Here is a 121896-nt window from a genome sequence, read left to right on the forward strand (position 1 = left end):
CTTAAGGGCACTGGATACAACTAGTAGCTGAACCCAAATATTCTGACCCCCTGTAATGACAGTAGTAACAATTTTCTGGTGCACGGCTCTGAACACCTTTCCTTATGCTATCTCTCTTCAACTCTCACTGTCTTTATTTTTCCTTCTCTCCATCATAAGCCAACCTGTCATTCCCAAGGTCCTGGTATCCTCTAGGAGAAGCCTGGGAAACAGCTTGTCTCCTTCACAGTCCTTTACTCATACCATGCACAGTCCCACCCACTACTTGATACTGTCATTAAGTACAGAGGGGTTTGTGTTTATTATCCAAGTCCACACAGATAAGATATAGTGTAAAGAAGCAGAATTTACTATTACATGAAAATACTCACTAATGAAATCACTGATCAAATTCCAACATCTTTAACACTGGTCTTTTCTTGTCCATGGCATCTACAACTTGGTCAGTCATCTCTATCTGATTTTTAGATATGGTCAACATCTGCTTAAAGAATGGGAATACAGTGCAAACTGACTGAAAACTGAAGTTGTAAATCTTGTTAAAGTTGCCAGAATTCCATGAGGTCTGTAGCTGTAAAATCAGTCCTAAGAAACAGAGTTTCTTACTTCCCTCCTTCTAATTTTTCAAAGACAGCTAATGTCATTGATAATGATGATCTGACACAGTTTAAGAAGATTAAACTTGTTAATTAAACAAAAGAAGTAGACAAGAATCATACCACAATAGGCATTTTTTAAAAGAATGATTTAATTTAAAAATCAATGAACCGTCTTTTAAATTATGCTATAAGTATCAAATATATTTTGTTCAATCAATTGCTCCAAAACAAAGTTAAGACTTGATTCATTCTAAGACTTTGTGCATAGTCTCAACTCCAACCTAAATTTTGTTCAATATAAGATAAATTGAATTTATTTTCATAATTTGCTCCTTTTAAAGATCAAGTTTCAATCAAATATTTATTTATCATCTGCTGTAAAAGTATGGTCCCCTTCTTTTTTTTTTTTCTTTTGCGGTACGCGGGCCTCTCACTGTTGTGGCCTCTCCCGTTGCGGAGCACAGGCTCAGGACGCGCAGGCTCAGCGGCCACGGCTCACAGGCCCAGCCGCGCCGCGGCATGTGGGATCTTCCCAGACCGGGTCACGAACCCGTGTCCCCTGCATCGGCAGGCGGACTCTCAACCACTGCGCCACCAGGGAAGCCCTGGCCCCCTTCTTTAAGTGATCTTTTTGTAACGCCATAGCTCCCCAGAGAGGGAATGTATGCATACATAAACAAAGATTAGAAGACTAGAAAGACAGAGTAAAATCTTAGTACAAAATAGGTCATCGCTGGGGCTTCCCTGGTGGCGAAGTGGTTGAGAGTCCGCCTCCCGATGCACGGGACACGGATTTGTGCCCCGGTCTGGGAAGATCCCACATGCCACGGAGTCGCTGGGCCGGTGAGCCATGGCCGCTGAGCCTGCGCGTCCGCGTACCGCAAAAAAAAAAAAAGAAAAAAAAGGTCATCTCTGGAGTGGTAGTGTGGCAAGTGATTTTTGTGTTCTTCTGTGACTTTTTCTAAATTTTTCAAAATTTTCTAAAAAATGAATACATCCTGCTCTTGAAATATGAAAATACTTACTTTTAAAAAGACTGAATTCTCCTTCCACTCCATCTCCTCATAAGCTTCCACTCCCACCAAGAACCTGGAGCATTGAGGCTGCAGTTCCTCTTTCTACTAAGACACTAATTATTCCTGCTGTTTTCAAGGGTAGAACCACTTCTACTGCCTGTCATCGATGCAGTTAATCTTCAATTTTGCAATTTAAAATTAAAATAATCTATATTTCTGAGTAAGTTTGCAATTATTCTAAAGCTTTTCATGACCCTCCTTTTTCAAGCAAGGGAGGTGGTGTAGGTAACATCTGACAGGTGGAAATCTCTTAATTTTTTGTCTGACTTTTCTGGCCTTGGGGTGTAAAGTTAGTCCTGAGAAATAAAGTATCTTATCTTCCTCCCCCTAAAAGATAGTGAGCCTTTTATGATTTTTACCCTTTATCATGTCAAGTGTAGGAAGTCCTTACCCTGAAGCCCTTCTTGTAGCAACAATCAGCTAATGGGCCAGTGGTCTGTTAAGGCCAACCCTGGTTCATGATCATAAAACCATGATGCCCACATATAAAAGAGGCCATAGACATAGTTCTGCCAGCTGGAAAACAAGGGCTCCCCCTCTTTCTATCCCAAAGACAATTTAATGTTTTCTTTTATTTATTTATTGCCTTTAGTTGTCTGTTTTCCTGTGTATGCTCTGTCTCTTTCCACAACAGAGAATACTTTTTCCCTTCTAATGCCAGAATTGTATGGCTGACAACAAAAGACCCATAAAATGAAAGAGTAAAATAGAAATAGGAGTTAAAAAGTCAAGGATTGAGAAAATTATAAATAAATAGTAATACATTTGTAATTAATTAACATATACTATATTATAAACATATTTTTAGTCAATTTATAAGTAAGTAGTATAAGTTACAAATAGGATTAGGAAGAAGAAAAGGCTCATAAAGGCACAGGTCTTGAAAAACTATATAGTTGTTATTGTTGAGCTTCAAATCTCACTCTAAGCTGCCTGGCAATTAAAGCTAAAAGAAAGAAATAATCAGCATAATTTCATTTTTCTTCATTAATTCAGTGGGGGACTCTATAGTAGATTTATATGATACAGCAATTATTGAAATCACAAATGGCAGAAAACCTGTGACTAACAGACAATGGTTTCTCATGATACTAAATATAACCTCTATTATTAAGACTAAAAAAATTGTTACCTTTTACCAGATAATGGTTTAAATAATCTTTTGATATTCTCTGTACATTATTTAGATAGCTTATTTCCATTTTCACTTTAAGAGAATTCTTTTCTTTTCTGACAGTGTCCTAATAAAGATTAGGGTTAGAAAATGTTAACTAAAGTAAACATATTTAATGAGTTTTATTACAATCATTATAGTTTAAATAATTTTGAATTATCCCTCACCGGTTCCTTCTTAAGCCTCTTCAGTCTCTCAAAATTGCGGAATTCAGACCCCAAAGAAAGGACTTTAGAACTTTTCTTGTTCTGTCTCCTCATTCAGCAGTTATGGGCATATTTCCTCAGTGTCTTAGTCTCTGAAAATGTATAAAGTACAATTTCCAAATTGTAAAAAAAACTGACTCTCAGGTAAATAAAAAATGAACACGTGTCAAAGATTTTATTCAACTTGTTAATTAATAAAGGAACCAGGGAATTCCCTGGCATTCCAGTGGTTAGGACTCATTAGGACTTGCACTTTCGCTGTTGTTGCTTGGGTTCAATCCATGGGCCGGCAACTAAGATGCCTCAAGCAGCACAGCGCGGCCAAAAGAAAAAGGAACCAGAAGATATTAAAATCAGTTCAAAGAGCAGATGAGAAACTGGGCTGACAAAAGCAGACTAATTGATCTCTGTCTTAGGTATAAAATTGGGTAACCCTCCAGCAGAGCCATACACCACGAACTATAGGGTTCTTTTCACTGGTTAGAAATTATTCGCATCTCTGCAGGATGAAGAAAGTCAATCTTCATTATTTGCGGAGTCCTTATCTGCGAAATTCTGCTCATTAAAACTTATTTGTAACCCCCAGATTAATACTCACTACGCTTTTGTGGTCATTCGAGAACATGCACAGAGCAGCGAAAAATTTGAGTTGCTTGATGTGCGTGTTCCCAGCTGAGGTCAAACAAAATGATACTCTGCCTTCTTCTTGAAGTTCTCACACTGTAAACAAGTGTCTTTTTTCGTGGTCTATTGAGTGCCATGTTTTTTACATTTTTGTGGTTTTCTGTTGGTGATTTCACTGTTTAAAATGGCGTAGTGCTGTCTAGTGTTCCTACTGCAAGCAGGCGGTGGTGTGCCTTGCGTGTGGTGTGTATTAGATAAGCTTTGTTCAGGCATGGGTTATAGTGCTATCGGCCATGAGTTCAATGCTAATGAATAAACACTACATATGTATATATTAAATAAGGTATTTCAAACAGAAACACACGTAAAATAAGGTTCTATATTGCTCAGTTAATGAAAATGTGACCAGAAGCTCTCAGGAACTTAACATTGTATTTCCCATAGAAGCAGTAGTATTTGCTAATTCAGTGTTCATGGCGACTTTATAGAACACTACCGGGAGAACTGAGACTCAACTGTATCTATAAGTTAATCTCTGCAGAATTATAAAATAGGCCTGGAAATAGAAAGTCAAACCAGCACTGGACAGCAAGAACATGTGGTAACTCTTTCCCTTATTTCCAAATTTCAGATAATATTTCTAGTAATATTTAATTAGCTTTGTAAAATGCCTTGACACCACTAGAGTTCTCTGCTCTTTTCTGAAACTGTGAAACACAAAACAGGACATACTTCTCCACTAACATTTTGATCAGTACCATGTGGAGTGCCTTTTCCCCCTTCTAACTCCAGAAATGCATTGTCTTCCAACATATAAAATGCAGTCTCCTGTGCTTTAAACATCATCACTTTAAATTCATATTTAAGCTGTTATTCACTGACTCTTAAATCCCTTTCTGCTATTCCTACTCTTTTTGTTTTCTTTTGTTTTTTAAATTTTATATATATATATATATATATATATATATATATAGGAGTATAATTGCTTTACAATGTTGTCTTAGTTTCTGCTGTACAATGAAGTGAATCAGCTATATGTATACCTATATCCCCTCTCTCTTGGACCTCCCTCCCACTGCCCCCCATCCCACCCATCTAGGTCATCGCAGAGTACCGAGCTGAGCTTCCTGTGCTTTATAGCATGCTCCCACTAGCTATCTATTTTATGCATGGTAGTGTATATATGTCAATCCTAATCTCCCAATTCGTCCCACTCTCCCCTTCCCCCCCTGGGTCTACGTGTCTGTTCTCAACATCTACGTCTCTATTCCTGCCCTGAAAATAGGTTCATCTGTACCATTTTTCTAGATTCCACATATATGCGTTAGCATACGGTATTTGTTTTTCTCTTTCTGGCTTACTTCACTCTGTATGACAGACTCTACGTCCACCCACAACTCTACAAATGGCCCAATTTCATTCCTTTTTATGGTTGAGTAATATTCTATTGTATATATGTACCACATCTTCCTTATCATTCATCTGTCGTTGGACATTTAGGTTGTTTCCATGTCCTGGCTATTGTAAATAGTGCTGCAATGAACATTGGGGTGCGTGTGCCCTTTTGAATTATGGTTTTCTCAGGGTATATGCCCAGTAGTGGGATTGCTGGGTCATATGGTAGTTCTGTTTTTAGTTTTTTAAGGAACCTCCATACTGTTCTCCACAGTGGCTGTATCAATTTACATTCCCACCAAAAGGGCAAAAGTGCTCCCTTTTCTCCACACCCTCTCCAGCATTTATTGTTTGTAGATTTTTTGATGATGGCCATTCTGACTGGTGTGAGGTGATACCTCATTGTATTTTTGATTTGCATTTCTCTAATAATTAGTGTCGTTGAGCATCTTTTCATGTGCCTCTTGGCCATCTGTATGTCTTCTTTGGTGAAATGTCTATTTAGGTCTTCTGCCCATTATTTAATTGGGTTGGTTTTTTTTTTGATATTGAGCTCCGTGAGCTGTTTGTATATTTTGGAGATTAATCCTTTGTCCGTTGCTTCATTTGAAAATATTATCTCCCATTCTGAGGGTTGTCTTTTCATCTTGTTTATGGTTTCCTTTGCTGTGCAAAAGCTTTTAAGTTTAATTAGGTCTCATTTGTTTATTTTTATTTTCATTACTCTAGGAGGTGGGTCAAAAAAGATCTTGCTGTGCTTTATGTCAAAGAGTGTTTTCCCTATGTTTTCCTCTAAGAGTTTTATAGTGTCCAGTCTTACATTTAGGCCTTTAATCCATTTTGAGTTTATTTTTATGTATGGTGTTAGGTAGTGTTCTAATTTCATTCTTTTTGTATGGAAACACAAAAGACCCCAAATAGCCAAAGCAATCTTGATAAAGAAAAACAGAGCTGGAGGAATCAGGCTCCCGGACTTCAGACTATACTACAAAGCTACAGTAATCAAGACAGTATGGTACTGGCACAAAAAAAGAAATATAGATCAATGGTACTGGATAGCAAGCCCAGAGATAAACCCATGCACATATGGTCACCTAATTTATGACAAAGTAGGCAAGAACATACAATGAAAAAAGACAGCCTCTTCAATAAGTTGTGCTGGGAAAACTATTCCTACTCTTTGGAAAACTTATATTTCAGTTATACAGTTATTATATCATATTTTGGTCTCAACCCAAATATAAGATGGCAAATCAAACTCTTACAATTCCTTAGATTTGTTTGCTTTTGGAAGTTTAGAGAACCTTATTTAGGAAATATTGTTTAGGATAAGAACCATTTAGCTAACTTAAAAGACTTGCTATATACCATCAGAAGATATTTCATCAAGTTCTGTCACTCACTAGTTGTGTGATCACAGGTAAATCATGTCACCACTCTGTGCCTCAGTTTCCTTATCTCTGTCTCTCAACTATAAAATGAGGTTGAGAACAACCTAACTTGCTTACCTCTCAGTATTGTTTTTAGTGGTCAGGTACAAGTGCATAAGGCAAACAATGTCTAACCTAGTCTCAGGGATCAGGAAGTAACATTTAAGCTGAAACTTGAAGAAAATAAGGAGAAAGAAGGGATAGCTTGTGAGAACTCTCATCTGGAAGACAGAGTGTGACACAAATCTTCACACTGCAAATCCAGTGTGACTGGAGGGTCAAGGGGGCCTATGGTGAGGCTGGATTGAGATGTGGGTTTTGTAACTGCCTTCTTTCCACTAATTGTGTATATTCTTCAAGCCATTCTTCTGTTAAACAATGGAAACTAATCACATGTTTATTTACTTAATAAATCCCCTTTTAGGTGAACATTTCCCTGCTTATTTTGCTCCACCTTAAAATTGTGATGTTAATCTGAGGGTTCTTAATCTAGCTTTTCCAGTTCCCAGCTACAGTCATCAATTCTTGCCTAAAGCTGAAGAATATTTGTATATCTTTCTCTAAACAAGAGTAAGAAAATGTAAAAAGCAAACAAGAATACCACTGACATCTCCTGCAATATTATAGGATGCCAACTGAATTTTCGGAGGACTTTCTAGTGACATAGTACAGGTTTTGATCCTATTTTAGCTGATGTGGCAAATTACAAGCACACTTAATCCCAAAAGACATCTTAGCAGGCAGAAACTGGCCAACCCATTTTAGAAAGCAAGGTTTTACCTCAAATTCAGTAATCTGGGTGCACAAACATACTGCTGCACTGCCATGAACTGGATTACGAGGAAAAATCTAAGGCTTCAGAAACAGTTTTCAATCAAAAATTAGGAAGTTGTGTTGCCCTGTGAAAGGTGAGCTTGTGCCTGCAACTTAAAAACAAAACTGTTTAAACATCTGGCCTCACAACATAATCATACAACTCTTTTAAAAACATATTGGCATAAATCAAGCTGGAGAAATTGGACCTGAAGTTAGAAAACACTTCTATTTAAAAATGGCTCTTTCTAAGGGAAATCTGAAAGAAAAAAAGAAAGCTTTCATCAGATGCATGAGACACTTCATTATTTCAAAATCTAACCAAACCTATTTTAAATAGGAGTCATTTAAAGCAACTTGTGCTTACTCTGAATGTCTTTAGACTATAAACTAATTCCTAGTGTTTAACAAAGAAAGACATACTGTTAACTGTGATGAATATGCTAATAACATTTAAAGGAAGGAAGATTATACAGCCACATCTTATCACATCACCTAATTTTGTTAGAAAAATATTCTTCATGTGTTAGCAGCATCTTATATTAAGTGTTTTTAAAATGGGTCATATATAGGAGCAATGCCAGTTTAAGATCTAAAATGCCAACTCTAATTGTAAAATATGAATTTTAGGTGTAAGCTGTGACTATTCTATGACCAAGTGTTCATGACTCTGAAATAACTATATCTATTTTAATTTGAAGTGATTTATTTTATAAGGAAATAACTGCAAACTTTCAATTCAGGAACATAAAATGTTTAGTAGTACCATATAAATTAAAAGGCATAGTATATAGTAGCTTTTTTATGGCTATGTTCTATCTACATCCAAAAAGCTTAAAATATTTTACCATAAAGGTCACATTATACTCTTTGGCTATTGCAATTAAAAGAAATGGAAAATAGGGCTTCCCTGGTGGCGCAGTGGTTGAGAGTCCGCCTGCCGACGCGGGGGACACGGGTTCGTGCCCCGGTCTGGGAAGATCCCACATGCCGCGGAGCAGCTGGGCCCATGAACCATGGCCGCTGAGCCTGCGCGTCCGGAGCCTGTGCTCCGCAACGGGAGAGGCCACAACAGTGAGAGGCCCGCGTACCGCAAAAAAACAAACAAACAAACAAACAAAAGGAAAATAAAATGGCATGTTATTCTACAGAGGCAAATATACCAGTTCCACAAATGAACATATTGATTGCTCGTCCCACTTAGCTCTCAGCCTCCTGTCAGCCAAAGCATGAAGAAAAATACAAGTTACATAATTCTTACCATATGATCAAAAGAAGCATACTATTTCTTCAGGCAATCTTTTCCTGATACTAAATTCTAAAAGGAAGTGGAATTAACATTTATTTTCTATCTTATATATGCTGGGGAATTTACAAACATGATGTGATTTTTATCCTCTCAGTGAACATCATAATAATCTATTTTCCATTCTATGAAATGTAGGTTCTAATATAGGACTGCTTAATTTCAAGGTTTATGCTTTTTTGCACATCTCCCAAATTCTTTACACAGAGCACTTTAAACCCTGCAATGGATCAGGATACATCTTAAGGACTTTCCTAGCAACTCAGAACCATTCTTCATATGGTCATTTCTTCTATTTAACCTCTATAGCAATGAAGGACATACATTTTTTAAATGACTTAGTAAGGTTCTGTTCTGGGCAAGAGAGCACAATTCACTCTATTTCATCCACTGAATACCACTATGAAATCTAGACGGAATGCATGGAACAGCTATTTTAGGACTCTTGAAAAGTAAATCATAGCAGATAGATTGGAGAAGAAGATCAGAATTGAAGTATCACTGAACTGGTGGTGACTTTCCAATTTTTATCCCTCTAATGTTCCCTAACCTGAACTGAAGGCAGCCCCAAACCCAGAAGTGTGATCAAAATTTGTAGGCTGAACCCAACCAGGTCAATTACCCACTAAAACAAAAATATCAGCATTCTCCATAGGATTTCAATAAGACCCAGAACCCTATAATATTCAAAATACCCAGAGCGCAATCCAAAATTATTCAGCATCGAAAGAACCAGTAAAGTCTTGACTCACATTGGAAAAGACAATCAACAGATGCCAACATCAAACTGACACATACATTAGAATTATATGACACATACATTGACACATACATTAGAATTATATGACAGAGTATTTGAAGCAGCTATTATAAAAACTCTCTAAGAAGTAAGGGTGAACCATCTTGAAACATATAGAAAGATAAAAATTCTCAGCAAAACTCTGAATACTTCCTTCTTTCTAATTCTTTTTGAACCATCCTCACCATCATGCAAGTTCTATCATTCATGAGTGAATTAAATATTTCACATGGGCTCATTTTATGTTCATATGAAAGTTATATATTTAACTTTTTGAAAATTATACTCTGACATATGAAAAAAAATTCTCAGCAAAGAAACAGAAAATATAAAGAACCAAATGGAAATTTTACAGAGAGAATAAGAAAAGGTCCCTGTGCTCAAAGCACTTGTGATCTAATTGGAAGGATAAGAAATGTTTAAGTTACAAAGATCCAAATTAATGGATTGATGTCCATTCACAGATTTCAACAAACTCAGAGCACCTACTAAGACACCTAAATCATGACAATCCATTACGGAAAGTGCTGTGACAGAGGTATGCACAAAGAGCAGAAGGGCCAGATGGAGGGAGTGGTCAACTCTGGGGTAGAAAAAGATTAGGGTACATATACTATTTAGGATTAGATTAGCCTAAGAGCAACAGAAACTCCAAAAAAAATCACTATTTTTTGCTCTTATAAAAGTCTGGATGAAAACACTCCAGAGCTCGTATAGAGAGTCTACCATTCCAGACTGACTGGATCCCAGACTGACTGCCTCTTTCTGCTCCACAATCCCTAAGGTAAGGTGTCAACCCTGGCCAGGATGGAGTTTTAGCCATCCCAGACATGTTCTAAGCTCCGGATGCGCAGGCTCAGCAGCCCTGGCTCACGGGCCCAGACACTCCGTGGCATGTGTGATCTTCCCGGACCGGGGCACGAACCCATGTCCCCTGCATCGGCAAGCGGACTCTCAACCACTGCGCCACCAGGGAAGCCCCATGTTTTGTTTTGTTTTGAAGGAAGATTCTCTGAAGCAGCCACTGACGTATTATTGGCCAGAACTTATCACATCACCACAAAATCTTTAAGGGAAACTGTGAAATTTTGTCTTTATTTTGGTTGGCCAGGTGTCCACCTGAAATATGGGAGTTCTAAAACTCAGGAAGAAGACAAGAAGAGATATCGGGGGGCACCCCAGGATGTTTGATACAGCAGGTTTCGTGCAGTAACCATTCCAACTTCTCTGGGCTTCTAAGCCTCCCCTTTTTCTTAGCTACTCTCCTGCTTCAAAGGCCTCTCTTTCTCTCCTAACTGGTTTCTCCTTGTTTTTAGGTTATAGGTTTAGTTCTCTGGGAGCAGATGCTGAGACAGTTTGGTGTATGAGATGTGTCTTAGGAATCAACACCTATGAAAGGAAGGAGGAGAGAGCCAGAATGGATGGAGAGAGAAGTCACTTGCAATAGAGGCCCAACAGAACAGTGGTCATCCCAGTGGGGCGCCTGAGCATGTGTTACTGGTCAGCGCTGTCCTGTCATTGGACAAAAATGGCCAAGCTTCTATACTCCAGCCCTGGGAGAGGGTGGGGCTTTGGGCAAGGTGCCCATGTTGGCTGAGGAAGCTTCTGTTGGCAGGTGAGGTGAAAGTTTTTCCTTGAAGCGGAATCTGGGCAACACCTCTCTTTGTCTACCTAGCTCTCAGTTTCCAGACCTCGATTCCTCTTTCTTTATAGTTACTCCCTAGATTTTTTCTGGTGTTTACAACTCTAGCCTGGACATGGACTTTTCACTCCCCTGAACTTCAGACCCAAAAATACAATCGCCTACTTCATATTTCCTCTTGCATGTGTAATGACCATCTAAAACTTAACACTGGAAACTTATAACTGAACTCCTGAGCCCCTTCTTCTCCCTCCTAATATTTTATCCCCATCTTCCAATTCTCATTGAGTAACTCAGGTAAAAACCTGGCATCGCCCTTGAGTTCTTTCTTTTTCTCATGCCGCATGTCTGAATCACCATCACAGTCTATTTTCTCTACTGTTGAAATGCCCAGAATCTGACCACCTCTCACCACTTCCAGTATTACCTCTTTATTCCAAATGCCACCATCTCTTGCTTGTGATTATGATACATGCATTTATTTAATAGGGTAATATGCCCTCTTATTCTTCTGTTTTAGACTTTTCTGTCATAAATTTTATAATTATTTTGCTATAGTATAGATGGAAAATCCCACTGATGTTTCAATTTCAAAGGTCTTAAGCCTATAAATTAAGTTGGGGAGAATCAACATCTTTATACTGTTTAATTTCTCCACTTAGGAATATGGCTTTTTTTTCATATTATTAAAGCCTTCTTTTATCTTTCAGTTGATTCATGGTTTCCTTTATTTATGTCACACATTTCTCTTGTAAACTTGTTCTGAGATATTTCATATTTTAGATGTATTTGTGAACAGCACCATTCTTATAATATTTTCTAGTCTGCTATTGCTGGTATATTTGTTTAATGAGTGGAGGGATTAATTGAGTAGGTGGTAGTAGCCTGTAGTTTATCCTTTTGGTGGTCTTTGAAATTCAAGCTTTTGAAAAAAAAAAAACTGAACTTCAGCAAAACTCGATGAGATGGAATACACAACCCTAAAAGTTAAATATAGTCATTTAGATCGGAGGTTAAAAATCTATGTTCCAGGTGTATGCATTTGTTAAAACTTGTCAAGCGGTACATTTAAGATTTGTGCATTTCACTGTGTGTAAATTTTACCACACACACAAAAAATCCCTAAACAAATGTTGAACTCTAGCTAATAGGCAGGCTTAAGTGTTTAGAGGTGAAGTGTACTGATGTCTGCAGTTTACTTTGAAGTGTATAAAAAAATAAGATGGATTGGTGTATAGATAGAAAGATGAATAGATAGGTAGATGTCTATATAAGAAGGCAAATATAGCAAAATGTCAATTATAAAATCTAGGTGGTGAATACGTGAGAGGTTACTACAATTTTATCAACTCTGGTATGTTTGAAATTTTTCATAATAAAATTTCAGAAAAAAATTCCTCTTAACAACTACACAGTTTGTTAAAGTATCCTGGGCTTCAGTAGCTGGTCAATATCTCAGTGGTTTTACCTCCAACAGAGAGAATTTCTGCCATTTTTTTGCTAGTGGTGAACTAAGAACATCTTTGATTTTCTGTTCCAGGTTTCTATTCTAAGACCCTTATAATTAACACCGTTGGGAGCATAATGTCATTGCACTCAGTGCTATGTAGTGCCAGCAAGCAGCCCAGACACAGCCATCAGCCTTCATGGTGTGTGGGCTCATTATCCAGATACAAGGATGCAAACCTACTATAGTTGCATTCAAAAGGCTAAATTAAAGGGCAATGGCTTTCAATTGTAGAATGAATCATAAGCCAAACTTGTTCAACTGTTTTTCATTTGCTAGCAGCCGAGATTTGAAATATTACTCCTGGGTCTCTGCATTGCTTTCTTTTGCTTATAAGATTAAGAACAGATAAAGCTATGTTGAACTAAACTGGGGTATGACTGAGCTCTGAATTCCCAGATCTTTCTAACCCTTTTCCCAGTTGATCAGAGTTTCCAGGGATGGATGGGACATGTAAGTTTTCATAACTGCTTTCCTTTGGTATTATAATCCTTTTCATTTATATCCATCAGAATTCTGAACTTTCTAATCTTGTTTGCTATTTCACAAGTCCGTGCTTTAAAAAAAAATAGTGGTGAAAGTCTTCTATGCAGCTATCTTAAGTATAAGAAAGAGGTAACTTTTTATAAAAATAACTGGATGTCACCCTGTCCCATCTCTCTCATGCCTGACGTTAACCAGTTTAGATGTAAAACATGTCACAGAAAATATAAATTCTGAATATATATGACATGATATTCTTTTGTCTTTCTAATGGTTATTGCCCCAAAGTAGTAAACAAAAGGAGCTTTAAGGAACTGGTAAGAGGTTATAAAACTTACTTTGTGACTCTAAGACCAACTCCCGCCTCCAGCCTGTAGATGAGATGAGGACTGTTGGAGGTGAGAGTCACTTTTGGAAACAGTTATTGGGGAGCTATGATTTGAAATCTTCCCATCCCACCCCCACCTTAAGTGAGATAAGAGCTGTAAGAGGGAATTCCCTGATGGTCCAGTGGTGAGGACTTGGCACTTTCACTGCCAAGGGCCTGGGTTCCATCCCTGGTTGGGAAACTAAGATCCAGCAAGCCGCAAAAAGAAAAAAAAAAAAACTCTAAGAGAACATCTCAAAGAACTTGCCATGGGTCTTCAGGTGTCTGGAGGACACCTGAAGATTTGTGCAGTGTCTGGAGGACCCCAAAACTGACTTGCACCTGGAAGTCTAAAGGCAAGGGCTCACTAGAGCTGCCGCTGATGACAGAGTGAGGAGTGAGGGCTGTAGTGGGAACAGCCAGCACTTTCAGAATTTGGTGGAGCAAAAATTTGAGCATTTCCAGTGAACCAGACTGGACATCAGAGTAGGTGATCAGCATGAGTGTCTTATAGCATTTTCATTCTAGAGGTCTGTCTACCTGACAAGATGGCCCTGAGAGGAAGAGTGGTCCTGGGGTGTAAAGCGAGAAGCAAGAGCTATGGGAATAGTGGTGGGGTCACCTGGAAGATGCTTGCCCCCATCAGGGAACAGTGCAGTGGGGACCTCTAGCAAAGAGTCTTTAAACAACCCACAAAACATCCCATAAGAGAAAGAGCCAGAAACTCTGCATCTGTTAGACAGAGGGCCTAAACCAATGTGGCACCAGTGAAGCAAAATGATTAGGGGAAGAGGTAGAACAAGGAGAGAAAAACAGACTCACTGCAAATGTCCAAACCTAGGTCTGATTAAGAGCAGCTGTGGAAGAGAGAAGTGTTAACTGAATGAGGGATTAAAGTTTTAATTTTGATCAAATTGAACTTTTTAAGTCATAAAGACTGTGTGATCAAAACCTCAAAGTTGTAAGAAAATCTTTCAGTTCTGCCCAAGATAACGTCCAGAGTTGGGAAAGGGGATGCCACTCAGTCATATTTGAAAGACAGTAAGAAAAATAAAGCTATTTAATAATTTTTCCCACAAAATCCACCTAGTTCATAAAGATGATACATAAAGAATAAGCACAACACATGTATCCATAGGAATTTAGAACTGAGGTGGATTTTATTATTGCTTCAATGACACACTGTCTCTCCACGTGAGAGGATTCTACTTCCCCACCCACTGACATCAGGCTTCACCATGTTACTCGCTTTGACCAATAAAGTATGAGTGGGAGTGATGTACAAAACTTTCAAGCAAAAGCTTTAAGGGTCATTTCATGACTACCCCAACATTTTTTCCCCCTGTCACAGAATGGCATGTCCCAGATACGGGTTGCTTCAGCCCACATCCCAAAGTGAAGAGCATGAAATATGAGTGAGAATAAATATTTTTGTTGTTGAGACTTCCCTGGTGGCGCAGCGGTTAAGAATCTGCCTGCTAATGCAGGGGACACGGGTTCGAGCCCCGGTCCAGGAAGATCCCACATGCCGCGGAGCAACTAAGCCTGTGCGTCTCAACTACGGAGCCTTCGCTCTAGAGCCTGCGAGCCACAACTACTGAAGCCCATGCACCACAACTACTGAAGCCTGCGTGCCTAGAGCCTGTGCTCCACAACAAGAGAAGCCACCGCAATGAGAAGCCTGTGCACCACAACAAAGAATAGCCCCTGCTCGGCACAACTAGAGAAAGCCAGCCTGCAGCAACGAAGACCCAATGCAGCCAAAAATAAAATAAGTAAATTTATTTTAAAAAATATATATTTTTGTTGTTGTAAGCCACTGAGTTTTGGGGGTTGTTGGCTACTGCAGCATAACAACCTAAGCTGATACACACAATATTTGGTAAAACCAAAACACAAGCTTATAAAAAGTTAAAAAACAATATAAAAATACCATAAAGTAGATTGTGATAAGAGGTAAAATAAGTGGCACTGACAATAAACATTTTGAATTTGGAGAAGGGAAAGATGGCATAATGTTGGAATGGTCAGAGTTGTTCTTAATCCTGAAAATTGGAAACAACAATACAATACAACATAGTGTTATTAGGTCATTAAACATTATGCTATAGAGGAACCTTTAAGGGCAGAGGAAGAGATCCTTGTTATACTGTTTGGGTTTTTAAAAAGCATGTTAAAACCCAAAATATATAATATGATCCTCTTTCTGTAAATAAAAAAATATGTTTTCTCTCCTCTCTGCCCTTCATTAGGAAAAAAATGGAAAATTATCCTAAAACATTAACAGTATTTATCTTTGAGCGACAGGATTATAAACTGTATTTAAATTTTCTTCTTTTTGCTTATAGGAAAATATTTTTAAGGAAAATATTTTAAAATAAAAAATACAAACAAAAAGAAGGAGAAATACACAGATTAAAGGAACAAGAAGAAAGTGTCTGAGCTCTGGTGATAGCAATGACAATGAAAAAGAAGCTACAAGAAGATAAAAGAAGGTCTCCAGCCTCTGAAATTTTCCGTGGCTTCAGCATCCATTCATACTGAAGCAATTTTAGGTCAACATACTGTTCGGATCCTGAGATCAGTTACTTTCTTCATGATTCTCAAATGCAAGCTCCATATTCTCATCCCCATTAATACTCATCCCTCTGCTCTTTTCCCTCTCATTTTCCTAAGTCACCCTCTCTAATCCTCTCTCTATTGTAAATAAACTCCTGCATATCATAATCTGTTGCAAACTCCCAAGAAAACATTGTGCCTTTCACAGAGTAGTTCAGCAGATATTTGTTGAAGGAATACTTTGCTCACACTGTTATTCCAATTGGTACCGTCATCATTTTTCCCAACCCTCCAGCCTGTTGCTTATCCTTTTGTGCTCCTATTCTAAGTGAATGGTGCCACCACCCACTTAGTTGTCAAAACCAGAAGTCTGGGAGTGTCCTAGAGTCACCATCCATTTGCCAGTCCTATTGGTTCTGTCTCCTTCAATTCTCTCAAGTCAGTTTCCTTCCCACCATCTTTTCTGCCACTGCCCTTGGTTCAGGCACTCAGCGTTTCTCCCCTGAATTATGGCATTAGTCTTGCCTTCAGATTTTTCCTCTTTCATTTCATTCTTATTCTCTGAACAACCTTAGGGCGATTTTTTTTAAAGTGCAGTTCTGATTATATCCCTACACAATTTTAAATCCTTCAAGGGCTTCCCCAAGAGTTCAGGTAAGAAACCAAAATTTGTAACATGGTAAGGGAACAAAATTCTTCACCATCAGGTCTCTGATTCTCTTTCTTCTTCGGCCAAACTGTGACACTCCATGAATACTGAAAAATCTGTAGTTCTTGAAACACATCCTGCTCTCTCTCTCTTTTTTTTTTTTTTTTTTTTTTTTTTTGGTGGTACGCGGGCCTCTCACTGTTGTGACCTCTCCTGTTGCGGAGCACAGGCTCTGGACGCGCAGGCTCAGCGGCCATGGCTCACGGGCCCAGCCGCTCCGCGGCATGTGGGATCTTCCCGGACCGGGGCACAAACCCGTGTCCCCTGCATCGGCAGGTGGACTCTCAACCACTGAGCCACCAGAGAAGCCCCCTGCTCTCTTTTACCTCTGAGCTCCCCCTGGAATGCTCTTTCTCTCATCTTCATCCTCTTCTTCTCATGAATAAATCCTACTCCCAGTTCCCCCACAAAACTCAACTCAGGCATCACTCCCTTAATGAAGTTCTCCTTCATTAGAGTTTTTTGTACTCCGTTTGTTCTCCCAAACCATCCCCTGCCTACTTCGATTATAGCACCTTACACCATACTGGGATCATTTATTTTTTTCTTTGACTTCCCCACTGAAATGTAAGCTCCCCCTTGGAGTCACCAATCATGTCTTATTTATCATGTGCTTGGCATATAGTTGATGCTCAAAAAATATTGATGTCAGATGTCTTAGTGATGGATAGAGTATGAGACTAAACAGAACAGAGAAGTCCACGTTGACCAAAGTTTTGATACTGGGTGATTAGGAGAATTGAGGTGCTGAGAACACATAGAAGGAAGTTTGGAGGCAGAGTTAGTTCAAGAAGAAGAGGGATGCTTTGGCTTTATACATGATGAATTTTAACTGACAGCATCCAAATGGGAAAGACAAATATGGACATTTTCTTACGTAACCACAATGCTCTTACCCACACAGATGCACGGCAAACATACCACCATGGGGGACATGTGGACATGGCTGACCCCTCACTGGAGTGGCAGCCAGGGCAGTGTGAGTCTCCCCTGGTCACTCCTCTCAGTATTGATTATGAAGAGGATATGGTTAAAATAGATACCTATATGCTTATATTTGCAAAACAAAATGTTGCAAACATAAACCAAAACTAATAAAAATGTAGATGGAAGTAATCCTTCCCAGAGTACACTTTATTTTACAGTTTTAGCATCTTGTTAATATTTTAAATTTCCAAGATAAGTCAAAAAAGAAAAAGCAATCTCTAAAAATTGAAAAAGAATTAAAATGAATGTTTCCTTGTTTTAAACTGTGTATCAAGTTGGTGTTATAACTACACAAAGAAAATAATTACTTCAAGTTATTAATCCAGCATTTTGACTGGATTAATATATCAGTGGGATATATTCTAGGGACAAATAGAGCTGCAAAGAAATCATAAACTTCATGCATTAAATAGTTTTATTGTTAACAGTAATATTATTTTGTAACTTTTATATTGCAGGATAAAGCAAATAACTATGTTAATGTTAGGAATCAAGATTTTCCACAGTAATATTATATATATATATACATATCCCTGTAATGTTAAATTTGAATTGGAAATATCAGTATGTGCCTGTGATTTTTTTTTTTAAAGTTTACAGAAATATGTATTTCCTAGCTCTGACCACAGAAAAGGCCTAGATGTAATGACAGCACAGATTGTGGCCTTTAAATACCATTTCCCACTCATGAAGACAAGGCTCCTTGGAGGAATGACTGATTCCAAATCTAAGACCTGGTATATATATGTCATTTTATATATATATATATATATATATATATATACACATATATATATATCATCACAAAAAAATTTAATTATCAAGCATGTCTTAGATTATGAGGTCCTGGGTTTAACCAAAAGAGATGAATTTATAAAATCAGAATGCCTATTTATTATTTTAGGAGGTGAAGTGAAACTACCAAATAAACTGGATATTCATATTTGCATTCTCTATCTGTGGACAGATCTTGGGAAACCAAATTATAAGCAGAAGTAGCATGGGGAGTACCAAGCCCAAGTGACTAGAGTTAGCTGCATAATTCTAGAAGCTGTTGTTACCAAGCCATAACCATCTGAGGCAGTCATCTCCACACAGGTGATTTAATACACACCTGTTATGTGGAGCGGATTCTTGTGCTCTGCTTACCTGGTATTGCAGTATTACAGAGCCTTGGTCTCTGTTCACTCTCTACTCACCCTCCCTTCATTATTCTTTTTTTCTGGCCACTCCTCTCCCCATAAGCAGCCTTTTTCATTAGATATGGTGAGATTATCAAGTCTTAGGAGCAAAAAATCACATCTGTCCTGCAGATGTGGATTGTGTCACTTAAAGTACAGCATTAATTGCCCACATAGCACACGAAAATACAGATTTCTGACTTCTCTTTTTTTAAAAAAAAAAAGCAAAATGGAAAAAAGGAACTGGGCAACAATTAGCTGGAGTCATAGAAGCAGCACACAATCCCTAGTTCACCATGAACTCCACCCAGCCCACATCACTCGTTTCTGTCACCTGTCTTGCCACTGTAAGCACTGAGTTTGCAGCTGTCATTTTAAGGTGCCTCTGTAGAATCAGTCACTCTTCTGAACCACTGCCCTTGTTCAGTAGTTAAGTCTCAGAAGGCAGGCTTTCTTCCTAGTGTCCAGGTTCAAGGCTAGAGCAGGATCCCTGGTGGCCTCCTGTCTATATTTGCACCATCTACTGATGCTGGTTAAAGTCATGAAACAGAGTGACTTTGCTGAAGAGGAAGAAACTGAGGCCTGAGTCTTGGGGAAAACCCACAGCAGAAAAGTGAGAGGAGAAGAAGCCTCTTCAGAACAAGGTTCCTGTTTGCGCTTTTCTTTCTTTTTAATTTTTTTTTTTTCTTTAACAAAATTTCCCACTTACAGAGTTAAGAATCAGTGCTCTTTCTGGAGCAAAGTCTCTGGAGTCAGAAGCCCTGAAGCAATTCTTTAACTCAAAGTTTCCTAGCTCAGTTTTGCACACACTTGCTGTGTCACCCATGGACATGACTGACACAGGCTTGTGCTCAGGTAGCCCCTGTGTTTAAGTTGTGCACAGGCTGAAACCCAAATTATTTTTGGTCCCCATTACAGATGTTAGCCTGCGTTCCATTTTTAACTCTGACGTAGGCACGTGCACTGGTTGCCCAGGAGACACGAATCTGGGCAAACCAGGGAGAAGAGTGCCCTAAGGGAGGGCAAATTTGGTTTCTGTGTGGTCCTGCTCACCCAAGCCTTCAGCCTCACCCTTTTCCCCCCCACCGCCCCCCGCCCCCACAGAGACCCGTGGTAAACACATCACTGCAGTGGGCACAGCTGACCCTCACTGGGTGGCAGCAGCCAGGACAGTGCAGGCCCCCTGATCATCCCTCCTCTGGGTGTTGATTGCACTGTTCAAGTTTCACCTGTTCACGGGAGTCACGCCTGGCCTCTCTGACTGGGTCAAATCTCATTAAACATTCTCAGTCCTGAAGGCCAATCCTTTGGCACACTGCTCCCCACGGCAATTGTCCATGTATTTATGTTTGAATAATGTCTGCTTCTCTCACTATGAGAGACCGTGTAGGCTTTGTTTGTTGATGTATACCCAGCATCTCATATACACCCATCCAGAGCAGACACTCAACAACCACTGCATAAGTGAATGAATCCTAGGCCATTGGCAGCGGAAAGGACCTCAGGGGGCATTCGGTCTGCTTTCCTCGTTTGATGAGTGAGGTGAAGCAATTTCCCCAGGTCACATGGATTTTCAGAAAGGCAGCATTAAGTAGTGGTTAAGACCACAGACTCTGAAGGCAGAATTCCTGGTTCCTAGCCAAGCTCTACCACTTACTGGCTCACTAAGTTAATGTCTTTGTGCCTCAGTCTCCTCATCTGGAAAATGGGGATAGTTGTGAGGATTAAATGATTTCATAGAGTGCTCAGAATTACGCTTGGTGCATAGTACGTACTACATAAGGGCTTGTCAAAAAAAAAAAAAAGCTGGAATAGGACCAAATTCTGGGTCTCTCAACTCCCTATCTAGTGCTTCTTACAAAATGGCCTAATGTTATTTTGTCATTGGTGTAGACCAGTGCTGTCCAATCGAATTTTCTGTCATGGTGGAAATGCTCTACATTGCCCAGTATGGTAGCCCACTAGCCACATGTGTCTACCAAGTACTTGAAATGTGGCTAGTGTGACAAAGAAAATTAATATTTAATTTTATTTTAATTAATTAGAATTTGAATTTAGACTCAATGAGGGACAGTCAGGAGCAGGTTCCTTGCAGCAGCCGAGTCATCATGGCTGATGGAATAAGTGTCTGGCTACCCTGGGAGATCCTTTTGAGCATGAGAAGCTCAGTCTCCTGGAAGCCAAGAAATTCCCCACATCTTTACTTTGGTCGGGCCTCCCAGGCCAGGCACCTGGCATCAAGGCAGAGTTGCTATTCTACCAGGTAGCTGTGCAGGCTGGCTTCCCTGCAGAACTGTGGTTGAATAAACTAATTAAAAGCATCTTTCCTTTTTTTAGGGCCATACCTTGTGAATTTTAAAACAACAGTCTACAGATAAACAAAAAGTTTCAAAGCTCTACCACGAACCTTGTTTTCAACGGGTTTTAGAATATATATTCTTTAAGAACATTTAAAATGCTTAAAACTCCTTTTCCATGTGTATAGATATCTACTGCCATTTAAAAAAAATCAATCCAAGGAAAAGGCAAGACCTCAACTGGTTGGATTCCAAATTAAGCTACGGCTTGAGCTAAAAATAGCTTGCCAGTGTTGAGAATGTGTTCTCTGAATTTAAATGGCTTGCCTCTCTCCCAGAGGACAACATTCAGTGTGTTCTATGGCAGGATTGGACTTTGGAAAAAGCACACTTCACGTTTTCTCTGGACTCATTTCTACTTCGTGTTCAGAGCAGAGTGAAAGTAACCCACCATAGTTTTAGGTTCTACACTATGTGTTGTTAAGTGTAATGAGCATAAATATCTCTAACTTCTCTTAGTAGTTGTGTGTGTGTGTATGAATTCAGCTTTGTGTCGATAACCCTAAAGGTATACATAAAAATCTGAAGGAACATTCTGAAATAGATTTTACCTTTTTTTCCCCCAACCATGTTATCATTTACTGTACTAAAATCTATCTTCTCCTAATTATCACTGAAAGACTGCTTTTTTTTTTTGGCTGTGCCTCACGTGGTATCTTAGTTCCCTGACCAGGGATCAAACCTGCGCCCCCGGCAGTGGAAGCATGGAGTCTTAACCACTGGACGTCCAGGGAAGTTCCTGTGCTTTTTAATTTCAAAAACAATCTCTGTTTTGTCTCTGAAACACTGGGATAGCTTTCCCTGTAGTGGTGAAGACCAGAAGAGAAAAATTAAATGATAAGTTGAAATTCGATATGTGATAAAAATTATATTTCAAAATGGATTTCATTACATATACTTAAAATTTTTTCAATACCATAGAAATTAAGGATAAGGCAATTATCATGCACAGCATTTTTTTTCAAATTTTCATTTTTGTCAGTAATTCATGCACATATCTTAAATAATCAAGTAATTCTAAAAAACCTTGTAAATTACTTTTGAGGATGAGCACCTCTGCATGTGTACACACCTCGGTCAGGTGCCTCCAAAGCCCTCCTCCTTCACTATCTTGGCCACAAAGACAATGCGTTTTAGGTCTTATAACCATGCTTCCTGACATCAGTCTTCTTCCTCCCACCTACCTCTTTTTAAAGGTGTTTGAAACTTTCAATACTTTTTTTTATTAAAAAAAGTAAGGCATATAGATACAAAAATTCAAACAATTCAAAAATATACAAAATATAAAATGAAAGATCTCTGAAATCTCACTCCTCTAAGGATAACCACAGTTATGCTTTGGTGTTTGTCCTTCCAGATCCCTCCTACTCTGTTTGCTCCTACCTGGTTGTCACTGGCATGCAATTGACATTTCATTCAACTCATTTTTTGGAACATCTGTGTAGAATAAGACTCTACGCTGGGGAAGGATTATGATGGATGAATCAGAACTGGTTGGCACCCAAGGAACTCATAGAGGAGCTGAAGAAAAATGGAGAAAACAAAAAGTTCTGAAAGGGAGACACCATACTTTGGGAGTTCAGCCGAGAAGGGAGGATTTCCATCAGGGAGGATTGAGACACGCTTCCTGGAGGAAGCAGCAGCTAGGCTGGATTCTGAGATATAGATATGATGTGGACATGTCGAGGTTGGGAAAGGCATTCTAAGAGCAGGGAACAGAATGAGTACAAAAAAGAACGTACCTCAAGCAAAACAACGCACAATGAATGTTGCTCAAGACATAAAAAAAGCCTAGAAGTGTGGTGAGAGGTAACCCTCTTAGTCATTATGACTTAGGTTGGACCTACTCTCAAGCCAGGGAGGAGAATAAAAATTTTAAGGCAATTAAATGAGGAGGAATGAGGCAGAGTTTTATGGACTGAATTGTGTCCCCATCCCTCTCCCCCCATCAAATTCATATGTGGAAGCCCCAACCCCCAATATGACCTTTAAGAAAGTAATTAAGGTTAAATTTAGGTCACATGAATGAACCGTAATCCAATAAGACTGGTGTCCTTATAAGAAAGACACTAGGAGTGTGTGTGCACAGGGAAAAAGGCCAGGTGAAGACACAGCAAGGAGATGGCTGTCTGTGAGCCAAGAAGGCCTCACCAGAAACCAACCCTGCTGGCACCTTGATCTTGGAATTCCAGCCTCCAGAACTGCGAAAAAAACAGAATTTCTGTTGTTTAAGCCACTCTGTGGTATCCTGTTGAGGAAGCCCTAACAGACTAAAACACAGTTTAGCATTTGGTTTAGAACATTTCTTGGTCCTTACTAAAGAACTGACTTTAGGGAATTCCCTGGCAGTCCAGTGGTTAGGACTCTGCACTTCCACTGCAGGGGGCGAGGATCCGATCCCTGGTTGGTGAATTAACATCCCACATGCTGCACAGTACGGCCAAAAAAAAAAAACAAAACCAAAAAAACCCACAGATTTCTGGACTCCACCTTCAGAATCTCTGGTTCTTTAGGCCAGGCAAAGGGCCTAAAATTTGCATTTCTAACAAGTTCCTCAGTGATGCTGATGCTACGGGTCCCCACCTTTTGAGAACCAATGATTAGGCTATTTGGTTGAATTAGTGGTTATCTACCTTGGTTTTTCCTTTACACACCTGATTGATATAACATTAACAATGCCCCAATCCAGGAGTCATGCCCCAGTCCAGGAGTAGGATGGGCAAGATCCCTGATCAGGGAACTAAGATCCCACATGCCGCTCAGAGCAGCCAAAAAAAAAACCAATTGACTCTTGGGCTTCCCTGGTGGCGCAGTGGTTGAGAGTCCGCCTGCCGATGCAGGGGACACGGGTTCGTGTCCCAGTCCAGGAGGATCCCACGTGCCACGGAGCGGCTGGGCCCGTGAACCATGGCCGCTGAGGCTGCGCGTCTGGAGCCTGTGCTCTGCATCGGGAGAGGCCACAACAGTGACAGGCCCGCGTACCGCAAAAAAAAAAAAAAAAAAAAAGAATTGACTTTAGAATGGTCACATCTTAAAATGGTGGAATTGTTCTTACTGCTTTGTGCTTTGCTTCTCCATTTAAACAACTAAGACTGGCACCATTGCAGTTTGTTATTTAGTATGACAGCCAGATATTGAATACCCATTCCTATTTACAGGATGCTAAGTTCTATACAAATATTCAAAGGTCACGATCTTAGCACACTGAGTAATTTTAGGTAAAATGGCTTAATAATTAAAAAAAACAATAAAATTAACATAGCGGTTAACACAGTGCTTACAATGTAGGAGACACCCTTCTAAGTGCTCTTTGTGTATTGATTCATTTAATCCTCACAACAATCCTGTCAGGCATTTACTATTATTATCCCCATTTCCCAGATGAGGAAATCAGGCACAGGAGGTTAACTAACTCATCCCAGGTTTTACAGGTAGGAATTGCAAACTGAGATTGATACAGCTGGAACTGACCTAATTTACCTAGATATTTGTCCATGTAATTAGCATCCTAATAGGAAGTATTACCATTTGACAATGTGTTGAGGATGATTTGTTTATTTTCAGATGCAACTCAAAATTTAAATAGAATATAGGGACTTCCCTGGTGGTCCAGTGGTTAAGAATCTGCCTTCCAGCGCCAGGGACACAGGTTCGATCCCTGGTCAGGGAACTAAGATCCCACATGCAGCCGGGCAACGAAGCCCGCGTGCTCTAGAGCACGTGCACCACAACTAGAGAGAAGCCCAGGCACCTCAACAAAGAGCCCGCATGCCGCAACTAAGCCCCGATGCAGCCAAATAAATAAATAGATAGAAAATGAGTTCTGCGATGAAACTAAGTGCTGCGTGTGATGTTGTGCGTCAAAGGCAGGATATGAGTATTTAGCTTCAAAGCGAGTTCAAGCTTTCTTTGCCTCTCTCCACCCAAGTATCACTGAAGAGAAAACATATTACAATCCAATTTGCAGCTTTCTAACCAAATGTTCCTCATAAGATTCTAATGTCTAAACCAAAACTGGGCCCATAATACTGAGGGCTACCCTTTGGAGACTGGAGGGCCTTTCTCTAAAGCTCTGAGTGACCTGCAGATCTCTCTCCAGACATCTCGATTTCATTCTAACTCAGCACTGTTTCTACTATGTTTATTGCAAAAATTCGAACTGTGCCTCTGTGCCGAGACCCTGTCAAGTTATGCTCTAGACTGAGTTTTCATAGCCTGGGTATACAAATTTTGAAAAACAGAGAACAAAATCTTCCTCTCTCTTTTCTATGTTGAGTAGTTCCTTAGATGATAGAGACATTACAGTGTTGCACATATAGAAGATCTTCAATAAACACTCTGAGCTATAAAAAAATTATCTTTGGTGCCATTCCCAACAAAAATTTAATTTAATTTAATTTTTAAAAATTATTTATTTATTTTGCGGTACGCGGGCCTCCCACCACTGTGGCCCCTCCCGCCGTGGAGCACAGGCTCCGGACGCGCAGGCCCAGCGCGTCCGTGAGCTGGGCTCACGGGCCCAGCCGCTCCGCGGCATGTGGGATCCTCCCAGACCGGGGCACGAACCCGCGTCCCCTGCAGCGGCAGGCGGACTCTCAACCACTGCGCCACCAGGGAAGCCCCCAAAATTTAATTTTATATACGATTGATACAAATGGATACTGTAGAATGGGTAAGAAGGCTTTGGGGAAAGGAAAGGGGAATTCTGTGAACAATTCTCCATCCCAGAAGATAAGAATGTTGTAAGTTTGCACATCGTTCTGGGAAAAGGGTCTTTAGCACTTAAAGAGTTAAGCCTGAGTGACGGCAGGCAGCAGCAGGAGGGAGCATTTATGGTGCCAGGCAGGAAGGGTGGAATCCAGGACTTGGGCTGGCAGGAAGGGGTAGAGGAGGGGGGAGGGAGAAGAGAGCACGGCGCCCGGAGGGGAGGGTTTTTAGTGCTTCTCAGCCTGGAAGACTTTCTCTCACAATTTGAAGCCAGATGTTGGCCGGGAAATTTCTCCCACTGCTGCAGAAAGGATGAAAAGGTACTGAGTGCAGATAGAGTGATGCCAAAGTTGGGAGATACAGGCCTTGTGCCCAGAATGTATTTGGGACTTCCAGCATTTGAATGGAGCTACCTGAAAGTAGGAATTGAGATGCTTAGACATCTAGAAACACGCTGATTATTATTTAAGAACGCTTTAAGATAAAGCGTTCTTAAATAATAATCATAAAGCCTAACATTTATTTAGCCATTTTTACATGCCAAGAGCTGCATTAAATGTTTTATATTCATTATCCCATTTAATTCTTAAGAACCCTATGAGGAAAGTCTCTGTTTTAGAAAGTATTCCTCAGTGAGGCTTTGCAGGCTACACAGTTTGCCCAAGGTGTAAATTTAAATAGTACAAATTTTTAAAAGTTAGAAACATGATCTCCATACAAATATATAATGTCCAAGATTTGCTTACCTCATTTATGAGGGAAATAGATGGTTCAGAGGGGAGGAGAGGAGATTGTGCGTGGGCGCGCGCGCGCGCGTGCGTATGTGTGTGTCTCACCATTGGAAGAAAAGAATCCTAGATAAGATTGCAAAGAAAGATAGAGAAGACTGACTAATGTCCTACAGAGCAATAAAACCAAAACCTTTAGGGTTCTTTTCCACTGGACATAAATTATTTGTTTATCTCTGTAGGACAAAAATAATTTGCAACTTAACAATCTTCTAGACATTAGCATCTACTTCCAAAGACTTGGAACCCTAATCTGTAAAACACAGTAGGTCAAACAAAATTAGGTCCCCCAGACAATTGGATAACCTCAGGTGGATTTACTGGGCAATGTTGTCTACAGCACTATCCGATGAAACTGTCTATGATGATGGAACTGCTCTGCAACTGTACTGTCCAGTAACGTAGCACAGGCCACACATGGCTAGTGAGCACTTGAAATGTGATTAGTGTGATTGAGGAACTGAATTTTATTTTATTTTATTTAAATTTAAATAGTCACACCTGACTAGTGATTGCTGTGTTGGATTGTGTTAGATGACACAGCCCTTTGAGTTGAAAAAGCACAGTCTGCAGAATATGCAGATGGTTCCAGATGCACAGTAAAAATGAAGAGGCACTTTCTTGGGTGATACGGACAAAAGTTGTCTATTTTTTAATTGGAGTAGAGTTGATTTACAGTATTCTGCTAGTTTCAGGTGTACAGCATAGTGTTTGTTGTTTTATGTTTTGAAAAGCTCTGCTCCAATCCATGCTCTTCTAGAATCCACTTTCTAAAAAAAGCAAAGGTGGTATTATCGATCCCATTTCACAGACAGGTAACTGATGGTCAGCTGTTGAAGGCAATACAATTAGTGGTAAAGCTGGCATTTGGACCCAGGTGTGTCTGTTGGAAGGTTGAAATCACAAATGCCTACAGAGGCCGGGTAGGGCAGACAGATGAGTCAAGAGCTTTGGTTATAAAACAAAGCAGCTAGTCTGGATCTGGTTGACTACAGTCCAGAATTGCCAGGTCATATCTTGTAATTTTTTTCAGGAAAATCCATAATTCTGGACTCTTATGTAATATATTCTTGGTTTTAAGACCCTGTATGGACCAAACAAAACAAATTTGCAGCCCTGATACAGTCCGCGGGCCACCAGTTTTCAAACCTGGCTAGCACAACAGTGGGAAAGATTTCCTCTTTGCCCGGCTGCTTCTACAGGGAACTGAGAACGTGGATTTGGTCTTCCCAGTCCTTTCCAGGCAGAGTCAAGGGCTTCTCACAGCAATGACCCTTTCAATATTTGTCACATGTCACTAGATGGTTATTTACATGTTTGTCTTCTCAGCTAGATTGCAAGCCCCTGGAGGAGAGGAACATCTACTCAGCTGCCTATTGCCCGCATAACACCTGGCAAATAGAAAGATTTAATATATGCTAGTTGAACAAGCATGCATAAAAATTAGAAGCTTGGGCTTACCTGGTGGCGCAGTGGTTGAGAGTCCGCCTGCCAATGCAGGGGTTCGTGCCCTGGTCCGGGAAGATCCCACATGCCGCGGAGCGGCTGGGCCTGTGAGCCATGGCCGCTGAGCCTGCGCGTCTGGAGCCTGTGCTCCGCGACAGGAGAGGCCACACAGTGAGAGGCCCACACACCGCAAAAAAAAAAAAAAGTAGAAGCTTAAATAAATACAACAGTTATGGGCCATTTCTTCATTTTCACTTTAAAATTCTATGGCCAAACTTGTTGTGTTGTTGTTGTTACTGTTGTTGTTGTTTTTAAGCCTAGGCTCAGACTTCCACACAAATATTACACACAATAATTCAGAAATAATCTCAAAGTAATAATGGCTACCATCTTTTTATTTTATTTTTTTAAATTTTTTTGGCTACCATCTTTTAAAAAGACTGCTATGCATAAGGCTCTTTCTGTACATTATCTTATTTAATTCCCTCCAATAACACAGTGAAGTAAACATTGTCATCTCTATTTTACTGAAGAGAAAACAGATTCAGAATCGTTAGGTAATTTGTCCAGGGTCACACAGCTCTCAACTCTGTTGCTTCCCAGTATGAACGCTCTGTGAGCTCTGCTCAGTGACTCCCCCTGTGCATTTTAAATCTGTCTGGAAAAAGTTAACATGTCTAATCCCTTTCCTTTGGTGGGAAGTCTGTGAGTGGAGGAGGAAGGTGAGCCAGGGTGGGTCCCTGAGGCCGGAGCTAGTGGGGCGAGGCTGTCTCAGTGGGTGCAGTCTGCCAGAACTAAGCAAACCAGGCAGCACAGAGCTGGTGTTGGTGAAGACCGGTAGGAGGTCTAAGAATGTCACTGCAAGAAGGAGAGCCAGAAAAAAGAACCCAGAGCCAGAGAATCTGTGAGGAATAGGAGCTTAGGGAAGAACAGATTGTGCCTGCATCAGAGGGTCATACTGGTTTTCTTTACATAGTCTCTGAAGGTTGATACTTGGGAAAGTCACAGGAAGGCACAAATTCTGTAACATTCCAGAGCAGTGCAAGACACCAAAGCAGGGACTCAATGACTGATGATCTGTCACAAGGTTGCTTATAAGGGATTCACTAATAGATGTCTTTTACCCTTAAAATTCAAGCAAAACAGAGGCTCAGAAAATTTGAGAAAGCCAACACAACCTAGTGGGTATTTTGAATCGTAATTTTCTCCTCCCCACCCATTTCCTGCACCAGCAATTTCTTCACCCCATGAAGATGTTACCATTCAGCATCTATTAATCTGTTCATTTGTTTTAAGGATCAAACTAAAATCCATTTGCACATTCATGTGAAATGCTGATCACTCTCAAGGAAGGCATCATGGAGCTGGGGAAGTTCCAAAATAACCCAAGGAGAGAGAATGATCTCCAGGATTTTAGACTTTTGAGTCCTGAGCCTCTAGTGGAGACTCAGGAAAGTGGTATGATCCCATCCCATGAAATGAAGAATAGCAAAAGGGCACATGGGCTTCCCTTGTGGCGCAGTGGTTGAGAGTCCGCCTGCCGATGCAGGGGACACGGGTTCGTGCCCTGGTCCAGGAAAATCCCACATACAGTGGAGCGGCTGGGCCCGTGAGCCATGGCCGCTGAGGCTGCGCGTCCGGAGCCTGTGCTCCGCAACGGGAGAGGCAGCAACAGTGAGAGGCCCGCGTACCGAAAAAAAAAAAAAAAAAAAGGTGGGGGCACATGATTTGAAGCTTGAATCTTACAATTCTAAGATGCATAAAGAGAGGTGTATTATTAAATACAATCTTACACACTTGGTACTAAGTTTATGGAATCTTTTGCCAAGGAGTGGTTCAGGCTGAAAATAGAAATTGTCGCAAAAAAAGGTAAATATATTCGATCATCAAATTCACAATGGGTTATTAAGAGAATCTAAGGGTGTTTGAGGACAGATGTGCTTCTGACTCTCTACAGTTGGCATCCTAGAGGGCAAGCGTGCTCAATAACAAGAAGTCCCTGTATCTCATATAAAACATTTAAAAATGTTTATTCAAGCATAAAAAGATTTCTGTATCTTGCAAAGGATTTCCTTAGAAAACGACTTCTGTTTAATGGTTTGGACTTCATTTGAAAGGTAAATAAATGAATTTCAATAATGCCAAAAGATACACACTTAAGAGTTTACAACAGTAAGTACTTATTTTGAAATGAATGAGCCACCAACAGAAATAGAATATTGAGGTTCATGCCAGAATGCAATTTTCTAATATTAGGTTGACTTCATTTCAAAACAGAATGAAATTCAGCTTAACTGTGATGAGTTCCTCCTCAACAAGTGATGCTTTATTTATTGCTGCCAAAATAAAAATATATTTGTCAATGTGTAAAGTTGTAAAACTTACCCTTTTACTGATATAAAACTTAGAATTAGTGTGATGTGACAAACCTATCCCATTAGAAATATATCAACTAATCATGTTGACTGATAACCCCAAGTATTATTTCTTAATTAATTTTCAAAAGCCACATACTTTCCAAGGAACCTGAAATATTCCCTTTTTAAACAGATTCCAATTTTTCCCATGCCTGCCTTTGAAGTAAACTAGGTCTTTCTGTTGACTTTACCAAAAATTATTTTATAAAATACAGCCAGCACCTCCTCACAATTTTTTCCCCAGAAAAAAACCCGTGGCATATATAAAAGTATGTTTCGAACAACTCCAGTCATTAAGAGCAGAGCTGCGAAGACAAGGGCAGGTTGGTGGGCGGTAGTGGGGGGAGTGGGAGAGTTCTTTTCTGTACTTTGAAATTTGGTTCTCTGTGAAGTAGAATTTCATCAAACTGAATGTGTTATGAATTTTAAATATATTTGATGCTAAAAGAGAAAAAATAAGTATGCTGTCCTTTCTTGTAGGCCTGTCTTTAGATGTCATTACCCTGGCAACCCTTACAAATGGCAACTGACGTCAAGAAAAGAGGAAAAACACTGCTGAGAGCATACACTCCATGCATTATAGATCATCCCGAGGACTTAGAATTCTCAGGCTCATACAGGCACTAAATGGCTTTAAGATGAGCACAAGCAATCTTCCCTTTTACAAACACTCTTCATAAACTTTTTAAGGACTCGGAGATCTGAAAAGAGCATCTTTGAGTCTTTAATTTAAGCAAAATACAGTTCAACTATTAGCTTAGGTGTTCTGTCTCACAATAACTGCCAAGCCCATTAAAGTGTTTGTCACTAGTAAATCTTTTTTTTTTTTTTTTTTTTTTTTTGCGGTACGCGGGCCTCTCACTGTTGTGGCCTCTCCCGTTGCGGAGCGCAGGCTCAGCGACCATGGCTCACGGGCCCAGCCGCTCCGCGGGATGTGGGATCTTCCCGGACCGGGGCACGAGCCCGTGTCCCCTGCATCTGCAGGTGGACTCTCAACCACTGCGCCACTAGGGAAGCCCCATATTGCATTTTTTATAAGAGAACCAAACTGGGGTTTTTCAGGGTTCTGATTACTTTCAGAGTTTAGTGGGACAGGTTTTCTAGATTTATGGTCCATTTTTCCCCAGGGTCTCCACACATATTATTTTTAATAGACTTTACTTTTAGAGTAGTTTTAGTTTCATAGCAAAATTGAGAAGAAAGTACAGAGAGTTCCCATATACCCCACTTCCCCCCTACAACATGCATGGTTTCCCCCATTATCAACATCATGAACAAGAGTGGTAAATTTGTTATCATCAATGAACCTACTTGTCACTGAAGGCCATAGCTTATATTAGGGTTCACTCTTGGTATTTTATATTCCATGACAAATGTGTAGTGGCATGTATCCACTATTATAGTATAATACGGAGCCGTTTCACTGCCCTAAAAATCCTCCATGTTCTACCTATTCATCTCTCCCTCTCCACTCTTCCCTGGCAACCACCGATCCTTTCATTATCTCCATAGTTCTGCCTTTTCCAAAATGTAATATATTTGCAATCATATAGGATATTGTCACTTCAGATGGGGTTCTTTCACTTAGTGATATGCGTTTAAGGTTCTTCTACATCTCTTCATGGCTTATAGCTCTTTTTTTTTTTTTTTAGTGCTGAAGAATATTCCATTGTCCAGATGTGCCACAATGTATTTACCCATTTACCTAATGAAGGACATCTTAGTTGCGTCCAAGTTTTGGTAATTATGAATAAAGCTGCAATGAACACCTGTGTGCAAGTTTTGCGTGGACATAAATTTCAACTCATTTGGGTAAATACTAAGGAGCACAATTGCTGCATCATATGGTAAGACTATGTTTAATTTTTAAAAAAACTGCCCAACCATCTCTGAAAGTTGGCTGTACCATTTTGCATTCCCACCAGCAATGAATGAGAGTGCCTGTTACTCCACATCCCTGCTAGTACTTGGCGTTGTCAGTGTTTTGGATTTTGTCCATTCTAATGGATGTGTAGTGATATCTTTTTTTTTTTTTTTTTTTGCGGTATGCGGGCCTCTCACTGTTGTGGCCTCTCCAGTTGCAAAGCACAGACTCCGGACATACAGGCCCAGCAGCCATGGCTCACAGGCCCAGCCGCTCCGCGGCATGTGGGATCTTCCCAGACCAGGGCACGAACCCGTGTCCCCTGCATCGGCAGGCGGACTCTCAACCACTGTGCCACCAGGGAAGCCCGTGATATCTCATTTTAATTTCCAATTCCCTAACGATCTATGATGTTGAGCATCCATCTTTTCCTATGCTTATTTGCCATCTGCGTATCCCTTCTTTTTTACTGAAAACTTTTTATTGGCTTCTGTTTTACTTAAATTTTTTTCATTGATATATATTTGACATTTTATATTAAATTAGTTTCAGGTGTACTTTATTGGCCTTTGGATAGAAATGAGAATTTATTTGCCAGGAAGGATGATCCCATCATACTTCTGCTGGAACCAGCACATGGCCTCCTATTTGCTGATACTGTGTTTGGCCCCAATGCAACCTGTTCTTCACTTTTGTGATGCTGAAACCTGGCCTACCCAACACCACACAGAAGTCCAGACCATAGATACCAGTGCTTGGGTCACATTTGATCCCCAGATCGATGTGTTTCTGGATCCCAAAACCAAAGTTTCCAGTATCCGAAAAATTCTTTCTTTCTTAACTCATACTTCATGCCTTTAGACTTCTCTCCAGGATTTCTTCTGCCTTGGCCTCACAATGGATGGCAATCTTTTCATTTCTTCTGATGCCAAAGGACCTGATGGTGTATCTAGCTTTGGAGAACACAGAGGTCCGGCCGGTGAGCTGCTCCAGGCCTGAGGCTGCCCGGCTCAGTGAGTCTCCACTCTGCCCCACACAGATGTTGAGGCAGAGCTTACAGATGCAAAGTTCCCGCATAGGCTCTCCTTTTCACTCTGATCCTGAGCCTTGGTGGAGAATGGGAAGAGTATCTGTGTATCTTCTTTGGTGAGGTGTCTGTTCAGGACTTTTGCCCATTCCTTAATCAAGTTTTTTTTTTTATTGTTGAATTCTAAAGGTTCTTTGTATATTTTGGATAACAGTCTTTTATCAGAGATGTCTTTTGCAAACATTGTCTTCCCATCTGTGGTTTGTTTTCTCATTCTCTTAACAGTGTCTTTTGCAGAGGTATTATTTATTTTTTCATTCAAGAAAGTCTATTCAACTGAGGGGACTACTCAGTAGACAAGAAGATCCCTGCCTTCATAACACCTACACTTTAATGGAGAAAATGACAATAAACAAATAAATGAATAAACATATGACAGGCATTTAAGTAGACATGGTTGGGGAGAAAATTTAAACAGGTTAAGGAGTTAGAGAGTGACTAGAGAAAGATCACTCTGGCTGCTGTGTAGACCTAACGTGGCCCAAAGTAGAGTCAACCATAGTGGGAACAAGAGCAGGGGTGGGGACACCAGGTGGTAGTGTATTGCAGTCATACAAGCAAGAGATATGTGGGTATGGATTAGGGAGGGAGCTGTGGAGAAGTATCCAGATTCTGGACACTAGCTTTTTTTTTGGCTGCACCACGTGTCTTGTGGGATGTGGGATCTTAGTTCCCTGACCAGGGATTGAACCCGGGCCCTTGGCAGTGAGAGCTCCGAGTCCTAACCACTGGACTGCCAGGGAATTCCCTGGACACTAGTTAAAAGTGGAGCTGAACCCTATCCATTAAACTATTGATGTCTCTGTTGAAAAAAAAAAAAGTGGAACTGACATACTTGCTCATGGATTGGATGTAAGAGAAGTAAATGATTCAGGCATGAAAGCTAGGTTTGGGTCTAAGCAATCAAGTGAATGGTGGTAAAACTGGCGGGGGTGTGGGGAAGGAACAGGATAGGCAAGGACCAGATCTGGGCATGGGACACCCAAGTGACAGTTCGTGTGGAGATGTTCGAGCAGGCCATTGTGATTCAACTTGAAAAGTTAGCATTGGAGCTATACATGTGACGCTTCCACGTATGAGAGCATGCTGGATATCTCTGCAGGCCTTCCAGATTCTGTCTCCACTCTGCTCCCTGCCTCCATATAGACTAATCCATAGGGATTAAGTCAGTGGACTCCAATCTTCTGGTTTCCAGCAGATTCAACCTGCCGGCAGCAGATCAGAAGAGAGGAGAGCAAGGTGGGATAGCTTATTCTCCAACTCCCTCCCTGCAGTTCTCCTCAGCTGCCTGAGCCTCTCTGTGAAAATTTACAGCTCCTGTCAGGCAGGCTTCCACACAGCTGTCTCTCCAGATGCAGTAACTGTTCTGTCCCTTCACCCCTCCTCGTCCTTGGTGGAAACAGCTCCTCCCCTTATTAGCCTGAGAGTACTGCTGTCCTTACACTTTTACAAATAGTCCCTTTAGTGAGCCCTGCTTGAATTACTGTAATTTGACTGTGCCGTCTGTTTCTTGTTGGGTCCTTGACTGAATTTAAAAACCTGAGATTGGAGAAGATCACTTAGGGAGTGAGAAGAGATACAAGAGAAAAGAGATTTGAGGATGGACTCCTAGGACAGTCTTATTTAGAAGCTGGAAAGAGGAGGTGGGTTCCACAAAGCAGAGGTCAGAGGGATGAGAAGAAAAACAGGAACACGTGGTGGTGTCCGGGTGGTGGCTCAGTGAAGACAGGTGCAAGAAAAAGCTCTCCTACAGTGCCCCAAGCCACCACTGCTCTGGGACTCCCGGAACCTCTTGCTGCCCTCCTTATCACTCCTGACTCCTTGCCTCAGGTGAATTCTCTCTCATGGGTCTTGAAATTGCTTTGTAATTTGGCTTCCGACATTCCCAGGTCAGCTGATATGTTATACGTATCTCAATCCTAAGGTTTGAGTCTTCCTCGGAGGCTCTCAGCAGCTGTGCAAATGTACAGATGCATTAAGTATGGGAGGGGGGGAAACAGAGTGAAACCGCCAAGGAGCGCACACACAGGCACACCCAATTACACCTGCCTCAGGCACTATTCTGTGACTATGGCCAGGGCAGGAACTATTTTATATTCACTCTGATGTTGAGTACTGAACATAACAACCAGTACACAGTGGCAGCTCAGTACATTGTTTTGGATGAATTAATGCTTTTTTAAAACATGGCTTATCATGATAGACTATGCTTTTGGTGCATGAAGGCCCCTTTACAGACTTGACAACTAATTCCTTGAATTGCCGTATTATAATATGTCCCTGATTATGCTTTTGTATACTATGTAATGCCTGGGTGTGAATGCACTTTTTTTTTTTTTCTCCAAACAGAATTGTATTGAGAAGATGACAACATGAACTCTGAAGAAACAAAGGCTATGGATTTTGGTCACTTGGGCTCTAGGGCCCTCAGATAAATATATTACTACTGTACTTCTAAGAACAATTCTCTTTGTTTAAAGTGTGAGACTGCTATTCACTAATATCTTGATGCCATTCCCAGAAATCATGCTTCATGTAATTGGCAAGTTTTTGCAAAGGCTGTTCGCTATTTGCAGCCTCTGTATTAGTGTTCTTGACTGATTTCCTCAACTCTGACTCAGTGCAGGTGAAGAAAAAATCTCCCTCTTTTACAAAGTGGAGTTTGAATCCTGGCTGTGCCAACTTCACAAGCAGTAACCTTGTGAAAGACCTTAACTGCATTGAGTCTTAGTTTCCTTATCTGTAAAATGGGATTAATAGTACAGTTGATCCTCATTACTTACAGAGTCTGTGTTTGCGAATTCATCTACTTGTTAGAATTTATCTCTAACTCCAAAATCAATACTTGCAGCACTTGTGCAGTCATTCACAAACATGTGCAGTGCAACAAAAAATTTGAGTTGCTCAAGACGTGCGTTCCCAGCTGAGTTCATACTGTAAACCAGTAAACTTTTTATGGTCTATTTAGTGCCATGTTTTTGCATCTATGTGCTTTTTCTTGGTGGTTTTGCTATTTAAAATGACTCCCAAGCATAGTGCTGAAGTGCTGTCCCAGTGTTCCTAAGCACAAGAAGGCTGTGATGTGCCTTACAGAAAAAATACAGACGTTAGTTAGGCTTTGTTCAGGCATGAGTTATGGTGCAGTTGGCTGTTAGTTTAATGTTAATGAATCAACAATGTATATTAAATAAGGTGTCTTTAAACAGAAACACACATAAAACAAAGTTATGTGTTCACTGGTTCATTGACAAAAATGTTGTGATCAGAGGCTCGCAGGAACCTAATCCTGTACATCCCTTAGAAGAAATGGTTCAGTATATTGGCTAATTCAGTGTTTGCACAGAGTTTATAAAAGATAGTTAGAATTAGGATTAGGGTGCCCCTTAAAGACCTCATTTTAACTTAATTACCTCTTTAAAGAATGTATCTCCATATAAAGTTACATTCTGAGACCCTGGAGATTAGGACTTCAACATACAAATTTTGGGGGACACAATTCAGCCCATGACACCACCTATCCATCCTCATTTCCCACACCTGATTCTCTAGCCAGCCAAACTGTCCACTTGTCATTCCCTGAGGTTTCCTTGCCAGGTTCCTGGACTTTGTTCATAATACTGTGTCCTTACAGCATCCACTATCTCTGCATATCTAAGTCAACTCTGCTTTTCAAAAATGAGAATATTGACAAGTGCTCATTAAGGGGGTAATTAAGTTAAAATGAGGTCTTTAAGACTCATTGGTCCTAATCTAATATGATTGATGTCCTTATAAGAAGAGAAAATTTGGACACAGACATGGGTGCACACAGAGGAAGGACCATGTGAAGACAGAGATAGAAGGTAGTCATCTACAAACCAAGGAGAGAGGCTGACATCTTGATCTTGGATTCCTCTGCCTCCAAAACTATGAGAAATACATTTCTGTTGTTTACAGTTGACCCTTGAACAATACGGGTTTGAACTGCATGGGTCCACCTACATGTGTATTTTTTTCAATAGTAAATACTGCAGTGTTACACCATCCCCGGTTGGTTGAATCCCAGGTGCAGAACCACATATACGGATGAACTGTGTATAGGGAGGACCAGCTATGAATTATACTTGGATTTTCAAATGCACAGAGGGTGGGTGCCCCTAATCCCTGCATTGCTCAAGGGTCAACTGTATAAGCTACTCTGTTGACGGTATTTTGTTATAACAGCCCAAATGGACAATGACACCAGGCAAAGGAGTTGGGGTTGGATTCTGTAGTTAGTGTGAGCTACTGAATTTTTTAAAGAGTGATCCATGCTGTGCTTCAAGAAAGGAACTGGAACCATTTTCTGAAGAGAATGAGCTAAAAAGGGGAGAGGCAGGAGGCTGGGTAGGTTATCACTGTTAGAGCGATTCTTACAGGTTTATACACCTATAGTTGAGACTTTTATAAAACAGTGTATTGTAAGGCCCTGTTATAAAAGGCTGTTCAGGATAGTAGTGGAACAAAAAGGTCAAAGAGTCTGGGACAAGGCCAGGCGAACACTCTCTAACAAAACAATGATATTGCATGGGTTCTGGAAACTTTTGCAATAGCATGTTTGAAATTTTCAGTGGGGCCATGAAGACTACAAAAGAATTTTGCAGCAATGACCCCTGAGCATAAGATGTACTATTCCCAAGTGTGATGAGGATATCACTGTGGATATGAAATATTGAGATCTGGCTTGTGAAAATAACAGGTCTCTAGCAAACATTCAACAGAGAGTCCTGAGCTGATGTATGTGCCTGGACAAGAGGTAGCAACTGAAAACTTACTTCATTTTGTATCTTTTTACTTCATTTTGTTTTGGGCCAGCTGGAGTTTGATCATCCTAGGGAAACTGTGGCAATGATTGCATGAGTCTGCAAAGCAGATAATAAAAGCCAGAACTAGTAGCTGTGTTTATAGTAAGGAGGGTATAGTTTAGAGAAGTATCATAGGGTGGTATTGATAAGACACAGTAACTAATTGGATCTGAGGGTACAGAGGAGAGAAGCTGAGATTGCCCAGAATAGCTCAGAGTTTGAATTGAGTAGAATAATTTCACTTTTGGACAAGTTGTGTTTGAGGTACATTTCCAACTGGGGCATGTGAATGCAAAAGTCTAGCAGGCAAAGACTGGAATGTATAGACTTGAGAGCTATTTGCCTGTGGGTGACAGATAAAGCCAAAGGAATAGATACCAGGAATCTGCAGTGGAAGAAAAGACAGGTAGAGGCTGTGAACAGCTGTTCCCAGGCTGCAGTGGAAAGAAGTGGAGACCCAGGAGTGATCAGAGATATAAGAGGAAAACCAGGACACAAAAGCCACCAGCAGAGGAACAAGTGATACAGTTAAGTTTGGAAAGAGATGGATAGATGAAAATCTACCTAGGAATAGGGTTAAAGTGGAGGACACTCAAGAGAGATGAATTTCATTTCAGAGAAGTGAAAGGCTAGCTCATCTTAGGGAGTGGGAAAGGAATTACGGAGAATAGAGAATGTTTGGAATATGCACCATGAGGAGTACACTAGGAAGTAAATAAAGCTGAGCAAAAGGATTGCTGATCCCAGTGAGAAGTCAGTTGATATTCTCTAGGGTAAAAGTGTAAAGGAAAATTGTATGGTTTCCTGATGTTTCCCTTAATGCTTTGCAGCTGTTTTAATCAGCACTTTTTCAGTTGCAAGCGACAAAAATCTCAATTCAAAATAGATTAAAGGAAAAAAGGAAATTTATTGGCTTACATAACAGGAACATCTAAAGAGCATAATGACTTATGACATGGCTAAATCCAGAGCCTCAAAAAATGTCATCAAAACTATGTTTTTCTCCATTGTTTAGCTCTGCTTTCCTAAGTAGCCACTGCCAGCTCCAGAATACCGTCTACCTGCTTTAGCAAGCCCCCACAAAAAGAACATTTCTCTCCCAATTTTCCAGCCAAACCCTAAAATAGACTACAGTTGGCCCAACTTGGGTAATGTGACCACCACTGGACTAATCACTGGGGCCTAGGAGATGGGATAGTTTGACTGCCTGGGTCTGAGTCATACACTCACCCCTGAAGTCATGAATTACACAAACCCAAATTGAGGAAGGGGTGGTTTTCAAAGGAATGCTGTCAGGTGAAACAACCAGGTCCACTACAGACCAGGGAGATGAGAGGAGAAAACAGATGGGAAGATCAGTATCTGTCAGGATAGGTTAGGTTAGGTACAATAACAACCTCCTAATCTCAAATGCTTAAAACAACATAGATTTATTTCTTCTGTTGCTACGTGTCCATTGTCAGTCGACTGGGGCCACTCTCCTCACTCAGAGTGTGCTGTAGATCATGGAGGCGAAGGGAAGGAGAATGTGGTAAAGGAAGCATTCTCTCTTAAAGCTTCTGCCTGGAAACGAGACTTTTCACAATTATATTTCATTGGCCAGAGCAGAGGGGTTGGAGAAGTAAGGCCCTACCAGTTACCTAGAGGGAAGAGAACCGGAAGTTTTGTAGATGGTCCTAATGATGACCCCAGGGACTAACCAAGTTTGGAATATTGGCAGAGAGAAGGTGGCAGAGAAACCAAGACATGAGAGGATCTAAAATGTTTGGAATGTCCTGGAGCGGTGAGGGAAGGAAATAATGCAAGAAAAAAGCAGAGAGCCTGTGGGGTGAGCTACTGGAGAACAAAGGGAGAAGGAAAACCCAACTGGATAGCAGTGAGAGAGTGGTAGAAAGCATGGGGGCTATTATATCTCATTGCGTAGCTGGTCACAGAAAAGTTCATTGCAGCTTGGTGGGGTAGACCGAAATGAAGCTGGACCAGTCTACTTGGGTGAACAGGTGCCGAGGATAAAGACCCAGCTGTCGGTACTGGAAGAATGTCCAGCCAAGCAGGCAGAACACAGTAGTTAGGAAATATGTGAACCTATCAAAGTCAGGGTCCAAGTGACTCCTCAGCCTCAGGATGGATGTGGCTGCTGGATTCTAGACGCAGGTAATGTTCAGAGTCGAGATGACACAGAGAGGCAGGTTTCAAGTGCCAGGAATGTTTGCCACAGCCTTGAACTGGGGGGAGGAGAGAGGTCAGGGCCCCTGGAGGCCTATGGGGAGAGGAGACTGTCACAGGCCTTCAACAAAAGTGAGCAAGATGAAAACCAATTTTATTCCTTGGTAACTTCTTGACATCAAGTCAAGGCCCAGTTTCTAGAAATGAAAAATAAAGTCAGAGTTCAACTGCAAGAAGGTCTATTTGCTTTTGAGCTTTCCAAATGGCAATGCAGAGCTTCCCAAAGCCTTTGACCATGGAAGGTCAGGGCAGAATCAATGAGTGAGTGTTACTGGACCCAGCTGGCAAGGAGAGGAGGCATGTGAAGATTAAGGAATTATGTTGATCCTGGTAAGAACTGTGAGGTCAGAATGTTGGAAAGTTTGTATGCAGTTGTTGAGGTTGATGGCGATAGATAGGGTAGAGAGAAGGACTGAAATTCTGAAATGATCAACGAAAGTGGAGAGTATCCTGAATTTCCATAGATAATTAGAGAAGGTAGGGGAAGGGACGTGTAAGTGAATGGCTTGGGCTTCCTTCCAAAACACATATGGTATTGAGAGCAGTGGTGGAGAAAAAGTAGGGAAGTAGCAATTAAATAAAATATACCAATTCCTCCTTCCCCTGTGAGCACTGGGGAAACACAATGGGAAGTGGCCTACATTAGAGATGACAGTGGTATTGGTGGAAAACCAAACTTTAATCATAGTTAGTCATGAACTATATTTAAGAGAAACTGTGTTCAAGGATGTAGGGGAGCTTCTTGATCTTAGAATGGGGAGTTCCTAATGCCCAAAAGAAGATCCTAGTTAAAGACCAGGCATGGGGGATATGAGAATGGATGGAACCAAGGTATGAAAGGAGGGAACTGGCAGAGAGAACATGTGGTTGTGTAATTACAGAAATAGATCATTACAGAACTGTATTTGCCCTAATATCTTCTTCTGCTCTCTTTATGGACATAGCTATTGCCTTTATACTTTAGTTTTAAAAGCAAAAAATATTAATGGTGTTTTCCCATTAGTGAGTTATCCAGGCAAAATTATAAAGTAGATTCAAGTATGTGACTGGATTAGGACGGAATAGTGGTCTCCCCCAAAATGTCCACGTTCTAATCCCTGGACCCTGTGCATGCAAAAGAGACTTTGCAGATGTGATTAAGGCCAGGACCTCGATACTGGGAGATTATCCTGGGTTATCTGGGTGAGCACAACATAATCACAAGAGTCCTCATAAAACAGAGGTAGGAGGGTCAGACAGAGAAGGGGATGTGTTGACAGAAGCAGAAGACAGAGTGATGTGGGACCACGAGCCAAGGGTTGCAGGAAACCTCTAAAGCTGAGGACAAGGCATGTGTTCTCCCCTTGAGCCTCCAGAAGAAACACAGCCCTGTGAATACCTTGATTAATTCTCCCTAAGATTCAGTTTTGGACCTCCGACCTTTAGAAATGTAGGAGAATAAGTTTGTGTTGTTTTACACCATTAATTTTGTGATACCTTGTTACAGCAGTAATAGAAAACTAATCTAAAGACATGATTAAGGGAAATCCAGGCTCTGACATTCCCAGGTCAGGAAAAGGCAAGAAAACAAGGGCTGGAGTTAGGTGGAAAAATAATGAGGGATTATCATTTGCTACCCCTCATCTTTAAAATTTAATAGAAGTAATAGGCAAATTCTTTCAGAAAGAAATGCCATGATCCTATGCTTATACACAGATTCCAGGGTGATTTGAAGTTATTTTTGTCAGTCTACAAAGAAAATTGGAAATTCTTTGAAAGATTCAAAGAAAGAGTTATAAATGACAAAAGAGAAGATAAAAGAATTACTGCATTTTAGAAATACTATTCCATAGGTTTATTTTTTACAAGGTATTCTGTACAGTTTATGAGAAAATGAATTCTTCGAGCAAGAAAACAACTTGTGACAATAAATTTTCATAAACTTCAAGAAAGAGTATTTTTTAAAGTTTACTGAAAATTCCACACTGTTTTATAAATTATTATGCTGTAGTGTCATCTTCTAGGTCTTCCGAATCAGTTTATTTTCATTAGAATATAGCTAATTTTAAGAGTTAACTTCCTTCATATAAATATGTCCTCCTCACCTCTCTCCCTTGGCATCCCCCCTGCCGCCCCAGATCTCTTTGTGGATGGTATTAGGAGTATGCTGTGATTTAATTTAGATATCTGAAAGTGTGTGTGAGGCATTGTCTTCGGAGGGCTAATTGGATTTTTCTTACTTAATGGATTTTTTTTTCCTTGAGTAACAAATATGCATCATTGCAAACTCCATACACTGTGAACTATTTGAAGAGGAGTTTCATTTGGCATTTGTTCTGTTAGCCTTTCAGAGCTGGAGACCACACAACAAACAAGGCAGGTCAAGAGTTAAAAAGTTGCAGCCAAGGGTGTGAGATTAGTTTGGAAGGCATGAGCAAGTATAGAGTTCAGGAAGACCAATGAGGTTGGCACCCTGGGAGTTCAGCTGTGCCTGGCTAGCCAGGGGCACGGGCAGAATCAAGGGAAGCTGGAGTGGGGAGAGCCAGGCCAGGCAGGACCCCAAGCAGTGTGCGTCAGTGTGCCGGTCAGAATTTGGATTTAGCCAGGAGATAGAATTCAGCCAGAGCCTCGGAAGATCAACTCAGCTGCCAGCAGCCAGAGCACAATCAGGGCAGGGTGGCTGAGTCCTGGGCAGCAGCTCCCCCTTCCTGCTTTGATTTTGAGCAGTTTTCCTGATATAAATGAAAAAATGATGAGCAGGGCCATCCAAGTACATATTGGAGAATTCAGCAGAGGGCTCGATTTTCTGAAAAACAAATAAAACGACAACAAAATACCCCAGTTCCTGGCAGCTATACACATTTTTTTTTAAATAAATCTTTTTATTTATTTATTTGTTTGTTTATTTTTGGCCACACCATGCAGCATACGGGATCTTAGATCCCCAACCAGGGATTGAACCCATGCCCCCTGCGTTGGAAGTGCAGCTTCTTAACCACTGGACTGCCAGGGAAGTCCTTATCCACTTTTCTATGCGTGATACTAAGTACAAAAATTATAAAGAAAATGATTGATGTATTAATGTGAATGTCAACGTAAAAACATTTTAAACTTGTATACATCAATCAGTATTCACAAATATGCGATGACACAGACATCCAAGGTATCTATAACAGGAGATAAAACTATCATTTAATCTATATGAATTTTTTTTTTTTTTTCAGTACGTGGGCCTCTCACTGTTGTGGCCTCTCCCGTTGCGGAGCACAGGCTCCAGACGCGCAGGACCAGCGGCCGTGGCTCACGGGCCCAGCCGCTCCGCGGCATGTGGGATCTTCCCGGACTGGGGCACGAACCTCTGTCCCCTGCATCGGCAGGCGGACTCTCAACCACTGCGCCACCAGGGAAGCTCTATATGAATATTTATAACAGCAGAACATTAGAAATAATTGAAATGTCGATCAATAGGCAGTTGCTTAAATAAATAACGAACTATCCCTACAATGAAATTTTTTTTTAATTAAGTAATTAATTTATTTTTTGCTGCATTGGGTCTTCATTGCTGCACGCGGGCTCTCTCTAGTTGCGGCGAGTTGGGGCTACTCCGGCAGTGCGCGGGCTTCTCACTGCGGCAGCTTCTCTTGTTGCCAAGCACGGGCTCCAGGCGCATGTGGGCTCAGTAGTTGTGGTGCACGGGCTTAGTTGCTCCGGGGCATGCAGGATCTTCCCAGACCAGGGCTCGAACTCCTGTCCCCTGCATTGGCAGGCGGATTCTTAACCACTGCGCCACCAGGGAAGTCCAAAACAATCATTTTTTTTAAATTATGTAAATCTATATATAATATTGTGGAAACCTGTCCAAATATATTAAGTGAAAAAAGCATGTTTCAGAACAGAATGTGAACTTACATAATATGCTGTTACTTTATTAAATATATATATGTCAAATTATATAAATAAAATTATGTGTAACTATATATGATTATATATTAAAATATTGTAATTATTTATAAATTATATCTATATCTTTATAGAGATAAAGAGATAGTATAAGCAAAGGAAAAAACCCTGAAATAATACGTACCAAAATGTTACCCTGGAAATTAAAACCCCAATTTAGGATTGTAAAGCTACTTTCCTAGTGTAAAGTTAGTTTTAAATGTGTTGTTAAAGCCAATAATGTTTACAACAAATTTATGACACAAAACAAAACATTTAAAAACGTACACAGGGTTTCCCTGGTGGCGCAGCAGTTGAGAGTCTGCCTGCCGTTGCAGGGGACACGGGTTCATGCCCCGGTCCGGGAAGATCCCACATGCCGCAGAGTGGCTAGGCCCATGAGCCATGACCGCTGGGTCTGCGCATCCAGAGCCTGTGCTCCGCAATGGGAGAGGCCCAAGTACCACAAAAAAAAAAAAAAAAAAAAACCGTACACATAACTCTGCTAGTCACGTAGAGCTATTTTTGTTTCTCTGTGTTCCCTTTCAATACTTATCTGCACTATGTTTGTTTTCCTGGTTTTCTTTGCCTTATTCCTATTGTAACTTCAAGGTCAGCAGTTTGCAATAAACACAGCTCAATAAATATTAGTTAATAGTTGCGAATATGATCATAGTGATAGCTATGTGAAGTAGAGCAAGTTTAGGTAAAGTTTTTAAAATAAGGCTTCAAACTAGCAATTACAATTAAAATGGTTACTGTCAAGTGTTACTCAAGAACCTTCCAGAAGGGATATCATGTTGAATCCTTCAGAATCTTCTTGTTCACATGTCCCAGGGGATAGACACCAAAAACGTTCTGGGAGCACTGCTGTCTCTGTTTCTTACTATAGCCCAGCTGGCACAGTGGGAATGACATGGATCCTTCTAACAGCTGACAGAACAACATGAAATAATCAAAGGTTCAGCTTGTAAGTTATTCCGCTTGCTTTTGTTGCCCAGAGTCTAGAGTCCCCCAGAAATACTCCTGGATTTGGAGCAGCACTGTTGCTACAAACAGTAAAATCAGCAGCTTTTTAATCCCTGTGTAAGTTTATCAAAGCCTGACAGTTGGTAACCAAGGTGAGTAATCTCACTACTCTCAAGAATAGTGTAATGTGATTCTATAGAAGCTATATGAGGTAATAGGAGGGGTGGGAAAGAAAGGCTGGACTCAAAAATCATAGTTTTTTTTTTTTTTTTTGTGGTAGGCGGGCCTCTCACTGTTGTGGCCTCTCCCATTGTGGAGCACAGGCTCCGGACGCGTAGGCTCAGCAGCCATGGCTCACGGGCCCAGCCGCTCCGCGGCATGTGGGATCCTCCCGGACCGGGGCACGAACCCGTGTCCCCTGCATCGGCAGGCGGACTCTCAACCACTGCGCCACCAGGGAAGCCCAATCATAGTATTTTTTATAGTATTGATTATGCATAATAGGCTAATTATGACCTAATTTTATGTTCCAATTCTTCAACGATTCGGTGTTTCCATCTGGATTATGGGCACTTTTTGATTTTTTTTTTATCCGAAATCAACAAACATAATGGTAAGTTTAAATATGGGCTTTCCTCATTTGCAGCAACATGGATGGACCTAGAAATTATCATACTAAGTGAAGTAAGCCAGTCAGAGAAAGACAAATATCATATGATATCGTTTATATGTGGAATCTAAAAAAAAAAAAAGATACAAATGAACTTATTTACAAAACAGAAATAGACCTGTAGACATAGAAAACAAACTTATGGTTACCAAAGGGGAAAGGGTGGGCGGGGGGGGGGATGGATAATTAGGAGGTTAGGATTAATATATACACACTACTATATATAAAACAGATAACCAACAAGGAACTACTGTATAGCACAGGGAACTATACCCAGTATTTTGCAATAACCTATATAGGAAAAGAATCTGAAAAAGAATGGATAGATGTATATATGAATCACTTTGCTGTACACCTGAAACTAACACAACATTGTAAATCAACTATACTTCAATTTAAAAAAAGATTATAAATATATGGTGCATTTATAACTGTTGCATTCTCAAGTATACCCTAACAGGGAAGGATATCCATTTTGACCAGATATCTGTAAAAACTAAACATTCTGCTTATTTACATATCTAATGATTAAAATAATTTTCCACAAAATAAAGCCTTTTGTGTAGTCAGTTTAGAGCTGGAAGATGGCATTTATTAGAATCATCTGCAAATGCTGATGATTTTATAATTAATAATTCCTCTGTTTCTCATATTTTTAAAAAAAACTTTGATATCCTTCCCCTACCACCCAAAAAAAGAACAAAAGAAATACCCTCTCCCCACCTACGAACAAAATGAAACAAACCTTATAGACTGTTCCCTGGCTGGAGATACAGAGCACCCTGCAATTAAAATGTGAGTACCACCTATTAGGTGTGCCAAATGCCTTCTCTTTTGTTTGCAACTACCTTATTCATATGCCAAAGGGAAGATAAAAGACTTCAAATGAAAAAATTGCAGAACCACCACCCACCACTTCTCAAGCTTTGGAGGTCTAAGCCTAAATGAACTTTGGGGATCCATTCTCCAAGTAGCAACTGGAATGTGTTTGCAGCCATTTTCACCAAAAGTGGAAACAGTTATAGTCCCTGAGTAGAACCCAGGCTCACTTCTCCCTGTATTCCCGGTGCCTGGCTTAGAGTAGGTATCCAATAAATTAGCTGACCAAAGGTTCACCTTTCTTTTGTCATCCACAGTCTGGAGTCCCCTGAATGTACTCCTGGGTCTGGTATACCATGAATCAGTAGATTCAATAAGTAAAATCAGGAGCTCTACCTAAACAGCTAGTGAATGAATGAAACATCTTTTATAAAAACTCCATCTTGGGCTTCCCTGGTGGCGCAGTGGTTGGGGGTCCGCCTGCCGATGCAGGGGACGCGGGTTCGTGCCCCGGTCCGGGAGGATCCCGCATGCCGCGGAGCGGCTGGGCCCGTGAGCCACGGCTGCTGAGCCTGCGTGTCCGGAGTCTGTGCTCAGCGACGGGAGAAGCCACAACAGTGAGAGGCCCGTGTACTGCAAAAAAAAAACAAACAAACAAACAACAACAACAAAAAACTCCATCTTGACAGAAGTTTGATAAAGTTCTGTGTTGATGAGGTTTGGATGAAAAAGTGTACTTCCGAACGTGTTAGTGAGGGAATGTAAATTGTACAACCTCTGTAATTTGGCAATGACCATTGAAATAAATGCATATATCTTGTGACTCAACAATTCCACTTCTGAGAATTCATCCTGCATAAAAAGCTCTCTCACATATGCACACAGAAGAGGATAGTCATTGCAGTATTCTTCACACTAGCAAAAGATTAGAAATAATGTAAATGTCCATGTATAGAAAACTGGTGAAATAAATTATGGTGTATACATGTAATGGAATTCTGTCTGATGTTTAAATTTAAAAGATAGAATTATACAAACTAACACGGAATGATCTTCAAGATATTATGGTTTAGTGAAAGAAGTCAGGTGCAAGACAATGTGTTCAATATGCTACTGCTTATCTAAACAAACAAAATATAGTGGGGGAAAGGATACAAATATATGCTTTTATTTGAAAAGATTATCTCTAGAAGCTTACAGAAGGAACTGGGGGGCTTCCCTGGTGGTGCAGTGGTTAAGAATCCGCCTGCCAACGCAGGGGACACGGGTTCGAGCCCTGGTCCGGGAAGATCCCACATGCCGTGAAGCAACTAAGCCCGTGCACCACAACTACTGAGCCTGTGCTCTAGAGCCCGCAAGACACAACTACTGAGCCCTTGTGCCATAACTACTGAAGCCTGCGTGCCTAGAGCCTGTGCTCCGCAACAAGAGACGCCACTGCAACAAGAAGCCTGCGCAGCACAAGGAAGAGTAGCTCCCGCTCGCCACAACTAGAGAAGCCCGCGCACAGCATCGAAGACCCAACGCAGCCAAAATTAATAAAATAAAAAAACTGGTGAAAGTGGTTCAGTCTGGTGGGAAGAATTGAAGAATTTCAAGGACCGGAGGGAGAGACACTTGCTTTTCACTCTTTTGTACAGTAACTTGCCTACATACAAATGAATTCCATTCTGAGAGCACATTCATAAGTCCAATTTGTTCGTGAAGTCCAACAAAGTTAGCCTAGGTACCCAACTAACACAGTCAGCTATATAGCACTGTACTGTAATAGGTTTATAATACTTTTCACACAAATAATATGTAAAAAACAAACACAAAAAATAAAGAAAGCATTTTTAATCTTACAGTACAATACTTTGAAAAGTACAGTAGTACAGTACAACAGCTGGCATCCAGGGGCTGGCATCGAGTGAGCAGGCAAGAAGAGTTACTGACTGGAGGAGGGAGAGGAGGTGGGGGATGGTAGAGCTGAAGGATCGTCAGCAATAGGAGACGGAGGGCGAGCTGCACTTTCAGTCACGCCTGACGTTGATGGCACAGGTTCTGGTTCCTTGCTGGATTCAATTCTATCTACCCTCTTGAAAAAACGATCCAGTGACGTCTGGGTAGTAGCTCTTTTTCTCGTTGTAGGTGACATGGTAGCACTGGATTGCATTCTGAACGACTGTTGCAACCTTCGTGTACCATTCTACGTTCGGGTCCCGTGCCTCAAAAACTAACAGTGCCTCCTCAAATAAAGAAAATCCCCTTGCCATTTCCTGCATCATGAATCCTTCAGTTCTTCAGTTATTTCTTTTTCCTACTGTCTCTCTTTGTCCTTTCTGTGGATGTCTAATTCCTGGCACTTCTTAGCAGTACCAGCTACTTCACTGTTGCTTTCACCCTTGCTTCCAGACACCCTGGGCTTGAAATAAAGATACTGTACTACTGTACTCTATACAGTACTGTCTAGTAAAGTACACAAAAGCACAACCACTTGTAGAAGATGCATGCACATGACAGTGTATACCAGACACGTGAACTAACTATTGGACATGATTGGACATGCAAACGCATGTTTGAATCTTTTAAAGTTCGCAGGTTGAGGGTTCGTATGTAGGGGACTTACTGTATTGTTTCAGTTTCTAGCCAAGTGTATAGGCTATCCACTAAATTTTTAAAACTAAAAATGTTAAAAAGTAAACATCTTAAAATTAGTTTCCAAGGAGAATGCTTTTTAAAACCCACTAGCGTAATGTGAATTACCATTTATATCAGAAAAACGGGGGGAGGGATATATTTACATAATTACTTGTAGAAGCATAGAACATCTCTGAAGAGGAAAATTGGCAGCTAGGGACACAGGTAGGAGAGAGATATTTCTTTTGCACATTTTTTTTTTTTTTTTTTTTTTTTTTGCGGTACGTGGGCCTCTCTCTGTTGCGGCCTCTCCCGCTGCGGAGCACAGGCTCCGGACACGCAGGCTCAGCGGCCATGGCTCACGGGCCCAGCCGCTCCGCGGCATGTGGGATCTTCCCGGACCGGGGCATGAACCCGTGTCCCCTGCATCGGCAGGCGGACTCTCAACCACTGCGCTACCAGGGAAGCCCAGATATTCATTCTTTATCTCAGTAGTGCTTGCGTGAGTGTTTTATTTTTGGAATTTCTATAAAAAGAGGAGGGTACTTACGATGACTCTTTAAATATACACAAATCCACACAAAAATGTTTACATTGAAAGTTCTTTTTCATAATTGCTAATGTCATGTATTTTGCAGCATGAAATAATTCTAAACGTACATAAATTTTTGTGTTATTCTTAACAGATGATAATCCCTTGAATGTGTTTCCTAACTTGCATTAATAACAGTTGCAATTCTCTTTTTCAACTCTAAACTTGTTAAAGGCTAAGACAGAGGACAAGAGCAGTAACATTTTGTAATGACTGCTCTGATCTGAATTCTGACAGAGCTGGTAAAAAGAAGGAGCGAGGATGCAGCATCAGACGCTTTCTGGTGCAGTGTTACAATAATAGAAGACCAGCGACCCAGCGAGGCAAAACCGAGGGTTGCACGGAGAACACAGGAAATTCTTGATGCTCAGAGATTACAAAGGATTTCTGAAAGGGCACTTATTTCTATAGATCTGGATTCAGAGTCAACCACTGAGCGTCTACTGTGGGTAGATGTTTACATACATGTTACTTCAATATCTTTTATTTTTAGGTTGACATACAGAATATGCTGGCTCAGGCGGGAAAATTGCAAGCATTGATTGCTTTGGTATATTATGCCCTTGAGAACTGACATACAGACAATAAACTTGAGTTGTTGTTGTTGTTTGATCTGACTAGCTATCAGTAACAATAATGTAGGCTGAGTCAAGACTTTAGAGAAAATATAGGCTATAGAGGAGAAATATTAATGCAAAAAAAGCTCTCAGATATTTTATACTTTGTAAAATAGATTCTGCTGGGTCAGTATTTTTCTTTTAATCTATATTCCACCAGTTTTCTAATTATGGAAGAATGGAAGAAAACAAGCTGCCATGGTATAAGTCTTGCCTCAAAGGAAACAATGTCATTATTACCGAGGAAGCACAGTTCCCTTAGGATGCTGAATAGGTTTCCTTTCTCAAAAGTCCCTTCCTCCAGCAACTTAGTGGATTAGGGCCAATAATTTTATTGCCCTATTACATTTTTTGCTGATTAAAATTTATGAAAGGCTTACGTGTGCCCTTTTATCTGCACTAACACGATTAATCCTGACATCAAATGTACTCTGAAGTTCATTTCATTTGAAGTATATTTCAAGTGGTTTATAAAGAAATGTGTCCACTGATACATTAAGAGAAAAAGCTGACCTGAAATTACAAATGATCTGTTTTCTTTTTTTTTTAAAGTGAGGTATAGTTGATTTACAGTATTATCGATATATTAGTTTCAGGTGTTCAAAATAGTGATTCGAAAAATTTTTATAGACTGTAGTCCATTTAAAGTTACTGTAAAATGTTGGCTACATTCATTGTGCTGATCTGTTTTCTAATGTCTTTCCAAATTATCAAATGAAGCAAAACACTTTAAGTAAAAACACCTCACCATGACTTTTCAGTATTTTCTCAAGCTGTCTCTTTGTGCTGCCAGACTGAAGAGTCCTCAGCACTCCAGCGTGTTCTCTGTGGGAGAGGACAGTCACAGAATCTCAGGCCTCCCTGGAGGCTAGGTGTGTGGTCCTTATTAACCCTGCAGAACTGTTTTGTTTTCTGATGCACTCTGAACTAGTGGGACAAATATTTCACTCTTTTTCAACCCAGATGGTATCTTATTTCCATGGGAGATGTTAGAGATAGTACTGATAAGAGATATCAATATATATAATCTATTTAAATTGCTATGTATGAATTACTGTGTGTTTAAATGGTAAATTGATACAAATGGATTATTGTGTATTATAAACAAAAATAGTATCTCTTCAATATTTAACTATTACCAAAGTAAGTTTTTATATTTTATTCATTTTGCATCTCATCAGCTTTATTAGTCTAACACAATATAAAAACATAGAGTGGAAATAGAATTATTTGGGGGATTTGCTATATATCCACAGTGAGAGCTGTAATCATGGGACCCACCGTTACCATAGAGTACTTGGTGCACTGTGGTAGATGTGTTACATGCACTGTCTCTGGGGTCAGTAAACTCTTTCTATAAGGGATCCAATAGTAAATGCATCCTCCAGCTTAGTGTGCCACAGGGCCTCTGTAGTAAAACTCAACTCTGCCCTTACAGAGCAAAAGCAGCCATAAATGTGTTCCAGTAAAACTTAGTTTATTATCACAGAAATGTGAATTTCATATATCACAAAATGTTTTTCTTAAAAATATTTTTAAAAAATTTTTAATGCAATAATCATTCTTAGCTCACTGGCCATACAAAAACAAAGTGGTGAACTATCTATAGTCAATATCTTGTAATAACTTACAATGGAAGAGAATGTAAAAAACGAATATATATATATTTGTATATACATGTGTAACTTAATCACTTTGCTGTACACCTGAAACTAACACAACATTGTAAATCAACTATATTTCAATAAAATTTTTTGGTAAAAAATTACAATTAAAAACAACAACAACAAAAAAACCACACACACACAAAAGCAGGCTGGATTTGGCTCTGGGGCCATAGTTTGCTGACTTCTGCATTATCTCATTGGGTAAACGGAGTTTCTAAATGATCAGGGATACTGAGATTATACTGCTAAGTGAACAGGAAAGGGTTTTCTCACTAGCCTTGTTTCCCACCCTTCTATCACTTTCTGCCGCGCTGCTGGCACTGAGACTGATGGGGTTTTATTCAATTATTCTTAAGGTTAAGAACTACCTATATGTCTAGACTCTAGTCAAACCAATTTAAGAATGGCTATCCAGGCGCATCCCGCGGGCAGCAAGACCCAACGCAGCCATAAATAAATAAATTTATTAAAAAAAAAAACTAATGGCTCTCAACCCACAAGGGTATATGATTTGGGCGTTTTTATAGATCAGGCTGCCTGCAGTGTGGCCAAGAGGCAAGCGACAAGCTGTTGCAGTAATCCAGGGGAAAGATAACCGTCATCTGGACTGGGCTGGTAGACATAGGGGACTAAGCAGACCGTCCTGAGATGTATTTAGGACTAGGCGCTTGCTTGGATGAGGATTGATTACATTGCTTTACACCTGTCTCACAGGATAAAAGAAACTGATGACACTTAAAAAAAAATTTTTTTAAGTGATACATAAATTTAGCTGGGATAGTTTATCATCTCCTTCTTCTTTTAATTATTAATAACCTTTGTTAAAATTTCTGGGTCCTATTGATTTGTACGATTCATTGGTGCCTCCTACCCCAAAGTGGAGCATAACATTTAATTTTTTCAACATAAGTTAGTTGAAAATACTTTTTCAGAAAAAAAAACCAAACCTTCATTCACTACAATCCAGAACCGTCGGAACTATTGCGTGGGGACACCTCAAATTCCAGATGTTTTCCAGAGGTTTACCTCGCTCTACCGGATTGCCATCGCTCCTCCGCGCCCAGCCACACCCCTAGGCCCGCCCCGCCACACCCCTAGGCCCGCCCCCGACTCGTGCCTTTGGCCTTCCTCCTCCCTCTCCTGCTCCCTCCGCCCCACTTTCCCGCCCACTAGGAAAGCCCCGCCCCCCCAGTTCCGCAACCCAACTCCTTCCCTCCTTCCGTCGCTTTCCCCTCTCCCCGCCCCCATGGATGCCTTCGATTGGCTAAACTGGCTGTGCCGCGGCGGGGATGCATCAGAGCCTCACTCTGATTGGCTGAAGGGTAGTCGGGCCTCTCATGATTGGCTGATAAGAGGGAGACAGCAAGTGTGACTGCGCGCCGGGGTGGACGCCGCTTTGTTGCCTGAGGGGGGTGGCAGTGGAAGTTAAGGGAGTCGGGGACCAACGCTTCTCCGGACCCGCAGTCGCGGCCGTTGCAGTCACTTCACCGGGTGGCCTTTAGCGTAGGAGTCGCGTCGATAGCAGCCATGAGCGGCGGGGTGTACGGGGGAGGTGAGTGAGTGCGGCCGATGGAGAGAGCGCGCCTTTTTAGCGCGTGGGATTTGTAACCGCCGCCCCCAGCCCTCCCCTCTCCTCCCCGGCGGCCCTTCCGGTCTCCCTGTCTCGGGACCCCGGCCTCCCCGCCCCATCTCCGCCCCGCGCTCTGCCCGCCCCTGGAACCCCCCCCCCCCGCCCCGGCTCAGCGAGTGCCTCAGGCGCCCGGAGTCGCCGTCCCCTGCGGCTCCTGCCAGCTTCGGCCCGCGGAGGAGCCGGCTTTCGAGGGTGCGCGCCGCCTCGGGGCTAGGCGGGCAGCTCCTCGCGGGGGCCCGGCCCGACGAGCCGCGGCTGGGGTGACCGGCCCCGGGGTTTCCTCTCTCACAGCCGGCTCTGTCGGCGTGTGTGCGCTCGCATGTTCTTAAACTTGGGAGGTCCTGGCAGTTCTCCGGCGTGGACGGAAGGTTTCCGCGGCGTCCCGGAGATGGCAGAGCGAGTCCTGAGGAGTGGAACTGATTGAAGGAGTGGCGGTAACTCAGGACGCAGCCTCCTCTGCGTCCGCGCCCCGAGCTCACTCTACCTCACACCTTTCAGTGACTCTTGCCTATTTATTGACTGTGGATGCTCCGGAGTTACCTGTGGGCGGGTCTGCTCCGGCTTAATTTAGGAACACATGTAATTGAAGGATGGTTACGGTTGGGTGGGCTGCGGTGTAGTGAACGATTACCACGGGCCTGGGGACTACACAGACCGGGGTTAGAATAATATCAGGCTCACCATTTAGTAAGCTCATTGGCCTTGGGCAAGTTACTTAACTTTTCCCAACTTCAGGCTCCTCTTTTGTGGAATGATGGTTCCTACCCATTGGGGTGGTTGTGAAGGTAAATGGGATAATGCTACACTTGCTGCTCAAAGTATGATCCAAGGATCGGCAGCATCAGCATCACCTGCAAGCTCGTTAGAAATGCAGACTCTTAAGCCCCACTCTAAATCTACTGAGTCAGAGCCTCCGGTTTTGCAAGATACCTAGATGAAGCACTGATGTGTATGATTCATGCTTTGTGTTGTGTTTGATGAGTTAGAGAAGAAAGAGGCAAACCCAAAGTGCTGCTTTTGTTATTGTTGCTTTCTGAAGCGGATGGCATTTTATAGGTAGGAGATGAAAATAAGGTTTTCAAAGGTTTTAGTAGTTTTGGAGTGACGTTTGAGTCCCCACTCAGGTGACACGCTGACCCTCACCCTCTCCTTCTCCATATATGCTTTTGGTTTTGACTTCTCAAATGTGAGAGTCAGTAGTTTTCCAGTTTTACTTTTGAGAAAGCCTAGTGGATCTTCATGATTTACTTCTTCCCCATCAGAAGATGTAATCCTGACAGAAAGACCTGATCTATGTACCTTTGCCTTATGGAGGCTGCTGACTCTTGACTTTCAGGTTCACTGATCCAAGAACCTAAAGGCTGTCCACTGAGTATTTCCTTACAAGGCATTGTTTAATGTGACTAACGTAGAAATGGATACTAATAATGCCAACAGTTAACGTTTATTGAGTGCATACTGTGTACCAAGAACTGTTCCAGAGGCTTTTCATGCATTGCATTTAATACATGCATTAGGTCAGTTAATCCACAACAACCACTGGAGGTGGTACTACTTATCCCCATATTATTAAAGAAGAAAATGAGGTGTAGAAGAGGTTAACCAGCCCAGAGTTACATAACTTTCTAGTAAGTGGGGAGCAGGAAAAGAAAAGGCATTTCAGTAAAACCCTTCCCCATAAAAAAAAAAATTAAAAATAAAAAGATTTTGGTTGTTTCTCCATAAGCCATTTTTCAAGTATGGAACCACAACATACTCATGTATGGTTTAGGTATTCAGAATAAACATCCTGTTTCTCATTTGCTTATGTAGAGGAATATATCTTAAAGCCTATTTCACATATAAAGTATATAAAACTCACAAAAATAAGTGTATGATTTTGTGTTTGAGCTACTACTGTATGGCCAGTATTTATAGTGGGTCACATTTTCCAAAGGGTTTACTGTGAAAGGGTTTCCAAATTCTGAGAATCAAGAGTCTTCTTCCAATTAAAATTCTACTATGTCCAGTTTACCACACTGATTAAGACAGGAAAATAACTGATTTGTTAGATTTTTCTTTTCACACAAAAAAATTTTGAGTGCTTGCTATGTGCAAAGTATAGCTTCTGCCTTCAAGAAACTCGCAGTCTTGTAGGTGAGTCAGTCAAATAAATAGACACCATATTTAATTTATTTTTAGTTGTACATTCCACCCCAGACACACACACACACACACACACACACACACACACACACACACACACACACACACACACACACTCTTAAAGCTGAAGTTGGAATATTATTGATGGCGTGGCAGAGCTTAATTGGCAGCATGTTTTTCTCCTAGTGGTGCGTGAACTAATGGTGCAGCTTATAGTTTATAGTGTCTTATATGGATGATAAATTCAGTGAAGTATGTTCAATAATGACAATATATAGAAGATACAAAGATAGCACAGACAAAAAAGTTATTAACTCAATGTGGAAGAGTCAAGGGACTTTACAAAGGAGGTTATGAGGATGATGAAAGAAGAATAGAGAGGGACAGCGTATGCAGAGTAGATGGTGTGTTTAGGAGACAACATAATCTTCAGTAATGGTAGTGTATGAGGTGGAAGGAGAGACTGCTGCCAGATTATGCTAGGTCTTGAATATCACCTGGGTAGAATAATTTGAATTTTATCTTGGGATGATGGAAAACCACTGAATGATTCTCCCTTTTCTTTTCATTGAAGGATTTATGTACCAAAATGTTCAGTTACAGTTTTGAAAGATAACAGTGCAGCAGTTTGAAAGGTGGATTGAGATGGTAAAGATGGAAGCACAGTACCTGTAGGGAGTTGTAATTCCTGGTTGAGATAAGAGCTTGACTCAAGGCAGTGGCAATGGTATTAAAGAAGAAGGGATTTGAGAAATATTTAGCAGAAATATTTGTCAGAACTTGATGAGGGATATGAAGGTGTTCAGGAAGATTTTTGCCTCTGATGACTGGAGCCACTACTAACTGTGATAAGCACAGCTGAGATTAGATTAGGCAGGACGGGGACAAGGAGACAGTGCTTCAGGTATGTTGAATCTGAGGTACTCATGGGACATCAGGTGAAAGCAGTGTACAGTAAGAAGTTTGAGATCTGGATCTGGATGAAGGTGAGGGCTTGAGAGAGATTTGAGATTGGAAGTACCACTGTTTAGGTAGAAATTGAGGCTGTAAGAGTGGAGCAGGTTACCTAAGAAAGGGTAAGTTAGAGGAGGGGACTGCTAACATGGAGTCCTTGGCCTCCCTAAGGAGTCCAGGGATATAACTAACTGAATTTTTTTTTTTTTTTTGCGGTACACGGGCCTCTCACTGTTGTGGCCTCTCCCGTTGTGGAGCACAGGCTCCAGACGCGCAGGCTCAGCGGCCATGGCTCACGGGCCCAGCTGCTCCACGGCATGTGGGATCCTCCCGGACGGGGGCATGAACCCGTGTCCCCTGCATCGGCAGGCGGACTCTCAACCACTGCGCCACCAGGGAAGCCCTAACTAACTGAATTTTATTCTAATTAGTTTCTTTTATAGTCTATTTGAAAACATTCTAAGAAGACATTCATAAGTGTCCTAAGCTGTCTGTATTAGTTTTCTAGGGCTACCATAACAAAGTACCACAGACTGGGTGACTTAAACAACAAAAATTAATTTTTTCACAGTTCTGGAGGCTAGAAGTCTGAGATCAGGTATTGACAGGGTTGTTTTCTTTGGAGGCCTTTCTGCTTGGCTTTCAATGGCCGTCTTCTCCCTGTGTCTTCACATGGTCTTCCCTCTGTACATATCTGTGTCCAAATTTCTTCTTCGTGTAAGGATATCAGTCATTGGATTAGGGCCCACCCTAATGATTTCATTTTAATTTAATCATCTCTTTAAGGACCTTATCTCCAAACACAGTCACATTCTAAGTTACTCGGGGTTAAGACTTCAACATATGAATTTCAGCCTTGAACATTGTCAAAGGGGTCCATGGAACAGAAAAGGTTAAAAGCCCTGGTGCAAGGCAAAAGTTTGATCCTTGAGAACAGGAGTAGAAAATTTTGGTTAACCAAGCAATTAATTCATTTAGTTAGGATATTTCTTTACCCAACATTCTGGTAATCAAAGTGTTAGAGTTTACCAGTTCATGTCATTGGTATACAATACTTACTGTTTGTACCTTAGTTTACATGCTGTGGTGAAAACAAATGCAGTGTTCTGCTTTAAGGACCTTTTCTTTCAGACAAAATAATTTGGATCAGAGATTGTACAGAGAAAAGTTGATTACTTTGGGAAATGTAACAAATACAGAAACTTCCTTTCAAACATAGGTGGCTCTTCATTTTATTTCAATAAAAATGAGATCACTATTCTGTAAGGACACCATCTCTCAACTGTGATAATTGTAGTGTAATAATTGATCTTTATTTTTTAAATTTTTTTTTAGTTTTTGAAATACTTTAAACATTAAAAAGTAAAGTATATGTAAGTTTATATATGATACTTCTGTACTCACTACTGAGATTAAATAAATGTAATGTTTTGTCAAATTTGCCTCAGATATTTTACGAAATAAAATTGATATTGTTGAAATCAACAATATAGATAAAATCTATATTGTTGATATAGATTCCTCTTCTCTGCCTCCTTAGAGGTTACCAGAAACCTGAAGTTGGTATGTAATATTCCCCAACCCTATGCATATTTTTATACTTTTATTAAGTGAGTGAATCCATAATGAATTAAGTAGTATCAAAATATGTGTGCATAGTAACTAGCTTTTTAAACTAATTCTTTTGAGATTTATCCATGTTAGTACATGTAGATGTAGACCATTCATTTTTTTTTGTTTTTTTTTTTTTTTTACGGTACGCGGCCTTTCACTGTTGTGGCCTCTCCCGCTGCGGAGCACAGGCTCTGGACGTGCAGGCTTAGCGGCCATGGCTCACAGGCCCAGCCGCTCCGTGGCATGTGGGATCCTCCTGGACTGGGGCACGAACCCACGTCCCCTGCATCGGCAGGCGGACTCCCAACCACTGCGCCACCAGGGAAGCCCTAGACCATTCATTTTTAACTGCTATGTAGTATTTCACTCTATGAATAAACTGTAGTTTATTTTCCTACTGAGAGACCATTTAATCTTCCTACCTTTTCCTGTGGCACGCAGTGTGATGATAATAATTATAATGGCAGCTACCACTTATTGTGCTTATTATGTACCAGGTACTGTTCTAAGTGCTTCCATACTTCTAGCATCCTGCAAGATAGGGACTATTATGCACATTTTACATATGAGGAAAGTGAGGCAGAGAGGTTAGTAAATCACCTGAGGTCACATAGCCAGTGAACGTTCTCTTACATGTCTCCTTGTGATATACGTGAGAGAGTTTCTCTAGAGAAGACGTAAGTGTAATTTCTATGTATGCACATTTTCAACTTTAGTAGATATGACTAAATTGCCCATAGTGGTTGTATCAGTTTACAACTTTTTTTTTTTTTTTGCGGCACGTGAGCTTCTCTCTAGTTGTGGTGTGCGGGTTCCAGAGCGCAGGTTCCAGGGCTCTGTAGTTTGCGGCACGCAGGCTCTCTAGTTGAGGCGCATGGGCTCAGTAGTTGTGACGCGTGGGCTTAGTTGCCCCGCGGCATGTGGGATCTTAGTTCCCTGATCAAGGATTGAACCTGCATCCCCTGCATTGGAAGGCGGATTCTTTACCACTGGACCACCAGGGAAGTCCCAGTTTACAACTTTACTAGCAAATGTGTAAGAGCTCCTCTTTTTCTACATCTTTGACAATACTTGGTCTTACCAGCCTTACTAATTTTTGTCAATTTAATTGAGCTAAGTAGTATTTCTTTATTATTTTTAATGACTGAGTGAAAAAATCCTTTGAAAAATCAGTGCCTAGAAAACCCAAGTGCTTTGTTTTAGGAGGCGTGCTGTTTTGGGTGAAGTATTTTTAAAGTGTAATTAGAGGCTTTTCTCTGAATTTGAATATGAAAAAAAATACTAGCTTTCTCTCTCAGTATTAAACTTTTATCTCCTACAAATCTGGAAATGTGCAAACTTTAATGATACCTTCATTTTAATGATTTTTACCTGGCCTATATTATTATACCTTAAATTCTTATTCTTTAGGTTCCTTATTTTTCTTGGGGTTTTGCTAAGTTTCTTCCCTAATTGCATGAAATATCATGTTGATTAACGTATGAAAAAAATGGTATACCTTAGTGTACTGGATAGCTTTCCTTTGCCCCTCCAGATCCACTTTCCACCCATTTCCACCCTCTCTGTGCCCTTAAAGACTGACCCTTGTAGACTGCATCAGTGGACTCTCTTGGCCTCTGGTTTGGCCAATGGTAGAGTAACCATACTTGCTGCTTTGTGTCTCTTGTCCTGGTATAATTATTAATAGGGGCTCCTATCACATTCAGTAGTGGCTCAGTTTGGGTGAGAAATTATAAGATCACCCTAGCCAGTGGTGAGAGAGGTTGGCAAATGTATTAGTCTGGTTCCTTTTCCTCAGGGTCAGCCAAGGCTGATTCCATCCCTCAACTGAAGATCACAGCTCCTGTCCGATGCCCTCCCAATACAGGTCTCTCTCCGGGTTCTGGTTTCTTCAATTCTAAGTGTGGCAACAGATTTGTTATTACTAGTCCTAGGGTACCATACTGCCCTTTCTGGTTTTCCTATATTTTGCCTGTATTTTTGTAAGTAGACCCTTTAATAAGTAAACTCTCCTTAAATTGCCTAATTTTAGTGTACCACCTCTTTCCTGATTGAACCTCTACTGATATACTATGTATGACTTGTTATATTTTAATTAAGTGAATCTTCAAGGTGTATTTAAAACTTGGTTCAAGCTAGTAATAATATGAATATAAGCACATTAAGTACTCTTAATTTTCACATGATACTTGTAAGTCGTTAATGTTAATTATCTTTTCATCTTTTCAGATGAAGTTGGAGCCCTTGTTTTTGACATTGGATCCTATACTGTGAGAGCTGGGTATGCTGGTGAGGACTGTCCCAAGGTAAGTGGAATGGTAGAGTTAATTGGATATGCAAAAGCCATTCATGTAGAGTTAAATTCATGCGGAAATTCTGACTCAAATATGGTAAAAGACATTAGTTGGTGGAAATGACTTCTTGGTAAAAGCAGGTAAAATTTGTAAATAATGTTTTTGACTCTTACAGGTGGATTTCCCTACTGCTATTGGTATGGTGGTAGAAAGAGATGATGGAAGTACATTGATGGAAATAGATGGTGATAAAGGCAAACAAGGCGGTCCCACCTATTACATAGATACTAATGCCCTGCGTGTTCCGAGGGAGAATACAGAGGCCATTTCACCACTGAAAAATGGGATGGGTACGATGTTTTTTTCTATGGATTTGATTCTAAATGTAGAGTATGCATAGTATATTTTAGATATAAACCAATGGCTTCTTAAAAGTTGAACATCAGCTATTTTTTTGTTGTTTTTATTCCATAAACTGATGTTCCAGGCACTGAGAATACAAAGATGCATAAAACGTGTTTCTTTTCCTCAAGAAACTCATAGGTAGAGGAGATAGATGTGTGTATATGTGTGTGTGTGTGTGTGTATATATATACACATGCACATATATATATATATAGGATAAGTGCTATAATGTAACTATGTTTGATAAGCAGTGGGATTAGAGACGGGGGGTATATAACTCTATCATTGGGGGTCAGAGATGGTTTTCACAAAGGAGGTAACTTTTGTACTGAATCTTGATCACTGAATAAGAATTAGCCTGACTGACAAGGCTGGGTAAATTAGAGCAACCAGCATGTGTGAAGAGATGGTGTTGTGGAAGAAACTTCCATGTTTAGAAGTGTCATCAATTAAGTATGGCTGTAACAGTAGGTACATTATGGCCAATTGCAGGAAAGGTAGGCAGAGAGCAATCATAAAAGGGCTTGTAATGCCAGGAGTATATTAAGCTGGTAACTGAAAGGTAACTCCAAAGGAATTTAAACAGCATTTTATATATAAATGCTCATATGTGCCAGCTGGAAAGATTAGTCTAACAGTCCTGTGTAGGCTGGATTGGAGGGAGATACTAGAGATAGGAAGATCAGTTAGGGAGGTGAGTCCAAATGAGAAATGAAGAGGGTTAAAATTTTAATACTGATGGCAGAGATCCTGAGGTGGCTGTCAGAGATATCCAAGACAAATGGTACTAAGTGTTTAAAGAGTTGAGAAAGTTTCCTAGATTTTTGATTGGAGTCACTGAATGGGGGGTACCATGCATTGAGGTAGGAATAGCAGGGGAAGGAGCAAGTTTTATGGTCTTAAAAAGCAAGTGTAAGACCCAAGATCACTCTCAGGTCCAGTTATTCACTAGAAGGACTCACAGGACTCAGCATGTCAGTGTACTCACAGTTAAGGTTTATTATGCTGAAAGAATACAAAGCAGAACTGACAGAAAAAAGGGGCATGTAGAGAAGTCCAGAGGAAACCAGTGCAAGCTTCCAAGAGCTTACAGTGAAGTCATAAAGGATGCGCTTAATCCCTCCAGTAACCAGGAACATGTGTGTGTGGTCTACTAGTAGAGCTCATTAAAGACTCAGTACCCTACTTCACACTCACAGGATGGCTATATTATGAAGACAGACAATAGCAAGTGTGATGAGGATATAGAGAAACTGAAACCTCCATATCTGTTTCTGGGAGAGAACAAAAAATGGTTCAGCAGCTTTGGAAAAATTTGACAGTTTATTAACAGGTTAAACATAAATTCACCATGTAATCCAAACAGTTCCACTTCTAGGTATCAACAAAAGAGAACCGAAAACATATGTCCATACAAATACATATATGCAAACGTTCAGAGCAGCATTATCCGTATTAGCCGAAAAGTGGAAATAGCCCAAGGTGCATCATTGGATGAATGGGTATACAAAATGTGGTATACCCATAAAATGAAGTACTATTTGGCAATAAAAAGAACAAAATACTGATATAAGCTAAAATATGGAAGAACCCCAAAAGCCTTATGCCAAATAGAGGAAATCAGATGCAAAACTCCACATAATGTATGATTACTCTAATATGGAATGATCAGAGAAAGCTAATCTATACAGACAGAAAGTAAAGTAGTCGTTGCTTGGGGCTGTGGATGGAATGGGAAGTGACTGCAAAAGGGCATAAAGTTTCTTTTTGGGATGATGGAAATATTCTAAAATTAAATTGTAATAATATTCACACAACTTTGTAGATTTACAAAAGAAAATCATTTAATTGTACACTTAAAATGGATCCATGTTATGGAAAATTATACCTCTAGAGAGCTGTTAAAAAAAAACTGGAAGGACATTTTTTGTTGCAAATATTTTATTTCTTATATTATCTTGTTACTTGGAATAAATGACTGTCTTTTGGATACAGAAAAAAGAACTCAGTACCCATGGTTTTTATTAGGGGCTGGTCATGTAGGTACTCTGTGCCTAACATGTTCCAAAACCCCAGACTCCCAGAAGGAAAGGTATTCCACATAAACCACACTGTATAAACAGTTGAGGCACAGTGAGCTATTCGTATTTGGGGAAAGTTTTATATCAGTGTAGGGAACTGTTTACCAAACAAGTTCCTAGATGCCAGCCAAGGGTCAGCCTTGCAAGCAGGCCTTTCTCAGGTCTGCTAAGTTAGCTCTTTCTGCACAGCAAGTAGATGAGCTTATTAGTTCAAAGTGTTTGAATATAGGTGCTGATCTAATAAGCAGGTGAGAGAGATTTTAAGACATGGAGTTGATTTTTTTTTTTTTTTACCAGAAAGAGTTTGGGATATGAGAAGAGGATTGAGGATAGGATTCCTTATGAAAATTTATTTCCATGTATGTAACCAATAGAGGTGCCTGTGAAGGAGAATGAGAAGGAACAGTTAGGGAAGTAGGAGAAAATTCAGGAGAAGGCCAAGAAAAGAAAAAGTTCTAGAAGTAAAGAAGTCCAGTGATTCTCATTGTTCTCAGCTGTGGCACTGAGCTTTACGCTAAGAAGGGGAAAGAGAAGTTAAAGCTACAGAGGAGGTCCATTGATCAAAAAAACCCCATCCTGAGAGGCCTATAGAAGTATGTTTACAAGGAATGACATTGCTTTGTAGGACTGCGGCAGAAAAAGTTTGTAAACTCTTGAGTCAGTAGTGTCAGATAGTAATTTAGAGAGGTCAGATGAGATTACAAATGTATCCACTGGATTTGCCTGTTAGAAGCTCATCAGTAACTTATGCGAGCAGTTTCAGTGGGATGTTTAGGTGGAAGGCAAATTGAAGACATACTATTCTCTAATTTTTTTTTAAGTCTTTACATCTTTTTTCATATAGATTGTAAGCTTTTTAAATGTCAGCTCTAGATCATACAGTTCTTCTGTGTTTTCTCCTACCATTTGAATTGCGTTTTGGGCCTTTAATAAGTACTTACTGAATAATATTTATTTGGTATTTTACATCTATTTGATACATTAATTACACCTGGGACAGGTCTAGGGGTTGTAACTGTTGGGGCTGGAGAAACCGTATCTAGAAGACAAAGATGATGTCTATATGAAGTGCTGTGTTATGAGGCAGAGCTGTAAAATAAGTAGGTTCTGTATATTACAGTGTCAATATTAGTGCTAAACCATTAGACACAGTCTCTCAAAAGATGCTGTATTAATCTTCGATTAAGCATTATTTTCAAGGTATTAATCTTATATTTTAGTTGAAGATTGGGATAGTTTCCAGGCTATTTTGGATCATACCTACAAAATGCATGTCAAATCAGAGGCCAGCCTGCATCCTGTTCTCATGTCAGAAGCACCGGTGAGACAAACTTTTTCGAGTTTCTCTAGGTTGTTTATTTACTCATTTGAAGAGTGTTTCCTTTTTCTTTAAGAGACATAGAAATTCATATTTTGAATTTTGAAGATTATGGAAAGGGAGATTCATTTATAAATACTCTTACAACTTTTATTTTTATTATTTCAATAATTAAAATACTCAAAGAACAATAATTAAAGCACCCTAGTGGGTTCTGGTGGTTATTTATCTGTTTTTTCCGGGAATTTAACATTTGATTTCCTTGGGCTGCTTCCCATTTTGGTCAGTTGTCCCTTATCCCTCAAGGGCAGTGTATATCTGCTTTTATACTCAACCTTAAGAGTGCCTAGATTCACTCTTTTTTTTTAAATATAAATTTATTTATTTGGCTGCATTGGGTTTTCGTTGCTGCATGCGGGCTTTCTCTAGTTGCGGCGAGTGGGGGCTACTCTGTTGAGGTGCGCAGGCTTCTCATTGCAGTGGCTTCTCTTGTTGCGGAGCACGGGCTCTAGGTTGCGCGGGCTTCAGTAGTTGTGGCACGTGGGCTCAGTAGTTGTGGCTCACGGGCTCTAGAGTGCAGGCTCAGTAGTCATGGCTCACGGGCTTAGTTGCTCTGCGGCATGTGGGATCTTCCCAGACCCAGCGTTCTAACCCGTGTTCCCTGCATTGGCAGGCGGGTTCTTAACCACTGTGCCACCAGCGAAGTCCCTAGATTCACTCTTAAGATTTAATAATACTTCATGTTTATAAGAATCCTGATATCCCTATACTTTGAAAAGTCTGTAATTTCTAGAATTCATAGCAGCAGACAATTTTACTTATTAAATAATAAAATTTATATTTAAAGTCAATGTTGAACTAGGGCTGGAAATTGCTAGACCAGAGTCTCTTGTGAAATACATTTGGTACAGAGTCAAAAGGGCCCAGAAGACTAGATAATGATTATAAATTATCAATATTTTGTTATTGTTTTCTAAACTCTAGTTTCTTTTGAGTACCATCTACAAGTGGGAGAATTTGGTGGTTTAAAATGCATATTTAAGATTTTGATGAGTAGATTCACTCTTTTTTTTGACTATTACCAAAGTTTATTTAACAAAAAAGTTCAGTAAGAAAATGTACACGACCCAGTTTTCATCGCAGTAAAATGTGGAGAGGGGACATGTGGAAGCAGTTGATTTCTCTGTTGAAGACAGCTATTGTTCATAACTCGTTCCAAGGCTTCTAACATGATGGTACTATTTCCTCGTATTACCATCATTCCAGTATTGTTCTATTGCCCACTAGTTGCTATCTCCACACATTCATCTATCATAAGATTCATAAAGAGATCAAATCCCCTTAATATTCCTTGGACATGTCTGCCACCATTTAATTTCAATGATAACTTCTTGTCCATAAATTTCTTCAACTCGGGAGGGTGAGCTTTGCTCATGATGTCTACTCCACGAGCTCAAAGATGCCTCCAAACGGAATTCGAATTGTCCCTCACGCTTAGATTCACTCTTAAGATTTAAAAAAAAAAAGATTTAATAATACTTCGTTTATAAGAATCCAGATTTCCATATACTTTGAAAAGTGTAATTTCTAGAATTCATAGCAGCAAACAATTTTATGTATTAAATAATAAACTTTCTATTTATTAAATTTATTACAAATACATAGAAATAAATGTTGTAAAGATATTATGAAGAAGATTTTCCATGGTATTTTACTCTATTATTAATGTTTTACATCTTTGTTAATGTAGTGCTGAAATGAATTTTGAGATAAATCAACACTTCAGTTTTTAAACAATAAATAATTTGCATTTCTTTTTCCCTCTTTTCAAGTGGAATACCAGAGCAAAGAGAGAGAAACTGACAGAGTTAATGTTTGAACACTACAACATCCCTGCATTCTTCCTTTGCAAAACTGCCGTTTTGACAGCGTATCCTTGAAGGAGTAATACCCAACTTCTCTTTAGGAGTAACTGTGGTGCTGTTAAAGGTGATACCTTCAGCAGGAAGACAGGAGCCACTTCTTGCTTGTTCGGAAGTTGAGGCGTTTTTCTCCATTGCTTTTAGATATCTATCTTTTAGTATTCTTATTGGAACTGATGCATGTGAAAATGTGAGAGGGAGATAGGAAAGAAGCACTCAAATTCTTCTCATTAATTTAACAAAGTTTAACAAAAACAAAAATTTTTGTTTTTAGAAGGGGAATGTGACGACAGGACAGTATCTAAGTCAGTTGACCTAGCTGAATTCAAAGATTGCCATTTCCTTCCTCTTCTCCAGTACCTTAGAAAAGTGGAAATTGCATGTAAACTCATTTAAGATTTAATCACCAAATATTTTTTACAAGCATATTAAGGGACAGACAAGGAAATATTATGTCCTGATCTCAAAGAATAATATTCTTGTTGAAAACTAAATAACAGATTTAAATAGTACTTCAAAATAGCATTGGCAAAAGTCATAAAGAAGTACATGATTAATTTGAATTTTTCAAATAGCAATTGTAGTTCAGTGGAGTAATATTGTAGCGTGACAAGCCTTTGTAAAGAAAAGAGAATTTAGTTGCAGGATGTGGGGGAAGGAGACCTATATTTAGAGTTCAAGTTCCAGTGCTTATAAACTGATCTTGAATTAGGTACTTAAAATTTGAACTTCACTTTTTACTCATTTATCTGGTATACCTCCCTGGATTGCTGTAATAATCAGGCGAATTTTATATGTGTGAGAATCACTGTGGTAACTGTAATCTAACATTTGTCTGTCGTGGTGTGTCTTGGAGATGACTTTAGCACAAATGTGGAGGTGGAAAGTGTAAGCGTTCTTCACAGTGACTTAGTTTAGAGTTGAAGATTTATGTTCGGCTTCAGAACAAGTTGTAAAAATATGTTTAGATCAGACTGTAGAAGTCTTGCATGTTAGATTTTAAAAATGTGAACTTTAGACTCAAGAGAACCATTGCAGGTTTTGAGTAGAGGAAGGAGGGAGAGTATTAGCAGACTCATTGTGTGCATTATATCATTTAATTTTCATAATAATCCTGTCAGGAATCGGAGTCAAAGTAAGCAAACTGGTCCCAGTCCACAGCTTGAAAACGGCAATTCTGAATTTGAACATAAGATCTGTTTGGCTGCTTCCTTACAAGGAGTATGTAAACAGAATTGGTATTGTTTTATTTTTTAACTTTTTATTATAGAAAATTTCTTACACAAAATAAGATAGAATATTATATTGAACCTCCATGTGCCCATCACCCAGGGTCAACAACTTTCAACACAGAGCTAAGTGGTATTAGCTATAACCACAGGCACTCCCCCTCCCACCATGGTTTTGAAGTAAATCCCAGACATTAAGCATGTATCTGTACAAGATGTTACCATATGTCTCTTTTTTTTTAAAGATATAACCACAATTTATTTTCTTTTTTAAAAAACAGTTTAGTATATTTGAATCAGGACCCAAGCAACAGGGATCATGCATTGTATTTTGTTCGATATGTCTCTTAGGTCTCTTGTGGTCTGTAGATTGTACCCACCCTCCCCTTTATTTTCTCTTGTAATTTATTTGGTAAGGGAAGTAGATTGTCCTCTAGAATTCCTAACACTTCTGGCTTTTGCTGACTAGTGTTTTTTACTGTGTTCTTCTAGCCCAGAGGTTCTCAAACTTTTTATACCTAGAGCTTTTATTTATGTGGATCATATCTGGTAGTATTTGCCATATTAGAAATTAAGACAGAAACTTAAAAAAATTATATTTGCTTATTTTAAGTAAATTAATAAGCCCATTGTATGATAATATAAATAAAATATTTTAATAAAAAATAACTGTGTTTTCCAAAACCAAAAATATTAATGAGAAGGGTGGCTTCGTTTCACAATTTTTCAAATGTCTTTAACGTTGGACTTAATAGCAGAAGTTGGATTCTCATATCACATTCAGTCTGTTGTGTATCACACATGACATAGCCTCTGGAAAAAAAACTCTCTTGTACATTTATGAGAGAATGACAGTGAAAAGGGCAAATAACATCTTAGTATTATTCTAAAAATTGTTTTGACTTCCTAACCATGGCCTTGGGATTCCTTTACACTTTTAAAAATTACTGAGGATGACGCAGAGCTTCTGTTTTTTGTAGGTTATAACTATCAATATTACTGTTTGAGAATTTAAAACTAAGACTCCTTTTAACATTTTCTTATTAATTTAATTAAAAATAACAAAAATACACACATTAACGTCGACAAAAATAACAGTTTTATGAAAAAGATAACTCTGTTTTCCAAAACAAAAATATTAGTAAGAAGAGTAGTATTGTTTTATCTGACTTAATTGATAGCTGGGCTCTTATCTGCCAGCCTCAGGCTCTGTCCTCTTGACACCTCAATTTGCGAGGCAGGCTTCAGCCTTCTCCTGTCAGAGCTGCATGCTCTTGGAGAATTCATTGATTTAAAAAGGTAGCAAAATCACAGAACTCATTGGTGCACCTCTGTTTTTCAAGAATGCATTGCCCTTCTGTTCTCTGCATTTTGTTGGTCCCCCTGCAGTCCTGCAGTTGAATAGTTCAGTTGTCAACCAGAGATTTGGGTAGATTTTATACTCAGATTTTGGGTTTTATCCCTTCTGTGGTTCTCTTTCTTCCAGAGTTTCTACCTTAAATGTCCAGCTTTTCTTCCACCCCTGAACTCCTTTCTGTGTTCACTCAAGGTGGTAAAGTTGCGATTTTTCATCACTGCTTTCCTGAACCATAGCCATGGAGCTGGGAAGCACTTTTAGGCGAGGAAGCTGCAAACTTGCAGTTTTTACCCCCTCTGGTTGCAGTTTCATGAAGATAAGTTTTGGCTGAGTTTTGACTACTTTTGAATACTTTCCAGTATCTTAAAATGGTCACTTAAAATAATTTGTCCAGGTTTTATAATCGCCATCTTCAGGAGAGCTTACATACTTTTAGTCTGGTGTTACTGTATCACTTTGTACTAACAGAGATAAAATTAGTGTTTATGTATATAGATGACCAGAGATCAATGGAGTACCAGTAATAGCAAAGATAAATTACTAACCTATCGTTCTGGCCATTTATTCTCAGACCTCTTTCCTCTGATCGTTCCTGCCCATGCCTTAGTTCTCTGCCCTTAGCCCTTCATCCCTCTTGACATGTTCTTTCTGGTTTAACTATCTATTTCCTTGGCTTCAGATACCAGTTATACACTGACAAATTCCAAATCCATGTTTGTATCCCAGATCTTTCTTGTGAGCTCCAGGCCCACGTCCAGCTGTCTACTAGAACTTTTTTCTATTAGTTATCTGTTTAAGCACTTTAAACTCAATATATCCAAAATTCTTCTCTCCCATCAAATTTATTCTTTCTCCTTTGTGTATTATCTTACTCCCAGTTGTCTAGACCAGAAATCTTTCTCATTAACCCTTCAGATTTTGTAGTTATCAAGACCTGTCTATTCTCCAGCCTCCCCCGGCCCCAAACCAAACCCTCAAATCCATTTATTTCTCTATCCACTGCCATTGCATTAGGTGCACCCCTTCCTCTTATCTTGCCCAGTCTTCACACTGCAGCTCTGATCATCTTTGTTAATTGCCAGTCTGCTGATTTAAGCCAGAATCATCTTCCACAGCCTTGCCTTTCTTCTCCTTTCAGGCCCCACTGAACTATGCTGCACTTCCCTGACCTCTTCACTATGCTCTCTTGCCTCCTCGCCTTCCCGCATGTTTCTCCTCTTCCCCATGTCCCCCTCCCCAGCTTACAATTGAATTTCCCAGGGACCGGTTATATTCCTATATACTCTCCCATGGCATCTCAAACTGTTCTTTTTATAGCTTTATTGATCTCTGCTGCACTTATCAGGATATCCTTCAGGGCAAAGACAGTTTTGGTTCACCTCTTCGTGTCTTCTCTGCTTAAGGAGTGCTAGTGAGAGAATGACCTCCCTGCTGCCCTCCTTTATTGGGCACCAGACCTATCACTAGGCACATAATAGATGCTCAGTAAATATTTGATGATCCAGTGAATGGCTCTACTCCTAAATGTTGGTTTATGATGTTCACGTGATGTAGGCCTTCTGCAGCACAGAGCTGTGGAAAATGGGATAAGTGGAGTCTGCTGATATTCACTGGCTGTTGAATCTGCCTGGAATAGCTCTTCCTATTGAGTTGGGGGAGATGATGATAACAGCCACTCACCTGCCAAACTGCTGAAATGGTTCTTTAATCCTATGTGAGAATGGTTTTAGTTCTTATCTCAAATGTCACAGCCTCCCACTGTTCTTACCAAGTTTCTATAGATTTTGTTAAATGCTTCTCAGTTTGTTGTAAGCCCTTTGATCTGTGCCAGGGACTTTGAATAATTGTGCTAATTTGGACCAGTTTAACAGATGTCTCTCTGGGATAAAGGTTTCTCTGACTTCCTCACACCACCATTCTGGAAATCCTGCCTGTTCTCATTTGTTTTGAAACCAGAGTTATTATTTGATGCCAACTTTCATCCCCATATTTATTTTATTATTTTATTTATTTTTTAATTTTTTTTGCGGTACGCGGGCCTCTCACTGTTGTGGTCTCTCCCGCTGCGGAGCACAGGCTCCAGACACGCAGGCTCAGCGGCCATGGCTCACGGGCCCAGCCGCTCCGCAGCATGTGGGATCCTCCTGGACCAGGGCACGAACCCGTGTCCCCTGCATCGGCAGGTGGACTCTCAACCACTGAGCCACCAGGGAAGCCCTATTTTATTTTTTTTTAACGCATTTTAAGCCACAATGCACATGTTTTAAAAATGCCTTAATAAAACCTTCCCTTTACAATAAACATTATTTTAGGAACCTTGATACTTTCTTTTCCTTAATGCTTTAAACTAGATTTGCTAATGGTCGTTCTACTGGGCTTATCTTGGACAGTGGAGCCACTCATACCACTGCAATTCCAGTTCACGATGGCTATGTCCTTCAGCAAGGTAACTGTATTTAACCAGGGTGCACAGAGGACACAGATCATGAAATAAAGCAATGACTTGGACTATCAAAGTATATCAGTTTCCCAGTCATGTCTTTAAGTGTTTTTTTTTTTAATCTTTAGTATATAGTGTATATTTAAAACTGATGCATGGCTTCATTCATGCCTGGAGGGATAGTTCCATTAATTCTGCTTGAAAACAATTGATCATGTATAAATACACAGAGGAAATTTGTCCCAGGGAGTTTGGATGGAATGCTTTCTTAGCCTTGTTTAATCTGTTTCATAGGCATTGTAAAATCCCCTCTTGCTGGAGACTTTATTACTATGCAGTGCAGAGAACTCTTCCAAGAAATGAATATAGAACTGATTCCTCCATATATGATTGCATCAAAAGTAAGTGATGAATGAATTTTATTTCTGGGATTTACCTCCAACTCCCCACCCCCATGTTGTGAACTCTGTTAACCTAGCACTTGCTCTTGGCACTCAGGAAGCTGTTCGTGAAGGATCTCCAGCAAACTGGAAAAGAAAAGAGAAGTTGCCACAGGTTACAAGGTCTTGGCACAATTACATGTGTAACGTAAGTAACCCTTATTCTCTTTACGAAAGCATTATAGGCTGTAAGTCTTTGACTAGAGTATGAGCACTTTATATTTTCAAACTTATATTTTTAATGATATTTTACAAACAAAATTAATAGCTTTTGGCGGGGTAGGGGGGGTGCTTTTCATGCTTGTCAGATATCTCAACAAACTATATTCACTTGGATTACTGTGGTGAGACCTGAAAGGAGCTTTGGGATAAAAACAAGCATTATGCTATTCTGTACATTTTTTGACTAAGAAAATGGTTTTAGTGTATAGAGACCTGCTGGTATGGCTCAGTTACGTTCCCTTTCCTAATATGAGTCAGCTATGTAAAAAAATGTGTTACTGTTCACAGCAAGGAGCCAACAAAAGGTTTTCTTTACTGAAAATCCATCTCTGAACATGACTTACTGACGGGAGAGGTTAGTAAAACAACCTCTCACACCACAATATACATTCATTTTTAACAGTAAAAGGATATGAAAGTCATCATTTACTATGGCAGGGATATATCCTATTTGACAGTTTCTTACACCTAAGGATAAAGATTTTTTGTGGGTGTTTAGTACAAGGAAAAATTGTGAAAATGATTAATAATTGCGCCTAGACCTTAGACAGGATTTTTCCTTAGCAGCTCAGAGGTCCTATGTATTTCACTGCAAATTTTTTAACTGTTTTATACTATGTCAGTCATTAAAAATTCCATAAGACACAATATATGTGCATTTTATATATATTCAGCTAATGAAATCTTGCTTCTAAGCTTATTTTAAAGGGAAAAACAGTAAATCAACTATAAGCCAATAAAAATTTTAAAGAAAAAAATTTAAAAAATGGGAAAACAGTGTTCTAAAACCAATTTTGTTATGCAGGACTGGGGTACAAGGGTTCCCACTTGTTTTTTTATCTCATCATTTTTCCATAATGGTTGTAATTTAAATGTTATATAATTTAACTTATAATGCGAGTGTTTAGAATTGGGTTTCTTGATGCTCACAGTCCTTACTGGGTAGATTTATACCCTTGAAATGAGTTAGCCATCCAGGAATGTGGTACAGTTTCATTAAGAAAAGTGTTTTTAAAATAATGTTACAAAGTATAGACTGCAAAGACAAATCTCAATAATTTTGTTTCTTATCCTTTTTTTAAAATCCATAGTGTGTTATCCAGGATTTTCAAGCCTCAGTACTTCAAGTATCAGATTCAACTTACGATGAACAGTATGTTTTCTTATTTTTTCTACAAGACTTAAAACTTAATAGCTTATTAAAACCTTCATACTAATCTTTTAAAAAAACTGTATACTTAATATATAACTGAATCACTTCGCTATACACCAGAAACTAACAAAACATTGTAAATCAACTGTACTTCAATTTAAAAAAAACTGTAGGGACTTCCCTGGTGGCACAGTGGTTAAGAATCCGCCTGCCAATGCAGGGAACACAGGTTTGAGCCCTGGTCCGGAAAGATCCCACATGCCGTGGAGCAACTAAGCCTGTGCACCCTAGAGCCCGTGCTCTGCAACAAGAGAAGCCACTGCAATGAGAAGCCCGCGCACCGCAACGAAGACCCAACTCAGCCAAAAATAAATAAAAATTTTAAAAAAAGATTTTTTTTGAACTGTGTACTTCATAAATGAGGAAAGAAATTGATTTGTTTAGTTTAAAAAATTGTAGAATATGCTTAACTGGTCTAAAGGTAAAAAGTTAAGAAATACTGAATAACATTTTAAAAGAAAATAAGATATCCCTCTGCTTTCTTATAAGTTGATGATTCCTTAGTAGTTTATAATTCTGAAGAGGATTGTTTTTGTCTTTTGTTTAATATTGTTTGATATGTTTTCAGAGTAGCCGCACAGATGCCAACTGTTCATTATGAATTCCCCAATGGCTACAACTGTGATTTTGGAGCAGAACGGTTAAAGATTCCTGAAGGATTATTTGACCCTTCCAATGTAAAGGTATAAAAGCTTATTTTTATAATTAGCCTGGTTTTTCCTTTAAAGATCTCTTGTAATTACAAAACCTAAATAAGACTGACTTAGCTTTTTTGGATGTGCTTTATTGTTTGAAGGTCTTCTGTGTGACTACTCATTTCTATTTTGTTATAGGGGTTATCAGGAAATACAATGCTGGGCGTCAGTCATGTTGTCACTACAAGTGTTGGAATGTGCGATATTGATATCAGACCAGTAAGTGCCAGTCTCATTTATGGCATAAAGGTATCTTTTAGGGCAATCTAGTGCCCCATTATTTATAATGGCCATCATTATTTAAGTTGGCAACTTTGGCCATTGACTTTGAAGTCCATTTTGTAAAAATATGTAAAAAAATGAAGTTCTACTAGAAAAGGAAAAATGCAAAACTCTAGAGCTGTGTCCAGTGTGGTAGCTTTTGGCCACATGTGGCAATTCAGTTAAAATAAACAGAAATTTAAATTTCAATTCTTCGGTTGCACTAGCCACATTATAAATGTAGCTAGTTGCTGCTCTATGACAGTGCAGATGTAGAACACTTCCATCATCACACAAAGTTCTTTTGGACACCGCTGTTCTAGAGATTTCCTAAAACGTGACATACCGAGATACAGATTATTGGTGATTTTTAATGTACCTAGTACAGTTTTACTTTTTATTTTTCAGGAAGGTGTGGTTTAAGGTTTAAATTATGTAACTTTTACATGGAGTTTAGATATAAACTTCATATTTTTTGTGCTTTTCCAAGCTGTTTGTTTCATCAGTTTATTTCTTGCCAAGTTTTAAGGACTAACTCCATATTCCATACCATACTAATTATTAGATAGATTATATCTTATTTAAACGCTAGATTTAATTTGTAGCCAACGTATTGCCTTGATTTTCTTTGAGTTAATGCATTTGCTTAGAGCATTGTGCTAATAGCTAAGGGTCTATAAAAAATCATGTTGTTCAAAAAAGACTTCCAGGTAGTTATGAAAAATGTTCTTTATTTCAACTAATTACCTGCCTGGGATGTGCTGCTTCTAGGATAATGGGGTTGTAAGCATGCAATTTTTTAGTATAAACTCAAGGGGAAGGCAGTTGATTTGAAGTACATTTACTGTAAGACATTGCTAACTTTGTTTTTTATTGAGTTTTCTCCTTTAAACTATTGTTGACTGCAGAGGAGGAGATGCTTCTATATTCCATTTTCTCTTTCAAAAGTTAGATGAGTTAGACATTTGGAATAAATTTTTAAAATATGAATTTAGCCACTAAAAAAGCAGGCTGACATTTAACTTTCTGATGCATACATGCAGATTAGAGGTAGATATACTCCTTATTACTGAGAATTTATTTTTGGCGGGGGAGGCCTCAGCACGTGGATTTTGAAAAAGTTCGTCTCTGCAGAAGAGAAAGGTAGCAGTCATTTTGGCCAGGACTGTTGTCAGAGTATGCATTATCCACCATAATCATTAAACCTTGCCTAATTTTAAACATTGCAACTTCTAGATGTACATTCTGAGATGATGTAATTATGAAATATACCTCTAATGAAATACTGGCAGCTATCTGCCAGAAAATTATGATTGGATTGTAGAATAATTGCTTTAAGATAGTGATTCTTAAATTTTAATGCACAGTAGAATCATCTGGAGAGTTTTCTTTTTTTATAAATTTATTTATTTTTGGCTGCGTTGGGTCTTTGTTGCTGCGCGTGGGCTTTCTCTAGTTGCAGAGAGCAGGGGGTTACTCTTTGTTGCGGTGCGCAGGCTTCTCGTTGTGGAGCACAGGCATACGGGCTGCAGTAGTTGTGGCGCACGGGTTTAGTTGCTCCACAGCATGTGGAATCTTCCCAGACCGGGGCTCGAACCCATGTCCCCTGCATTGGCAGGTGGATTCTTAACCCTGCGCCACCAAGGAAGCCCTCATCTGGAGAGTTTTAAATAAACCAACAAAAACTTTTCCTGGACCCCATCCCCAGAGATTTTTATTTAATTGCCCCCAGGTATTGGTGTTTTAAAAGCTCCCTAATGAGTTGAATGCAGCCAGGATTGAGAACCACTAGATTAAACTAGTAGGTCTATGTAGAAGTAAAAATTAAAAAAGGGAAAATTTTACTGGAAGACATGGTTTTATTTGTAGTTGTATTTAAAACTGTTGGAAACATTTGGAACTAATTTATTTTTGTTTTCATCCCAGGGTCTCTATGGCAGCGTTATAGTGGCAGGAGGAAACACGCTAATTCAGAGCTTTACTGACAGGTTGAATAGAGAACTCTCTCAGAAAACACCCCCGGTAAGTTTTGTTTGTTCTTTAGTGGTATTTTTCAGTCATATGTATCCTCACTGCTGGTGGAACTTTATATAGTTTGTTTTTCAGTAGGTTGATGGTATTTTGTGTCTGCCTGGTATGGTATTACTTAAAGTTAATACCCCTTATTAATCAAATTTTTCTAGATGACATCTATTAGTTACTCTTGTACTGTCTGAATCTCACTTTATTCATTGATTCCATACTTAAGTACCTATAGTCTGTTAGGCACTAAGGATAGAAAATATAGTCCCTTCCCACCAAGGGCTTAGTCAGTTAGGAGGAGTAGACATGCAGAAAATAAAAACTGTAATGTGCTAAGTGGTTCAGTATGTCATCAACCAGGCCCTCTTAAGAACACTGAGGGGAAAGCACTTAACTCCCTAGGAGTGTCAGAGAAAGCCTCATTAAGAAGCTGTTTGAATGAACAGGAGTTCAGCTGGTTGGCAGTTTATGAAAGGACATCTAGGTAGAGGGAATACCATGTGCAGAATATGAAGGGAAGATGGCATATTCCAATATTTTGAAGTAGTTGGCTTATAGTCTGTGTAGAAGTGGGGAGAGCTATATGGCTGGAAAGATGAGCACGATGGTATATTATGTCCTAGGGCTGCCGTAACAAAGTACCACAAACTGGATGGCTTAAGACAACAGAAGTTTATTACCTCTCAGTTCTGGAAGCTAGAAGTCTGAAATCAACATGTCATTAGGGCCATGCTCTCTGAAACGTACAGAAGAGAATTTTTCCTTCCCTCTTTCTAGCATCTCATGATTTGCCAGCAATCCTTGGCGTTTCTTGGGTTGCAGTTATAGCACTTCAGTGTCTATCCCCGTTGACATGTGGCATTCTCCCTTTGTGGGTATGTCCTCTTAAATGAACTCTAGTTGTAATGGATTAAGGGTCCACCCTACATCTGCAGAAACTCTATTTCTAAATTAGGTCACATTCACAGCGACCAGGGATTATCAACATACCTCTTTGGAGGATACAGTTCAACCCACAGAGATAGGTTCCAGGTCATGTCACTTATTAATAGCAAACTTACAAGATAAAATCTGGCAGAGGACTAAAGAGCTTTTATGTTTTAAAAACATCCCTTGGTGCACTGTGATAACTTTCAAAAGGACAGAAGAACCTGGTTTAGGGAGAAGGTAGTTTACATGGTACATTAGTAACAGAGTAGTAGTCATAGTCTTTAGATTTTTAAACTTCCATCAAGTAGTTTTTTGTAAGGTATTTTGCGATAAATATTACATTTTAAAAAACTTTATTAGAGATTACATAGGCCCTAACAGAATCTATAGAATTTGTGTACTTGATAGCCTTTGGTTTCTCATATAAAGGACTGTTTTACATATGCCACATTTTTATATTTGTTATGTAAGTATTGATATAGGCACAAGATTGATACCTCCTTACATTCTTGGAGATATAGACTGACGCGGCATCTACCTTAATTATAGTACTAATCATTAGATTTCATAAAAGTCCCAGAATAATGAATATAGACTTGGGCTGTCCCAGGTCTGGTCAAGACCAGTTAGATACTATCCTTGTCTTTTAGGAGGCAATTAAAATTTAATGAAATCCATTGTAATAGATATCAACCAGTTCCTCACCTACAAAACCCTGTGTTCATCCCTCCTGCTCTCAGCACCCCTCCCTCCCATTCCACATACCCCTGCTACATACACAGTTATTTCACTGTGAAAAAGACTCAAACTGTATGTTCATATATAGAATAATTGGTAAGTATCAACAATTTGAGAACTATCCCCAGAAGCAAATTCCTAGGTAGGGGGAAAATCTCTCCATACAGGAAGTGAGATAGGGATAGTGCTGAGCCATAAAACCATGTTTATTGAGAGAGTGTTCCAGCAGAACAGAAACACTAACTTGAAAGAAAGCAGTGTGAATAAACTTTCCTGAGATCTTATGTCTGTGTTTTGATTTGAATGGGGGCAGGGAGGAATAGGGAGGGTTGAACTAAGATTCAACCCTTGAGGGATGAACTAAGAGAGGAGGGATTTTGAAGGCCTAAAAAAGTAAGTTAGAAAGTTGAGGAGCACTACAGAAAGGGCAGCAGGTTGGGATAATAATTATACTTGGTGTTGGACAAAATGAAATAATATATGAAGCACTTAGCATAGTACCTGATTTATAGTGTTAAGTACTTATTTTGCTGTTTTAGGATTAAATTCTGAATGCCATGCTGTCTAGTATGCAGTTTTGTAAGGTTTATATAATTTATTTTCTTATTCAACTACACATTACAAGACATAATCAAAGTACTTTAAAATCCTATACAGTAGTCCAACCTATGCCTACTATTAATCTGGCTACTACAAAATAATCATGTGTAATTAGTGCTTGAACCAGAGCCACTAAACGGTCATAACTTGAATTTCCTAAGTTGAGTCACTTGTTCTATTTGATCCTACTAATACTTATTCTTCCCTTTCTATCTTAGAGTATGCGGTTGAAACTGATTGCAAATAATACAACAGTGGAACGGAGGTTTAGTTCATGGATCGGTGGCTCCATTCTAGCTTCTTTGGTTAGTAGATAAACTACTTTGCAAAATAGTTGAAGATTCTTATTTAATTTAAATGTATCACTGGAAATACTGAATTTAGCAGAAAGACTAAAAATCCCCATGGATCATTTATCTTCGCAGTTTTTAGCTATCAAATTAGTAGAGGACCTGATGCCAGTTTTACATGTTCCAAAATGACAAAATGCCTCAATGCCTTTTTAGTGGGTATTGTCAGCCTAATTACAGTTTCCCCTTTCACACAGAGGCGGGCATCTGTTAACTTATCCTCACCTCTTTTAATAATACTCCCATTGGCTCTGGTCAGGACTTATCTGCAGCACATTTAAAATTAAATCATTCCGGGCTTCCCTGGTGGCACAGTGGTTGAGAGTCCGTCTGCCGATGCAGGGGACACGGGTTCATGCCCCGGTCTGGGAAAATCCCACGTGCCGCGGAGCGGCTGGGCCCGTGAGCCATGGCCACTGAGCCTGCACGTCTGGAGCCTGTGCTCCGCAACGGGAGAGGCCACAACAGTGAGAGGCCCGCGTACCGCAAAAAAAAAAAAAAAAAATTAAATCATTCCTTCTTGGGTTCTGGTTGCTCCCTGGCCTGTTGGTGAGGTAGAGTATGTCAGGAATTGGTTCTTGGGGCAAATGGTGAAGTCATGGTGTTGGGGTTTGCATGCTGCTTGGACTGGTGCCTACTGTGAATCAGGAGGAAGTCCTTGTACTTATCTGCACCCTAAATTTGGAGGATTTCCCCTTCACCTCAGAGCAGCCAAAGTAAATGTCACTAAGTACTTATGCTAAACATTTTAAAAAGCTATTAACTATTAAATGTTTGTAACTGTCCATTTATATATTTCTGGTCTATGTTCTGTTTCTAGTCTTTTAATGATCTTAGTTCAAAACTGGATATGAAACAAAACAATATATGAATCCACTTGAATAATCATAGGGAATGGATTTCTTCTGCTTACACGTCTTAGTAGTAATGTAGTCCACGTTCCTTCCTCCTTTAGTCATTTTCCTCCTTTGACCTTCTGTTTATTTTGCATAGTGCGTGTGTACTGTCGTTTGTGTACTTGTAAAACTTTATCCTAGTTTGAGTTCTAAACGTTACCATTAATCAAATGCTAGAACATTTCATCAATGCTGTACTAGGATCAAGCCTTCCAACAATTTCTGTTGTTGCCTTAATCAGTCCATCATAGCTAAACTCTTCATCTTCCTTTCCCAGCATTTTCTAAATCCTCATGACAGTATAGAAAAGATTTAATATTCTATATAAACTTGGGCAAGACTAAACAGTGTCTTTGCACGTTCTGGAGGAGGGCAGAAAAAAGAAGGGTGTAATTTTATTTATTTATTTATTTATCTGTGGCCGTGTTGGGTCTTCATTTCTGTGCGAGGGCTTTCTCTAGTTGCGGCAAGTGGGGGCCACTCTTCATCACGGTGCGTGGGCCTCTCACTATCGCGGCCTTTCTTGTTGCAGAGCACAGGCTCCAGACTCGCAGGCTCAGTAATTGTGGCTCACGGGCCTAGTTGCTCCACGGCATGTGGGATCTTCCCAGACCAAGGCTCGAACCCGTGTCCCCTGCATTGGCAGGCAGATTCTCAACCACTGCGCCACCAGGGAAGCCCAGAAGGGTGTAATTTGAGTACTATTTGGGGAGGGGTTTAAGAGTTCTTCAAAAATTAGGAGTTGTGATAATGAAGGTATTAAAAGAAACAATTTTCTAATAGAAAGGTACATACGTAATTTTTTCTTTCCATTTCACAGGGCACCTTTCAGCAGATGTGGATTTCCAAACAAGAATATGAAGAAGGAGGGAAGCAGTGTGTAGAAAGGAAATGCCCTTGAGAAGAGTTCCCAAACAACTACCTTCTTTGTCACCTTACGTTTCATAGCTTTAGTATACTCAGGAAAAGAACAACCATCTTTTGTAGAATGTTTATACATTTTTGCATATTTCAATTTCCACTTAAATTTTTTAAGGCTTTAACTGGCTCTGTAAATTAAAATAAGTTTGTGCTTTCCTTGAAATGCACTTATTCTTATTACAAGCATTTTATAATTTTGTATAAATGTCTATTTTCTCTAAATATTTTGCTTTCAGTAAAATGCTTTCCAACTCTGTTTATGGTAGAATTGCTTTTTATTGACTAGTAAAACTTACTGCCTATGTTTTTTACCTTAGGCTTTCAAAATTAAATAAAAATTACTAGCCACTCCAGAAATACTTTTTTTGTGGACTGCTGTGTTGTAACTTGCCACTTTAAGTACTAAATATATTTATCATTATTTTGAATGGAAGTACTCACTGTTTATTAACAGTAGAATCCATATCCCCTTCATATCTAGTAACAATAGTAGTGAAAAGGTTACCTGAATTCCAAAATTACCTTATTGCCTTTGCTATAGCAGTTATATCACTTTCCCACTCTAAGATACAGGCGATTAAAAGTCTGCTTAGATGTCAGAATTTATAAAATGGGAATTTAATCTGAACTTTATACCTGATTTTGACCACTTCCAGATTTAGCATGCCATAATAACACTTAAAACGGTCGACAGTCATATGACTAAAAACACAAGTTATTTATAAACCACTTAATACGTATTTACTTTTGTATACAGATTGTAATCCAAGAAAAACAAAATGGTAAATTAAGAGTTCAGCTATCTTAGACAAGACTTGACTTCTGGGCTTCAGAAAGATGTGGAAACTTTTCCTGAAGAAACTTTTCTTTCTTGCTTGCTAAACTTCTCTTCCTTGCTTTGATGCGGGCTTGTTTCTCAGTTCTCAATCTAGGTAAATAAAAGCATAACAGCAATTTATACAAAACTATTTCCCTGTTACTCGGTACTGTCAACATATGTCCAAATCAATCACTTAAAGACCTCAATCATGCCCGTCTCTGTATTAGGTGTGTAATGTATATTATTAAACTTGAATAATCATTGTAAACCTACACAAGTCAAAGATAAACATGAAATCAAAAGCATCTGTAACGCTACACCAATTCTCCTTCCTATTTCCTGACTGGAAAGAAAGAACAGACCTGTGAGCCTCTAACAGACTGGGCTTTCTCCTTTATTTTTAGAAATAATGTAGTTTTATAGAATACATTAGATATTTTACATCCTGAGATACATCCTGAGGTGTTTAGGAATTCCCTAATTTCAAATAGCACTCAGTCTAACATCATTTCCCCACCACTGAGAGAATAAAGCCATGCTAAGAGATGATGCTTAGTGCTAGCTGGGCTAGCCACTCTGGGTTTGCCTCTACCTATCAGCATCCCAGGGCATTAGGCCTTTGTGCCTCAGCTAAATTATGTTGACTTACAAGGTCACTTTGGAATTATCAAAATTGCAAATGATAAATTCATGGATGCCTAGCCTCTACTGTACTTAAATTGAAATATAACAATACAGTTAAGAGACAGGTACTGGGACTTTCCTGGTGGTGCAGTGATTAAGAATCAACCTGCCAATGCGGGGGACACGGGTTCAAACCCTGGTCCAGGAAGATCCCACATGCCGCGGAGCAACGAAGCCCATGTGCCACAACTACTGAGCCTGTGCTCTAGAGCCTGTGCTCTAGAGCCTGCGAGCCACAACTACTGAAGCCCGTGCACCTAGAGCCCGTGCTTCGCAACAAGAGAAGCCACCGCAATAGGAAGCCCGTGCACCGCAACGAAGAAGAGTAGCCCCTGTTTGCCGCAACCAGAGAAAGCCTGCACGCAGCAATGAAGACCCAATGTAGCCAAAAATAAATTTATTAAAAAAAGAATTCTATATTCAGCAAAACTCATTCCAGAGTGAAGGTGAAATAAAGGCCTTTATATTAAAAAAAAAAAAGCTACTGAATAACTACAATATGCCAGTGCTATGGGGGAGGTCACAGAAATTTGAGATAAGGGTTATATTTGGATAGAGATAAAAATACATATACAAAATATATAAGCTACTTTATAAATTAAGTATAAAGTAAGACTAAACAAAGTTGAAATCAGATTATGCATTCTATTCATCAGTCTTTGCTCCAACTAAATTTTGGCCATTTAAAAAAATAAACCCATGTTAAAGGTTTGCTATTCTTAAGAATATTCAGAAGATTATGCTGCATGTTCTGAAGGTAAGGCTAAAGGTAGTTTCAAAAACAATATATTTAAGGCCTGTAAAAGTGACACTGCATTCATAAATTCTCATACATTAAAGTCACGTTATTTACAGCTTCACCTATTAAGGCTAAGGGACAAAAGCATCAAATTGCACATTAGGTTTGGAGACAGCGAGGAGGAAAAGCCAGTGCAGTTAATTTCTTCAATTGCTTATTTCATTTCACCACGCCCTGCAATAACGTGAGCTCACATTCTATGCAGCAAAGTATTTGGACCTTGCTTTTAACAATCCAAAAAGATTTAATCATCTACTTCCACAGAACAGATCGATGAACAGAAAGACAATAAAACTTTTCAAAGGATATACATTAAAATGTTAACAGTAGCTATTTCTGGATGGTGAAATTACATAAGACTAATTTCTTTTTTTACCTGATTTTTCTAGTTTTTGGACAATGAACATGTATTATTTATATAAAAGCTTAACACACGTCATCTGATGTAACGATACACTTTAGTACTAACGGTACTTGTGCTCACCTGACAAAACGTTCCACATAGGGCATTGCAAAGAATCGTTTTCTATTGTATCTTTTATTTAGGTACCAAGGTATAGGCCACTGCTTGAACTTGTGCCTGCCAAGAAAACAAAAAGGTATCACCCTACAGAAAACATTTAATACATTTTCACTTTTTACAGAGTTTTAGCCTTCTTTGAACTAAATATGTTTTCAATAAAATGAGATGTAATTGGCTTTTTAAAGATTTAAAAATTTTTATAGTTTAAATATAAGACACTTATGAATCCACTGCAAAATTGCAGATGTTAATATTTTGCAATGTTTGCTTCAGATCACTCTTTTAAAATATATATATATATATATATATATATATATATAAAAGTTTAAAGACACAGCTAAGTTCTCTACTTTCACAATAGCTTCTAGCCATAAACTGAAGTGTATCATTACCAGATATATTTTGTACTTTTACTACATATATATGTGTGTACTAATTTTATATATGTACACATACATATGTATACACACACATATAATTTGAAACACTGATATTTACATGTATATGTTTTGTTTTTAAAATGTAAGTAAATTGCAGCAACTGATATAGATATCTATCTATATCTACCTCAACATAACAAAACCTAAAAAATCATAATGCTGAGTAGGAAAAAAGGAAATTGTGATTTCACTGTAAACATTTATTTGAAAATATTTCAATTAAAAAAGTAACAGAAGGATTAATTTCAGGGCATATAACCAATCTTCTCTAAAAATCCAGAATTAATCTGTAATATCAGAAGCCTAAGTTCCAATCTCTTTGTAATTTTGGCATTTAGCATATAATTTGACAGGCAGTGCCACTGGAGCAATGAACCACGCTGCTTTAAGCAGAATAGATAAAGGTACTGAATTCCCTCAGTTTATCAGGAATCCCCTCAGTTCGGCAGGATGATAGTCTACCACTATTTTTCAACAACCAAGGGAAAGACACATCCAAAAAGTATTCTCTGACATTACTGCCACATGATTTTTTGTCAGAAAAAATTTAGATGTAATGTTTTGAAGAATCTCTGCATTTAAAAGGCCAATTTAAATATTTTAACATGCAACAGAAAATTAGGGAAAAGGCATTGGAATTATAATGTTTCATTTAATAAGCTACATTGGAAAGATGATGTAACTGCTTTTTTTTTTTTTCCTGGCCACGCAACATGTGGGATCTTAGTTCCCAGACCAGGATTTGAACAGGAGCCCCCTGCATTGGAAGCGCCACATCTTAACCACTGAACCATCAGGCAAGTCCTGATATAACTGCTTTGTTCCCTACTTTGTTTAACTCCAGGAAAGTTAAAAAGCAAAAATTTTTAAACCTTAATGAGAATAGCACTCTTACAGATTCTAAAATTGACACACATTCTCTCCCGTATCCTCACCCTTTCCTAACTGGCCTCAATTGGATTAATCCCAATAAAGTTTAGTAGAAAATAAAATAGATCCAAAAAAAAAAAGAAAGAAAAGAAAAGAAAATAGATCAAAGTTCTTAGGCAGGTGTTTTGGCAATTACTCTCTTTTCTGTACTGGATTACACGGTTACAGACAACACAGCCACTCCCCTAAATCTGGCTCCAAGCAGCCCCATTACCGCAAACTCCATTAAAACAATCTACCAAATGCGTAAGTGCTGTTTTGTAGTGTAATTTCAAGAGTACAGGGAAGGTCTGCAACCACCCAAAATGCCTTCCTCATCTTGCTGACTGATGACAAAAATTTTACTGAACATGCTTCCTTTTGGTAGTTCAACCCAAATGCAAATAAACCCCTGGAAGAGAGAATACACTGGGTCTTCTCAATTACTTACACCTCAGTGTGAATGTTTACTATCACATCCTTTCCCAACGTCTGACAGGACTTTGGAACTGGACATAGGGGACAAGATGCCACAAAGGTGGAAAGATTTAATGAAAATAAACTGTTTATTTTATTCAAAATTTGGACTAGGGCCTATCCTAATGGCAATGGGAGCAAACTGAGACCGGTTCATGTGGCCTTATTCCTGGAGAACTTCTTTTTTTAATAGTTCCAGGTTCTTAATGGGCAAAGAGGATAGGTGTGTCCTAAAATTAGCTTCATGGAATTTATAACCCTCTAAAATTACATGTGCATATGTAACTTTTTCCTGGGGAAAGGATCTATAACTTTCATCAAATTCTTAAAAGGTCATTTGATTCACGTAAGATTAAGAACCACTATTATAAAGAACCCATAAATAACTGAATCATGGGAATGGGATGCCTGGCTATCAGATACAGCTACCTTCATTCATATCCTGAAGTTCAAAAGGGGTTTGGGGGCCTCTTTGTATATTAGATACAGCTAAAATATCTCATATTTTTAAAAGATGCTGGATGGGGAATGAGGCATGGGACTTCACTCTCATCTTAAAAGAGCCACTATGTACCAGATGATTCTTCCAAAGATGTCTCTTCTCCAAGCACCAGGTCTAGCTTTTTCTTGACCAGTCTGAAGAAGTCTGAGGGCATCTTCCCTTTCCTGGACAACTTTATCTAATGCATCCATGGAATCTACTACCTGAGAAGAGAATAGAAAGATATAATTTCAACAATCACCACATGACAGAATTCCAAAGAAAGAAAACACACAATGACTATGCTACAGAAAACCTATGATGAATCTTTCTGTCAAAGAACCATTCTGTCAAATATTTCCTAAAAATCTTTCTGGCTGGGTATGCATATACATAGGTGTCTGTAATATCACTTTTTGTAATTTTTTTAAAGTTTAGTTTCATTTAAATGAAAATCTATTCAGCTCAAATTTCCATATATTACTTTTGTTTGGAGTAGGATACACTTGCATAGATTCCTTTTGGAGACCCAATTTGACTCATCATTTTAAAACTCAATGAGCTATTAAGAAGTAATTAACAGCTGCTTTTTAAATATTAAAACCTATGTTTTGGCCTTAATTAATTAGTGTGTCCCTAACACTCAGGTGCAGGTATTTTGACCTACTTGGCAGCTGTTGCTATTATAGGGAATGGAATACCAACCTATCCTGATACTAATCTCCAAAGATCCATCAAGACACAAGAAGATACCATTAGAACTTCTATTTTTTATCTCCTTCTTTTAACATTTCTATTATGTTTGACATTGTACATAATATATTGGCTGAGCAATATATATTTTTTCAAAAATAAATATTCATACATTGGGGATTGTAATGACAGGTGAGCTAAATTTTTTCATAATTCTAAATCCTGAGAGCCATTTTTAGGTAGTGATATATGTGTATTATCTTAAGCATCATAACAGCTATGAAATACTGTATATAAATACTTGTTCCTTATAAGAAACCTAAAAAGGGGAGGGGTATTAGATTATAAAGATAATTCCCCAGGTAGCTGTGGAACCTAAGAGAGATGTGAAAGCCACATATTTAGATAAACTACTTCATAATCTATATATGCAGCTCACACTCAGCACTTTTATGGCCTACTTAACTCAAAGCCACACTGAATCCTCACACTACATGAATTTCTACAAAATCCTTGAGAAATAAAAGATGGGTAAGAATGACAAATCCCATCTTGAAGACAGACAAACTTAGAAGAGTGAAGAGACCACACCGATCAGGGCCTAATACAAAGCTCTCTGACCCTTAGGAACTCAGTAAACCTGGCTGTTGACTGACTACATTAAAGAGTCTGCCCAAGGTCAGGGCTGAGGTTCCTAACTGAAATCTAATGTTAGCTCACAAAGATAAGAAAATAAATGGCTACCAAGTCCACAGAGTTAACATCCAATTATTCAAGTTCATGCCAACAGACGAGAAAGAAAATCAAAAGTATCAATTAGATACACCCCATTCAAAAAAGCCAACTTCAAAGAGCTTTCTTTTCTAGTTTACAACTTTCCCAGAGCCAAAAGTGTCCTTACATAGTTCCGAAGCTTCAGCTTATATCTTAAATTGAGAATAATTCTTTTAAAACTTTTCTTGATAAATTTTCGTTAGTAGTATGTCACAAAGTGTCACAAAGCACTGAGAAAACTGTATTTGAGGTTAAAAAAATTATAATCACTTTCAGTTTAAAACTGTTACTATTTTAGATTCTACTAATTCAGAAAGTATAGTACATATGATTTACTGGGCTGAAGTTCACCTCTGAAATATATTTTTTAAAGCAGGGAGAGGGGATAATCTATTATTGAAGTTTAAAAGTCTTATTAGAACAGCACCATTATAGCAAAAGCTTTTTCATCAAATAAACAATGTGCTACTTATAAACAGCCAATCCACCTAGAAGAGTCTCTAAAGTATAACTTTCCTTAAAAGAAGAGTTGCCAAATATACCTAAAAATAAAGTAACATTACTTTACAAATGTTTTGTAGCAATGAAAACATGTACCACCACCCAGATCTTAGTTTCTAAATATACCATTCTCCATTCAAAGGAATCAGGGTTCCTCTGTAAAACGGCTGATTCCAGGATTGGGGCAGGAAAAGTACAGGATGAATCCAGAATATCTTGCCGTTCCTCATCAAAGAATGATGAGGACATATAGGCCAGCTTGAAGGAAAACACACTGGCCAAATCTAGAATGATGATATTAAAGGATTTTAACTCATTGAATAAAATTGGAATGCATGACTCAAGAAAGAAAAGGGAAAGGAAAGGAAAGGAAGACATGGAGAAAAGGAAAAGCCCTTTCTTACGGAAGAAAGCTAACAAATAATGTAGAATGAACAATGAAATTAGAAAATCACCATTTAGCAAACATCACAGTAATAATCACTGATTGAGGCAAAAATCATCATCAATAGATGCTAAAACCAACGAGTCCAAGTTGGAGGGTTTAAAAGATATTTACATGATCTCAATGTAAAGAAAAATTTACTCTACAGTGGAGAAACCTGACACCAGGCTAACCAAATTACTAATGCTAACAAGTTCAGTAACAGAACAAATCAACATTGCATGCCTCTTCACATGATGCACTGTGAAGAATACAGCATCACTTCTATGATATTCCTGCCAATCATCATGATTATCATAAGAAACATCACAAACCCAAATTGGCCCATCCTCTTCAAAAGTGTCGATGTCATGAAACACAAAGAAAGACTGAGTAATCAGATTCAAGGAGACTCAAGAGACAACACTAAAAACACACCAGCCAGGGGTTTTTTTTGCTATAAAAGGACATGTTGGAATAACTAATGAAATTTCAGTAAGATCTGTAGATTATAGTATCAATGTTAATTTCCTGATTTTGAAAACTGTACAGTGGTTATATAAGGAAATATCCGTGGATTTTTTGGGCAATATACACTAAAGTAGTTATGGGTAAAGGGATATCACATATATAACTTACTCTCAAATAGCTGAGGAAAAATGTAGTTATGTGGAGAGGAGGCAAAGACGGATAAAGCAAACGTGGTAAAATACATAGGGAATTTGGGTGAAGGATGCCTCTTTGTATTTTTCTTGTAATTTTTCTGCCAGCCTCATGTTTTATCAAAATAAAGTTTAAAAACCCCAAAATATGATTAACTCAATGTTTATAAAGGCAGAATAACCTTCTCCATAATTAGGGTAAATAATTGAGATTTTATCCAATACCTTCTTTGACTCTCTGCAGGAATATCAGGTCTTAATGGTGGTGAGCAGTGTGGGGAAAGAAACCTGAAGCAGCTGAGGTAAGGCAGCAAGACTGAAGCCATTACAAAAAGCTGCGTTCCAATCTCACTGACTACTTACTATGAAACAGAAAAAAATCAATAAAGAGCTGACCCTGAAAGCACCCTATGAAAAAAAGAAACAACCTGATAAATCTAACTAAATAAAACATAAAACCTCTACATGAAAGAAATATCTTAAACATGTACAGCCATGAAAAAAATAATCGCAGATCTTCTGCACTTACTGATACGGAAAAATCTCCAAAATACACTAGTAAGTAGAAGACGCAAGTTTCAGAAGAGTATATACTGTATAACCACATTTGTGTAAATAAAAATTATCAGGCACATTTCTTCATGCAGAGAAAAATTCTGATGAAATTCTGATGGATAAATAGGAAACACACAGGATTGATTACCTCTAGGAATGGAAATAAAGAACCCAAGTGATTTCTTTTTAATGATGAAGAAAATCTAACCTAAATAATAGTTGACCTTTTTACAGTAATGTGAACATAATATTATTGAGCTACAGCAGGGGAATCAAGATGGCAGAGTAGGGGGAAGTAGAGCTCACCTCCCCCCAAAAAACACATCAAAAATACATCTACATGTGGAACAATTCTCACAGAAAACTAACTGGCAACTGGCAGAAGAACTCCTACACAACCAATGCTGCACGAAAGATCTCCATGTAACCAGGTAGAACAGAAAAAAAAGGGGCATCAGGTCAGGACCTGTGCCCCTGGGAAGGATCTGTAAGGAAGAGAAGGTTCACATGGGCAGACCCTCACTCTAGGGAGGGAGTGATCAACCCACCATCTGGGCACTTCCATCCCAGTCCTGGGGTCCTGCACGAGGAGACAAGCCCCCTTGCCTGGTGGGAAATCTGCTGAGACAGACAGAAGAGCTAGAGAAGCCTAGACTCTACTTGGGAGGAGTGCACGCATGCTGGCTTGCTAACAATTAGGTCTGAGAGAGCCTTGTACTGGCAGCTGCTGCCTTGCTGTACTTCCCAATCTGAAAGGGCTAATGCCCCGACCTAGCTCACTCCACACCGTAGCCTGGCATGAGATCAGGGCAAAGATGCAATCTATTTAGGCAGAGACAGACCAGGGTGCCTGGGATGTGATCTGGGCAGAGCCACAGAGACTATTATCAGTGCACACATGGGAGCAGTGTCTAGTCAGGCAGACACTGTCAGTGGGCGCATTGGGCACTGGCCACAAGAATGCGAAGCAGCTAAGCGCTGAATCTCAGGCAGACAGGCCCAGGGCAAGAATACCCAGATAGGCCAGGCTTGGTGTCCCAGAGAGAGCACCCTGGCTCTGCCCTCTCTGTGCAGTTGAGCACTAGATCTGGGGAAGACAGGTCCTGGAGAAATCTGTCACAGAGGCAGCCCAGATCTCAGGTTGTAGCACAGCCACCTCAATTCCTGCAGACACAATGCCCCAACCTCCATCCTACTCCATGCCACAGCCTTGTACTAGATCTGGAACAAAAAACACAGAAAGTGATAGGACCCTGGGATGCTTCCAGACAGAACCACACAGGTGGTGCACAGGTTTGCTGTGACCACAGGAGCCTCACTTGCTTCAGCAATCACCTCCTTTGGGGCAGGGCAACAGAGACTAATTGAACCTGACCCTCAGGCTTCTACTCCAACAACTGGGGAGCAGACCCCACCCCTGACTGGGCAGTGACAGCTACAGAGCCAAGAGGAAGCCCTGCCTCACATCCAGCACAGACTCTAGACACCAGTCACACCCCCTATCAAGGAAATAACGATGAGTACTCTTAAGAAGGACATGACTGGCATCCAAAACCAGCCCTCACACCAAGAATACTGGACACAGTCTACACAGGGACACTCCCACATAAAAACACCCCTTTAAGACCACAGTAGATAACTGTTTTTCCTAAATTCACAGAGACAGAGAAAGTTTAGTAAACTGAAAAAACAGAGGAACTACTCCCAATTTAAAAAAACAAGAGAAATCCCCTGAAAGAACAAATAATAAAATAGACCTCACCAGTCTACAGACCCTGAGTTCAAAATGGAAATAGTAAAAGCAGGGACTTCCCTGGTGGCACAGTGGTTAAGAATCCACCTGCCAATGCAGGGTACACGGGTTCAATCCCTGGTCCGGGAAGATCCCACATGCCGTGGAGCAACTAAGCCCGTTGCTCACACACAACTTGTGGCTCACCCACAACTCCTAAGCCTGCACTCTAGAGCCCATGAGCCACAACTACTGAGCCCACGTGCCACAACTACTGAAGTCTGTACACCTACAGCCCATGCTCCACAACAAGAGAAGCCACCATAATGAGAAGCCCACGCACCGTGATGAAGAGTAGCCCCTGCTTGCCACAACTAGAGAAAGCCCGTGAGCAGCAACGAAGACCCAACACAGCCAAAAATAAATAAATAAACACATAATTTTAAATAAATAAATAAAAGCAGATAAAAATAAAGATCACTATAACAAGGAACCAGAAGCTTTATAAAGATGAACCAATCAAAATTAGACAATTCAATTGCCAGTATGAAAGCCAATCTAGAAGCAATGAATAGCATACTAAATGATGCAGAAGGGACAAATAAGTAATCTGGAAGACAGAATAATGGAAACTACCCAATCAAAATAGCAGACGGAAAGACAAATGAAAAAAATGAAAGCACCACAACAAAGAGTAGCCCCCACTCGCTGCAACTAGAGAAAGTCCTCATGCAGCAACAAAGATCCAGCACAGCCAAAAAAAATTTTTTTTAATTTAAAAATAAATAAATAAAAATAAATTTGAGGGCTTCCCTGGTGGCGCAGTGGTTGAGAGTCCACCTGCCGATGCAGGGGACACGGGTTCGTGCCCCCGTCCGGGAGGATCCCACATGCCACGGAGCGGCTGGGCTCGTGAGCCATGGCCGCTGAGCCTGCGCATCCGGAGCCTGTGCTCCGCAACGGGAGAGGCCACAACAGTGAGAGGCCCGCGTACCACAAATAAATAAATGAATAAATAAAAGAATTCAGCAATACTAAACCTACCCTAAAAGAAATACTGAAGGGTCTTCTCTAAATAGAAAAGAAGAAAGACTCTATAGGAAAGGGAAAATCACAGTAGGAAAGGCAAATATATAAAAGGACTGAAAATCATTTAAATAAGCCAGTACATAGATTAAAAAACAATCAAAGAAATTTTGTAAAAGCAATGGTAACTACAATTAACAGCAAAAGGATAAGCATGAAGATGTAAAACAGGACACCAAAATCACAACATGTTGGGGAGGGAAGAATAAAAATGTAGATCTTTTAGAATGTGTTTGAACTTGTATGATTATCAGCTTAAAGCAACTAGATATAGTTATGGGTCAACATACCATACTTATGATATGGTAACCACGTATCAAAAACCTACAATAGATTCACAAAAACAAAAAGAAAGGAACTCAAGAGAATTCCCTGGCGGTCCAGTGGTTAGGACTCTGTGCGTTCACTGCCGAGCGCACAGGTTCAATCCTTGGCTGGGGAGCTAAGAATCCTGCAAGCCACGCAGCGTGGCAAACAAAAAAAAAAGGAACTCAAGCATACTACAAAAGAAAATAATCAAGCCACAAAAGGAAAAACAAAAAGAAGAAATTAACAAAGAAAAACTATAAAATAACCCCTGGAAAACAAAGATTAAAATGGAAAAAAGTGCATACTAATAAATAATTACTTTAAATGTCTATGGACTAAATGCTCCAATCAAAAGACACAGAGTGGCAGACTGGATTAAAAAACCAAGAACCTACAATATGCTGCCTGAGAGACTCACTTCAGGGTGAAAGACAGTCTGAAAATGAGGGGATCAAAAAAGATATTTCATGCAAATGGAAATGACAAGAAAGTGGGGTAGCAATACTCCTATCAGACAAAATAGACTTTAAAACAAAGGCCATAAAGAAAGACAAAGGACACTATATAATGATAAAAGGATCAATACAGAAGAGGATATTACACTCATCAACATATATGCACCCAATATAGGAGCACCTAAATATATAAAATGAATACTAACAGATGTAAAGGGAGAAATGGACAATAATACAATAATTGCAGGAGACTTTAACACCCCACTGACATCAATGGACAGATCATCCAGATAGAAAATCAATAAGGTAACAGAGGTCCTAAATGACACAACAGACCAGTTGGACTTAATTGACATATGGGACACTACATTAAAAAAAAACAGAATACACATGCATTCAAGCATGCATGGAACATTCTCTAGGACAGACCACATACTAGGTCACAAAACAAGCCTCAACAAATTTAAGCAGATAGAAATTATCTCAAGCATCTTTTCTGACCATAATGGTATGAAACTAGAAATGCACCACAGTGAGAAAAATGGGAAAAGAACAAACACATGGAAACTAAAGAACATGCTACAAAAAAACCAATGGGTCAATAATGAAATCAAAGAACGAATCAGAAAATACCTCAAGACAAAAGACAATAACCACCACTGGGATGCCACAAAAGCAGTTCTAAGAGGAAAGTTCATAGCAATACAAGCCTTCCTCATGAAACAAGAAAAATCTCAAATAAACAACCTAAACTACCACCTAAAAGAATTAGAAAAAGAACAAACAAAACCCAAAGTCTGCAGAAGGAAGGAAATAATAAAGATCAGAGAGGAAATAAATAAAATAGAGATCCCATAGAAAAGATCGATAAAACTAAGAGCTGGTTTTTTGAAAACATAAACAAAATTAACAAACCTTTAGCCAAGCTTACCCAGAAAAAAGGACCCAAATAAACAAAATAAGAAATGAAAGAGGAGAAATAACAACCAATATCACAGAAATACAAAAAGTCATAAGAGAATACTATGAATAGTTATATGTCAACAAATTGAAAAACCTAGAAGAAATGGAAAAGTTTCTAGAAACATACAGCCTACCAAAAGTGAGTTAAGAAGAAACAGATTATTTGAACAGATCGATCACTAGAAGTGAAATAGAATATGTAATTAAAAAACTCCCTGCAAACAAGAGTCCAGGACCAACTGCTTCACTGGGGAATTCTATCAAACATACAAAGAACTTATATATTTATACCAAACCTTCTCAAACTATTCCAAAAGACTGAAGAGGTGGGAACACTCCCAAAGATATTCTATGAAGCCACCAGTAGCCTGATTGATACCAAAACCAGACAAAGACACTACAAAAAAATAGAAAATTACCGGTCAATACCTTTGATGACACAGACACACAAAATTTCAATAAAATATCAGCAAACTAAATCCAGCAATACTTAAAAAGGATCATACACCATGATCATGTTGGATTCACTCCAGGGTCATAAGGATGGTTCAACATAGGCAAATCAATCAATGTGATACACCACATTAACAAAAGGAAAGACAAAAAGCACATGAGCAAGCATCTCAATAGATGCACAAAAAGCATTTGACAAAATTCAACATCCATTCATGTTAAAAGCTCTCACCAAAGTGGGCAGAGAGGGAACATATCTCAACATAATAAAAGCCCTTTACAACAAACCCACAGCCAGCATAATACTCAATGGTGAAAAGCTGAAAGCCTTCCTGCTAAATTCAGGAATAAAGATGCCCACTCTCACCACTTCTTTTCAATGTAGTACGTAGTATTGGACGTCCCAGCCTCAGCAATCAGAAAAGAAAAAGAAATAAAAGGTATCCAAATTGGAAGGGAAGAAGTAACACTGTCACTATTTGCATATGACATGATACTCTATATAGAGAACTCTGAAGTCTCCACACAAGAACTAATAAATGAATTCAGCAAGGTAACAGGATATAAAATTAATATACAGAAATCTGTTGCATTTTTTTACACTAAAAATGAAATAGCACAAAGTTAAAAAAAATTTTTTTAATTGTGTCAAAAAAACAAAGCCTCGGAATAAACTTAATCAAGGTTAAAGACCTATACACTGAAAACTATAAAACATTGATAAAGGAAATTGAAGATGATTCAAAGAAATGAAAATATACCTTATGCCCTTGGACTGGAAGACATAATACTGTTAAAATAGCCATACTACCCAAAGGAATCTACAGATTTAACGCAACCCCTATCAAAATACTCATGACAGTTTTCACAGGACTAGAACAAATAATCCTAAAATTTATATGGAACCACAAAAGACCCAGAATTGCCAAAGCAATCCTGAGAAAAAAGGAACAAAGCTGAAGGTACAACCCTTCCAAACTTCAGACTATACTACAAAACTACAGTAATCCAAACACAGTGGAATTGGCACAAAAACAGACATATAAATCAATGGAACAGAATAGAGAGTCCAAAAATAAACCCATGCATCTACAGTCAATTAATCTACAACTTCAGACTATACTACAAAACTACAGTTATCAAAACACTATGGTACTGGCACAAAGAGACAGATCCATGGAACAGAATAGAGAGCCCAGAAATAAACCCACACACCTATGGTCAATTAATCTTAGACAAAGGAGGCAAGACTATACAATGGAGAAAAGAATCTCCTCAGCAAATGGTGTTGGGAAAGCTGGACAGCCACATGTAAATCAATAAATTAGAACACTCCCTTATGCCATATGAAAAAATAAACTCAAAATGGTTTAAACGCCTAAATATAAGACATGACACCATAAAACTCCTAGAAGAGAACACAGACAAAACGTTCTTAGACATAAATCATAGCAATATTTTCTTAGATCAGTCTCCCAAAGCAAAGGAAATAAAAGCAAAAATAAACAAATGGGACATAATCAAAATATAAAAGCTTTTGCACAGCAAAGGAAACCATCAACAAAATGAAAAGACAACATATGGAACAGGAGAAAATATTTGTAAATGATGCGACTGACAAGAGGTTAATATCCAAAATACACAAACAGCTCATACAACTCAATATTGAAAAAACAAACAACCTAATCAAAAAATGGGCAGAAGACCTAAATAGACATTTCCCCAAAGACATACAGATGGCCAACAGCCACACGAAAAGATGCTCAACATCTCTAATTATTGAAGAAATGCAAATCAAAACCAAATGAGATATCATCTCACACTGGTCAGAATGGCTATCATCAAAATGTCTACAAATGATAAATACTGGAGAAGGTGTGGAGAAAAGGGAACCCTTCTGCACTTTTGGTGGGAATGTAAACTGGTGCAGCCACTACAGAAAATTTTCCTTTAAAAACTAAAAATAGTGCTACCATATGATCCAGCAATCCCACTCCTTGGTATATTTCTGGAAAAAAGAAAAACTCGAATTTGGAAAGATACATGCACCCCAATGTTCACAGCAGCACTATTTACAACAGCCAAGACATGGAAACAACTGAAGGGCCCATGAACAGACAATTGGCTTAGGAAGATGTGGTGTATATATACAAATACATATATATACACACACACGTATATACATACATATACATATACACACATATACATATACACACATGTATATACATACATATACATACATATGTATGTATATATACACACATATGTATGTATATATACATATATACATACATACATACATACACACACACCACACACACACACACACACAGAGGAATATTACTCAGACACAATAAAGAATGAAATATTGCCATTTGCAGCAACATGGATGAACCTAGAGAATATTATACTTAGTGAAGTCAGACAGAGAAAGATCAATATCATATGATATCGTTTATATGCTGAATCTAAAAAAAAAAAGATACAAATGAATCTATATACAAAACAGAAACAGACTCACAGACATAGAAAAAAAACATATGGTTACCAAAGAGGAGAGGGAATGGGGGAAGGATAAATTAGGAATATGGAATTAACAGATAGAAACTACTATACATAAAATAGATAAGCAACAAGGATTTACTGCACAGCACAGGGAATTATGTTCAATATCTTGTAATACCTATATTGGAAAACAATATGGAAAAAAATACATATATATAAAACTGAATCATTATGCTGTACACCTGAAACTAACACAATTTTATAAATTAACTATGCTTTAATTAAAAAACTGTACACTTAAAAAGGTTAAGATGATAAGTTTTGTTATGGGTGTTTTACATCAATTAAAAAAAAAGCATTAAACAAATCTGACCTAGTTGGTACAGAAGTAGCTAAACCAGAACTAGAAATGTAAAATAGTGCAGGTACTTTAGAAAACGGTTGGGCTGTTTCCTAAAATTTCAAACACAGATTTACCAAACAACACAGCAGTTTTACTCCTAGGTATCTACCCAAGATAAATAAAAACATATGTCCACACATATGCTGAGGGCTGTAGGTAGGAATGGGAGTGACTGCAGATGGGCATGAGATTTCTTTTTGGAGTGATGGAAATGTTCTAAATTAGATAGTAGTGATAGTTGCATAGCTCTGTAATTTCCTAAAAATCAAGCAGAAATAGAAAGAAAGAAATCTACTTGCCAAGAATTATAGGAACCATACACTCACACCTTTTAGCTTTTATCCCACACTCAGCAGTCTCCAGCCTCCCACAAATCTCACCTTTTCTAACCGCTCCGGACTTGGCATTGGCAAACTCTGCCGCTTAGCCTCCTGTTCTAGAGTTAGGAGCATGTTTCTTTCTTTCAGGAGAACATACCTATATCAAAAAACAGAGCTTGTAATGCTATTCTGTGCTTATATTAATAAAACTGTGATTTTTTGACATCAAAATTAATGATCTGTACTCAAAAGTCCTTTAGAATAATCCCTTATATAGAGCTATATCTATTCTTACTCGTTTGTTCAATAAATTTTCCATGTGCCACATACTGCATTAAGTGCCAGAAGAGTTACAAAAAAGCATAAAACGTAGTCCCTACATTCCAAGTGGAGAGAGAGGATGGAAGATAACACTTATTCAGTTCCTGTTATACACCAGGCAATGTGCTAAATAAGCACATATATACATTTATTTCACTGAATTGTCACAACAATTCTGAAGTTGGAACTATTTACACATTCTAAATGAAGAAACTAAAGCTAAGAGAAGTAAGGTTTCGGGGGGCACATGCCTAATTCAAGATTCAAATCCTGAACTCCCTGGGTGGAAAACCCTCCCTCCACAACTGAAATGTGGTGTGGTATACTCAGTGGTATAGACAACAACTACCAGGAGAATTAAGTGGGAGAGATGAGACATTCCTTCTGGTTAAGATGATCAACGAAAGCTTCATAGAGATGGGGTATGTTAGGCTGGAAAGGAAACCAAAGCAAACACAATCAAATCACTGAAATCAAAACACTGAGGTGGTAAAGCTCAAGTGTGACTTTTGTGAATAAATAAGTTTGATTGAGAATCAGAGCTGGAAGAAAGGAAAGGAAATAAATGTGGAGGGCAAAGAAAATGAAACAAAGGAATTGGGGTACTTTTGGGTATGGAAGAAGATGATTTGGGGGGAAGGAGTGGCAGAAGATAAACTATTTGGCTTTAGCCAGGATGAATATTGAAACTGCCTTAACTATCCCTTTACAAATAACCAACAGTAAACGTGCTTTAAAACAACGTATTTTTTACCATGAATCTGTGCTGTTTTAAATATAACACTTCTGACACCAAATGAGGGTTTTTTCTCTCCTGACAGTAACATGTTGTCTTTTCCATCTCCCTGACACTAACTACCTGAAGTCAGAGCCAGATTCCACAGATTTAAGTGTTCAGTCCCACAAGAAAGACTTCAGATGCCCCACTTCAGATGCCAACAGCAATTTCCAGGCCTCCCACATATCTGACTGACCAGCTACAAACTGGGGGTTCCAACAACCTTGTCCATGGGTTTGATAATTTGATAGAATAGCTCACAGAATTCAAGAAAGCACTTTACTCTCTTACTGGTTTATTATAAAGGATACAACTCAGAAACAGCCAGATGGAAGAGATGCACAGGACAAGATATGGGGAAGGGGTGCAAAGCTTCCATGCCTTCTCAAGGCACACCACCCTCCCAGAACTTCCATGTACTTACCAACCTGGAAGCTCTCCAAACCTAGTTGTTTAGGGTTTATTATGGAGGTGTCATTATGCAGGCATGATTGATTAAATCACTGGCCACTGGTGACTGAACTGATCTCTAGTCCCTCTCCCTCCCCAAAAGTGGGGGTGGTGGTGAGGCTGAATGCTCTATCTGCTAATCACACCTTGGCCTTTCTGGCAATCAGCCTCTATCCTGAAGCTACACAACAATACCCCCCAGCCCCCACCCCCAAGAGCTGCCTGATTAGAAGACACTCATATCACTCAGGCAATTCCAAGGGATTTAGGAGCTGTGTGTTAAGCGATCAGAGACAAAGACAAAATATATATTTCTTATTGTATCACATAAATAAGCCTGTAATATTAGTGGTTTTATAAGCATTTTACAGTTCTTTAATCTGCCATGAAAGATAACCCTTTAAATCAAGGGATAAAACTTTAAATGCCTACTACAGTGCCTGGACAAATAGTAATTATGAGTGAAGGGAGCATGGTGAAAGAACAACAAGATGGTAAGAAGTGGTATGCACTGCTCCATTTAGACCAGCCAACTGTCACCATGTAAAAATGCAGGTTCAGTGTTGCAACATCACAGGTCTGATTATTCAAGAGGAGCCAGAAATCCTTATTTTTGTGTGAAACTTCCCAATTTTTTTTTTTTTTTTTTTTTTTTTTGGCGGTACGCGGGCCTCTCACCACTGCGGCCTCTCCCATCACGGAGCACAGGCTCCGGACACGCAGGCTCAGCGGCCATGGCTCACGGACCCAGCCGCTCCGCGGCATGTGGGATCCTCCCACACCGGGGCACAAACCCGTGTCCCCTGCATCGGCAGGCGGACTCTCAACCACTGCGCCACCAGGGAAGCCCGAAACTTCCCAATTTTTAAAACATAGCACAGCCCAAACAAACATATCTCTGGGCTAAATATAGTCGATTAATGTAGGGGGATAGGTGGGTCAAAAGGTACAAATTCCCAGTTATAAAAGGAAAAAGTCATGGGGATGTTATATACGGCAATGGTGACTATAGTCAATAATACTGTACTGCATATTTGAAAGTACCTCAGAGAATGGATCGTGAAAATTCTCACCACAAGGAAAAAACTTTTTGTAACTATGTATGGTGACAGATATTAACTGGACTTATTGTGATCATTTTACAATATATACAAATATTGAACGATTACACTGCACATCTGAAACTAATACAATGTTATGTCAATTATACTTCAATTTATATATGTATATATACAATGCAAATCTGTCTTAAATCCTCTCAATTCTTTCTAATTTATCAGGAGAATCTGCCAGAAAAACCTACCCAAATTTCCAATTAAGTGCACCCTCCAATACTCTTCCTCAAAGCAAAAAAGCTAAAGCGTCCAGACCATGCAAAAGGTAATAAAAAGAAGAAGGCCTAAATGTAACCAACTCATCCCCATTTTGCTTTATTAGTTTCTTGAAATTCTTAGTATAAAAGTGGTAGTATGACTGGTAGCAGTTACAGTAAAATTTCTAAACTCCCAACTATTTAAGAACTCTGATACATCTGTCATAATGTAATTTAACCTCTGTAGTACTTATAAAAATTTTAATGATCTTATATATCACAAAACAGTACTATAAATCACTTTATTTAATTTCTTACATCAGATAAAGTTTATACCTCATTATTATAAAAATTTTAATGATCTTATGTATCACAAAACAGTACTATAAATCACTTTACTTAATTTCTTACATCAGATAAAGTTTATACCTCATTATTATACTATAACTGCTTCAAACACTTAGATGTTAATGTACTCAGTATACTTACCAAAGTTTATGTAAATCTTCATTACTTTTGTTCCTTAATTGCTGACAGGTCCATGAAGCTCCTATTAAAATGATAAATTCATAACATGAAATAATTTTCTAGCTACATGCCCTTTGGCAAATTACTTAACCTCTCTAAACCTGTTTCCTTATCTATAAAATGTGTAATAGCTTTATTATATTATAGTACAATATATAATTAGGATTTGTGATTAAATTAGATAACACATATGAAAATATTAGTAATGTGACTGGCAATAGCATTCAAAAACTGTTATTAGTAGTATAGAAGGTACCTTCACAGTCTAATGTCAAAATACTTAGTATCATTATAAATTAATATTCAACTATCTCTAAAAAAATGAAATGTAAAACAAACCCCAAACCGCACCTTAGTTAATTTCAACCTACTCCTCTTCTAAACCTTTTGCCAACCTTCCAAGGAACAGTTAACTCTACTATTATACTGTCCTTCTAATCTTCTCTAATAGACATTCCCAAAGGAAATCAAAAAAGGAAACACTTAAGTAATTCCCAAACTGGATAAATAATCCCAAAATGACAGAGGGTTCAATAAAATTATTTAATATAGGTCAACCCAAATATCTCACCAGATTTCACTTTTTCTTCCCCCCAATTCTTTGGGTCATCAAAAAATTCTTCCAGTCCTCTCCTAGACAATGTGGTATGAAGTAATCTACACTGATGAAAAGATGTGACATTTGGTGTATTCTTAGTCAACAGACAAAGAGAAAACCTGCAACTGAACATATATAAACAAGTGATTCAAGTTTCACATTTGGATTTTATAAGCAATAAACGGAATCATTTCCTCACCTACAATGTCAAACAACCAACTTGGGGTTTCTGCCCAAGAAACGATAAACTCATAAAATGCTTTAGAAATTATTTTTAACATGCCATTATATATGTTGCTATCCTGTAACTTCAGAGCCAATATATTGACATAATTATATATTTTAAAAGTATTTTTTAAATTAATTAATTAATTTATTTTTGGCTGCATTGGGTCTTTGTTGCTGTGCATGGGTTTTCTCTAGTTGCGGTGAGCGGGGGCCACTCTTCGTTGCAGCACACGGGCTTCCCATTGAGGTGGCCTCTCCTGTTGCAGAACACGGGCTCCAGGCGCCCAGACCTCAGGACTTGTGGCTCGCGGGCTCCAGAGCGCAGGGCCAGCAGTTGTGGCGCACGAGCTTAGTTGCTCCACGGCATGTGGGAGCTTCCCGGACCAGGGTTCAAACCTGTGTCCCCTGCCTTGGCAGACGGATTCCCAACAACTGCGCCACCAGGGAAGCCCGACATAATTATATTTTAAGGTAACATTTTTAAGTCCTTCATATGTGGCTAGTGGGCATATAAGCAGATAAAAACATTCTGAACTTTAATTTTGCAACACATCAGAGACCCCAATGCTTTCTCCTTTAACCCAGTAATTCCACTGAATTTAGAAATTTCAACTAAAGAAATTATCAGAGGGACTCCCCTGGTGGCACAGTGGTTAAGACTCCAAGCTCCCAATGCAGGGGGTCTGGGTCTGGGAACTAGATCCCACATGCATGCTGCAACTAAGAGTTCACATGCCACAACCAAGGAGCCCACACATGTTACAACTAAGGAGCCCTCGAGCCACAATTAAGGAGCCTGCCTGCCACAACTAAGACTTGATGCAACCAAATAAATAAAAAATAAATAAATTTTTTTTAAAAAAGACAAATTATCATAGATGGGAATTGATAAATCAAAGTGTCTATTGTGGTGATCATTTTGTAATGTATAAAAATATAGAATCACTATGTTGTACACCTGAAACTAATATAATATTTTAAGTCAATTATACTTTTAAAAAGTCTATTAAAGCATTATATATGATATCAAAAAGCTGATAATAATGTAAATGTGCAACTGGGGAATGGTTAAAAACATTATTGTGCATCTGTATGATAATCTATTATGCAGTAATCTAAAAGTCATGTTTATAAAGAATATTTAATGACCTGGAGAAATAACTTAAAATACAATAATGAAGTGTATAACAAATGTTGTATTCCTACCTAGAAAAATTTAACGTGAATCTAATCATGAGGAAACAATCAGACAAATCCAAATGAAGGAATATTCTAAAAAGGCTGACCTTATTAAAAATGTCAATATCATGAAAGAGAAAAAACGAACCATTCTGGATTAAAGAAGACTAATGATAACACGACAATTAACAGGATAAATGTTCATTGACTGGACTCTGAATTAAAAATTAAGAAAGAAAAAAAAAATTCCCCAGTGTGATCATTGTAGTATTGTGGTTAAGACAGCGTTCTTGGGACTTCCCTGGTGGCGCAGTCGTTAAGAATCCGCCTGCCAATGCAGGGGACACGGGTTCGAGCCCTGGTCAGGGAAGATCCCACATGCCACGGAGCAACTAAGCCCGTGTGCCACAACTGCTGAGCCTGTGCTCTAGAGCCTGCGAGCCACAACTACTGAGTCCGCATGCTACAACTACTGAAGCCTGCACACCTAGAGCCCGTGCCCCGCAACAAGAGAAACCACTGCAATGAGAAGCCTGCGCACCACAACAAGTAGCAGCCCCTGCTCGCCGCAACTAGAGAAAGCCCGTGCACAGCAACTAAGACCCAACACAGCCAAAAATAAATTAATTAATTAAAAAAAAAAGACAGTGTTCTTGTTCTTAGGAGATATATGCTGAAGTGTCATGATGTTTGCAATTCTGACATGCCTCAAATAGTTCAGAAAAATAAAGGCATGGATATAAAAAGTATAGAAAATGTGACAAAATGCTGAGGATTGGTTAACATAGGTGCAGAGTATACGGTTATTCTTTGTACTACTGTTACAACTTTCCTTTTGGTTTGAAATTTTTTAAAATAAAAAGTTGGAGAAACAAGGGTAGAACACAAAAATGCATATACGTAAATATTATCCTAATTTTATTTTAAAATCTCATGTATGTCTATATATTCAAAGTTAAAAAGAATAGAAGAAAATCTGTTTATCTCTGAATGGTAAAACCATAGTTGATGTTTACTTTCTTCTTCAAAGCACTTTACCCTATTTTCCAAAGTGTCTGTAAATGAACAGATATTTATTCAACAGTAATGATAAAAATCCAGAATTTTTTTTTTAAGGAAAAACGATGATGAGATGGAAGAGACGATTAATTCAAGTTTGCTACTTTTCCAGTTACAACCCCTGAACCTCTGCAAAAAACAAACCAAAAAAATTGCTTATCTCTGAAGCTAATGTAAGTTCACTATATCTGAGAGATGCCCAATAAATATGCTGGATTCAAGAGCACATACATTACTTCCTTTAAAAAAAAAAATGACTACTTTCATTTGGCTACCTTCATTTATTCACTCAACATTTACTGAACAATCTCTTTTTGACAGACTCTGGGCGTACACCCTCCCACCCCTTTTTAAATCCATCCAAATCTGACACAGCCTTCAGTTCCACAGCCAAAAGCTTTCAGTGAAGTTTTTCCCAACTCACCCAGCCGAACAGGATGCTTCCGCACCTCTAGGTTTAGTTCAACAAATACTGGTTTTCTACAGACCCCACGACTGCCTGGTCCACAGTAGGTGACAACAAAATGTTTGAGGAAGATACGGAAATGTCGCAGGTGGGGGACTTCTCCAAGGTCACTCACTCCTCACGGAAGTGGGTTCGGGCCCAGCCATCCCAGAGGCCTTTCCATCCCTAAGCGTTTCTCAGTATCTCGCCAACCAAACAAGAACCAAAGTTGGAGAAGTGGACAGACCTACTCCTCACATCACTTACCTTGTGCTAGCAGGGACCTGAGGACTTATTAACGACCTGGAAGCCTTCAGGGCCGCCGACACTCTCCTGCACAAAACAGCCAAACTGGCAGCAGCCATTTTTCCGCATAAGTAAGCAAACCGCATTTCCGCCAACAATGATGTCACTTCCGGCGTCTCACGCCGACCGGATGACGAGAACAGGAATTGGCTTTGCCCTCACTCAACATGGCCACTTTCCGGCTTCGCCCTCGTTGAGAAATTGGCTCTCTCGGCTCCCGTTACATTTGCCCGCTCTTCTCTTGCCCGTAGTAGCCATGGCGGCCATGAGTTTATTACAGCGGGCTTCGGTCTCTGCAGTGGCCGCTCTGTCTGGCCGCCGCCTTGACACTAGACTTGTATTCGGGGGCTTCCTCACCCGTGACTTTCCGAAGACTGTCGGTGGGTACTGGCTTTGGGAGAAAGCGCTATCAAGAAACGCGGGAGGAGAGATGGAGGACTCTTCCCGGGTGACCTTGGTGGAATCCGGAGAGAGCTGGGAGAAATTGAGGACTTGGGACTTGAGAGACGCAGCATGGGCTATGTGAGGAGACTGAGGGTTTTCCTGGAGTAATCAAATCGATCGTGTTTAAGTAATTAATTAGAATTTGTGAGACGCTTTGTCATTCACCTATCCTGTTGGTGGTAATTTGCGGATGAAGCTGATGTTAGAAAGGCAAAGAGCTGAGACCCATGTCTCTCAGGCACCAAGATTCTTTGTATGTTCCACCTGCGGTACGTTTTAATCTCACAAGGTGGGAAGTCATGTTGCTGAGGAGCCCGCTGATGCTAAGTAATAATATTGATATATGGACAGGTGGAGAGGCTCAGGGCTAACTCATCTGCTAGGCACAGTGCCTTCATGATACTTTTAGGTGTCCACGAAAATGTTTTAATTTAAATTTCTTTTAAAATCAGAAGGAAAAGGGCTATAATGTTAATGCATATGTGATGCTGAATCCAGCCTGAATTGTATTCATTTTATATCAACGGAATCATAAAATAATTATTTTTAATGTCTTCTTAGAGAGGAAGGGACCTATGAAGAAAAAGTTCCTAGGTCTTAGGAAAGTCAGTGCAGTCATGGGAGGATTATTTGGAGCCTCTTGGAGACTGTGGACTGAACTCTAGGGGAATGAATAATCATAATAGCAAAGCATCAAATGCTTTGTATTCAGTCTGCTTTATTCCCTTTTGGATTCTGCAAAGTGAGTACAGTGTTACCCCATTTTACAGATGAGGAAACTGTGACTCAATTATTACAAAAATAATGCACTACTGTATTAAGTGAATAATAATAATGGGAGCTAGCATTTATTGAGCACACATTATATGCTGGGCACCATTCTAAGATATTAAAGGTATTCATTTAATCCTCTTGATCAAAAATATACTGTAAGCGATTTGTCCTATGCAATACAAGTAGATACAGAGGAAGTGAAATTTAAAGCCCAAAAGATTCTTCTCCAACTTAAAAATATCTTTTTCTGTTTACTGCTCTTCTCCCAATTTAATTTGAATTATGTCACTTCACATGATGAGGCATTATACACTGATGCCATGAGGGACTTGCTGGAAAAATGGAAAGGAAAAAAAGTGGCATTGAACAAATTTCCGGCAGGAATTTGAACCTGTTACAAAACTACATGTGCTTACATTCTTTGATAAAATTCCTTTGTAAGCCATTTCTGATTACAAATATCCTCTTCAAATACCCCCTCCCCCCATGGTACTTAATCATGCCTACCTGGAGATAAACTGAGGTAAAATTTCTCCCCTAGATCCCATTTATACACTATTCCCCATTCTTGGAGTTCGGGAAGGATCTTCGCAGGTAATCTACACCTTTTCCACTGGGAGCAGGAAAGGATGTGATAGCTATAGTGAGGTTACTGTGTTTCAGCAGTGTACCTGCTTTCAAAGGTATTTTGCATGTGAAACCTAATCTATCACTGTGGAATGAAAGGTTGTAATCTGTTTTATATTATTGTTTATGTCTGCCTCTATGAGAACGTAAGATCCAACAGAGGAGAGAACCTTGTCTGGTTTTGTTTTCTCTGGATATAGACCACCTAGGTTTAAATCCTACCTCCAGAATTTAGTAACTCTGTGAGCTTGGGTCATCACATCTGGGAAGCTAAGTGGAAGGCACTTAATTGCTCCAAACCTGCATTTCTTCATCGTTAAAAAAGAGGATTTAGAAAGAAAAAAAAGAGGATTTTATTACAATGTGCTTATTTTCTGTTGACAGGGAAATAAAATAAAACTAATATCTTTCCCACTGACAAGTATTTATAACCCTGAAATGTGTTTCTGCATAATTTTGCATCTTTCTAGAAATGTCATTTTGAATGAACTTGTCTCTTACCATAAGAACTGTTTTGTTTTGTTTCTAAAAAGAGGGTGATAATTTTACCTTACCTCAAAGGTAGTGGTAAAGAGTGAGTGGGAAAAATCTATAGCACTGGGCATTACCTTCTACAGGGCCCTGTGGTCTCACCTTTCTTAAACATCTAGTACTGTCATGTTATCATCAATCACTCTCAGTGAAAACCTTTCTCAGAAAATAAGCAGATAAAAGTATTCTGTTTAATTATTAAATGTCAAACATCAAGGGATTCTAGAAATAAGCTTAAGTTCTCCCCTCAGCTGCAGAGAACTTTTATGTTGAAGGCTGATGTGCATATAATTATGGCTTTAAAACCTGAGAAGAGTATTAAACGAAGTAGTGTGGACTTAATTCAGACATGGATGATGAGGCATGTTAACTGGATTCTAGGGATAGTTTTAACAGGTGCAATTGATGGAAAAGTAAAGGATGTGTTTTCAGATATATCTGAATATGGGGCTCTTGGGACAGGTAGGTGTTGCGAGAGAAGGTTAAAAAAAGAGACGTTAGGACCTAATTAGGGGAGGGACTGAATACAAAGCCAAAGTATCTTAACGATTTTGTAGGCACCCGAGAGTATTTTAGAAGAAGAGCAGCATCAGTAGTATGTTTTAGGAAGATGCTTCTGAATATTGGATGGCTTATCAGGCATGTTGATTTCTTAAGCCACTGAGGTGAAAAGGTCTTGGAGAGAAATGGAAAGTTTGAATTTTAGAATCAAGAGGCCTTGACAACTGATGAATGAGGCACAGGAAGATGACTGAGATTTTTTAGCCTGGGTAATTGAGTTGGTGGTGCCATTAACTGGGAATAGTCTGAGAATGAGGGAAAGAAAATGACCAATTTTGGGTGTTGTCTTGGAGACACAAAAAAATCTGATATTATCTTATTTGATCCTCACAAGTATCACAATTGTCCAAAGCATAACTTTCCTGAAGTTATTCGCATTAAAAAAAATTGGTTAGTGAAACCTTAGTTCCACGTAATTACTGAGTACCTTGAGACATTCCAGGCTGTAGAGAGTGGAGGAAAATGCCTATTTTTGTGGCAGAAGGATTGAGTTCCAGAAATCCTGGCAGTCACCTGGTTGTAAGCAATGTTCACTCTAATAATTTTAGATTGTAAGCAGATGGCCCTACTACAACAACAAATCATGAAGGCTCAGAATATTTGAAAAGAGTTTAGGGCTATGAAATATCCTTTAGAACAGTTAATAGTATAACAGTTACCTAACACATTTAATGGCATGAATAATTGTTGTTTAACAGTAGGGTAATTATATGTAAAGAAAGCAAGAAGTTCACATTACTAACTGTTTAATATTGCTAGAATGCAGCCAGCTCAAGCTTTCTTCCATAGTTTTTTTTGTTTGTTACACTTTCCACATCTACTAATACTGTCATTTGTAATCAGTGGTCCCTAAAACCCCACATAGAGTTTAATCCTTACGTGTTTCTCTGTGTGTATGTGTGTGTGTGTGTCTGTCTGTCTGTCTGTCCATCTGATTGAAAGGGAAAGTTGGGAGTATACTGTCTCTTCTGAGAAGATTTACTTTCAGGGACTAAAGAAAGATCCCCTACCAACATTAAATTTACTTAAGAAATGTAAATTCAACAATATTTATGGAGTTCCTACCATGTGGCAGACACTAAAGTGCACTGGAGATACACTACTGAATGATTCAGCTTAGTGCTTATTGTTCTAGAGGAAATAACTAAATGATATTAAGGAGAATAAGTGGGAGACCAGCTGTGGATATAGGGTAGTCAGAGAAAACTTCTTTGAGGAGGTAACATTTGATCTTACCTCTGAAGGATGGGGTGAGGAGCTAGCCATTCAAAGAGCCTGAGGAAAAGCTTCCAAGCAAAGAGGAAGGTTAAGTGCAAAGACCTGAAAGCAGGAAAGAGTTCTTGGTGTTGGAAGGAAACCATTGAGATTCATCAGTAGGAAAGGTACGTCTTTTTATTCTAAGAGAGGCCATCTATTCAGATTCTTTGAGGGAAAGGACCTTAGAAATCTTATAGGCCACCCCCTGTAGTATGCTAATCCTTGTGACATTCCATTAGTGATACTCGAATAACTCCATAATGGGGACTGGGGAGGCAGTCCAATTTTATTTTCAACCACTAAAATTGTTAGAAACTTCTTCCTTGTATTAAGCCAAAAATTACTCTTTCACACATTGATCCTAGTTCTTCCTTTCAGGTCAGTGCAGAATAGTGTAAGCCTTTGTCATTGGACAGCCTTCAGCTATTTAAAGGCACTTCTCTGGTCTCTATCCTGACTTCTTTTTTGTAGGCCAGTCAGCTTCAGTTCTTTCAGTTTCAGTAGGTCAATTTCCAGGTTGTTTGCCATCCTGGTTGCTTAACTTAGGACGTGCTCCAGATTGTCCCTCTAAAACAGTGTATTCTGGGATGGACACACTTCCACAGGTCTGGTAAGACATGGAGGTGGAGGGCTCCTTCTGTTTTGACCCTGTATTTCTGGTACATCAGATTAAGATTGGATTACCTTTGGGATTTTTTGGTTAACCACATCCACATGACACCAATGACTTTTTGTTTGTTTGTTTTTGGCCACACCATGCAGCTTGCGGGATCTCAATTCCCTGACCAGGGATTGAACCTGGGCCATGGCAGTGAAAGCCCAGAATCCTAACCATTAGGCCACCAGGGAACTCCCACCAGTGACTTTTCTTAAGTTTGTGAGCCACTAAACTTCTGGAGTGTTCAAGTAGGACTTTCCACTTACTATACTTAATCCTTTTAGATTCACCTTTTGTAAGTGTGTAGGAGGACTTTTGGGGGGATCCTATTTCATCATTAGTGTAGTAGCCACTCTTGTAGCAGTAGCTCTGTATCATCAGGAATACCATCTCCACCACATTCAGGCCATTCATAGAAATTGTGAGAGAGCCCTTTGGCAGGTTACTACATTAAGTAATCAGTACCTTTTGGGTATAATCAATCAACCAATTACCCATTACAGATTTCTTCTAACTTGCTACTTCTCTCAGTTTATAATGTGCCTTCCTCATACCTCCCCAACTCCACCAGCCTGTCTAAAGAGGGGCTTTACTTCTGAGCCTTTTCTTTTCTGACACTACATCCTGTTTCTTTCCTTTGTTGTCCTTATAGACAACAAAGACAACAAAGATTGTTGTCTTTTACAATATAGATTTGTAATTATCTATTTTTTCCTCCCAGCAGAATCTAAATCCCTCTTATACTATAGACCTAGCATAAGACCTGTACACAGTAGGCACTTAAATATTTATTGAATTAACGAGTGGTTTGTACTGTTATCCAGCCCATTTTTTTCATCTAGTCCACAGAAATTTCTATTGTATCTTTGAAATGATTTGCAGAAATACATACTTACCTTGTCAAATTCTCTTGTTATTTTAGAAGCCTTAGTAGATGATTTATACTTAGTAAACTTGTGCCAGCTTCTAATTCTCTTGTGAATTAACCTTCTAAATTCATTGCAAGCTGCTGCAGGTGGTATCAAAATTTAAGACAGTTCCTGCCTTCGAGACACTTATATTTCAGTGGGGGCAGTGAAAGCAAGTTTACACATCAGTAGAATATACAGCAGTTCAGAGGTAGGAGAGCTCTCATCTGGTTGGGAAGCATGTTGGTTTCTTGGAGGATGAGATGTCACCTGGGCCTAAAGAATAGATTTCAGGAGAGAGGAGGTCATTCTTGACATTTAAGCTTGAACAAAGGATACAAATCTTTCTGACATCTATTATGATTAAAATTCCTTTAATGGGAAATTAGTTTTTTATTCAGCAATGACTCATGGGAAATTCCCTTGAATGCAGTTACAGAGCAGAAGCATAGTAACCCTCAGTTTCTCAGTAATGTTAGAGCCTTTCCTGCTTTTAGCAGAAAGGGCTTAGAGTGGCCATAGTGATCCTTCCAGACTTCCAAGAAAGGGAAATCGCATAGAAAGCAGATCCAAGAGTGAGAGTTTTGCCTCAGTTTATCTTCAGCAAGCCTTGATTAAATACCGTCTGGGAGAGGATTTGAAGAGAAGGATATTTACAATAAGAAATGGCTTACGCATTTGCAGCAACATGGATGGACCTAGAGATTATCATACTAAGTGAAGTAAGTCATACAGAGAAACACAAATATTATATATCACTTATATGTGGAATCTAAAATATGATACAAATGAACTTTTGCAAAAGAGAAACAGAATCATAGACATAGAAAACAAACTTATGGTTACCAAAAGGGAAAGCAAGGGGAGGGGGATAAATTAGGAGTTTGGGATTAGCAGATACAAACTCTATATATAAAATAAACAACAAGGTCCTACTGTATAGCGAAGGGAACTATATTCAGTATCTTGTAATAAACTATGATGGAGAAGAATATGAAAAGGAATATATATATTTATAACTGAATCACTTTGCTGTACACCAGAAACAAACACAACATTGTAAATTATTTTTTACAAAATTTTTTTGTAAAATTTTGTAATATATTTTGTAAAATATAAATTTTTGTAAAAATTATAATAAATAATTATTATGTAATATAATAATTATTAAATTATTATATCAACTAAAAAAAAGAAGAAATGGCTTATAAAGGGATTTTATCAAGACATATTAGAGTGTGTTCTTTTGAACAAGTTCAAATTCCTGCTAGAGAGATACTGAAAAAATATCTTTCCATTTATTTTGCATCAAGTCCCTAATGTATATTGCCTCATCATATGACGCACTTTAAATTAATTTCTTTTGCAGCATTAGCAAATATTTATTGCAGAGGTAAACAAAGGTACGTAGCCCACCAAGAGTATCTGATCTCCCTGCCTGCTACTGAAACAAATTCAAATAATCATTTAGATATTTCTTCAATAAATATCAATATCTTGAATATTGATGAATAAAAATGATGAAAATATTGATGAATATGTTGAATAAAAATGAGGAGAGCTGTAGTTTAGAACAGTACATCAATCTCTGTTTAAAGATATCCTAGTATTCCCTGCCTTTAGTACTCAAATAAAGAAGCATGTATTTTTTTATCTTAATCATATATATGATTAAGGGATGCTTTATTTTAATTCATATTAAACATTTATGCATGTATGTTTTCGTATAGTCTGACTTTTATCTCAAAATATAACAGTATATCCTTATAAACCTTGTATATAACAGGGTTATTTAATATTTCCAGCTCCTGTGCGACACAGTGGAGACCATGGGAAAAGACTGTTTATCATCAAGCCTTCTGGATTCTATGACAGACGTTTTTTGAAATTAATGGTGAGTTAAAACTTGTTGAACTAAACTCTTTACATATAAATAGGAAATTTTTTTCCTATTTAGAAAACATCTTTCATTTTATAAAAGATTTTTTTTGTAAATTCATATTCCTTTTCTCAAAAAAAAGTTGAGATTGAGTAGTAAGGCCTGGTTTGTTACTGAATTTATTTTTTTTATTTTTTTGCGGTACGCGGGCCTCTCACTGTTGTGGCCTCTCCCGTTGCGGAGCACAGGCTCCGGACGCGCAGGCTTAGCGGCCGTGGCTCATGGGCCTAGCTGCTCTGCGGCATGCGGGATCCTCCCAGACTGGGGCACGAACCTGCGTCCCCTGCATCGCAGGCGGACTCTCAACCACTGCACCACCAGGGAAGCCCCCTGAATTTATTTTTAAATTAGTGAACCTTTCCTTCTTCAAAAAGAGAATTCATGCATATTGGAGGTAAAAATTGAAACATTCCTTTCTTCTCAAGATTATGGTGTTTTGAAATCATCTGTGTTCCCTGACCAAAAGAAAAATCTATAAATTATAAAACTGAAAATGGATTCATTTGGGGATAATTATTTATATTACTAATATATTCTTTAAATTAACAAAGAACTCATTGAAGGACTTCTTTAAATATGTAACTCCATTATTTTGGGATATGATTTTTTATTTCTTTGTTGTTTAGGAACTTTGATTTCAGAGAGTGAAGCAGGGCATTGACTGCATGTTTGTATCTCAAGACTCTGTAAAGAAAAGTAGAGACTTAGAAGGTGGAAGACTGGACTCTGCCACTGTTCCTAAAGCTGTGACCCACTGGCTGCCCTCTAGACCTTCCCTTGCCTGTCCATTGTGCTTAATGCCCTCTCCATCTCCATGGTTGAGCTCCTACTTTTCTTGTGATGACCAACTCAAACTCCAGAAATCACCCTCATCTTCTTACACTTTTATTCTTAATATAAAAATTTCTTTTATGACATTGCTTTAACCAAAAATGAAAAATCACTTAAATATATATTGTATTATACAATTAGTCTTTGCTTTCTTCTTTCATTTTTGACACTAAATATAGGCATCTAAAAGCTAGAGCAAAAGAAAATTACAGAAATAAATAATTTTATACAGCATCTCCAATTTGGCAAGTTTATGTTACAAGAAATAAAAGGAAATCATGTAATGAGGACAGTTTGAGTGTGAGGAAAGGAGTTAGGAAATGGTTATGTGAAAACTTTTTTTTTTTTTTTTTAATCTTAACAGAAATTCTACATTTTGTTGACTGGGATTCCAGTAGCAATTGGCATAACTCTGGTGAATGTATTCATTGGTAAGTATCTCCTCCACCAACTAAATTAGTAAATTTTTAAAACCTGTGTACATTAATATAAAAAAGGAATTATGGATATTATAAGGGAAAGTTCTTCAAATAATAAAATAAACATAAACATGAGAATTTATTTTAAAATAACCAAATCTTAATCTGCAATAGCACACAGTGGTTCTTTTTTTAACTTTTTGTTTTCTCCAAAAACCTTTAAGGTCACTGACTCTATAGGCCACATAAAAGGCCTGTCTTCTTCCTCTTTCTCATTTCCCAAAACCAGCTTTGAGAAGTCTGAATAAGGAAAATAGAAAGAGAGAGAGGTGGAAAAGAGGCTGAGGGATGGAAGAACTTTTTTTATCCATTCTGGAACATATAAAGTTATAATCTTCCAAAAAAGAATAGATTTGTGAATGATAGTAACTATTAGGTCTCCTGGGAAATTCTGCTCACTCACAGTACTTCTAACATCTTGAATCCTAAATATTTTGTCTAGGATGTTTAAGGAAAACCAGAGGAATAGTATGTCTTTTATTATATCTTCTTACACTATATAAAAACAAAACGAGAACCCTCATATAATGCCTATATACAATGCATTACACATAGAAGACATCTAAAAAATATCTAATGAATGATTTTCCACCAGCTTGAAGTGAATTTAAAATATTAGATATCTTCATTGCTACAAAACAAAAGGTTCTTTAAAATCACAAGAGGTTGGTTTCTTACTTAAATAGTGAAGAATTAACATTATAAACTCCTGATACTAAAGTTGAATATCACTGTTTTCTCTTATTAGGTGAAGCTGAGTTAGCAGAAATTCCAGAAGGCTATACCCCAGAGCACTGGGAATATTTCAAGGTTGGTATAGGTCACTGAAAGTTATTTTCAGTTAGGTGTCTTGTCAATGTACTGGTTAATATCTTAATTTAGCAATTGTGGTATAGTTTTGTATTCAATTTTTTATAACAAGTAAATGATACATTTTGTGCTCACTTTTTATAAGTAACTTTTGGTAATTTTCTGCATTGTTTTATTACCTTAAGCTTTATGGTTTTTTAAAGACTGACTCTGCACTGTGTTCTCAACCTAGAGAGTAACAGTCAGAATTTATCCTACATTCTATGCCATAGGGAAAACTACTGATACTAATGCTAGCTGTCATTTATTGAACACCCACTGTGTAGCAGGCACTATGATAAGTGTTTTGAAAATACTATCTCATTCCATGTAAATGGTACTATTATTATTTCTGCTTTAGAGATGAGGAAGCTGATGCTTAAAAGAGGTTAAGTTCTCTGTCTAAGGGATAGGGTCAGTATTTGAACCCAGGCAGTCTTGACTCCAGAGCCTGCACTGTTAATTAGTCATTTTACCATACTGTCATGGCTACTAAAACCCAAAATTAATTCTGTTACTTGTCTTTACAAGTGTTTTAGTGAGATGGCCTTGATTACAGTATATCTTATCATGTTTTATTATCTGAATGAATTATATTTTAGAAAAGAAATACTTCATTATTAAATCTTAAGGTAAGCCATATAATTAGTTTATCTTGGCTGACTGGTGGAAAGAGCGCCATTTTGAGATCACCAGACCCCGGGTTTGGCTCCAAAATCTGCCAGTTAAGATACTTATAGTGTAGTATAATAGGAAAGAGCACAGGTTTTAGAGTCAGACAGACCTGGCCTGAGTGCAGATGCTGCAACCTAGTAACTGTACAACCTTGTGAAATTTGCTCATCTATAAATGAGGACAAAGGTAGTATCTACCGAACAAATTAAAATTATTTAAAAAATATATAAAGTGGTTGATACATAAAAGTGTTATTGATTTACCTGAGATGGTCATTTTAGGAGAATAGTAAACTGGAAAAGCAAAGTACTTTTCAGACACTAATTTTAAACACATTTTCTCTTGTAGCATCCTATATCAAGATGGATTGCCCGAACTTTCTTTGATAGTCCTGAAAAGAATTATGAAAGAACAATGGCTGTCCTTCAAGTTGAAGCTGAAAAAGCTGAATTACGGTAAAAAAAAAAAAAAAAAAATGGGGCAGGAGTTGGAGTGCAGGGAAGAAAATCCTTTCCTAAAGTTGCAAACCACAGGAAGAAATTTAATAAAACTATTTCAACAGTGTAGGATGCTCCGTGTAAAAGGGTGAAGATGGAGAGAGAATTAGCCTGTTTAGAGAGGAGATTATGAGTTGGAGACTAGAAGGCTATTAGGAGATAATATCTGTCAGATTAAAAAGAATTCTTTTTTGAAATGTCCTGACTCTCTTAAGTGCAAGGTAGCCCTCTCCTTCCCCTCCCCCACCCAATTTCCTTTCTTCTTACACCCAGTGTCATCCTTAGAGGTGACTACTATTTAATGATCTCTTATATTTTATGCATTAAAAATATATTTTTTATATATCATTTACAAAATATATTAACACAAATGGAATCCTGTTATCAGCACTGTTCTGCACCTTGTCTTCCTTTCATGTAAATATACAGTCATTCCTTGGTAACTGAGGAGGATTGTTCCAGGACCTCCAGTAGATACCAGTCTGAGGATGCTCAAGTCCCTATATAAAATGGCATAGAACAGTTGGCCCTCCGAAGATAGATAGGGCCAACTGTATCTTGATCTTTCGGTAATAGCATATACTCTATTCTTTTTAATGGCTGCACTGGATGGATGTGCCTTAATTTTTTTAACCGGTGGGGGACCTATTGTTGGTACTTAGGCTTTTTCCAAGTTTTTTGATAATTATACATTGTGCTGTGGTGAATATCCTCATATATTTTTGCATATTTATTCAGTGTATCTGGAATATAAATTCCTAGCAGTGGCACTGATAAACCAAATGTTATGCTTTAAATTTTAGATAGCTTTTCTCAAACTCTTCTTTAAAAAGTTGTACCAGTGGTCTTTTCTGTCACCAATACAGGATAATTCTGTTTCTCCATACCTTTCCCAGTAAAGGAATTTATCAAACCTAAACATTTTTGCTGATAAGACAGTTGAAAAATGTTATCTCATCATTTCAATTTTGTATTTTTTGGCAAAGTTGAGTATTTTTTCGTATATCTGTTGGTTGTTTATATTTCTTTTTCATAAATTGCCCATTTTCTATTAATTTGTGCATTGATTAAAATAGCCCCTTTTGTTTTTGTTGCAGATATGTTTTCCTAGCTTGTCATTTGTCTTCTGACAGTGTACAATTTTTTTGCAACTTAGTGTTTTTATGTTTCAGATAACAAAAATGCAGTAGTAGCTAATATGTTTTTGAACACTTACTGTGTACTGATGCTTTAATTGCTTTTAATATATTTACTCATTTAATGATTGTCAAGCTTGTCAGTCTTTTTCTTTAGCTTCTGGAATTTTGTGTCATATATAGGTCTCTGATAATAATAAAATAAGTAAATACACAAGTCCAAAATTTTTTTTTTTTTTTTTGCTGTACACGGGCCTCTCACTGCTGTGGCCTCTCCCGTTGCGGAGCACAGGCTCCGGACGCGCAGGCTCAGGGGCCACGGCTCATGGGCCCAGCCACTCGGTGGCATGTGGGATCTTCCCGGACTGGGGCACGAACCTGTGTCCCCTGCATCGGCAGGTGGACTCTCAACCACTGCGCCACCAGGGAAGCCCCAAAATTATTTTTTAATGTTCACTCATATTTTCTTTTTCTACTTTTAAATATGATCTTTTCTGAGATTTATTTTGGTGTTTGGAATGAGGTTTACATACAATCAAAAGTACCCATTAAGTTCAGTGGGTTTTGACAAAATATATAACTGTAACCACCACTATCGAGGTCATTATGATCACCTAGTGAGTTTCTTTCCTGTCCCTTCAGTCAATCCCCATCCCTTACTCTTGGCCCCAGGCTACCATTGACCTGCTTTCTGTTTATTCTGCTCTAATTTTGTAGTTTACAAAAATTGCTATGATATTGAAAACTATTTAAATGATTAAATGAACATATGATTGGCTTGTTTTGTAGATATGTAATTACATGTATGTGTAGTTACCATATAGAACTGTCATTAAGTATTTAAGAGCATGGAATAGCATTATGCCTCATACTTAGTTAGCTTTGGACATTTTTGAACTTCAGACATATACCTTTGATAAAACATCAGATTACAAAATTTCTTAGACATATAACAATCCCAAACAATTTCAAAACAAAACAAAGTAAAAATAAAAACAAAAACAGGGGACTCCTCTGGTGGTCCAGTGGGTCGGACTCCGCGCTACCAATGCAGGGGGCCTGGGTTCGGTCCTAGGTCGGGGAACTAGATCCTGCACGCGTGCCGCAACTGAGAGTCCGCATGCCACAACTAAAAAGATCTCACACGCAGCAATGAAGATCCCGTGTGCTGCAACTAAGACCTGGAGCAGCCTAAATAAATAAATAAATAAATATTTTTTAAAAAACTAAAACAGGACCCTGACTTTTACTCCTAAAAGAAAGATGCAAGTGTGAGAATGGAATGGGGAGTACCTACACATTTTTAAAAATATATGTTTAGGTATTTGGAAAACTGAAGCTTAAAGGAAAGGTATAAAATAGAAAGGGACTGTCTTAAGTAATTGATTCCCCCAGAAATAATTTATTTTTGGTCCTCCAGAATTTTTAATACTCTGCACATATGTACATATACATAGCACAAATGATTTTCTCTGCTTTTTAATGAAATGGGAAGATGCCACACAGACTCATTTTATACCTTGCTTTTTCAACCTAATGATATATCTGTCCTCTCCTTCCATGTTACTATATATAGATTTCCCTCATTCTTTTTAACAGGTGCATAGGTTGTCCATTATATGGGTGAACAATAATTTATTTAACCAGGCCCCTGTGATGAATATTTTAATTACTTGCATTTTAGATTATTATAAAGAGTAGAAAAGAAAAAGGTTGATATTTAATCCTAAAAAAAAAAAAGATAAATGTATTCTCTTATATACACTATCACAAAGGTATATTATTTGTCATAGATAGGGTTGGTAAACTGGTTAAGGTTAATAAAGTGAATAATTTAACTGTGACAGATTTCCAGTCATAAAAAGTTAGTATGTAGTCTATAAAAATGGAAAGTAAAAGGCTTGATGGAGAAGGGATTATTCCAGGAATGCGTGGTAGTTTTGTGCAAAGGCTTGGCTGTGGAAGAAGGAAAGTATCTTTCTAAAATAGAGATTATTCAGTTTGTGAAGAAGGTTGAGGACAAATAAGTAGATCTTAGAGTCAGAGAATGTTTTTCTTAATCCTGGTTTTTCTTTTTTCTTTTCTTTACAAATATGGATTGTCCAATGTTGACCAGGCTCAGTGTGATGCTGGTGGCTGGTGAATAAGTTACCGTCTCTTCTTTCAAGAAGTTTTCTGTCCTAATGGTGATCGGCAGCCAGTATAGACAGGGGATGTGAGCTCCTCCAGGAAGGCTTGTTCCCTTTTAATTTCTAGCACTTGGCACAGTATGTGGTCATAATAGTAGGCGTTCTGTAAATGACTCTCCTAACATTTAAAAGGCAAGAAGACAGGAAATGCATTATCACTATTCAAGTGAAAGTGATCTGTCCAGACAAAGAGCAGGGACAGGAGGAGAGAATTGATTATCAATTCAAGGGACGCTTGGGTGATTAAAAACAATATTCATTGGCTAACTACATAAGCAAGATAATAAAAGCCAAAATAAGTCCCAAATTTTGCTTATAGGTACATATCAGATATATGCATACATATGGATCTGTGGAGGGACATTATATTTTACATAAAAGCAAGACTCTCAAGTTGTTGTTCTTTATGGAGATAATTCATTAACTTTATAATTGGAAATGCTGTAGTCACAACATCACCATTCGTTTGTTACAGGTTAAAGGAGCTGGAAGTACGAAGTCTAATGCGTGCAAGAGGCGATGGTCCCTGGTATCAGTATCTGACCATTGATAAGACACTTATTGATCATTCTCCAAAAGCAACTCCTGACAACTAATCTTTTATTTCTCTAAATACAAAGTATATTCTCTTTAGGCAATACTAAATTACTAGATATATTCTGTATTTTTTCTGTGTGATGAATAAAAGATCCTATTCGTTACTCCATTTCTCAACATTGGTTCAGATTAAGGCTTTTTTGTGTGTGATTTCATTTTTTTTTTCCAGCTTTATTGAGGTGTCATTCACAAAGTTGTAAGATATTTAAAGTGTACGTCATGATGATTTGATACACATATATATTGTGAAAGGCAGATTAAGGCTTTTGGTTTGGGGCTTTCAGCTTCCTCTTTTAAGAATGTTTAAGTATAATAAAAAAAAACTCAAAGAAATAGGAATTTGTGAACTCCTAAAGGTGTAGCTTTGAAAGATTAATGTTGTATTTGTCTGATAAATGGAAGTTAGAGAAGTCTATGTTAAATATCAGGAAATATGTAGTTTATATACATGTGAGTATTGTAGATATGTGGATTATTCAAGGGCAACTCAGAATTTTAAATTATATAAATATTGAACCAATTATTATAAAACATTAACACCTTAATAAACAATTTTTCAGTGAAGATATCTCAAAGTTCAATGTTTTCATGTTTTTAGCCATAAATCGTTCTTTTAAAATGTATATACACACACATGTTCATTTTTCTTAGATGCAGTATCTCAGATTCCTTAGAGTCCTTTTTTGTAAACACTGGAGAAGTTCCACAAGGTAAAATGATTACTGTAAAGATTATGAAATAAGTAAGAGTTAAAATAATGACTGTCATTTATTAAGCATTTACTCTCTGCTGAGCACTATGCTGAATAACTGCATTTATTCATATTATTTTCAAAATGACCTTATGAGGTCATTTTCTGCATTTTACAGATGAGAAATTGAGGCTAAGAAATTTTAAACACATGCTCAATATTTACAAAAATAAACATTTACGCTTCAACTTCCAAAATAACCTTTGAGCTTCAAAAATTCATTATTCTCAGCGAATACCTTTTGAATGCCCTTGTGCCTTAAGGGCCCTAAACGCCTTTACAATCCAGCCAACATCCTTTGGGGTGATGGCATTTTCTTATTTCCCCAGAAGAGGGCTGTCTCGCCCAGCTGCTTCCAGATTTTGTTTTGAGGATTCCCTATGCAATTACCACCTCATAAGGCTGCCAAAGTATTTGAGAGAAGGACATGCTGTCCCTGAACCCCTGCTTGCATGAACCATTTGGTTTTGTAGGAGAAGGGGAAGGAGAATGGAAGCAGATAGGTCTTGTCAGTGGTCATTGTAAATGATGCTACACCTATGTACATTTACATTCAATATTGTTAGACTTCACACGTTATTTTTCAACACCAGTAGGTTTTACTTTATTTTCTTCTTTCTATTATTATATACAAAAACTTAACATAGAAAATATGGAAAGTGTGGGACTTCCTTGTTGATGCAGTGGTTAAGAATCCGCCTGCCAATGCAGGGGACACGGGTTCGAGCCCTGATCCGGGAAGATACCACATGCCACGGAGCAACTAAGCCCGTGCACCACAACTACTGAGCCTGTGCTCTAGAGCCCATGAGCCACAACTAGTGACCCCGCGTGCCACAACTACTGAAGCCTGTGCGCATAGAGCCCATGCTCCACAACAAGAGAAGCCACCACAATG

The 121896-nt window shown here is 38.8% G+C and overlaps 3 protein-coding genes and 2 pseudogenes across 6 annotated transcripts; 2 read left to right on the forward strand and 3 right to left on the reverse strand.

Moving 5' to 3' along the window:
• Nucleotides 1-33023: 33023 nt before the first annotated feature.
• LOC101272008 (60S ribosomal protein L11-like) lies at nucleotides 33024-34023 on the reverse strand (annotated as a pseudogene).
• Nucleotides 34024-53805: 19782 nt separating this feature from the next.
• ACTL6A (actin like 6A) lies at nucleotides 53806-81479 on the forward strand. The gene is made up of 14 exons (XM_004270517.4): nucleotides 53806-53995; nucleotides 61016-61092; nucleotides 61256-61430; nucleotides 64787-64887; nucleotides 66717-66814; nucleotides 71744-71838; nucleotides 72127-72233; nucleotides 72331-72420; nucleotides 73586-73647; nucleotides 74276-74390; nucleotides 74541-74621; nucleotides 76590-76685; nucleotides 79172-79258; nucleotides 81020-81479. The coding sequence occupies exons 1-14, from the start codon at nucleotides 53971-53973 to the stop codon at nucleotides 81098-81100; spliced, it is 1290 nt and encodes a 429-aa protein (XP_004270565.1). The 5' UTR covers nucleotides 53806-53970; the 3' UTR covers nucleotides 81101-81479.
• Nucleotides 65938-66413, reverse strand: LOC117201588 (small nuclear ribonucleoprotein G-like; annotated as a pseudogene).
• MRPL47 (mitochondrial ribosomal protein L47) lies at nucleotides 69184-105409 on the reverse strand. Of its 3 annotated transcripts, none has more exons than XM_033429473.2 (7): nucleotides 105257-105385; nucleotides 102052-102203; nucleotides 101442-101502; nucleotides 98152-98248; nucleotides 86347-86477; nucleotides 83908-84003; nucleotides 69184-72359 (listed from the first exon to the last, which is right to left on the reverse strand). In XM_033429473.2, the coding sequence occupies exons 1-7, from the start codon at nucleotides 105379-105381 to the stop codon at nucleotides 72302-72304; spliced, it is 720 nt and encodes a 239-aa protein (XP_033285364.1). In that variant the 5' UTR covers nucleotides 105382-105385; the 3' UTR covers nucleotides 69184-72301. The 3 variants fall into 3 exon arrangements, with proteins under 3 accessions (XP_033285364.1, XP_012388764.1, XP_004270564.1); XM_012533310.3 differs by lacking the exon at nucleotides 69184-72359 and adding an exon at nucleotides 81836-82048 and having other exon boundaries at nucleotides 105257-105409; XM_004270516.3 differs by lacking the exons at nucleotides 69184-72359; nucleotides 102052-102203 and adding an exon at nucleotides 81836-82048 and having other exon boundaries at nucleotides 105257-105361.
• Nucleotides 105410-105495: 86 nt separating this feature from the next.
• NDUFB5 (NADH:ubiquinone oxidoreductase subunit B5) lies at nucleotides 105496-120364 on the forward strand. 2 transcript variants are annotated; one of them, XM_004270512.4, is made up of 6 exons: nucleotides 105515-105675; nucleotides 112861-112949; nucleotides 114190-114256; nucleotides 115053-115114; nucleotides 116177-116283; nucleotides 120126-120364. In XM_004270512.4, the coding sequence occupies exons 1-6, from the start codon at nucleotides 105552-105554 to the stop codon at nucleotides 120244-120246; spliced, it is 570 nt and encodes a 189-aa protein (XP_004270560.1). In that variant the 5' UTR covers nucleotides 105515-105551; the 3' UTR covers nucleotides 120247-120364. The 2 variants fall into 2 exon arrangements, with proteins under 2 accessions (XP_033285366.1, XP_004270560.1); XM_033429475.2 differs by lacking the exon at nucleotides 116177-116283 and having other exon boundaries at nucleotides 105496-105675.
• Nucleotides 120365-121896: the final 1532 nt, after the last annotated feature.

The sequence above is a fragment of the Orcinus orca genome, chromosome 5 (assembly GCF_937001465.1).
Source record: "Orcinus orca chromosome 5, mOrcOrc1.1, whole genome shotgun sequence".
In the NCBI taxonomy this organism is placed as follows: Eukaryota; Metazoa; Chordata; class Mammalia; order Artiodactyla; family Delphinidae; genus Orcinus; species Orcinus orca.

Excerpts from the sequence above, each read along its gene's own strand:
- ACTL6A (XM_004270517.4), top strand. The coding sequence starts at position 53,971 with ATGAGCGGCGGGGTGTACGGGGGAG. Across the intron at positions 53,996-61,015 it reads CGGCGGGGTGTACGGGGGAG|ATGAAGTTGGAGCCCTTGTT; the intron begins GTGAGTGAGTGC and ends TCATCTTTTCAG. Across the intron at positions 79,259-81,019 it reads GCTCCATTCTAGCTTCTTTG|GGCACCTTTCAGCAGATGTG; the intron begins GTTAGTAGATAA and ends TCCATTTCACAG.
- MRPL47 (XM_012533310.3), bottom strand. The coding sequence starts at position 105,381 with ATGCGGTTTGCTTACTTATGCGGAAAAATGGCTGCTGCCAGTTTGGCT. Across the intron at positions 98,249-101,441 it reads GAAGATTTACATAAACTTTG|GTATGTTCTCCTGAAAGAAA; the intron begins GTAAGTATACTG and ends TTTTTGATATAG. Across the intron at positions 86,478-98,151 it reads GTCCGGAGCGGTTAGAAAAG|GTAGTAGATTCCATGGATGC; the intron begins GTGAGATTTGTG and ends TTCTCTTCTCAG.
- NDUFB5 (XM_004270512.4), top strand. The coding sequence starts at position 105,552 with ATGGCGGCCATGAGTTTATTACAGCGGGCTTCGGTCTCTGCAGTGGCC. Across the intron at positions 114,257-115,052 it reads TCTGGTGAATGTATTCATTG|GTGAAGCTGAGTTAGCAGAA; the intron begins GTAAGTATCTCC and ends TTCTCTTATTAG. Across the intron at positions 115,115-116,176 it reads AGCACTGGGAATATTTCAAG|CATCCTATATCAAGATGGAT; the intron begins GTTGGTATAGGT and ends TTTCTCTTGTAG.